Genomic DNA, 143,310 nt, shown 5'->3' with positions numbered 1-143,310 from the left:
CCACAGTTGAATCCACGGATTCAACCAGCAGCACATCATGCTGTACTATAGTACATATTTATTGAAAAAGATCCACGTATAAGTGGACCCATGCAGTTCAAACCTATGTTGTTCAAGGGTCAACCATGTATACCACATCTTCTTTATCCATTCCTCTACTGATGGACACTTAGGTTGCTTCCATATCTTGGTTATTGTAAGCAGTGCTCTGCAGTGAACATAGGGGTTCATACCTTTTTGAATTAGTGTTTTCATTTTGTTAGATAAATACCCAGAAGTGGAATTACTGAATCTTATGATAGTTCTATCTTGAATTTTTTGAAGAACGTCCATGTTGGCTTCATAGTGGCTGCACCAGTTTACATTCCCACCAACAGTGCGTGAGGGTTCCCTTTTCTCCATATCCTGGCCAATATTTGTCTTTTTGATAACAGAATAATAGATAATATCATTCTGACAGGTGCGAGGTGATATCTCCTTGTAGTTTTGATTTGTATTTCCCGATGATTAGTGATGTTGAGCATCTTTTCATCTGTCTGTTGGCCATCTGTATGTCTTCTTTTGAAAAATATTTATTTAGGTACTCTGCCCATTTTTTAAATGGATTATGTGGGTTTTTTGATGTGGGAGTTCTGTATGTAATTTGAATATTACCCCTTACTGGATATATTGTTTACAAATATCTTCTCCTATTCAGTAGGTTGTTGTTTCATTTTGTTGGTGGTTTCCTTTGTTGCACAAAAGCTTTTTAGTTTGATGTAGTCTTATTTGTTTATCTTTGTTTTTGTTTCCCTTGCCTGAGGAGATAAATCCAAAAAAATACTGCTAAAATCAATGTCAAAGAGGGTACTGCACATGTTTTCTTCTAGGATTTTTATGGTTTCAGGTGTTACATTTAAATCTTTAATCCATTTTGAGTTTATTTTTGTATGTAGCATAAGACAGTGGTCCAGTTTCTTTATGCCTTTTTTGGGGGGCATGTAGCTGTCTAATTCTCCCAACACTGTTTATTGAAGAGACCATCTTTTCCCAACTGTATATTCTTGCCTCCTTTGTTGTAACTAATTGAGTATATATGTATGTGTTTATTTCTGGGCTCTCTATTCTGTTTCATTCATCTATATGTTTTTGTGCTGGTATCATAAAGTTTTGATTATCATAGCTTTGTAGTATAGTTTTAAATCAGAGAGCATGACACCTTCGGCTTTCTTCTTCTTTCCTAAGATTGCTTTGGCTATTCATCTTTCATAGTTCCATACAAGTTTTAGGATTATTTCCACTTCTGTGAAAAATGCCAATGATCTGTTGATAGGGATTGCATTCAATCTGTAGATTGCCTTGGTGAATATGGTCATTTTAACAATATTAATTCTTCCAATCCATGAGTACAGTGTATCTTTCCATTATTTGTGTCATCTTCAGTTTCTTTTATCAATGGCTTATAGTTTTCCAGGTCCATGTCTTTCACCTCCTTGGTTAAATTTATCCCTAGGTATTTTATTCTTTTTGATTTAATTGTAAATGGGATTGTTTTCTTAATTTATCTTTCTGACAGTTCATTATTACTGTATAGAAATGCAACAGATTTCTGTACATTGATTTTTGTATCCTGCAGCTTTATTGAATTCATTTATTAGTTTTAATAGTAGGAGCCATGCTAAGGATGTGTGGGCGATGTACCTTCTCACCTTGGTTGAGCTCCAGTCAGAGGTGTAAATCATATACCTCTCTGGGCCTCAGTCTCCCCATCTTAATATAAAGTGATTGAATTACATCATTATTAAGCATAATTCAGCTCTTAAACTGTTTCTGAGATTACCTCTTCAGTAATATGTCTTAACAGAATCTTCTGGAGTTAAATTCAAAGCCTGGAGGAATGACTGGAGTAATTGAGGGTCTTCGGCAGGGTCTCAAATGAAAGCCCGAGGATCAGCCAGCCCACAGATGTTTGGTTGATTGGATTAATATTTTTTTAAGCTACTGAATTTGAATTGCTATAATTACAGATACGGGAGAGTTTAAAATAATGAAAAAAACATTAAATTTAGTCACTCTATGGCAGTAAATTTGAAAATCTAGAAAAAATAGATTTCTCACAAAATGCAAAATACCAAAATTGATATAGGGAGAAGTGAAAATTGTAAATAAATCAGCTACTACAGGAGAGATTTAGAAAAGTAGTAAGATTTGATGTTGTAGAGGCATTAGGCTGAAATGGCTGTGTGATGAGTTGTATCCTACCCTTAAAACCCAGATGATGACAGTGTTATTCAAGTCCTTGCTACTCAAAGTGTGGTCCAGGGCCAGCTGGTTGGCCCCACCCAGACCTACTAAATTAAAGTCTGCATATTATTATTTTTTTAATCTTAAAAATTTTTTTTTTAATTTTTTTTTTTAGGGGGAAGGTAATTAGGTTTGCTTATTTATTTTTAGAGGAGGTACTGGGGATGGAACCCAGGACCTTGCGTATGCTAAGCATGCACTCTACCACTGAGCTATACATACCCTCCCCTCAAGTCTGTGTTTTAATAAGCATTAAGCCACATAAAGGGGTGATCAGCATGTATATTAATGACTAAGAAGAACTGGGCTAGGGCAGTGGTTCTCCACCTTGGCTGAATATTCGAATTATCCGAGGAGTTTTAAAAAATACTGGCATTGGAGCCCCACCACCAGAGATTCTGATTTAATTAAGCAGGTGCATGGCCTGGGTACCTGCATTTAAAAATGCTCCACGAATGATTGAAAATCAGAGATTTAAACTGGGCCATAGAAAAATATGGAAAGCTTTAAGAAATAAAGCTGATAAAGAATGTACCCCCAAAGCAAAAGGAAAAAAAAGCAAAAAACTACAGCCAAATTTCATTTATGATTAAAAATAAAATCCAGCAGTGATAAAAATACAGTAAGGCCAAGCCCAAGTGCAGGGCATCTCAGAGCACAAGCAGAGTGTGCTGGCTACGCTCTCAGAAAGACGAAGGGCCTGATTCGTAGCACCTGTCAGTTCCCATGGTGTAAATATTCCCACCGTGATTAATTTTAAGCATAGTTAATTTTCAGCTAATTTTGCTTCTGGCGAAAAATGGTGCTAATTTTAAGCTATCAACATGACCTCAACCGGCCTGAAAATTCCTGAAAATTAAACAACTGGCTCTCACAAGCCTAGAAGAACCGCAGCTTCATACCACTAGAGGTCGATTCAAAATCAGGAAACCCGCCAGTGAAGCCATCCCATCGATACACTGAAGAAGAGAAATACAGGGCAGTGAAGAACATCGCACCACAAGTGCATTTCGGGGAAGATGCCTCCGGTGTGCCCCATCTCCACTTGGCACAGGTGTCTGCCCTCTGTGTTCACTCTCACCCGGCTGGCCTCACACGTTTCCTTCTACACGCTGGTCCCTGAACACTTGTGGCTTGTGACACCTGCTTTGCTGCCAGGTGGGACCAGCCCAGACATGTGGCGCCACTCTGCCCCTGTGGTCCTGGCTTGATGTGCTCCTTCGGAGGTGGGTGACGCAGATGTCATCGTCACGTCTGTTTTTTAGCAGGCCGACTTCCTTTATCCGTGAATATCCTGCTGCAGACACGGCTGCCCTTTTGCAGCCCTGAAGGAGTGGGAGCGAGAGGGCAGGGCCACCTGACGTCCTGGGAAATGGTGGATTTCCTGCCCCTACACCGTTCTTGGCTGGCCCTCCTGGCCCCGTGGTTCACCACCTCTCGCCTACACTTCCTTGCTTCATTGGCTGAATCATGCCAGCCCCTCCAGCTGGAACTGTGAACCCCTGGTATCATTCTAGTACATTCCCATTTCACCTAGATATCCACAGTCTGTCTCACTGCTCCAGAACTATTCCCAAACACCACCACCGTCACTGAGCCCAGAGGGCTGATGAGCACAAGAATCCGCACTGGGGTACACGTCAGCTGTGATGACAGTCCCCAAACTCGTCTTCTGGGCCTTGCGATGGGATTCTGGGGCGGCGGGGCCATCCGCTCCCAGGTTTGCCAGCTCTTCAGGTTACCAGGTGCTCTCAGGGACTCCCAAGGAGCTTCTGGAACAGCTGTGCTGGGCAGAGTTGTTCCTGCACTGTTCCCGGGAGCACGTGTCCAGCTGCGAGCGCCCTGCTCCAGACACTACTCTCCGCGCCTTGCAGGAACAGTGCCGCCCCCACCTGCCAGCAGCAGTGGTGAGGCATTGGCAGAGAGTCCGCCACATGAGCTTGTTTGGGCCCAGTGGAACAGGTGGTATTGATTATGCACCTGACCAATGATTATTACGGCCACTCTGTGCTGGGGACAGCGCAGTGACCAGATGGATGCAAACCCCTCGGCCCTCTAGTTCATCAGGGGCACTAAAAATGAACAAACATAAGCCAAAAAATACACAAATATGGTGATTTTAGGTAGTCATGGGGAGATGGAGAAAGTAAATGTATGGAGGAGCAGAGGGAGGGGGGAGAATTGTGGGGGTGGGAGGGTCTGAGAGCCGAGTGAGGAGGAGGGGGGCAGCCTTGTGAAGGAAGTGGGGGCTTTCCAGACAGAGGGAGCACACATGTGAAGGCCGGGGGGTGGGACGGGCTTGTGTGTCTGAGGAACCTGTGAGGGGAGGTGTGGGGCGTGGGCTGGGGCACCAGGGGCTGCAGGCTGAGCGCTGAGCACTGGGACTTGTGTCCTCCTGGAAATAGGATCAGGCGGTGGGAAGCAGGGTGGTCGATCAGATATGATTCGTGGTTCAGAAGGGTCACTAGGGCCAGGGGGTGGAGGATGGACCAGGGTGGGGCAGCCATGGAAGCAGGACACTGGCTGGGCGGCCACTGCTGAGGCCGGAGACGGAGACCGCACTCACCATTTGGGGGTGCTCCGCCGGCTTAGTCATCCGAGGCTGGTCCTCAAAGACACCTCCACAGTCAGAACCTGTCGCCACAACCCAGAAACACAGCAGTCACTTGCCAGAACATAAAACAACAACATGTATTTACTCGGAAACGGTGGTAATTACAGGGCAGCTCCTCCTAGGCCGTCCCTGCCAACCCCTGATGGCCCCAGTGGTGAACTCCCGCCAGCAGAGGGGCCACGCAGCCCACCTGCTCCTGCACAGGAGCAAAACCTCGGCACCTCTGCATGCCTCTCCCTCCCCCGCCAGCCTATCAGGCAGTGTCACGGGGGCATGGATCAGACAGATTTTTGGAAATCAGCATCATATTACAAATTACTTGATTTCTTTGACACAGCTTGGTTACTCATCTCCAACCCTTCATCCCGGAGGGATGTATTCACTCATTCCTTTGTGCGTTCATTCAGTCCATCCGCAGATGCTTGTTCGGTCATGGCTATGCCACCTGGGTAGGAGTTGCAGATACCGAGGCACAGATCCTCCCCCTCCAGGGGGACCATCTGCAGGTTTCACTGCCACTGGCTGTTTTATAGGCACCCACACCAACTGGATCTTCAGATCACGGGACAAGAGACTCTAGCAGAAGGAAGGACATGCACATTCACATTTCTCATTGACTCTGTGCCAAATACTGTCTCAGGTGCATCTACAGACCTAACCTTGCTTAGTTCTCAACATCCTGGAAAATGGGCATGACAGTCCCCTCTTGTACTGATGAGTATCTTGCGCTGGGAGAGGTGTCACTCTGCACACTGTCTATAGCCAGTCAGTAGCAGAGCCAGGGCTGCCACCAGCTCTGCTCGCCTCACAAATCCACACTCCTTCCACCCCACCAGAGTTAAAACCTAAGGGAGGAGATGGTACTCAAATACCAGGGAAGACCTCGGGCATGTGCTCAGGCCCTCCTCAGTCGTGGATGAGAAGAGGGCGCCCTGTGAGGACGAGAAGGAAGTCCGTGTCGGGTGATGAAGTCTGCACCACAGCCAAAGACTCATGAAAACAATCGTAACACACACCAGGGACATCATGGAAAAACCCCGCCAGCTTTTTCATCTCACAGAATGAGTCATGCCTGCAAGACTTCAGAGGAAGATGAGAAAATGGATAGGTTTGGAATAATGACTCCCTTGAACTGTTGACTGGGAGGCAGTCCTGCCAGCGCCTGGGGCGAGGGGAGGAGGGTTCTTCGGGGACTTCTGGTTAAAGTCAGCCAAACGGTGCCCTCGTCTCCGGGGTCGGGCAGAGGGGCCCTCTAGGCCCCTGATCTCAGCCTGGGCACCTGCCTCCCCGGATTATTGGGGGAGCAGGAGGTAGAAGCCACAGGAGAAAGAGGACAGATTCTTTAGGGAAGTCCACTTTACTTAAAAATGTGAGCAAAACCAGTGACATTACTTTGTTAACAAATATTAATATATTACAGAAGGGACAGCCAGTTTCACGTGGAATTTGAAGCTGATACAAGCCCTGATGTGGGTGGGTCACTTCAGGCTTCCTTCCCAGACCCCCAGTGATCCCTGATCTTTGGTGGGAAATACTGAGACGGTCCATGCAGTTATCTCAAACGCGTGTCAGACCAGCTACCCACGTCCCCGCCTCAAGTCAGTTTGAACAACATTAGCTGAACTGTCATCCTGGGCCCTGTGTAGGATGAATAAGATGCCGGCCGTGTGCAAGCCCGGCCAGATGCCCACAGTGATTATAACATCGCGTGATGCTTACGCTTCGGTGGAGGCACGTGGGAAGAGTTCTGGGCACTCGGAGGAGGAGAGATGAATTTTACCTGGGGCCATGGGGGAGACTTTGCAAAGAAGTTTCATCTGATAGGGAAGGATTCTGCATGAGGCCCCGCTCATTCCAGGCAGAGGGAGCAGGGAGACCCCGAGAAGTGCTTGGTGTGTGCGAGAAGTGGGAATTCCCTGTGGCTGGAGGGAAAGGAATGTGGGAGGCCCCGGCCAGGGGTTAGGAAGGTGAGTTACTGATTGAGTTCAGATCACGCAACCTTGGAATGTCATCCTAGGCATCCTAGACTTTATTCTGGGGGCAACGAGGGTGGGCACTGAGAGGTTTAGAACTGGGGAGAAATACAAATTTGTGTTTTAGGAAGTCAGTGAAGGCGGAGGGTGACTTGGAGAGAAGAGGTCTCATTGTTAAGATTTCTGGAACTAGCTGTTGAGCTCTGTCCTGAAACCATCCAGCCTTAGGGGCAGTCCAGCCCATCCCTTCGCTGTGGAAAGAACGTGTATATTGCTGTGTCACAATTTTGGGTAGCATTGTGTTTCAGTATCATTGGTTTCCTTTGTAATCCTATGTGTTTTCTTTTATGCACTTAAAAATGTCGTTTTGGGAAAGACCCCATGGACTTCACAGACTGTCGAAGGGGTTCGTGGTCAGAGCCCTCAAACATTGGAAGGTACTACACAGACCATCTTCCTTCCTTTCTCTACGTGCAGTAACTCCCACGTCAAGCAAGCACTGACCAGCACCCTCGCACTCAGCCCTGTGTCAGAGGCTGTGCTCGGAGGATCTGGAACCAGCCTGCCTGGGCTGGATTCCTGCCATCGCCTTTTCTAGCTCTGTGACTTCAGCCAGATTAATATAACCTCCCAGTTTCCTCCTCTGTAAATGAGGACAGTAATAGTACTTACTTCATGGGGTTATTGTGAGGATGAAATCAGTTCATGCGTGTGGAGCTTTAGCTCAGCGTCCGCCCCCGGTTCCAAATTCTTATAACAGAATTTGGGAGCTGTGATAACCTCGGGTGAGAACAGAGCCCCTCTTTGGTACAACTCTCATTGTTTTGGCTTCTTTCTCTGGGTCTTCCTAAAGATGACCCAGAAAATTCTGCTAAAAAAGTAGTAAAAGAATCCTTTTAAACTCTCCACTTATCTAAACTTTTGGTAGATGTCTTAGTTGGGCTCCTTCAAAAGAGGACCCTGAGGCGAAGGATTTGTGGCGGGTGGTATTTGGGAAGTGGTCCCAGGGAGCAGAGCAGGGACGTGGGGAAGCGGGTGGGGGAGAGCAGGATGCCTCTGAGGGCAGCGGGCCCCAGTCCTGCTGGGGAGCGTCTGAGAGGGTGGAGCATGCACATCCAAGTGGTCCCACCAGAGTGAGGGGGCCGGTGGGTTTGCTCACCAGCTGTTCCTCCTCTCCTCTGGAGGGCTGTCCTGGGGGTGCTGTGCTGCAGCACTGCTGGCCGGTCTGCGTGCTGCTGGGGCAGGAGAGGCCACAGAGAGGAGACCCAGGTGCCTGAGCGCATGTGTGGGACTGCCTTCCCAACCACTGGCAACCACATGGTGGCGTCCAGACGGGGCTGCTTTGGTGGGGATGGCGAGGGAAACACGGCCATCCATAATGGGCAGGAGAGCCATGAAACAGACTTAGTTAAAAACATGTCACTGAAAGAAGTTGGACCTCAGCTGGCATCTTTCAGCTTGTCCTTCTCCCCACCCCATCTTGTAGCAGTTTGCAATTTTCACCCGAGGTTCCTTTAGCCACATCTGTTGATTTGGTCTGTATGGGTGTGTTTACGGGAAATTGCAGCCGCCCACTCTTCAAAGTCCATACATTATTATGGGTAAACTTTTCAGTGACTTGAAAGAGGGTGTGTGTGTCAGAATATAATTCATTATTTTGGTACCTGCTTATTAGCAAAGAAAATTGAGTCTCTGGAGTGTTTTTTTCTTTGCTGTTGTCTGTTAATCAGACAAACACCATGACTTACAATGTAATGTCTTAGGACCATGGGCTGTTTGAATCATCTAGTTAGATTTCAGAATGAGTAAGAGCTCATGCTTCTTTGCATACGTGAGTGACTGTCACAGTGTTAAATTCTATAAAAAGCAGTTGTATCTGCTCAGTTTCCAGGTGAGAGCACATGGATGCTGGGGAGCAAATTTATCCTCATTATTTTAAAAAAGCACTTGGTAAAGGAAAAGAACTGGAGAAGAACCACATTTTTATCTACACTCTGAGTACAATAACATATGAATTGTGTAACTTTACAGGCAAGAACAGGAAGGTAAAATGGGGAAACGGATATTGTTTTGCCAATACAGTCCATTTTCTTTTTAGAACAGAAGGAGGAGAGCGAGCCCGGCAGTACCCTGTCATCAGATGACATGAAACTCTCCGTATGCTTTTATTTCCCTCTGTGACTTTTCTAGGCTCAGACCACGTTCCAAGGGGAATTTCCCAAAATTTCCTACCACCTGTTTCTGTTTCCTCTAGAAGTCAGTTGACAGGTGGGGACAGGCAAGAGGGACACTGTGAACCTGGATCAACCTGGAAACCAGGGCGCACGTGCAGGGAAAGGAGTCAGGCACGAAGGCCACAGGAGAAGTGCCAGGGTGACGGGTTGTCCCAGAGCTGGATTATGGTGATGGCTGCAGGCGGCGTAAATGTAGTCAGATTCATCAAACTCTGAACTTTATGATATGTAAATTATACACTAAAGCTGTCTGAGAAAGAAAGGGAGGGAGAAAAGGCGGGCAGAGAGAAGCACTGCGACTTGTGCAGTGCCACACCATTTCTAAAATGCAGGGAAATGTTAGAAGACAATTTCTAGTTCCCGGAGGGTGGAAAAGCTCACTGAGATCGGACAGGTTGTAGCCCCTCTGCTCGCAAGTAACATCCCCTGCAAATAAATCGTTGCCCCCCACACACACTCTAGGGGAGACCTGCACCTGTTTGGCAAAGGAGCTTCAAGACAGGCCTCCTGCCCTCCCCTCTAGCAGCCTGACCCCGACCCTTCCCTGCGGCACAGACGGGCCAGCATCACTGCCCACTAGACAAGACACGCTGGGGGCCGCACATCTGTTCTGCCTGTTCTAGCAGACACATCACACATATAAAAAAAAAAGGCGGTCATCCTATTAATACATCTTTAACCCAGCTCAGCTCAAATTATTATCATGTCAGCATATAATCAGTATAAAAATTATTGAGATACTTTACAGTCGTTTTTTCATAGGAAATCCTCAAAATCCTAGATGTGTCTACCAGCACATCTCAATTCCGACGAGCCAAATTTTCAAGTGCTCAGTAGCCACAGGTGGCCACTGCCTTGGACAGGTCGGGCCTAGAGGCATTTGCTGTTGATAACCCGGACACTCCAGACTGCTGGAAAAGAGAGTGGTCTCACGCAGATACCCACTGCTAACTGAACAAACGAGCAAGTGAAGGTCTGTGTTAGATTGTGTAAAACCACACTCATCTCTGTGATCTTCACATTTAAAAAAAAATATTTCACATGGTCCTGAGGAATTTTTTAATGTCCTCAGTGAGTTTCATTTTCAGGTCTTGGCAGTTAAACCCCTATGATCAGCATGCTCAGCTGTGTTTAAAATTAACATTGCAAAGGAGCCATTTAGAGACTAGGAATTATGAAACAAGGACTGTAGTTAAGTTTTTTTATGCGTTTAGGACTTTTTTTCCATGTCAATATATATATTTTTAATATGAGTATAGTTGATTTACAATGTTGTGTTAGTTTCTGATATACAGCAAAGTGGTTCAGTTATACACACACACACACACATATATATATTCTTTTTCATATTCTTTCTCATTATAGGTTACTACAAGCCATTGAATATATAGTTCCCTGTGCTGTACAATAGGACTTTGTTGTTTATCTGTTTTATTTATAGTAGTGTGTATCTGCCAATCCCAAACCCCCAATTTATCCCTGCCTCCTACCTGGTAACCATAAGCTTGATGTCTATGTCTGTGAGACTGTTCCTGTTTTGTAAATAAGTTCATTTGTGTCATTTTTTTAGGTACCACATATGTGATATCATATGCTATTTATCTTTCTCTGTCTGACTTCACTTAGTATGATAATCTCTAGGTCCATCCATGTTGCTGCAAATGGCATTATTTCATTCTTTTTATGGCTGAATAGTATTCCATTACATATGTTTCCACAGATTCTTCATACAGTCATCTGTTGATGGACTTTTAGGTTGCTTCAGTGTCTTGGCTATTGTATATAGTGCTGCTCTGAACATTGGGGTGTGTGTCTCATTTTGAATTAGAGTTTTCTCCAGATATATGCCCAGGGGTGGGACTGCTGGATCATACAGTATCTCTATTTTTAGTTTTCTAAGGATTTAGTTAAGATGAAAGGTATGTGTTTTATCAGGAAGCTGCAACCTGTCCTCACAAGGGAACAGCTGTGTTGATCTACAGTAATAAGTCTGATTAAGGTCATTATTGAACTAAAACTCTCATCAACTGCCTAGAAATCACAGCCTCATAGATAAAGACCTACAGGTTAAAAGGGTCTCAGCTGGGCTTTTTTGGCTTGGTTTGATTGGAGGTGGGCTAGAGGTTGTCTAGTTTAGGATAAGACAGCTATTTAAAGCACTGTTAAGGGGAGAGGATCTAGCTCAGTGGCAGAGCACATGCTTAGCATGCACGAGGTCCTGGGTTCAGTCCCCAGTATCTCTGTTAAAAATAAATAACTAAAATAAACCAAATTACCTCCCCCCAACATGAAAAAAAAAATTTAATTAAAAATAAGAAACCAAACAAAAAGTTATAAAATAAAGTACTGTCAGGATTCGTATTCTGTAAAGTCACTGATGGGCTCTAATCTGATGTCTCATTACAGGAGACCCTCATTCTACAATATTCGCTGTCCAGCTTTGATAGTTGTTCCGTAGCTGACCACCTAGCTCTCTTGTAGAAATAAAAACTTTGCTGCTGCAGCCCTGAAAAAATTCTTCTTTTCCCAGAAACACTAGGACAACATTTTTCCGCAAACTCACAAATCCAAATAAGAATAAAGCCACCGCATAAAATCAGCAGGCAGGAAGGCAGGTGATTGTCTGATTTTCGGTCACGTTTGATTGTTCTTGGACCTCCCCCTTTGCGGATGGTGACCTTTGGTTTGACTCTTCATCCCCGTGGGTTAAAATCGTGCCCTTGGGATGCAGGTGTCCTCGCTGGGCCTGACCGCGGTTTCTCTCTGTCTTCTTCTCCGGTGGTCTGTCCACCTCTTGGCTCCACTCTGTTCCCGGTGGGCAGAGCTGAGCTCCCACTTCCTCGAGGACACGTCTCTTCCCACCATCGCCACTTCCCTTTTGTTCTTGTGCAGCCAAGGAGCAGCTTGATTTCTGGGCGTTAAAGAAAAGCAAACTCCCGTCACGCTCTTCGGTGCCTGATTTAGTCTAGGTTCTCCCCAGAACAAAACCTCAGGTAGAGACTTGGTCTGGGGACAGGTACCCTTTAGGGGAGGGGGCCTGGCGGGAGTGAGGGGTGGAGAGAGGAAGAGGGGAAGAAGGCCAGTTAAGGATGGGTTCATCCCCTGTTACGGTTGGGGCTGCCAGGGCTCAGTCCTGCCGGGCACCCTCCGGGGGGTGGTGCAGAACGTCTCCAGAATTGTACCCCCGAAGAGCCATGGACGGGGGCCTTTCCCCCTGACTTTCCGTTCCTCCAGTGGTTGGGGGTTGTTCTGGCATTGCTGACACCCCCTGGACTTCGGGCTGCCGGTGAAGGTGCTCAGTGAACTCCCAAAGCTTCAAAAACGCCCCTGAGGAGGATGGGCTCGAGGTGGGCGCTGACTGTGCCCAGGGAGGGTGTCCAAGTCAGCTGGGCCGCGGGGACGTGGTGTAGGGCACAAAAGGCCCTGGCTTCTGGTCACCAGTGGTACCTGAAAACCCTCCTCACTCCCTCAAAAGACAAACACCGAATACGTTTAAATGGAAACGTCGCCGAGACCGGATATAACTTCTGCAGCTGTTTCTTCATGTTAAGAGGCTGGGCCGCTCCCAGACAGCCCCTGTGCATCAGGGCCAAGGCAGGGCACCTGTCCCTGGAGTGCCTTGCCTTCCAGCTCGGTCTGTCCCTGAGTTAGGTGCGTGCCACTCGCCAGAGTCAGGCCGAAAGGAGAGGCATCCCGAACCCCTCTGTCACTCCGGCTCCGTCTCTAAGAAGCGCATCCAGAGTCACGCAGGGCTTGGGGAGAGAACCTTCCCGCGTGTGCCAGCTGTAGGTTTGGGGAACATTCAAAGCTGCACTCCGGCCCAAACCAGGACTGCTTTTATTTCCCCATCAGAGCAGCTCTCACGGCAGCGTCTTCAAAACTAGAGGAGATGAGGGTAGGAGGTCCTCGTCCTTGGGGCCACCACAGCATGCCTAGGAGATGCTGAGGGCTTGGGGACTGGGAAGAGGAGCGTTTGGGGGGCTTAGCACCCAGCCGTTGGGGTGCCACTTCTGGGAGACACATGTCAACAGATGACCTTCAAAGCCTGTGACCCTTGAAGATAATTGGCTTAAAATTTCACTACCAATCATAGGATTCTCCAAGCACCAAGGTCATTCTTAGACAGACAGGCAGACAAGCTGGATTGCAGGACAAGGTCACTGGCAGATCTGGGACCCTTCTTACTGGCCATGACATATCTTGGCCTTGTCAGTAAGGGTCGGGCATCTACGTGGATGCTCTTCTCCATGAGAGCCACCACTTACTGCTCTCAGAATGCCCTCACAGACCTTTATGTACTTTAGCTTATTTAATACAGGGTGGCAAAGTAGATCCATTATCACCAGTTGACAGTCGAGGCCACTGTGGCTCTCGGAGGGTAAGGACCCACGCAGGGTCACACAGTCCTGTGAGGAGCAGAGCTGGGATTCCAAACCAGTTCAGGGGCAAAGACAGAAACACAGCTCCTTTTATGATTGTAGATACACCTTTTTGAGATCCAGGAGGACAGGCAGCCTGAAGGGTCAGCCCATGCCTCGGTGAAACAGGGGAGCAAATGGTTCAGCACTCAGACTCTGGTCTTCGAAGACCATGAGGGAATAGAATGAGAAACAAAATTATCTCCAGGTCTTCCTTACAATCTGCAATTGAATATTCTGAAAGTAACAACAGACCCTGTGTGTACCAGAGTGAATATTTTCACCTGTTTTTCATGAGAAACTAAATGTTTTTCAGGAAAAAAAAATTGAAACAAAAACAACACTTTGGACCCTGCTACAAGATGCATGTGTGTCCCGATCACAGAACTCTGCTTGTTCTCTGGGTCTCACGTTTGTATCCGGCAGCAGATTTCAGGAGCTGGCGTGAACGAGCCCTCACCTGGTAGAAACAAAACCGCTGGGCTTTGGGGTTTGCGGTTTTCCCACCACGGGGAGGCCACGGGGAGAAGCCCATCTGAGCTCTGCACCAGCCTCTCTGGCTGCGAGCTCTCTTTCATTTTGTGTTTTCCTGACGCTACATGCATGGATTTCTGTTGTGCCCTGTCCGACCCCCCAGCGAGCCATCGGAAAGAAACACTCATCAGTGCTCCAGACAAGTGATGAGCCGGCACACAGTAGGCGCTTTATGGAGTCGGTGCTCTGCAGGGTGGAAAGGGACTTTCAAGGCCGTGAGCCTGCAGTGGCCCTTTGTGGTTTTGACTCATTCATGAGCAAAACTCCTCAAAAGAGGATGTATTTGCCATCTCACTGGCCCCCTTCCCATGTTTTCCTCAATCCCGTCCAGCCAGTGCTCAGGGCCCCTACTCCCTGAACTGCTCTGGACCTCCTGTCACCAAATTGGGCTGTCACCTCTCTGTTTACGTGTCCCCTCCGCCACCCAGTGGCATTCAGTGCAGCGGACCTCGCCTTCCCAGAGCCTCCCACTCCCTCCTGCCTTTCTGCATCCTCCTCCCTTTCCACATCCTCCTCCTCCATCTCTCTGGGTGATTTCCCTGCCGCAGACGGCCTCCGGCCTCCCCAGCCCAGGGCTCCTCCACACCACTTCCTAGGAGATGCTTCTTCCAGGCTTCTGGCTTTCAACACGACCTATTTACCGGCGATTCTCAGATTTATACTCTGAGCTGCAGACTCAAGTATTTAACTGCTTGCGTGACTTTGCCTCTCCGACGTCCGAGAGACATCTCAGACTTAGTGGTAAAACAGAACCCTCAATGCTCTTCTCACCCAGCTTGCTCCTCCCTGCACCCTTCCTCTGTTCAGTTAATGGAACGACCATTAATCCAGTTGTTTAAGCCAATTTATAAGTCATGCCTGATTCGCTTTCCTCTTTCATCTCTGTATCCCGTGGCTCAGCGGGTCCCGTGGGCTTCCTCCTTGCAACATGTGTGCCCAATTCATCAGCTTCTCTTGTTTTCTACTCTGTCCTCTCTCATGTGGGTGATGGCCATGGCCCGCCCCAGGTGTCCCCGCGTCCACTTTAATCCTCCTATAATCCATTCCCAGAGCGGATCTGTTAAAAATGGAGGTCAGGTCGTGCGACTCGCTGGTTTAAAGCCCTCCAGTGGCTACCTATTGGAAGGCTGGACTTTTAGAATCAAATTCAAATCCCTCAACAAGACTTGTAAGGCACCCGGCTTAGCCCAGGGGTCAGCAGGCTTTTCTGTGAAGGGCTGCATAGTCCGTATTTGGGGCTTTGTGAGCCACGTGGTCTGCATTGCAAGTTCTCAGCTCTGCCATAGTCAGTGTGGTGAACAAATGAACATGGCTATGTTCCAATAAAACTTTATTTACAAAAACAGGCAATGGGCTGAATTTGGCCTGTGAGGCATAGTTTGGTGACCCCGATCTGTCCCCTTTCTACCTTTCCAACCCCATAGCACACCGCTCTGCCCTTGACCTTGGCCCCCCTTCACCTCCCCTCCCCTAGCGCTGGCTTGGGTAGAAACCCTCCCCAGACGGCTGCCCCCAGTTCCCGTGGTCCCCATACATGAATGTCACACCCTCTGAAGGTGCTGGCCCCGCCATGATGACTCTGGCCAGTGGAAAGTGGTGGAATTTGATGTTCTAGGGCTTCTGAGCTGAGGCTTTAAGCAGATTGCTAACTCCTGCTTCCTCCCTTGGAATCCAGCCGCCAAGCTGTGAAAAACAAAAAGCACACCAGGAGAGGCCACGTGGAGAAGGACAGAGAAGTTCTGGGCCATCGTGCCAGAGGAGCACCCAGCCGCGTGAGTGAGCCACCTTGGGCATCCCGGTCTGGTCAAGCCTCCGGATGCCTGCGGTCAGCTGGCATCATGTGGAGGAGAGAGCTGCCTGGCCAAGGCCGGTCATGTCACAGACCGTGAGAGAGAAAACGGTTATCATCCTCTTTAAGCCACTGCGTTTTGGTGCTTTGATTTACAGCCCCAGATAATTGATAATTTCTCAAACCCTCTATTTCATTCCTCCAGTGGCACCAGCTGCTCTGTCTGCCTGGAACACAACCCCCACCCCCAGATCCTTACCTGGCTGGTCCTTTTCATCATTTGGGTTGGCCCGCAGCCCCTCAGTTGTTGTTGTTGTTTTGGAAAGCCCCCCTTTCTATGATCAGGCTGTGTGCTGAACCCCTATTCTACTCATTCCACCCTTGCCTAGACTCCAGGACCAGCTTGCGATGGCGATCAAGCCAATCAGTAATAACTGGTAATTCTGCTTCTCCCACCCCCACCCACCCTGGTCCCCTACCCCAGCCTAAGGTACTGATTCAGAGAAGGACATGTGACCCAAGTCAGTTCAATCAGAGTCAGTCCCAGGAATTGTGGGTTTATTGGCTGGTTTAATCCAAGCCTGGAGCTGCTGGTATCTAACAGTCCATCACAAGGGGCAGGCCTTCTGGGAACAGAGCTAACATAGGAGAGGAAGGAGGAAAGAAGATGGAGAGGAGAAAGGAAAGATGGAGACGGTGAGAGAGCACCTGGATCTAGCTATACCTGATGTTAAAATCTCCTTGGCTTTTTTACGTGAACCAGTGCATCTCCCACTCCACGATCACCCCTCTTTTCCTTTCCTAAGCCAGTTTGAGTTGTATTTCTGCCACTTGCTCAATTGCTTGACTCACCCTCTACCATCTCCTCTAGTGTTAGCTGAAGGCATATGAAATTGCTATTCTTGGCGATAAATGACTGAATATCAGTCATTTCATCTTAGTTCTTTGAACACCTCCAGAGCAGGGAACTCACTACCTACTGTGGCAGCTCAGTTGGAAATTGGACAGACTTAACCAACAGAAATCATTTTCCTCAAATGAAAATCTTATCCCTGTCCCTTCTCCAGTGCCCTCCTCTGAAAACATTTTGTGTCTAGTGTGGGATCTGAGGTCTCGCTTGGGTAGAGAAGAGAAGGCTTCAGTAATGCAGCCTCAAACATCCAAATCTTTTTTTAAAATGTGATGTCTTAAGCTATGTTTCACCATCTTGCTCATTTATTTCAGACTCAGTTCAAAATCCTCTATTTAAGCCCCAGTGAATTTCCCTTTATTCTCCATGGCCCACTTCTCCTTCCTTCAAAGGCGTCTGCCCCCACCCACTAGGTCACAGTCTTCGTCAGTCATCTTCTCTGTGGTTGTCATAGTACAATAAGATGATGGAAATTCAGTGCCCCGATTTGCAGGAGTCATGGTTGCATAATCTGGGATACCCCTTCTGGCCTCATGCATCCTGCAGGTTCAGGAAGCGTTCTTTCTCTGTCTTCAGCTGAGTCATTACTACACATGCTGAAAGGACAGAGCTCAGGGTTGGACAGTGATTCATTAGCCATTGGGTTTGGTCGTCCGGTCAGTCACTAGCACCCGCTGGTTTCTCAGCGCATCTGTAGGAAGTCACATGGCACCAGCCAAGTGTCCCTTTGAAATACCGAAGGGGCTCCTCGTTACCCGGTACATGTTGTCCCATTCCCGAAGGTAAGTAGAGCTGTGTCTTATTTAGGATGGGCTAAGCCATGTTAATAAACAGACCCAATGGCAAAACAATGGAATTTTGTTTGTAGCTCAGGTAACAGCCCAGGATACACAGGTTGGTCCTCTCTGCTGGTTAGCGCCTCAGGGATCTAGGTTCTCCCTACCCTGTGGGCCTGTAAGGGCTTCCCTGTCACCCGCATCCAGCCCAGAAGAGGAAAGAGCATAAAGGAGCACATGTAGGACATTTATGGGTCAGGCCTGAAAATGCCACGTCACTGCCACTCATTTAGTCACCAAAGCCACAGCCAGCCAGACGGAGGGGAGGAAAATGCTGTGTAGCTAAGTGCTTACACAGAAGGAGAGTGGATTCGGTGAGTGGTCTCCACTATGAGCAACTAACATTGTCATGACACAAATATATCCCCAAAGGCCTGACCTCCTAGGCATCCCTTCCTTCTAAAACTGAGCTTCTGCCCCTGGCTGTGGGGCCAGAATCTTTGTCCATTATCCTCTCCAGAGTTGACAGGCTACAACAAGAGAATGCAAATACAAGGCAAATAATGTAAAAATTGATGGCAAAGTGAAACTTACCAGTCTTGCAAAATAAGCGAGATTTCAAGATTAGGAAAGGCATTTGGAGGAACTGCCCCAATCACCAGCAAAGCCATTGACAAATGAGGAAATGACAGTGTCAGAGCCGAGGGTGAGGGTGAGGGCCAGAAAGGCGCTTCAAATGCGAACGATAGCAACACCCAAGGGGCTACAGAGACGCCTGGAAAAACCAGCAGGTGCCTCAAATATTTTGGCCGAAGTTATTCAGGTTATGACTGGGCTGTAAAAGTCAAATCTTTTTATTTTTCATTTCTTTTCTTAAGGGAGGTGCTGGGGATTGAACCCAGGACCTTGAGCATACTAAGCACACACTATACCACTGAGCAATAAATACCCTTTCCTCCTTAAAAGTCAAATCTTTTGTGTGTGTGTGTATGTGTGTGTGTGTATATATATATGTATTTTTTTATTGACATATAGTCAGTTTACAATGTTGTGTCAATTTCTGGTGTACAGCACAGTGCTTCAGTCATACATGAACATACATATATTCATTTTCTTTCTCACCATAAGTTACTACAAGACATTGAATATAGTTCCCTGTGCTATACAGTATAAACTTGTTGTTTATCTACTTTATACATAGTAGTATCTGCAAATCCCAAACTCCCAATTTATCCTGCCCCCCCGGTAACTATACGTTTGTTTTCTATGTGAGTCTGTTTCTGTTTTGTAAATAAGTTCGTTTGTCTTTTTTTTAGGTTCCACATATAAATGATATCATATGGTACTTTTCTTTCTCCTTTTGACTTCTCTTTGAATGACAATCTCTGGATCCATCCATGTTGCTGCAAATGACATTATTTTATTATTTTTATGGCTGAGTAGTATGCCATTATGTAAATATACCACAACTTCTTTATCCAGTCATGTATCAATGGACATTTAGGTTGTTTCCATGATTTGCTATTGTAAATAGTGCTGCTGTGAACACTGGGGTGCAGGTGTCTTTTTGAATTAAGGTTCCCTCTGGATATATGCCCAGGAATGGGATTGCTGGATCATATGGTAAGTCTATTTTTAGTTTTTTGAGGAGTCTCCATAGTGTTTTCCACAGTGGCTGCACCAAACTACATTCCCACCAGCAGTGTAGGAGGGTTCCCCTTTCTCCACACCCTCTCCAGCATTTGTCATTTGTGGACTTTTTGAATGATGGGCATTCTGACTGGTGTGAGGTGATACTTCATTGTAGTTTTGATTTGTATTTTTCTGATAATTAGGGGTATTGAGCATTTTTTCATGTATCTATTGGCCATTTGTATGTTTTCGTTAGAGAATTGCTTTGTTTAGGCCTTCTGCCCAGTTTTGGATTGGCTTGTTTGTTTTTTTTTCTTATTAAGTTGTATGAGCTGTTTATATATTCTGACAACTAAGCCTTATCAGTCTCATCTTTTGCAAATATTTTCTCCCATTCTGTAGGTTGTCTTTTTGTTTTGCTTATGGTTTCCTTTGGTATGCAAAAGCTTCTAAGTTTAATTAGGTCTCATTTATTTATTTTTGATTTTATTTCTATTGCTTGGGTAGACTGCCCTAGGAGAACATTGCTGAAATTTATGTCAGAGAATGTTTTGCCTATGTTTTCTTCTAGGGGGTTTATTGTGTCTTGTCTTATGTTTAAGTTTTTAAGCCATTTTGAGTTTATTTTTGTGTATGGTGTGAGGGAGTGTTCTATCTTCATTGATTTACATGCAGCTGTCCCGTTTTCCCAACACCATTTGCTAAAGAGACCGTCTTTACTCCATTATATGTTCTTGCCTCCTTTGTCAAAGATTAATTGACCAGAAGTTTGTGGGTTGGTTTCTGGGCTCTTTATTCTGTTCCATTGTTGTATTATATCTGTTTTTGTACCAACAGCATGCTGCTTTGATTATTGTAGCTCTGTAGTGTTGTTTGAAGTTTGGGAGGGTTATTCCTCCAGCTTCATTCTTTTTCTTCAGTATTGCTTTGGCAATTCTGGCTCTTTTGTGATTATATATGAATTTTAGGGTGATCTAATTCTGTGACCTGCGTAATTTGATAGGGATCACATTAAAATCTGTAGAGTGCTTTGGGTAATATGGTCATTTCAACAATATTGATTATTCCAATCCAAGAACATGGGATATCTTTCCATTTTTTAAAGTCATCTTTAAATTCCTTAGTCAGTGTTTTGTAGTTCTCTGAGTATAAGTCTTTCACTTCCTTGGTCAGATTTATTCCTAAGTATTTAATTTTTTTGGATGCAATTTTAAAAGGATTGTTTCTTTACTTCCCTTCTCTGATATTTCATTGTTAGTGTAAAGAAATGCAACTGATTTCTTGTATCCTGCTACCTTGCCAAATTCTAAAGGTCAAATCTTAATGGAAGAATTTCACATTATATGATATTAACATTTTATCAGAAAAATATGCCAGAACAAAAAAGTCCTTGATAGTTGATTGATCATTTTTGTGGTTGTTGCTTTTCTGATGAGCTGGTGGCAATACTGTTTCCTGGCTCCTTGCCCAAGGCCCTGCCTTTAAATGATGGCTGTGCCCCAGAGCTGGATCCTGGTCCTCTTTCCTTCAGTGTTGCCCTGTCCTGAGTGATTTCGTCCAATCCCATGGCCTTAAACATCACCCACGTGCAATTGACTCTCAAATCCAGGTCTGTGGCCTTGACCTTCAGATGTGTATCCTCCTGTCCACTTGACATCTGCACTTGTACGTTTCAGAGCCTCTCAGACTTAGGTGTGCAACATCACACCTCGATTTCACGCCTTTTCCTCAAGACTTCCCTACCTCGCTCGATAAACACTAGCCTCTTTCAACCACTTTTCAAGTCATAATCTCGAGTCATTCTTTTTTTTTCTTTAAAAAAATTTTTTTGGTCATTTTTGGGGGAAGATAATTAGGTTTGTTTATTTATTTAATGGAGGTACTGGGGGTTTAATGCAGGACCTCGTGCATGCTAAGCACACGCTGTACCACTGAGCTGTACCCCCACCCTCAATATTTTATTTTATTTACTTAATAGAGGGGCTGGGGATTGAACTCAGGACCTCGTGCATGCTAAGCAGGTGCTCTACCAAGAGCTATACCCACCCCACAAGAGTCATTCTTGATGCCTCGGCCTCCACCCATTCCCACAACGAATGCAACAGAAAGTTTTGTCTTTGAAATACATCCTCAGTCACCCCTACTCCATCTCCCCAAGTTGGGCTTATCCACTAATTCCAAACGGCCACGTCTCTTGCTAGGCCTCTGTCACAGCCTCCCAGCAGGTGTTCCTCCTCCCACCCTTGCCTACACGGCTGTTCTGTGTCCACAGAGCAGCTGCGGTCACAGTTCAAACATATACACTGGGTCCTGTTATCCCCCAGTTTCAGTCCCTCCAGTGGCTTCCCATCACATTTGTGCAAAATCCAAACTCTTTCCTGTGGCCTCCCAGGCCCCAAATTGTCTGACACATGACCACGCCTCACACCCATGTCAACACCCTGTCCTCCTTGCTCTGTCTCTGGCCATCACCCGGGTGGTCCAGCTGGCTCCCTCTTCGCGGTCCCTCTTCCCTCCAGAGTGTGGCTACCTGACCTCATCTCACCATCAAGTCTCAGCTCAAAGGTCACATCCACAGAGAACCTTCTCCATCTCCCATCTAAGGCAGCCCCCACCCTCCAGCCTTCTTCATTTGGTTATCCTACTTTTTTTGGTTCTTCGTAGCAATCCTTGTTAGCACTACCTACAACTATTTTGTTTACTCCTATATTTAATTTTTTTTTCAGTCTTCCCTTAGACTATAAGCCACAGTGAAGGTGGGAGTTTTCTCTAACTTGTTCACTGCTGGGTCTTCATTGCCAGAGGCTGTCACATAGCAGATACTCAGTAAATGTCTGTCAACGAAATAGTCTTTCAAATAGAAGGAAAAAAACTTATTTTCATAATTGTATTTTGCAGGATACAGCTCCAGTAGAAGCCTTTGTTCATTACTTCATGTGAAACTTTGGTTTCCTTTATCAGTGGATTTATTTCAGTAGCCTTTTCCTGTACCAATTACCTTTGAATAGTGAAGCTCTCCTGTCTTGCGTATTTCCTTCCTTGGCTGGACCAGGAAACTGTGGCATAAGGAAGGGTGGGCAGGCTGAGACGACTGGTTCTTGGTTAACCCAAGCTGGATCACAGTGATCACTTATCCTTCTTCTGGGGCCCAGAAATGCCTTTTCCCTTTAAAATCCATTCTAGAATCACGCCTGCAGTCTCTTATGCTCACTGGTTTGTGTCTGGAACCCCCTCTCTTTCTAATGGAACACTGATTCTGCCTCTGTGATTCTAGCACCATGTTAAATATGTGCAGGACCTTTAAGACCACAGATAAACATTGGAAGTCTCTTTCCTGGGTGCTGTAAGTACTCTGGCCTGTAGCTCATCTGGGTCAAGAGACTTGACGTAATTCAATTTAGGACACAAATAAAGGTTCTTATGAGAGAGGAGGGGCCACAGCACAAGCAGTTTGGCAAGATACTGATGTCACCGAGTCTTAGAATTAAATAGCTGCCTCGTAAAGTGGAGGCCCTGATCCCTTTCAAAGAACTAGCTTCTACAGCAACTTGAGTTCTAAGAACTGGTCATCTGGGGGCAGGAAGCATTGTGGAAAGGTTTGAGGTCTATTTTAAAGTTCTCTTCCCTCTTGTTCCAAACTCCTCCGGGCATGAAGGCCCTGCTCGCTCTCCCCTCCCCTCTGCCCCTGGCCTCTGAGTTCACCTCCCTCGCTAGCTCTGCTCTGCCCACACCCATTTGCTTTCTCTCCCACCCGAGGGCACTCCCGATCCAGGACCCCTGCACACGCCACTCCAGGCACTGAAGTGCCCATCCCCAAAGGCACATGGGCTGTGCTCTCTTATTTCTTCTGGGTTTTGGGGTCACACCAACAGCATCCCTGTGTCTTGTCCTCTGTCTCCTGCTTTGTCTTGGCCCTCAGCCCTGGTCACCCCGGCCTGTTACCCATTTATCCATCATCTCCATGACAGGTTGTTGCCGTAAAACGTGCCTCTGAACCCGGAAAGCCAGATTGAGATTCAGAGGCAGAGTTTGGGAGAAAAAGAACAGCTTTATTCCTTTGCCAGGCAAAGGTGGGTCACAGCAGGTCATGCCTTAGAGCCTGTGAGTCCATCTTGGGGTTAGGGTTTTGAAGTTCTATAGAAAAAAACTGGAAGAACAGAAAAGGTGATAACCATCAGGGCACTTTACAGGGGGCTGCTGCATTCCTCTTAATCTCCGTGAGTCTTTCTGGCCTTGTTGGGGAACTGCGGAGGGTCTGTCCGTTCTTCTGAGATTAAAGGCCCCTTCTTCCCGGAGCACAGCCTCTGGGTTAAAACTATTGTAAAGAACGTCAGGGAGAAGTTTGAGGGTAGCTTAGTACAAAAGCAGTAAGAGAGAGAAAACCAATTACAGGATTTCTTAGAAAGAATCAGAAAACAGTTTTAGCATCAGGAAAGTTAATTTGTTTGCTGCTCCTTCAAGCAGGAGGTTGTGCCTTTTGTTCATAGTGGTACCCTGACCCCTGGCACAGCGTCTAAAACATATCAAGTGCTCGATGAATATTTGTTAGATGAATAAATGAGTAAACAAATGAACGGCATCTCATTGTCTACAGTGTATGGTCCAAAGGGTTAGCCTGGCCCTCTTGGCCATCGGGGACCTGCCCCAAACTCGACTTGAGGCTTCATCCTCTGCTTTTTCCACCCCTCACTGTCCCTCCTGGGTCCCAGGTCGAGGTGGTCTCCCTTCCCGCTGTTCCTGAGCGGTCCCCCCTCCCCCCTCCCCGCCTTCCATGACTTCCCCATGTTATTTCCTGCCTAGGAAACCCTTTCTTTCTTTCTTTGGCAAAATCCTCCTCACTTGTTTGAGGAAATCCTGTTTATTATTCAAGGCCCAGTGTCGTCTTCTCTGTGAAACCATGCTGGCCCTCGCAGGCAGAAAAGTGAAATGACTTCTGCGTCCCCCCGAGGGTGACGCGGCCCTTTGCAGGGGCCGGGAGGGGAGGGGCTGCTCCTTCACCCACCTCCAGGGCCAGCACGATCCCTGTGTCTGCCCTCAGCTCCGCCCAAGCTCCCTGAAGTCAGCAGATCGCCTCGTTTCCACTCAGGCCGCCACGCCGGCTTGGCGTGAGTTTGGGGGGAAGGTCACGTTTCTCTTTTCACCAAAAAGGCCGAGAACACTTGAGACCCAGCTGCAGACCCTCTCTTCACCTGGAGACGGGAAAGTGATGCCCCTTGAACCCGGCAGGATTTTCTGTGAGTGTTTATTGAGGAAACCCAAGTTTCCTTCCACACCTACAGAGATAGAAACACCCCCAAGTGCCCCCCACTCCAGCGGGGGGCACCCAGTGAGGAGCGGTTCTCTCTTTGCTGGACTCTTGCTTGGTTTATGATTCAGGGAGAAGGGGGCTTGGATTCCAAATGTGTGACACCAGGAAGGCGGTGGGGTCACAGCAGGAGAGGTCGATGCGAATCCCATGAAAGAAACCAGATCATGACAAATGTGACTCACTGGAGAGAAATTTGTAAACCTAAGTTCATCCCGCCAGATACCTTTTCTCCTCCTTTTCAAATGTCAGCCCACTGATCTCAGGGCAGCTGGGACGGCACCAGGCTGTGACTTTCACCAGAGAAGATTTTCAGCCTGAGGACATGGTGGGGCAGGGAACAACCCCCCCCCCCCAGTTGAACCAAACTGCAAGGAGATAGTAAAAATAAATGGAGCCGCTGGACAAAGAATGTTGCCTGCCATTCCAGTGAACAGAGAATGTTGCCGCCATCATGCCATCAGCCCTGCAGCCCCTAGGGGGAGCCCCGAGGGGACTCAGGGTGGAGAAAAACAGGAGACTGGCCCTGGGCAGTTCAGATGCCTATCTAAGGAATGATTTCAGTGAGCCCAGACTCTTGCATCTTTGCATACACAGAGAAGCATTAAAACCATTAACTTGAGGTGTGTGTTTTGTGATGAGCAGTCATCTTTTGATGTTCGACTACAGGGTATTTTTTTTCCTCCTCCAGCAAAAACTCTTAAATTTCTTGGCCCCCCTGCCTCTTTGGAGCAGCTCCTCAGAGCTCTCTGAGAGGCTGTCTCCCGGGCTATAGTTGGCAATAACATCCCCAGATAAAACAGGTTTAAAATTGTGCATTTTAATTCAGTCAACAACAGAGCGTATGGTCTCCAAGGAAAGCAGTCCTTGGGACTTTGTTACCATGTCGGCCGTCCCCACTCTGCCTGCACCGTGCACCATGCGATCAGGCTACCAAAGTCGCAGCTCTGGTAGAGATGTGCCCTGCATCACTCGGGGACCCTATCCCCCCAAGCCTGGCAAGGCAGAGGCGAGTTCTTGGAAACCACATCACACGAAGCACTAAAAAGAGCACTATAAAGCTGACTTTTCTGCAAAGGAGCAACGGTAAAATTGGGTGATGAGTTCCTCATAGGAATCGACAAATATATAAGATTTCCAGGAAATAACCACACATGAGCAACGTGTTATCTAATGACTCCTCAGTCATTTCAAATGGTTCAATTGTATTTGAGGTCTTGAAATGGGCAGAGAAACACACTGTGACTGAAATACTCCACCGAGGGCCATCTGGGGCCTTGGGCGGGGTTGTGTATCTTTTGAGTGAAGGAGGCAATGGAATATTTAAATACAAATAAAGAAGGCTAACTCAAACCAGAGTATACTCTCCTCCAGCTCAGTGGTTCTCGGACTTTTTGGTGGCAGTACTCCTTTTTATTTTTTTCAGCGACTGAAGATCTTACAGAGCTGCTGTTTATGTGGTTGCATCTACTGGTGGTTACTTCGTAGAAATTAAAACAACTTAAAAGACTGTTTTTTAAATCAATTCCTCTAAAAATAACAGTACATGTGTTATGTTAACATAAATACCATAATTTTTATGAAAAATAACTCTAGTCTCCAAAATGAGAAATAAAAGTTTCCAAAACAAAACACGTAGGGAGAAGGGCATTGTTTTAGGTTTTTGCACGTCTCTTTAATGTGCATCCTCAGAGGAGACAGCTGGGTTCTTGTATCGTCTGCTTTCGGTCTGTCATGATTATCATGTGTTGTGTCGTTTCTGGGAAACTCCAGTGAACACTTGGAAGAGAGTGAGAGTGGGAAAGGCTAACATTGTCTTAGTATTAGTATGAAAGTAGTTTTGATCTCATGGGCATCCTGAATTTCTCAGAGACCTCCAGCCCATACCTGGAGAGCCACTCATCCTGATCAATATGTCAACTAAAATAAATAGTAAGCATCTGCTTGGGTTACCAGCCGCATCCATGGTTTGCCTTAGCATGTGAGTTAGGCAGAAGTATGAGATCGCCCCATTTCCTGCCCCCTGCTATACAGACTCCTGCATAATGTGGGGAACTTGTGATATGGTGGGACCATCACCTCCATGATTAGGTAGTGAATATGGCACAGCTGGCTTTAAGAATGGGAGACTACACTGGGTGGACTTGACCGAATCAAGTGAATCCTTAAAAGGGATCAGGCTTTTTCTTTAGAGGAGATTGAAGTGTGGGAGATTCTCTGCCTGGCTTTGAGGATGGAGGGGGCCATGTGGCAAGAAATGCAGGCAGCCCTCAGTAGTTGAGGTTGGCCCTTGGATGACAGTCAGCAAGGATATGGGGACCTCAGTCCTACAACCATAAGGAACTGCAATCAGCCAACAATCTAATGAGCCTGGAAGGATGTTTTCCTCAGAGCCTTCAGAAAGGAATGGCCCAGGAGACCTCGAGCAGAGAAGCTAGTCACACTGTGCCTGAACTTCAGACCTACAGAACTGTGAGATCATAAACGAGTGTTGGTTTAAGCTGCTAAATTTTTGGTGATTCGTTACATAGTAATAGCAAACTAACACACTATGCATTGTTTTAAATTTATTTCAGAATTACACAAATAATCACAAATACATCCTCCTTGTAAAAAAATGAAAACATTATTGAGAGATTAAAAATTCCCTTTGACTCCCCCAACCCCATCCTAGCCAATCTGGGGCCCCTCCCTACCCGCTCTTTTCCAGACCTAGCCACTCTTTGTTGCCTATGAACTCTTCTTTCCACAACTTTTTCTCTGTATTGATGTGCATATGTAGGTATCAACAGAAATATATAGTACTGCTGTGGTTTATTTTAACTTCAGAACACTATTTGGGTTCATCCTATAGCTGGCTCAGGTCTTCTAAAAAGAAAATAACAGAAGTCTAAACCAGTGTTTAGAACAGCTTCTCTACATCCCATAGCGTCGTTTTGAACCATCCTTATTGCTCTTAGATCTAAGCTTGAATAGAGATGTATTTTGGAGGCTGTTGTTTGAATGGTGATGATGAGTTGGGAAGCATGAGAGGGGCAGGACTAACCTCACCTGTCTTGTTTTCAACCTCTGTCTCAGTTTATTCACAGCTAGGATGAACCTGCTCAGTTATAGGCTCAATTCTAAGCCACTAAGGAAACATGGGTGGCTCTTGTGTCCCAGAGTGACTCTTAATGGCCATCCTGACCCTGTCTTCATCCATCACTGAAAAATGAAAAGCAACCACATTGCTAGCAAGGAGCTTGAGAACATCTCTCAAAGAATTGCTGACTCTCCATTTAAAGCACAGTGAACAGGTGTGACCTGTTTGGAAACAAGCCCACGGCGTTCACCTGTATTACCTCCAGGAGACAACAAGTCTCCTTTGATGGGGGACCTCAGTGCCAGCGTATGTCGGGTGGAACCTTGCCCAGGGAGTAACCCCCCAACTTAGCTTCTGGTAAAACCATCATAAGCAGGTTTCCAAGGTTGGCTTTAATGACAGGCTTTCAGAAGGAAGCTTCTTTCTCAGGCAAGTCTGCTCTCTAAACTCATGGGGCCCAGGGACCACAAGGCTCCGTGTGGAAAGCTTGTACCTGTGCATTTTTGCAGTGAAGGAGACATTAGCAATAGCCGGCGGCAATGTCCGTGCCTGCTTTCCTAAGGGCATCTGACCTTCTGCTCCCCCGACATCACAGTGGCCCTGATTTTTCACAAAAGCACAGACATGCCCCTTGTTCTTTGACTTTTTGTGATGTTGAGTTTAGCAGGCAAGTTCTGGCTCCCTGCTTCTTCGGGGTGGCAGGACACCTCATCAGTTCACAGATCCTTGGACAGAGCGTGCGCATTAAGAGGGGGTACGCTTGCACGCCCTTGAGAAGGCTGTATCCACCCACCCACTCAGATCCCTGATCAGTGGATTTTCCATGCTTCCTGTCTTTTCAGGAAGGACCATCCCACAACTCTGAGAGCCCAGGTGCTTCGGGCTGGGGCTCTGCCCTGGGTAGGGCATGGCCTCTGGACAAGGAGTCCATGCGTGGAGCTGCAGCTGGTTCCCTTCTCTGTGCTTCTGTGTCTGTGTGAGCCTGTTTCCCCTTTTCTGGAGAAACCTTTAGGCAGATCCAATTCCCAAGATTCACCCAAAGGGGCAAAAGTGCTGTGTGGACAGGGGGTTCGAGTCTTGAAACTAGCCCAGGGTCGCTGAGTACAAGCTTCTAAAGGTGACTTCAGACTGGAAATACCCCCAACTTTCCTTCCATAGGACAATCTGCCTGGGGACAAGAACGGGGATAAATCCACCCTCACCCCAGGTGGCCGACGCTGCGGGGTTGGCCTATATTCGGGCTGGGAGGTGAAAGGGGGTGAGGCTTCCCAGTTTCCCCACCCTGAGCTGTTCTGGGAGCAGAGGTTTTGTGACGGATCCCCGGCCAGCCGGCCGGGGCGGCTGGCCTGGAGCCGGGCCGCGGGAGGGCAGGCCGGGCCAGGCGGGCCGGGGAGGAGCGGGCCGCTGCGCTGACGGCCGCGGCCAAGAGGGGGCGACCGCGCCCACTTCCTCCTGCGCGGGGCCTGGGGACCCAGCGGCGAGCGGCGCCTCCCGAGCGCGCGGGGCTGTGGCCAGACGGCTGGGGCCGGGCGTGCGGCGGCCGCCACCCGCGACGCTCCGGAGGCCTCCGCTCGCTTCGCGCTCCGGCCGCCCGCATGGACGCGTCGCAGAGGCGGAGCCGCCCCGAGGAGCCGGCCGAGCTCCCGCTGCCAGCCCGGGACTCGGAGGAGGAGGCGGAGGAGGGGATGGAGCCGGGGCTGGAGGAGGAGGAAGAGGTGGACCCCCGGATCCAGGTAGGGCGCACTGGGGGCGCTCCGATCCCCGCAGCTACAGTCCCGAGTGCCTGCGGCCCGGGCCGGTGGGGAGGTGTCCACATCAGTCCGAGGGCGATAAGAGAGGTTCTGAATACCAGGTTTCACCCTCACCCGGGTCACGGGGAGGCTGCAGTGCCCGCGTGGACGCGGCCTGACTCGATCGCAGGGATTCCCCCCGCAGGACCCGGGGTTCGCCAAGCGTGCCAGGCGCTGCGGGCGGATGTGCAACAAAGAGAGAAGGGGGCGGGGGCGCCGCGCCGGTATCGGGGCCCTGCCGCTGGCTTTGCGCAGCCTCCTGGCTCCGGGAGCCGGGCCGACCGCGTGGGCGCGGGTTCCCCGGGCGGTGGGCGTCGCCCCTGCAGCTGGGCGGCCACCCAAGCCTGGGGGCGCGAGCCCTCACCTGGCGGAGGTGCCCGGCCTGAGCCAGCTCCCTCCTCCTTTGATTCATTGTTAGCAAACTGAAGGCTTTATTGTCACCACGGCTCAGCCCTCCGCTTGGCCTCCCGTGGTTTAAAACCCAGCTTTTCCCCGTTCTGTGGTCGGGGGTGAACAGAGATCAGGGACGGCCAGTGCGCAAAGCTGACGCGGGGGGAAGGCGAGGGGGCTGGCCTGGCCTCCCTTGCCTTCCTTTTTCCGGGAGATGATTAAAAAACAATTTCCAAGCCGAGATCTCGTAGTGACAGCTTAACCCCTTCACCCTCCAAGCAAAAAGGCACAGCACACGCCTTTCCAAGGCTCTTTTTTCTACCCTTGCCATAAATAATTTTTTAAAAAATTACTGCTTTTAAGCATGCGCTGAGATTTCTGGAGATCTAATCGGTTTTTCAGCGCACAGATCAATTAAAAGATCATTTAATTCAGCTGTTGCGTTTAAAGGACTTGTTTTTGATAGAACAGCAAGAGAAATACCAGGTGGGAAAAATCTGCATTAAGAATTCTACTAAATAAAATCAGTGTGAACGGACTGACTTGTTTTCTTAGTAGGGGAATTCTATTAACCAGATCCTTTGTTTGCAGAGTAAAATGAGTTAACTTCATGCTGGGTAATTTTTACAAAATGTCAGTTTGTAAACGTTTGTTTAAAGGGTCAGGATTAAAGCTGGTTTTAGTTGTTGTTTTGTAAACAGCTAGGTAGTTCAGATAATTGGCAGTTTGAAAAGATTTTCATCTCTATAGAAAAATACTCAACCACAGATGAGTTAATGCCAGAATTCTGCCCTTGATTTAAATCATTTCACTGGGTTTATACTTTTGGCTTGGCTTTGTTTTCTTTTATTGTCTTTTCTGCAAAGTTCTTGTTTTAAAGCAGGTGTTTTGGTTTTGATTTGGGCCCCTACACCTTTAGTAACAGGTGGCTTTACCTGAAGGCATATACCTGGAATAAATGACCTTCTAAGAAAAGACAAATTCCTAGGACTTTAAGTCATTTTTGAAAGGGACACTGTGAAGAAAAAGGTTTCAGAAATGCTGACATTGATTTCCTCTTCCAGTCAAGGCTCTACTGTTTTCTTGAGAATTAATACTGACTCGTCCCTCTTCCTACAAATTGTGCTGGAGTAATTTTGCAGGTCACGGGCTGAGTCATGCTGGAAACAAAAGACAAACCCCTGAAGTCTTTTTTTCTCTCATTTTCCTTCATTAGGGGGAACTGGAGAAGTTAAATCAATCCACAGATGATATCAACAGACGGGAGACTGAACTCGAGGTAGGAAAGCGGGGTCCCTGTTCTTGGCGGAGTGATGCCTGGCTGGTTCATTTTGTTTTGGTAGCTAGAGGGTGATTGCTGGCGTTCCCTCCTCCAAGTTGAGCAACAGACAGCCTGCTGCCTGACACAGCCCGCTGGTGGGTGGGACACATGTGGATCCAATTTCCCAAGGTTTTCATCATGGAGCCTCCGTGGGGCCACAACCAAGGGGTTTACACACCCTGAAGCCCTGAAGTTAAGGTGTCTGTGGAAAAGTTAAAAGGGCTGAGGGGAAGATAAGCACTGTGGACGGTCAGGAAGGAATGAGCTCACAAAAATCTCTTAAATATGTTAACGTTTGTACTTGGACATACTGTGTGTTTCCTTGGGAAGACTTATACCTTCTTTGACTTTCCAGCCCTAATGATTCCCCCCGCCTTCTACTTCTCTGCTTGTTTCTTTATTATCTGCTTCTGTGTAAAATATAGTTATTTTTAGAATTTATTTTAAAAAATTATTTATTTATTTGGGGGGTAATTCAATTATTTACTTATTTATTTATTTCAGTGGAGGTGGTACTTGGGATTGAACCCGGGACCTCGTGCATGCTAAGATACACCACTGAGATATACCCTCCCTGCCCACAATGTAATTACCTTAATGGCAATGAAAAGCTGTTTAGGCTGGGAAGGGCTTTCTGCTGGGAAAAATCTTGGGAAACTTGGGAGAACTTGATGTCACTTTCATGAGCATCTTCCAACCTGAGTTGGAACAGATTCGAATACTCTGTTAGTCTGGGTCCCTCAGCAGCAGGGGTTGGTTTTACCATCCATCATCCCCTGCTTTTGTCTGAGAGCCCGTGGGTGGCTGTCAGGGAGCTGTGGGAGGACCTGTTTCTGGGGCAGGAGGAAAGGCAGGGAGGGTGGGGTGGACAGGGCAGGGAAGCGCTGGTCCCTGAGAATGAGGGGGTGGGGGATAGGAATGTAATCTACCAGCAACACACTGGCAGCCTTGACTTCTGACTGCGGGTGGAGGCCATCTGGATGTGGCCCTGGAGGGTACAAACTTGTTTTCTGAGCTGTGTGTGAAGGGATCTCGCTAACCACTCGATTCTGATGATCGGCATCTGTGAACACTGGCTGCTCTGCTCCCCCAAGTGAAGTAAGGTCTGCATGTTTAAATTTTTTCTACTTAGGATGATTCAGTTCTCTTTGTCAGGCAGTTGAATCTCTCAGGATCTCAGATTTGTAGTAAGTTCTACAGCAACACCCTCACCGTTTCTGTTGGCATTTGGCGTTTACAAAGTGTTTTTTTACCAGCTTTATTTCCTTCTGTCCTGTCCAACAGCCCAGAGCTGTGCTGTCCAGAATGGCAGCCTCTAGTCACACGTGGCTATTTGAGTTTATTTTTTATTTTAACTTTATTTTATTATTATTTCTTAAATTGAACTACAGTCAGTTACAGTGTGTCAGTTTCGGGTGTCCAGCACAATGTCCCAGTCATGCATATATCCATTTTCATATTCTTTTTCATTAATATATTTAGATTTAAATTAATTACAATGAAATAAGATTGAAAATTCAGTTCCTGTGTTACGGTAGCCCAGTTTCAAGGCCTCGGTAGCCACTGTATCGGACAGATCAGAGGACACTTCCATCATGGTAGAAAGTTTGGACAGCGTGGGCCTGCCGGGTAGGGAGGCGGGGCCACCTCTTCTCCAGGGCCAGGACGCAGAAGCTCAGCATCCTTACAGTCAGTGTCACCGCAGAGCCCGGTCATTTTCCCAATCCCTTCCAGCTCCGGATTCTGCCCTCCCAATACAGACAGACAAGTTAGAAATAGTCCTTTTTTTTAAATTCAAAGTACTGATTTCTTCATTCAACAGAGATCTGCGGGGTTCCTCACTGCTGGCCACTGTTCTGGTAACCCATCTTCCGAGGGTCCCATGGTTTCCTCTCTTAACTCAGTGCAGCCCTGATTTCCGAATCCCCTTTCTGAACACACTTAGGTATCAGTGTGTCACCGGAAGCCATGGGACAGGTGTTTCCTGCCTGGCTCCGCAGAGCACTTGGCAGCAGCCAAGAGCCGGGAATCACTGCTGGCCTGTGACGCTGGGTGACCTTTCCATGGTATTATTACAACCAAGGTGGACTCATCCAAGTGTAATGCAGGCTCTGGAGGTCACTAAAACTTCCTGAGCAGCTATGTTAAAGAGTAACAAAGAGCTCCTTCTTGGTGTGTGTCTTATTGTGTGAGGTTGCTGTGATTGAGATGGTTAAATACATGCTAATTTAAAAATGCAAATGTTTTGCATTTGATTTCTACCAAGGGTTGAAATGTTGAGAGATGATTTAAAACATAACAATTGTTTTCCATTGTTTAAAAAAAGTAACAAACAGCTGAAATTAATTTTTTTCTCCTCTTTTTTGTTTTTTTGGGGGGATCATTAGGTTTATTCAATTTTATTTATTCAAACCTTTTTTTTGAAGTATAGTTGATTTACACTGTTAGTTTCAGGTGTACAACAGAGTGATTCAGTTATACATATACATACATACACATATATGTTTTCAGATGCTTTTCCATTATATGTTATTACAAGAACTTATTTATTTTTAATGAAGGTACTGGGGATTGAATTCAGGACCTTGTATGTGCTAAGCATGTGCTCTACCACTGAGCTACACCTTCCCCCCACTTAAAATTAATTGTAACCTAGTTCCTTTAACCCAGAATGTCCAAGGTAGTATAATTTCAATAAGGAACCATACAAAACATTAATGAGATGTCTTTCCTGTATTTTTGTACCCTGGCTTCAAAATCTTGGGTGTATTTTCCACTTAGAGTACATCTGTCGTGGACTGGCCACTTTTGGAGCTCTCAGGTGCTGCAGTGGGCAGCCCAGGGCTACAGAGGGCTGGGTGGTTTTCAGCCTTAAGCCAGGCTCTCTGGACACTTCCTCTTTGGTGGGGCTGCATCCCTTTGGGTGAGCCCTGGGCACCGACCCTGTGTCGGATATGGGTGTGAACCTCAGGGAGTTGGCGTTTCAGTTGGGAGTGGGGAGTGGAGAGGTGGCTAAGAATTACTGATGATCACAACTCCAGTAGGAGAATGACATGACAGAGGAGTTTTGGGAAGATGCCCTCGCAGAAGCCTGCCTGGCCAGGGAGCTGGTTTGTGGCGCTGCAGATGGAGAGAGCTGCAGGGGTGCTGGGGGCGCATGCCAAAGGATGCGGGGCAGAGAGCCACTGCCTGAGTCCACGGCCTGGCCTCCTCCTGTGGTCCTTGTCTCTGGAGTGCTGGGAAACTTGAACTAGTGACGACAGAACCCCGGCTCCCCGGGGCGACGTTGTGTCCTGATCTCGGGATCTTAACCCTCATTTAGGCTCCCGAGAGCTTTGGGTCCAACATCTTCATCCACTGTTCAGCATGCAGCGTTGTTTTCTGTGTGCTTCTCTGTAAAGACGCTGTATTTCATGTATATTACTGGTTCATTCATGTTGATCTCACTGCCATGAACTCACCATGACTCGACCTAAACAAGGCTCACTGGACACGCTCTCTCCGTTGGCTCATCACAGCTTTCTTGGGCTCAGGACCCTAAATAGCACTTTGGCACTAGGCTTTTGTGGAGAGGGGTGGTGTTATAAACTGCAAAATCACCAACACAAAGCACAAAAATACAGAAACCATGGCACCAAATGGACCAATTAAACGGCGCTGTTTATAGCATGGGAGCGGACACAGGGCACAGAGTGTCTCTGTCCTCCTCCCTAGGACCGGGCATGGGGGCAGCTGACATTTCTTACTGCTCTGCCCAGGTTCACGAATGACTGCAGAGCAGTGCAGTATGGATTTTGGAGTAAGTTTGAGTGATTAGGCAGATTCACAAATTTGGAATCCACAAGTGAGGAGGATTGACTGGATATAATTTCGGAGCCTCCAGAGGAGGGTCTTTTTCTGTCTGTGTTTCCTTTCCCTTTGCTTTTTTTTTTTAACTTTTTTTTTTATTGAGTTATAGTCATTTTACAATGTTGTGTCAAATCCCTTTGCTTTTTTGATTGTGGTCTGGCACCACTACCCCTCGCCAACTTCGACTGATTGATTAGGGAATTAGTGACCCAGTGTTCATAACAGCACTATTTACAATAGCCAAAACATGGAAACAACCTAAATGTCCAGCGAGAGATGGCTGGATAAAGAAGTTGTGGTATATTTATAGAATGGAATACTACTCAGCCATAAAAAGGATAAAATAATGCCATTTGCAGCAACATAGATAGACTCAGAGGGCATTATGCTAAGTGAATTAGGTCAGATAGAAAGACAAATGCTATATATCACTTACATGTGAATCTAAAAAATACAGCAAACTAGTGAATGTAACAAAAAAGGAGACTCACAGAGAGAACAAACTAGTGCTTACCAGTGGGGAGAGGAAGGAGGTATTAGGGGGTGTGGGAATTGGGGGGATAAGCTATCGAGTGTAAGAAGGCTCAAGGATGTACTGTGCAACACGGGGAATACAGCCAGTATTTTGTAATAACTGTAAATGGAAAGTAACTTTCAAAATTGTATATAAATTTTCAAAAAGTGAATGGGTGATGATTTGTGGCACAGTTGTCTCTGGGCAGCTGTAGCTGAGGGGTAGGCTGGGATTCACTTTTGGGTTCCATTCAGTGTCTCGGCTGCTTAAATGGGAGATGACCAAAGGTGTCTGATGCCGGCCGCCTGCCCTGTTGCTTGGTGGGCATCTGCCCCTCCCGCAACCTTGGTTTGCCTCTGACCTCTTCTGAACGGTGGGCTGTCCTCTTGGCACTCTGGTCTATATTGAGAGACCTGACCTTTTTCAGCTGTAGAAGGGAGTAACCTTTTAACCAGAGAGGCTCTTGGATGTAAGCCTGATGTTTCAAGCTAAGAAAATTCTTGTGTTTTCCCACGGACACATTGGGTAATCAGCTTTAACTATTAACTCATTGAGTTTTTCTTAAGCATATCTAGAGGGAGTGGGCCTCGGGGCCATGTGGGGGAAGGAGTAGCCCGTGTTCCGGTGGGAGCCAAGCCACCTGGCTGGGGACCAGCGAGGGGGCCGCGGTTCCAGGGGTGGTGTGAATGATGGGTAGAGAAACCGGTAATTTGGTGTGTGGCAGCCCTGCCGGGTGAGGGAGTCCAAGCAGGGGTGCTGACCTACTTTTACAGGGCATACCCGACGGAGCCATCTCTCCTCACATGTTTGTTAGAACAAGAGGCAGCACAGAGAGTTTCTAAATCGTCGTAATCACGATTTGTCATTATCCACGCCGGTTATTTATTTTTTAATTTGATGATGTGTAGTGTTTTATCGTTTTATCCTCCCTTCCTCTGGAGACGGGCTATTCTAGGGGCAAGAGGGAGGACTCGGCCAGGCCGAGTTACCCATAGACAGCTTTTCTGATTCTGAGGCATCAGAAGCTGGCTTTTCCAGCCCGCCCTTCCCCAGGGAGGCAAAGGCAACTCATTGTAAACGGTTGTCCTCTGTCCTTCACCGCCAGGGTGGGGGCGGTTGGAGACAGCATTTGATTCTGGACATCTGTGTTCCTCCAGCTTGCTGAAGGCCTGCCCCCAGAATCTGCCTTTTCCTCTGCCAGAAACTAGCAAATGTTTTCTCTTTAAAAAAAAAAAAAAGAAGAAGAAGACTGTTTGGAGCTGGGAAACTTGGGGTGGGGGTGAATTTGGAAGCAGCCCGGCCCCTCGTGATGAATTATTAGCACAAGTCAGGGGAAGTGGGAAGTTCTTTTCTGAAAGGACAGTGTTGTCACATCTTAGCACAGTCTCCTTTAAGGTGTGTGTGTGTGAGAGAGAGAGAGAGAAAGAGAGAGAGAGATGGCAGCCTGTCCCTCTTTGTATCCAGGTGAGATCTGATTCGAGTCAACAGTGGCCTGGAGGCGTTCATGTACTGAGCCGGAGGCCCTCCTGTGGGCTGTGCGGCTCCTGGGTTCAAGCCTGCGGCCACAGAGTCTCACAGTGGGGGCCTGGGCCGGGTCTCGTGGGGAGCCAGGGGAGGCTTTGCTGCACTAAGGGGCACTGGCGTCAAGGCGGGGGGACCCCAAGTTGTTTGCGAGTGGCCTGTGCGCAGTGCAGTGCCTGTAGCCAGTGCAGTGCTGGGTGGGGAGCATTGTTGACAAGACCCTTTGGTCCTTGGCTGGTTGTAAAGATGAACACACTTGAGGTCTTTTCTGGACCTCTGGGTGGCCCAGCTGCTGCTGCTGTCCCCACGGCTCCGACCTGAGGCTAGGCTGTCAGAGTAGTAGGCCTTAAGCTTCCTGCTTCGGTGAGTGTCCCCCACACCGCTGCTGGAATGTCAGGGGCAGGAACTTTTGACTCAGCAGTTGCACTTGTAAGAATTGATTCTAAGGGAATAACTGAGTGAGGACACTGCTCCTAGTGTTCAATGCAGCCTTGTTTCCAAAGGTTGGAAGATCGTGACTCTACATGACTATTGTTGGCGGGGCGGGGAGGGGGGTGGTGAGGAGGAGGGGATTGGTGAGGTGGGTGAATCCCAAGCACAAGCGTTGGCTGAGAGAATCCAGGTCTCAAGATGATGACACGGCTTGTTATTAACCTAGAAGGGCAGCTGAGTGGAAAAAAGCAGGTTCCAAAAGGCTCTAGTGTGATGTGCTTCTAAAAACTAGGTTTAAATGCCAAGTGCCTGGAAGGAATTACATGCCGGTTGTTATACCTGGTGAGAGAGGAGCGAAATTTATTGTCTTTATCCTTTTCTATGTCTTCTGAATTTGTTTGTTTTTGGTGGTTGGGGGGAGGTAATTAGGTTTGTTTATGTATTTAATGGAGGTACTGGGGACTGAACCCAGGGCCTCGTGCATGCTAGGAACGCGCTCTACCACTGAGCTATACCCTCCCCACCATATCATCTGAATTACTTGCATTGAATTTGTATTACTTTATAGTGAGAGGGAGGGAAAAACCCAAACCCAAGGCCATGGGGAAGGGGTGGATGGGGGTATGATTGGTCTTAGCACTGGGTGACGTAGGTTAAAGCCTGAGGGCTGCTGACCTGCGACACCCTTGGCCCCTTGGAGCCAGAGTCACCTCATCTGTGAATTGGAGTTGTGATTCTTCCCTTGGTGGCCTGGAGGACCAGAGAAGGTGCTCTAGGGGAGGAAAGGCTTCCTGCGTGCAGGGCTGGCGGGGACTGCCAGGGCCCCCTGGTGCAGATGCAGGGAAGGCTCTGACGAGATGCCCCCCGAGGCCGTGGTGTTTCTTTGTCAGAGACTGGCTCTGGGCACGGTGCCGGACGGAGGGCTCGTAAGGCCAGGATTACAGCAGGATGGACTTTGTAGTCACGGGAGCAACAGGGCTTGGCTCAGTAGCCGATCTGCTGGGGTGTGGAAATCAGTTCGTTGCCCTGTCTGAGCCCTGCTGTGTTAGGATGTATCTCCCCCTGGGATTTGCCTGGCATGTAATAGGTGCCAAATAGCTTTTTGAGTGAATGAATGTCAACAGATGGCCCCTTCATGGCTGTGTGACCTTGGGCAAGTTACTTAACGTCTCTGGGCCTCAGTCTCCTCATCCCAATGGTGGTACGTAGTAAGCCATCAATAAATGTCATTGCTGGAGGCATGCAGGTGAGGGCCGCAGCGAGGTGGGTACTCGCAGGAAGGACTTGTGTCCATCCTGGAGTGTCTTTCCTGCTTGTTTTGGTCTCTTAGCTGCTCTTCAATAATAATGACAGCAATAATAATAATGATGATGATGATGATGATGATGTGCCTACCCTGTGCCAGACCCCGATCTAAGCACTGTGCTTCCAGAAACTCACTGTCCTCAGCTCAGCTTTATGCGCTAGACACTGTCACCCGTTCTGCTGATAACAAAACTGAGGCACCGAGTTCAAGTCTCTTGTTCTTGAGAAGTTGCTCACCTGCTCTGCGGACATGGTCTGTTGTCATTCTTTGTGTGATGGGCTGTCCTGTCCATTGGAGGAGATTTAGCCCCGTGGATGTACTAGGCACCAGTAACAGCCTCCCACCGCCCCCAGTTGTGATAGCCAGACACTTCTCCAGACTTGCCAGTATTCCCTGGGGTGCAGAGTTGCCCCTGGTTGTGAACCACTGCCCTGGAGCAGTGCCATCGAAGTGAGGTCCTTGCCCTGCTGACACAGGACGTTGTCAGAGTTACAGAATCTTAGGCCCCATCCAGACCTGCTGACGCAGAATCTCTGGAGGGAGGGGGGCGGAGCCTGTCTTAACCAGCACTACCTGCTCATGCATATCTCACGCATATGCATTAGGCCATATTGAGGTCATTTGTGTACCTGTCTGGCCCCCGCCCCCCCCCCTTGGCCCCTGGAGGGAGGGGCCCAGCCCCGCACCTTGTGCCTCTGCATCTCTCGCAGTGCCTGCACACAGGGGTACAATGAATGTCGGGGTGAAAGGATCCAGTCTGTGGTTAGAGTCAGACACCCTGTGGGCTCATCACTGTCAGCCTGGTCATACGTGGTGTCCTGCAGACAGGCAGGTTCCCTTGCCCTAGTGCTCTGGAATTGCACCCGTACCCCCGCTGTCCAGAGGCAGGGCCAACCCTGGGCAGAACAGCAACTTTGGTAAAAGCACCGCCTGGAACCTCCTTCCTCTCCCCGAAGTCCCTCCCTCCCAGAGGTCTTAGCTTAGGAAATATGAGGGTTTTAAGAGTGGCCTTTCCCATCAAAATAGGATGATGTGTGTGGCTATGAACAAATGGCCATGATCTATTTAGTGGAAAAAAATTCTGGTGGGAAAAAATGATACAAAGCTTGTGTAGAGTATACAGTCAAAGAATTTGTGCATATAAGAGAAAAAAGGTCTAGAACAGAGATTGACAGCATGGTCCCAGACTAGAACTTCTTGTTACGAGTTAAGGTGAAGTACCTACAGAAATTGGAGAGTAAGACTTTGGAAACGTTTCCTTTTAGCAGTTTGGCGTTGCCCTAACGCCCAAGCAGCATTTCGCTTTCCCCGCTTACTTTTACTGTATTCTGCAGCAGTGCTGATTCTCATTGGTCGGGGGTGGGGCGGGGTTGGGGGGGACTCATTACCACATAGTTTGAGGAGCATGGCTCTAGAAAAATGTACCCTCAGGGGTTACTAGCGGTTACAGCTGGTTGCAAAGAATGCTGGTGACTTTTACTTTTTTCATTTCTCCATGTTTTCTGCATCCTTTACAATGGCCCTATTTGATCATTTTCCTCAGCAGGGCGTGAGGGTCGAGAATGAAGCACTATTATGAAAAGATGCCTTTGTGGGTCCAAGAAATAAATTTCTAGGGAAGGAATTTTAGGAACAATGAAGGCTGATGGGGAAAAAAACCTTCCAGATTGGTAGTCCCTGCCTTCACTGTGGATAAACCCTGATGTAGGTGGGTTTGCTTTGTGAATTGCTGTACTTCTAAGCTCTCACTCTGGTAATTCATGGAGGGATGAAAAGTGCTTTAAAAGGTATTTTAAGATTGTCTGCCCCCAGGAAATCCTCATTTATAAAATACAAAGCAGTCACCAAGATAGAATAGTGGGAAATGTTTCAAATATTAAGAATATTTAGATATTCAAATTTTGTTACTGTATGAATTTGAGGATCAGCATCCTTCCTACATGGATAAAGGCTTGTAGGCACATTCAGGCTCTGGTACAGCGTCATTCACTGCAGTCACTTAGCGAAATGATATTAGTGTGGGCTGTTGGCTAGAATATAGAAATAGCTCTCAATATTGAGGTGGAGTCTACTGCCTTGAAAAACATCAGATGTGTTTTCCTTTTAAGCTTTACAGACCCATGAGATAGTCCGTAAACCTTGCTGGTCCCTCAGCCAGAACTTGCTGTTCTAGTACAAGCAGGCTTTTCTGTAGGGACGTGACCGTACCCCCAGGTTTACGCAAGACGCTCCAGGGGTCCATAGAATCTTCAAATCCCCCTGTTGCCAGAGAGCTGTGGTCCCTGTGGGCTGTAGCCTTTAAATATCAAGCTGTTCTTTTTCCTTCCGAGCATTTGTTGCAGGGACCTTTAACATCGCGGTGTATTTGTGTGTGTTTGGGTTGGATGCATTAAATGTCTATTGAAACGTCATCCTCTGGCAGGCATCCCAGTTATCTGTGCCCGGCCCTCCTCTCTGAGAGTCGCTGGATCTGCCTATCGCCTGGTAGATGTTTGCAGCAGTAAAAACTGTATCAAAGACTGTATCCCTTTTATGCATCCTACCCAGGAATCTCAGGGTAATTTGAAAAGTGGCTCTCTGAGAGCTCAGAGAACCAGCCTCTTTCATTTCCTTAAAGAAAAGTGGATAAAATTTTTGTTCTATTCCTGCCTAATTTTTTTCCCCTTTGCTGTGTTTTGCTGGATTATCCAAGAGATACTCACGTTTGCTCTGACAGAAAGAAGCTGTCAGCAGGGAGGCCATGGGAGGAACATCCGCTGTTACAACCACAGCCAAGCCCACCTCATGTAAACGCGCACTGTTTGGCATCACACTCACCCGAAGCACGTGTACCTGGCCCTTGTGTTGCCCGCACTCAAAACAGATTCGAAGCCGGCAGATTGGATGGTCTTCTCCCTGGTTTTTGGCTTTTTTGGAAGAAGGCATGAAAGAGATGCCTTCCTTGGGGTGAGGGTAGAACTCAGCGGTGGAGCGCTTGCTTAGCATGCACGAGGTCCTGGGTTCAGTCCCCAGTACCTCCATTTAAAACGGCAGAAAAAGATTAAAATGGCAAATTTATTATTAAAAAAAAAAAAAGATGCCCTCCTCATTGTTCCACTTACTGTGTCTCCCAAAACCTCTTAGCTTCAAACCATTGCTTTATTTTGCCTATGAGGTGGGTCAGGAGTTTGGAGAGGGCTCCATGGGGCTGTTCTCTCGGGAGTCGTCGGGTGCAGCCACAGTCGGAGGTCGGCGGGGCTGCCTGAGGAGGCCCACTCCCAGGTCTGGCAGCTCTTGGCTGGGGGCTCCACTGGGGTCGTCAGCCCGGGTGTCTGCATCTGACCCCCGCCCCAGCAGGGTGGTCCAGGCACTCTGACCTCCTCGTGGCACCTGGCACCCCACTGTGGGCACCCCCAATGACTGGGTGGGAGCTGGGCAGCCTTGGGGGTCCCAAGCAACACCCCTCATCTGCTACTGATCCAAGCCGTCAGGAGCCCACCCAGATTCAAGAGGAGGGGCCCCGGACTCCGTCTCCTGCCAGGAGCAGTGCTGCAGCCCCATTTCAGAAGCGCCTCACTCTGCAGTGGTGATGCAGACAGAGACAGTGACTCATTCTGAGCCCCGCAGGAGGTCCGTTCGTTTACTTCACAAACAACCACCTGTCACAGTGCCTGGCTGGGTTGCTTTAATGGTTAACCAGCTGGCAGAGCAAGGACTTTGATCAGTGCTCCTGGTGACCCTTAAAAAAAGCCAGCAGCAGTTACAGCAAGATGGAGCAGTTTTTAGCGGCCCTGTGGGTCTTGCTGTAGGGAATTCTTTGCAGCTTTGCCCATTTCTTAAATGCTTTGAGAGGAAATTATACCGTGGCTTCAGTGTCTTGTTAGAGAAGATTAGTGAAGCCTAGAGCCCACCAGTATGGGAGCTCAGCAGACACTTTATAAATTCAGGGGGAAGGTTCTCAAGCCCCCTGGGCAGTGCTTGATGCACTGTTTTCTCCCCGCCACTGGTTTTGCTGGTGTCCCCGCTGCAGACACAGGGTCCTGGTATTGCATTGCATTTGCTGGAAACTGGATCTCCTCCCCTAGTTAGGACTCCTTAAAGCAAACCAAACTTTAACGCCGTGAAACATGGGATCAAAAAAGGCACAGGAATGCTTGTTTGGGAGCTGATAGAGACTTAAAAGCCTGGGCTTGAGCATTCAGGACGGCTGGATTTGAACGCGCCTTCTGCCTTTTCAGAAGCTGTGCAGCCTTGGCAAGGATTTTAGCTTTTCTGGATTTTTAATTTCCTTCTCTCTCAATTGGAAGGGCAAGGCAGGGGAGGGTGTAGCTCAGTGGTGGAGCACGTGCTTAGCATGCAGGAGTTCTTGGGTTCAATCCCCAGCGCCTCCATTAAAATAATTAAATAAGTAAAACCTAATGCTCCCAATCCCCAAAAAATCCTAACCAAGCAAACAAAATAAATAAAATCAGAAAGGCAAGACCTGTCTTGCAGGGCTGTTAAGGATGAAACAGGTGCTGTTTTTCAGGTCCCTGGCATGGTACCTGGCATCTAGAACATCCATTCAGCTTTGATCCTTGCCTTTCTAACCGCTTGCCGTTTACTGGGGGACACTTACGTGAAAGTCACTGCTACGTATTGGAAGCTGAGTCTCCGCTGAGCATTGCGTCAAGTGGCTCACGGGGTTTATCCCCGAGTTCTCGCGACAGCTCTGGAGAACGTTGATGAGAAGTGGGTGGGGGCACTGAAAGATCTGTTCTTGCTGGTCACACAGCCAGTGGGTCCAGGAGCCAAGGTTTGAATCCCAGAGACTGAGGCTGGAGCCCGTGCCCCGAAGCAGCTGGAAGATGTGTGTTGCTGGGGGTGGAGGATACGTATTCTGAAGTCCCCACTGAGGCTGGTGAGATGGAAGGATGCTGACTGAGGACTTGGGGGACCAGGTTTTCAGTCTGCATCCTGACGCTTACCCTTGGGAGAGGATTCAGTTACCTCCTCTGTGAAAGGGAGCCTCTGAGCTGCGTGGAGGGCAGAGGCTTTGCCAGCCCTAATGCCGCAAGACTGAGATTTGGATTGGAATCTTGCCGAAGGAGTCGTCACCCTCAGTCTTGATGCGGGGGCAGTACAAAGCTTTGGCCAATCCCCGCTGCAGTAACTTACGATTTTATTTTTATTGAAGCAGTGCTTGGACGTAGTTGAAGAAAAGCCTCTGAGACAATGAACGTCCTCCACCTCGTTCCTTCCCAGCCCCAGTTCTGTCTGCTTCTAGAAGCAGCCACTTGTCACGTTTATAGCCATTTCTTCTGGTGGATTCTCCGTGTCTCTTAATGTTTAGGGTGGGTTTTGAATTTGGTTCTTTTGCATTCTTGTCCTCCTCTCTTCCCGTTCTGTTGAGCAGGAAGTTTTTCCAAGGGGAGCAGGTCGGGCTTGCTGGGGGGCTGGGTACCATCCACAGAGGCTGCACTGTCCCATCCCAGGGGCTCCCCAGGGCTGGGCTCCGGGCTCCCTAAACTGCCCTGATTGTCAACTGCGGGTTCATTGTAAACTGGACCTTGTATTGCATAACAACATGCGGGTGGCTAGGCATTACCCCGATAAACATGCATATCAGTTGCATAATCTGTCTCAAATCTAATAGTTGCCAAATTTGGGAAAAAAGCGGGTCTTGAAGTTGAGGGAATACGTTAAGCCTCTCTGCATAAACATGGAAATGGTTCACTTGTGGTTGAACACAGTACAGTGCTGCGATGTCAGCCGTTCTGCCTCCTCTCGCACAAACAATCCGGTGGGTTTCAAACATGTGCTGGCCATGAAAGAAAAGGCAATGGGTCCCGTCAGCCTTCCTAGCTCTGTGTGTGTATGTGTGTGTGCATGTGAGCGTGTGTGTGCTGGGGGGCTGGTTACGTAACCCCTACCCCTTCCCTAGGGCCCCTGAGGACTGACTCTGGTGCCTGCAGATTAGAGGGCTGCGGGTTTTTCCTTCATGGTGCTCTGGACCTTGGGCTCTTAAATACCTTTTTTGTAATTGGTTAAATTCCATCCTGGTGGCTGCGGCCTGTGTAGCATCCACAAAAAAGACGAACTGAAAATGAGTCTTTTCCAGATTGGCAGACATTCTACGACATAACTGCTTTGTATCATTCGGAAGTGTCAGGCCACGGACGGCAGGGCTGTCCCAGGCTGAGGGGCCAGAGAGGGAGGCTGGCAGCTGGAGTCAGAGTCCGAGCCCTGGCCTGGGTGCTGGGCCAGGAAATGTATTTCTTTTCCTTTGCTGTACAAGCCTTTGGTGGGACGAGGGATGCCATTCAAATAAAGTCATAGAACAGATCATTAGCCTTGTGTCACTGGGAGTTCTCTGATTTGGATCATCGCACAATGGTTACGTAAGAGACCGTCCTCATCTGTAGGACACACACACTGAAGTCTCTCAGGGTGAAGGGACATCACGTCTGCATCTCACCCTCATGTTCTCCAAGTCTGAAGTTATTTTAAATGAGGAAATTTAAAGAAAAGAGCCTTCTCCTCATTCCTAGACCTGTCGACTGCCGTAAATCAGCCTCTGCATGGCTGGGGAACCTTGACCTTGGCCAGCGCTGCAGGAGGGGGTGCTGTGTGGTCCCATCCCGCAGGACGGCTGTGGAGGGGGGACTGAGTGCTCATCTGCTTGTTTGGAGACACCCTGCAGTCAAATCAGAGTTCTGAATCGGAGCCTTTCCGCCTGGGAGGAACGTGGTTCCCCCTAGTCCTAAAGCAGCTCGAAGACCCTTGTTCACCTCGGAAGAGGGAGGCTTGCAGCCGGAACCCAGCTGACCACCGTCTTCCCTGCTTTCCTTTCCTCCTCTCTCGGCGGAAAGGACCTCTGGTGGCTCAGACCCGGGTCAGATGGTGCAGCGCTGTGGGACGAGGAAGCATGGCTGGCTTTGTCCCCAAAGCTGTCACACTGCATAAGGTCTGCCCTGGGGTCTGCAGCTGGGCAGTGCTCACACGGGGCTTAGATTCCCCTGCACTTGGTCCCAGACCACACAAACAGTTTAAATAAAAGGCTGGATTTCCTGAAATGCTGAAGGACTCTTTTATGGGGGCCAAGGGAGCGGGAGGTGTTGTAGAGCCTTGAATGCAGGGACACCCAACGTCTTAGTTGGCCCTGACCATCTGGGTCACACCTGTTGTCACAGTGTCGTTCAGCACCATGTGTCTCCTCCCTCAGAGGCGCCCTGGCTGGGGTGGTCATTACCTGGCTGTGTAATTGCAGAGTTCATCTCAGGAACCCGCATCATCCCTCCCTTCTCGGTCTCTCTGCCTGTGTCCCTGTCTCTCCCTCCTCTGGCTTGCTCCGCTCGGTCCTCTGTGAGGGGGTCTTGTATCAGGAACAGGGTGGCTGGGGTGGGGTGGGGCAGGGGTATAGCTCAGGGGTAGAGCACGTGCTTAGCATGTAAGAGGTCCAGGGTTCAATCTCCAGTGCCTCTCTTAAAAAATAAATAAAAACCTTATTTCCTACTCCCCCCCTTCCCCCGCAAAAAACCATGGTGGCACAGTCCCCGCAGAAGGTGAATTCAGAAGGTGGATTCGGCAGCCATCCCAGGAGGCCTCTGCCACTGAAGTCGGGGCTGGAGGTGGGAAAGCGGGGAGGTGGGAGGGAGGGAGTTAGGCACTGGTCCCCACCCTGATTCTGAGTCTTTCAGCCTGGAGGCCCTGGTGTTTCCTCCCCTTTGTTTCATTTCCACACGTGTCTCCATCCCTTTGGAGCTGATTTGACCAGGCTCCCCTGGTTGGATGAGACTCACCGAGGGGGGGTGGGGCCTCGCGGTGCGGGGGGAGTGTCATGGTCCTTGTGGGGGGGGGTCCCAGCTCCCCGGAAGCTCCTGCCCTCCCCCATCTCCACCTCTGCTCCCCAGGCCCCGCTTCTGCCTCTGCTGCAGGATTCCCGGAGGTGAGATCAGATGGTCTGGTGCTCCTTCTCACGGGGCTGGGAGAGCCACCACCGTGGGCGCCCCGGGGGTGGAGGGGGTGGTGGGGCAGGGAGTCTGGCGCGATCCCTCCCCGTGGAGACTGGAGGGAAGTCCAGCGTCCGGGGGCTGGACCTGTGCTGTCTGGGATGGCAGCCCCAGCCCCAGCCCCAGCCCCATGGTGCATCTGTGTGATGCTTTATTAATAAAGAAATCCAGTTGGCTGCACTAACCACATTTCAGGCTTTTGTGTAGCCTCATGTGGCTAGTGGCCTCAGTGTTGGGCTACATGGATAGAGAACATCTCCGCTTGTAGAAAGTTCTACCAGACAGCACTGGGGACCAGGCTCCCTTTCCGCCAAGCACTGGTAAAGCGGTTGCTCTGTGTGTTTTAGTAGCTGCCGCAAGTGCTCCTAAGGAAGAAGTTGGATGGGTGAAAAGAAAACATGATCTGTAGCAACACGAAAAGCATTCCAGGTGCCTTAGACCAGGTCAGGAAGTTGGAATGTTTCTGGTGGTGCCTTTGTCTCGGAATTAGGGAACGTTCCTTCTCACAGAGACTTTACATCCATACTCTGGCCATTCTGCTGCCTCTGTTATAACTTTTGCCTTCTTCTGATTCTGTAGGTACTGTTTTCCCCACATTTTCCTTTACGTTGATTAACATTTTGACTTAAGTTTGTTTGAAAATGGGGCTTTGTGACTATAAGTGAAAAACCGTCAAAGGGAAATAACTTTGTTTAAAGCAGACTATTTTTTTTAAGTGTGTGTTTGTGTATGTGTGTGTGTGTGTATTTTTTTTTTTTTCTTTTGGTTAGTGGAGGTACTGGGGATTGAACCCAGGACCTTGCACATCCTAAGCACGTGTCTACCACTGAGCTGTACCCTCCCCTGCCCAAAGCAGATTTTTTATCGAAATGTATGGACGTGCCCAATTTCTCAGGACATAGCTTGGTGACTTTCAGAGCTACGCTGCTCTGTTTCCAGCTCATTTATTGTTTTGCTCATCAGATTTAAGCAGGTTCCCTTCTCCCAGAAAGGCTCTGAGCTTGACCAACTCCCCCTTCCTTAAAAAGGAGATGAGGAAACGTGAGCAAGAACTGGAGGTGCTCCGAAGGCTCATTGGCCCCAGAAGGAGGCTCTCCCCTTGGGAAAAATCAGAAGGAGTCAAGAAAGGCCGAGAAGGGAAGGATGCCTGCTTAGCTGTCGCTGAAAACATCCTGGGGTTTCCCCTGGGAGCAGGGCCTTTGCAGGGCACCCGAGGGGAAGGATGTGGTTGGTGCCATCCCGCTGGGTTCTCTTGGCACTCTTGTCCTCACTGAGCGCTTCAGAGAGCTTCTGTTTTCATGGGTCACCGCTGTAACACCTGCCATGTTTGAGATGAAAATAGAGTTGGTTTAAAACCTTTCATGGGTATTAAAAATGACAGTAATCAACCAATTACATGTCAACAGAAATAATATATCTTATCGAAAATAACTGTTTTCCCAAACCAAAAAAAAAAAAAAAAAAATCATGAGAAGAAAGCCGTTTTCAAGTTTTTGCAAGTCTCTTTGACATCTGGCTTTAATAAAAGAGCCGAAGTCTTGTGTGGGCTTCTGCATTCTGTCCTGTGGTGTCACATAGCAAGAAGTCTCTGGAAAACTCTACTGAATGCTTGTGAGGATAGAAGGTGAAAAAGGCAGGTTAAGTGGTTTTGGTCTTGCAGACTCCAAGGTCTCGGGGACCCCTTCTCCCCTGCTGGCTCCCGTCCCCCTGTTCCCTGGACCACACTTTGAGAACCACAGGTGGAGGGAAAGACAGCATGGGATGAAAGGACTAGATACATGCTCTGCACCCTGCCACTCCCATGCGACGACCTCAGGCCACTTGGGCACGGCTCCCCGGGACTGGGGACTGTCCCTCTTGCTGAGCCTGGGGAGTCTGTCTTACAGGGTCCTTGTGAGGCTCAGGCCATGCCTGTGACATCTTTCTATGAGTGGAAAGCAGTGTATTTATTTATTTATTGTTTAATAGCTTTTATTTTTTAGATTTTTTAAAGCTTTTTTGGGGAGGTAATTAGGTTTATTTATTTACTTGTTTATTTATTTATTTATTGTATATATATTTTTTTATTGAAGTATAATCAGTTTACAATGTTGTGTCAATTTCTGTTGCACAGCACAATGCTTCATTCATACATGAACATACATACATTTGTTTCCATATTCTCTTTCATCATAAGTTACTACAAGATATTGAATATAGTTCCCTGTGCTATATGGTATAAACTTGTTGTTTATCTATTTTATATACATTAGTGTTTGCAAATCTCGAACTCCCAATTTATCCCTTCCCACCCCCTCCCCACCTTGGTAACCATAAATTTGTTTTCAATGTCTGTGAGTCTGTTTCTGTTCTGTAAATAAGTTCCTTTGTCTTTTTTTTTTTTTTTTTTTTTTTTTTTTTTAGAGTCCACATATAAATGATACTTTTCTTTCTCTTTCTGGCTTACCTCACTTAGAATGACATTCTCCAGGTCCATCCGTGTTGCTGCAAATGGCATTATTTTATTATTTTTTATGGCTGAGTAGTATTCCATTGTATAAATATACCACAACTTCTTTAACCAGTCATCTGTCTACTTGTTTGTTTTTTATTTAATTTTTTGGGGGTTGGGGGATGGAACCCAGGACCTCATGCATGCTAAGCACACGCTCTACCCCTGAGCTCCACCCTCCCCAGGCAGTGTATTTATAAATGGCATCCAAGGATCTTTGGAAGTTTGGTGTCACCTTTAATTGGTAGGATAGTTATTTTAAAAAACTGACATCCCATCCTAACCTCATTTGGTTCTGGGGACGCCTCTGTGAAGGGGACAGGCCACCTTTCTCAGCTGACAGGCGAGGTAATTGAGGCTTAGGTGAGTGAACTGGCCAGGGAACTGGCTGGTCCCCCGTGTGGTGACCTGCCGTTTTCCAGGCACTGGCCGGTCCAGTGTAGCACGGCTTCTTGTCTGATTCAGGGCTGTATTTCTGACACACTGACAGAACACACGAACAGGGAGACTCTGCCATCCTCAGCGATTCTTTGCTTGAATAAGTTGCCCTCAGTCTGAGTCACCTAATGGATGGGACACAGTTTTTAGACTTGAAGATCTGCAGCCTCAGCCAGGCAGAGGGAGCCTTTAAGTGCTGATCTGAAAAAATCAGCTGGTGAACAGCCCCGGATGGTGCATGGCTTATTTTGTTTTTTGACTGGCGAGAGGTCTGCTTGTTCTCCCGAGATGGGTTTGTGCTTGTGAGCGCCTTCCCTCCGCGGGGCACATACTGCAGGGAGAACAGCTCTGTCTCCTCCCCGGACACTTCCGGAAGCAGCCCCCACTTTGATCTTGGGAGACACATTTGCTTATGATTGCTGGGGACAAAGAACCACGGTCCAGTCTTTTCTGGAACTAGGAAATAAGGCAAAAAGCACGAGTTTAGTGGCAAGCTGGCTTTCAGATGGATTGAGAGAAATGCTTAATGCAGGTGGGTTGAATTAAGCTCCCCAGACTCTGCTCCTTGTAAACATGGCTTTGTTGTCAGGGACAGCAATTGCCTGTATTTAATTACAGCGTTTTGTCACTGCATGGACTGTATGACGGGAGTCCAGTTCTGACTTGCTTAAACAAAACATAAAGCAACAGTGACAGTTTGGGGATGGCGGATTTTGTGTGTGTGTTGTTTTTGCTCTGGGGGAGCAGAGTACTGGGCTAGAGTGTAAAGCATGGCTGCGTCCAAAAGCTCAAAGTGTCTTGGGACTTCCTCCTTTGCTCCCTCCCTCCCTGCCTCTGGCAGGCTCTTACCTCATGGTGCCAAGGTGGCTCCCACCTGCTTATGCTTTCATCCCCTCCTCTCACCCATCTCAGTGGAAAAAGTTCCTCTTTCTAACAGTTTCAGAAAAGTCCCGGAACAAACTCTTACTGATTCTGATGGGTCACGTGCCCTCTCTCAACGACCACTGAGACTAGGAGTGACCACGTCTGATTGGCTAGGCATGGGACCAGTTCTGGGACTGGCGTGAGGCCCAGGAAAATCAGGGCTGTTAAGTTGGGCGGGCAGGAAAGATGGTTTGTGGGCTCCCACACCTCAGTAGTATGGAGAATTGTGACTCAAGTAGCGATGATCCCTTGTGGAGTGGTAAAAGAATGAGGCCCCCCTGTTCTATCAGGGGGCAGGCTGGCTCTGTGTTTAGCTTTTAACGCATGCTGGATGAAGAGACTTGGTTGGAAATCAGCCAGCTGTGCGTCATCGTCCCTGCAACACGGCCTCACTAATACAGGGAGGTGCTGATGTTGAATCAAGTCTCTTGGGTTCAGTACCCTTGGATGGTCACACGCATAACAGGCTAGGGGTCACGAACCTGCCCACCAGCCTCACCTGAGGACCCCAGTCTACTCTTTGGTAAAACCCAGATTTGATCCGGTCATGCCTCTGCTTAAAAATCCACCATGGAGTTTTACTACAGTTAAAAAAAAAGGGCAGAAAACAAAATAAACAGAAAAACTCCTCACTAGTATCCCATCCTCCCAACCCATCCCCATTTTTTTCTCCCCTAGAGGCAGTTTAATAGATTAGTTTAACATATTTTAGCTGATTATTTAGGCATTTATTTCTGTGGCTCTGAATAGTAGCTTTGTAATGGCTACTTTTTTTTTTTGAGTTCCCCAAATTTTAATGATTATTATCTTAGGGAGACTCTCGCACTTTTTTTTTTTATATTGAAATGGAGTTGATTTACAATATTGTGTTAGTTGCAGGTGTACAGCAAAGTAATTCAGTTATACATATACATATATATATGTTCTTTTGCAGATTCTTTTCCATTATGGTTTATTGCTGTGTGGCTACTTTTTTTGGTATGTAATTTTTTTAATTGAAGCATAGTTTACAATGTTGTGTCAATTTCTGGTGCACAGCATAATGTTTCAGTCATGCATGTACATACATATATTTGTTTTCATATTCTTTCTCATTATAGGTTACTACAAGATACTGAATATAGTTCCCTGTGTTGTTTATCTGTTTTATATATAGCAGTTAGTATCTGCAAATCTTGAACTCCAATTTATCCCTTCCCACCCCCTTCCCCCACTGATAACCATAAGTTTGTTTTCTATGTCTGTGAACCGTGTGACTACTTGATTATTTACTTTTCCTTCTTATCTGCCAACAACCCCGTGCGGAGGGTGGGGTTTCTGTGTCTTTCCTCCCTCCGTCCCCACCACGCACCCACTTTTCCCGTATCCTTTCCTCCCGGTAGGATCGCCTTCTGGTCAGCGTTGGGCAATGATGTTACTGCAGCTCGGAAAGTTCCATTCTCAGCCGAGCTGTCCAGGGAAGGATGGTTACCTCTCTTTTTCGTGGTACAACACTTCCTGCAGGCGTTTCTGACCACAGGCACCTGGGAAGTAAATTGAGACTTGCGTGGGAAACCCAGCCTGTCTCCCCCTTGCGCGTGGGATCAAGTTCAAACACCTCAATCTGTCACGTGTGCCATTCCTTCCTCCGGCCCCACCAGCCCTCCCGCCCTTTGCTCCTGCTGGTCCCTCTGTGTCGATGCCCCCTTCTCTGTCTGGTGAATCCCCCTCCCTTCAAGGCCTGACTTGGATGACACTTTCTTTGGAGGCCTTTCCAGTCGTGCGTCTGCTGCGCAGTGTGTATATTGAAGTCTTAGTACTGATCACTACACTGTGTTTATTTACTGCTTGGGTTTAGTTTAAATCTTGGCTCTACCATTTCCCAGCTCTCTGACCTTGGGCAAGTTACCACGTCTCTCTGTGCCTCAGTTCCCTCTTTGTAAAATGTAACAGCTATCGCACCCACCTGGTAAGGTTGGTTGGTGGAATGAGAGCATCTCTTAATGTCTGCCCCGTAGGAAACTGCATCCCCCTCTCAAGTAGGGGCTGTTGGTGGATTATAGTCACTGGTGCCCTGAATAGCTCCTGGGAAATCAAGTCTTCCGGGGCCTGGGCGGGGGACCGAGTGAGCGAAGCAGGCTGAGGGTGGCTCTGGCACTGGGTGTGGGGGCTGGAAGGGACGGTCTTCGAGGGGTGTCTTCTCCCCTTCTAGCCGGTGGTTGCCGGGTAGGAATGAGGACCCCATGTTCCCTGATCATCTGATCAAAGAAATGGTCTCAGGGAGGAGGCTGTAGCTCAGGGGTAGAGTGCATGCTTAGCATGCACAAGGTCCTGGGTTCAATCTCCAGTACTTCCATTAAATAAATAAACCTAATTACCTCCCCCCCCCCCCGCGGTGGGGAAAACACACAAAAAGTGGTTTCTTAACGAGAAATTTGAGAATCCACGTTTTAAAGAAACAGACAGATTTTCCTGATGTTTAGTACACAGCACACAGGCCAGAGGCACCCAGCCTACTGGCCCATAGGCCACCAGTTTGGGGCCAGATTCTTATTTCCCAGAGGAGCCCCTAAGCGATGGTGTGACCTGCCTTGGGTCACACACCGACCCTGGTTTTCCCACCTGTGGTCTGGATGTGGTGCTGCCTCCCCCGCCCCTCCAGCGCAGGGTGGTGGCAGTGAGGATTCAGTGGTGCGTGTGAGTGCACCTGCCATGCATCTGCCTACGCAGTGTAACAGCTCATTACCTCTGTCATGTCCGCTGCCCCTGCCCCAGAGCCACCCTGTTGGTGGTGTTTGATAGGATCATGGTCTCTTTTTATGCCAGAGGGGGAAAAAAATGGTGTGCATTTATTGAGCACCTATGGTGTTCCCCGGGAACTGTTAGGGGTTTCAGCTTGGTGTGAACCCTCCCTAAGAGAGGGAGACGAACCGTTTTAGAGGTCATAAGAATGATTTGTAAAGAAGATAGCTGATCGGGGCCTCACAGAAAGAGGTGTTGCCAGGGTTGGATCCCTCTCCCTGATAAAAGTACTGAGCTTTCAACAGCAGGCCCCCTCCCACATCCTGGAGGTCAGGTCCAGCAGCAGCTCAGTGGGCCTTGCTCGTCCCGGGGCGGCCCTCGTGCATCTTGGGCGCTTCCTCCGGTGGACGAACCCTGTTTTGTTTTGTCTGCCACCACTGAGGCCGTCACACGTGACGGGAGACCTGGCCGGAGAGGAGAAATGGCAGAAAAAATTCAGAGGATGCTCAGGGATGTGGGGAAGGCCCACGGCCTGCGTCAGCAGAGGGATGGGGCCCAGGAGCCGAGAAACTCCTGTACGGGACAGAGGCCGCCTCCTCACACGCTGGAGACCTGGCATTGCCAAACCCACCTAGAAAGCCCATGGCACCAGGTGATGTGGGGGATGGAATTAGAAGTGACTGGGAATATCTTGTAGTAACCTGTAATGAAAAAGAATATGAAGAATAACATATGTATGTGTGTGCATGACTGAAACATGATGCTGTGCACCAGAAATTGACACGGCATTGTAAACCAACTATACTTCAAGTGAAAAAAAATCAATAAAATAGTTCTGCTTTAGAAAAAGTTTGAAACCCTGAAAAAATAAGTGAAAGTAACAACAAAAGAGAAGTGACTGGGGGCCTTCCTCACCCCCGTGAGCCATCCCAACAGGCTCCTACAGCTTTACGCTTGGAAATAGTTTTCAGGGAGTTACGTGGGAGACAGGCCCTTGGCAGCCAGTGAAAGACACGTGTTTCCCCGGCAGGGTGGCTGTTAGCTCTTGGGGACGCCCCATGGCTGGTGATCTGATCATGCATTGTTCCTCCTCCTCTGAGAACCCATTTCCCGTCTCAGATGCACGCACACCTGCTGAGGTGTGGCTCTGTCAGGCCAGTGCCTGAGGGAAGAGGAGTAGAGGGGACATAGGGTGTGTGAAGCCCTGACCAGCCAGCCCTCCAATGTGTCCTCCTGGACCTGGAACTAGAGTTCTTTTTAAAAAATTTTTATTTTATGTTTTAGTTGAAGTATAGTTGATTTACAATGTTGTGTTAGTCTCTGGTGTATAGCACAGTAGTTCAGTTTTATATTTTATATATCTATATCTGTATCTATATATATATATCTATATCTTTTTTCATATTCTTTTCCATTATAGACTATTAGAAGATATTGAATACAGTTCCCTGTGCTGTACAGCAGGTCCTTGTTGTTTATCTAATTTATATATGGTAGTTTGTATCTCCTAATCCCAAACGCCTATAAATTTCTTCTTTTTAATTTTTTCCCCTCCTTGTGACACCCACCGGTCTGGTTTCTTGACTTTCACAACGTGGTTAAGGCTGGCATCATCCACCTGCCTGTTCTTCCAGCCCCAGTGGTCACTGAGGCCCAGGGCGCTGGTGGCTCTCTCCAGGAGGGACGGCCACCCTTCTGTCTAGCCATTCTCCACACTCCAGGCTCCCAGCTTCCTTCAGTTTCTCAAACACCATACCACTCCCTCCCTGCCCGGTGAACATCCCTCTGCTGCCTGCTCTGGGACTGTTTCCTCAGGCTCCTGAGCACATGGTACCCCTGGGAGTTTTCCAGGAGTCTCCCTCTGCCCGCCCTGCTTGCCTTCCCTGGCCTGCTGAGGTTCTCTGCCCCGGGTTCCCTGGCACCTGTGCCATTCCCATCCTGGCACAGGCTCTCCTGGAATGGGCTGTCACTGCGGCCTCACCCACTGGACCCCACATGTCCTCAGGCAGGGACCAAGCCCAAGGCCCAGCACAGGGTCTGGCATGCGAGAAATCTGCCCCCAGTGTTTAACGTCGACCACGTTGCATGGCTGAGGACTTCACGGGAGTGTAGCGCCTGTTGCCCTCATTATGGACTGAAACTGCCAGGGGCGGCTGGGCTGGACATCTTCCCCTGAGGATCCTGGACAGAGCCTTTTCCTCTAACCTGCACTGTCCAATATATCAATCACTGGCACACTTATTGTTTACCTTTAAATACACTTAATTAAAATTAAATCAGTTAAAAACTCATTTCCTCAGTCTCGCTGGCCAGTTTCAGGTGCCCAGTACCCCATGTGGGCTCTGGCCATACTGGCCAGCGCAAGTGCTAGGACATTTCCAGGATCATGGAGGGCTCTCGTGGATGGTGCTCCTCCAGACGTGATCTGGCACAGTGTTAACTCAGGAGCTTGTCGGCCGCGTGGAGCCCCTTTTGGGTACTTCTGGTTACGTCAAGCAGATTTCTGCAGGCTCCTTCCTAAGCCTGAGCCATGTCCCCGATTTCCCGCCTGCAGGACATTCGTCAGAAGTTCCGCTCCGTTCTGGTTGAAGCCACGGTGAAACTGGATGAACTGGTGAAGAAAATTGGCAAAGCCGTGGAAGACTCGAAGCCCTACTGGGAAGCCCGGAGGGTGGCCAGGCAGGTAAGAGAGCCCTGCAGCCCGGCTGCCCCCCCCCCCCCCCCGAAACCATAGCCACGCCCCTCGGGTCCGCCCACCGCCATCGCCCCACCCTTCGCCCCGTGTGCTCCTCTGGCTCCCGGGTCTGCAGCTGAAGGTCAGGCACAGGGAACAGCTCTGACTTTGTGAGCAGCTGCTTTGGAGCCCGCCTCTTATTTTCCTCCCCCCCCGTCTGCCTTCTCTCCAGCTCCCGGCACTATTAATAGGGTGTGGGTGCTGGGATTTGGACGCCCCTGCCAGTGGGCGCCGCCTTGTCGCTGGAGTGGGTGCCTGGGTCCACGTCCCAGGTCCTGGGTCAGCTCCTGCGGACCAGAGGCTGTGCTTAGAGCGTCGGGCTTGCCCCTCTGCCCTCCCCAGGGACTGCCTGTTGGGCAGCAGGAGGAGGATTCCTGCCCTGGTTTGGGAGAAATGAGCTATTTGCTTCTCTTGAAACCCTGGTTCTTGGTCCTGAGAGCCCAAATAGACAGCTGAGGAACCAAGACCAGAGAATGGGTGGTGCAGGGGGTCTGTGGTCAGGCGACTGCCGGGGCTGCACTGAAGTTGGTGCTCGTTTCAGTGTGTGTCTTCCTTGCATGGCCACTGATGTGGGACACCTCCCAGCCTGAGAGGCAGACCCTGTGAACGGCAAGGGAAAGAGCTCCCAACACATAGCAGTGCCGCTGTGTGCCAGGTCCTGGGTTGGGGACTCTCACTTGCCTCGGCCCATTTGGGCTTCCTGCTTAGGTGTCTCTGAAGCAGTTGATCCAGATTGAGGTCCTGTCCCTGTTGTGTGTTGATGTGACGGAAGATGCTGCCTCCTGGCATCTCTACATGTTAGCAGATGCTCCACTATGAGCCCCTGCTGTGTGCTTGAGCCCCTACTGTGTGCACAGTGTGATGCGGAGCATAGGAGGGGAGGCTATGGGAAAGGGAGCCCTTGGGAAGTGAAGCCCCAGAAATTGAGGGACGTGTTAAGATCAGAGCCATTGAGGATAAACGGCCGGGACTTGGGTAGTGCTGTTCCTTGCCCAGCTCTGTGCACCCTTCACGCTTCCCAAAAGGGGACCCCCTTGGTGGTTCTGCCAAGAGCCTAGCTATGTGTCTGCGTTTTGCACTCTGAACCCCGAGCTGAGCTTTCTGGCTGGAACCTGCCAAATAGGTTGCCTTTGTCCCTAGACAGACGGGCTGCCTGACACCCTTCCTCCTTCGCTGGCTGTTGCACTGGTCTGGACAACATCAAAGTGCCAATTACTTGTTGGTCTGCAACAAGCCTGAGCAGCAGCTCTTCTCTCCACCTCCCTCTGGGCCCCACCCAGGCCTCTGGCTTTCCAGGGAGGAGAAACCCTTCTCCAGAAGGTGCTCACCTGTCCCCAGGAGCTCCACAGCCCTGAGGCATCCTCCCTTCAAAGTGCCCGGTACCACACTGTCCAGGTGCCCCCAAGCTGGGGCTGTGTCTCATCCACAATAGCCCAGGATAGTAGTGGTCTTGACCTTGCAGTGCGAAGGGTCTGGTCAGGTTTGAGGAGAAATTTCTGATAACTGTAAGGATTGGGTCAGTACTGAGGAGGTCATGAAATCTCTTCTGAAATCTCTTCCACACTTGAGTTTATGGTTCTCTGATTCTTTTGAGGCCACAGATAACCTATTTAAAAGCACGCATGTCCATGGGATGATTTCAGAGTGGTCTGTGAAAGCATCCCCTTGGAGCTGTGCAGTGGCTTCCCTGCCTGGAATTTCCCCACTGGGTCCCCGAGCTCAGGTTGTAGAGCAGAGCTGCTAAAGGGACCTTGGTGTTCAGGGGCCTCTGGAGGCTGGCCCATCAGGTCGCCAGCCCCAGCTCATGGGGCAGTGTCCTCTGACAGCTGACGCCAGACGTGCTCTCATCTTGGAGTCTTTGAACTTGCCGGCCCCTCTGTTTGGTGTTGTCTTGTCCCCAGGATTTGCATAGTTCACTCTCTCATCTCCTCCAGGTTTCTGCTCAGATGTCACTGTACCCACACGGCCTTCCTGGGCTAACATTTCAGTGATAACTGCCCAACCACCATCTCTGCCACTGCAGCCCCTGTTCCTTGATTTGCCTTTTCCCCATAGCAGTTCTCACCCCTGAACTGTTACTGTTCACTTGTATATTGTGGTGAAACTCTACAAACTCCCCGACAGGGAATTTGGTCTGTTCAGTTCATGGCCTTGTCTGCACTGCCTGCATATGGAAGGTGTTCAAATCTTGAGCAGATGATTAAGTGAACCAATGAATGCATGACAAGGTTGACCAGCTGTTCCTCCCACCCACCCACCCACCCTTGACATCCCAACCTTTCCCTCTCTGCGGCCACTTTACTCAAAGCTTCTTCCCTGCCGCGTGGCTAGGTGAGCACAGGGGTAGGAACCTGACTGGCAAATCCAGCTTTATCTGGGTTGGCTCCTTCAGATCGAATTTGGCGGGTGGGTCCCCAGCTGGCTGTGACACATCTGGAATAGATGTCACACCCCCTCTTTTGTTTTCCCCGCAGCCCAGTCCTCTTTGATGGAGAGAGGTAGGAGGGAGGTGGGCTGGGGGGGGGGGTCCCACGGCCAGGCAGCGGTGAATTGCAGCTTTACGCCTGCCTTTCATCTCTTCTCTTGGCCAATGAGGACAGTGGACAAGCCACTGAGTCATCAGGTCTCATCAGGTGATAAAGACCTGGGGCTGAGTGACTCTCTGTCAGCTGGCAGAGCCCAGGATAAATGATGAGGGCATCCTGCCCGCTCTATGCCTGCACACCCTCCCCTGAAACTCCTGCCTCCTTGCAGGTGGGCCAGAAGAAGGGCGGAAAAGGCTCAGTGTGACCTCACCCCTCAACCCCCACGGGACCTTGTTGGTCTCCAGCCGAGGAGCCGGAAGGGCCTCAAAGGCGGAGGCTGGGCGCAGATGTCCCATTTCATCTCTGCGGGTGGAGGGTGTCTCGGCTCGGACGGGTGGCCGAGTCTGTCGGTGCACCAGCATCCTCTGCTCTTCCCGATGGTGCAGGGGGTGGGGCCTCCTCCAGCTGCTGCCAAGCGGGGCTTCCTGTTTTCTTCCTCTGGTCTTACGCCTACCCCTTCCTTTCTATATTTATAAATACCTCCAACTGTGTGTAGCAGGACGGTCTCTGAGAGATGCCTTCAGAGCACCTCTTCCCGGTGTGTATCGGAGGCAGTGCATTCTCAGAGTGTCAGCATCCTCATCTCTATGAAAATGGTGAGACAGTGATGGTTGTGGACCACGAGAGTCCCGAGGTGTCCTGAGGACTTAGATCAGGTTTGACGGCAGAGTCTCTGCATGAGGTTGCATTTTGGTTTCATTTTTTAAACATTGTAGAAAATTCAGAAAATCGACAAAAAGAAGAAAAGTCCCCACGCCTTCTGTTGATATTTGATGTGTGTCTCCTCTTTTGTTTTTCAGTAAGAGATCATCCTGTAGTGGTGGTTTCATAATGTCTGGAATCCACCCACCCAGAGTCTCAGCGGAACAGCAGAGACTTGCAAAGGGAAAGATTTCTACCTCTTGGTTTTCCGTGGAGAATGTACAGAGTTGTGTAATTGTTGGGCCAGTAGAAATCGTGTCTGCTCATCCAGAATTTGCACGAACTCTGCTGTTCCCAATGTCAACTCGTTTTCCTACCAGTGAGTCAGATCCAGACCTGTGATCTTGAACCTAGTCCAAATTCTGCCAAGAGGAGGCAGAATACTCCCCTACCCGCCCGGGCCAGGGTGGAGGCAGGAAACCGGCTTTGATTTATTTGAGGGTTTTTGTCCGCGAGCCAGAGCTTGTTTTGAAGGTGGCTTTGACATATCTGCCAGCCATCTGGCCGTTCTGTGTGTTGCGGGGACCTTCTGACGAGGGGGTGGAGCCTGAGTGACTCCGTGGACTTGAGTGGTGGAGAGTTTCCTGCTTACTGTGCTCCCTGGGTTCTAACTGGTCTGATGCTAGCCGTAGACATGTCATTATCCCTGCCAGTCCCCACCCTTGTTATTTTTTTCCTTTTAAAAAAATAGCAGTAAACCACATTTAACATAGGATTTACTGTTTTAACTATTTTATTTTATTATTTATTTATTTTTGGCATGTTTTTATTTATGTATGTATGTATGTATTTAACTTACCACCAGTTACATTTATTTATTTTTTAACATTTTTTAAATTGAGTTATAGTCATTTTACAATGTTGTGTCAAATTCCAGTGTAGAGCACAATTTTTCAGTTATACATGAACGTACATATATTCATTGTCACATTTTTTTTTCTGCTGCGAGCCACCACAAGATCCTGTATATATTTCCCTGTGCTATACAGTATAATCTAGTTTATCTATTCCGCATATGCCTGTCAGTATCTACAAAATTTTGAACTCCCAGTCTGTCGCTGCCCACCCCTCGCCCCCTTGACAACCACAAGTTTGTATTCTATGTCTGTGAGTCTGTTTCTGTTTCGTTCTATTTCAAATTGTACAGTCGGGAGCATGAAGTACATTCGTATTGCTGCACAGCCCCCACCAATATCCATCTTCAAAACTTTTTCATCTTCCCAGACTCTGTACCATTAAACAGTAACTCCCCATTCCTCCCTCCCCCCAGGCTTTGGCAACCACCATCTACTTTCTGTCTCAATGACTTTGACTCCCCTAAGTCCCCCACGTAAGTGGGGTCAAGCGGAGTTTGTCCTTTTCTGACGGGCTTTTTGCATGGAGCTCAATGTCCTTGAGGGCCATCCATGCTGTAGCCTGTGTTGGAATTTCACTCCTTTTTAAGGCTGTTCTGATATTCCATTGTATGTGTAGACCACATGGTGTTTATTCGTTCGTCCATCTGGTGGACTTGTGGGCAACCCTTTTGATTTTTAGTGGTTGGAACGTGTTAGAAGGCTTTGCAGCCCTGAAGGGTAGCGTTAGTGCCAAGTAATGAGAATTATTTAGGGGTGAGAGTTGCCTGTTTGGTGTTTGAAGGATCGGGTAAGTCCACGTCCTCTAAGCCCCTTTGGGGAGGTGTGTGGAGAAATGTTTGAAACGTGGAGAGTGACTTAGCTTTGGGGTAGCTGCTGAGTGTGGTCTCTGAGCCAAACTGCCTGGCTTTGAATCCCAGCTTCCCACTTAATGGCTGTGGGACCTCAGCAGATTCCTTCATTTCTGTGCCTCAGTTTCTTCATTTGTAAAATGGAGTTGTGTATCAGTTAGCTTTTGCTGTGAAACAAACTACCCCCAAACTCAGTGGCTTACAACATGTATTTAGCTCATGATTTTGCTGAGCAGGTCTTCTGACCTCAGGTTTGGCCGATCTCATCCATATGCAGTCAGGAGGAGGGTTGGCTGGGGGCTGGCAGACCTGGGTTGGCTTCATCTGTCCGGCAGTTGGCTGGTTGTCAGCTGAGGTGTCAGGGGCGACTGGACCATGTGTGTCTCATCCAGGAGGCTAGTGGGCTTCTTCACATGGTGCTGGGATTCCAGGAACAAAAAGGGCGGGCCCTTTTCAAGCCTCTGCGGGCATCACATCTCCTAATGTCCTATTGGGCAGAGTATGTCACATGGCTAGTCCAAATTCAAGAGATAGGGGGAAAATAAACTCCACCTGCAAAGTATTATAGCCATTTTTGCAATCTGATAAATTAGGAGTTCTGAATAAACAGATACACACTACTATACATAAAGTAGATGAATAACAAGGACCTCTTGTATAGCACAGGGAACTATACTCCATACCTTGTAGTATGTATGTACATACATTTTATGTAAAAGAACCTGAAGATGTGTATGTATGTAGGTATATGTATATAACTCAATTGCTTTGCTGTATACCTGAAACTAACATTGTAAATCAACTACATCTCAATAAAAAATAAAATTGAAAAAAAATCCTATGGGTAGAAGAAGAAACAGTTCTGGACGGGCTGGGAAGGGACATGGAAGAGGTAGGGATGGTGAGGGCGGAAGGGTGACCCAGGCAGGTGGGTACGTATGGAGTTGCTGTTAGAGATAAAACGTGGCAGAGGGTCAGAAGTGATGACTTACCTTCTGACTGATGAGCACCCTCCAAGCCCAAAGGGATGAGTAGGGGGACCTTGAATGGATGGGGAATCTGGTTTCCAATGACATGAAACGGACCAGGTGCATCACATTGTCCCCTGAATTCTGATGGTAACTGCAAGAGGGCCAGAGGGCTGTGGTCTTCCTTTGCTGGGGAATCTCGATGTTGATCTGGTTTGCGGAAGTGGCGAGGGGGAAGCCAGGGCTCTGCAGAGGTGGCGAGAAAATGCAAGGGTACGCCAAGTACAGCTTGTACTCCTAACTTGTCCAGGGTTTTTCTTCCCTTCTAATTCATTCTTTTCTTTTTAAAATTTTTAAAAATTGAATTATAGTCAGTTACAATGTGTCAATTTCTAGTATACAGCACAATGTCCCAGTCATGCATATACATACATATATTCATTTTCACATTCTTTTTCATTAAAGGTTATTAGAAGGAATTGAATATAGTTCCCTGTGCTATACAGAAGAAATTTGTTTTTTTAAATCTATTTTAATATATAGTGGCTAACATTTGCAAGTCTCAAACTACCAAATTTATCCCTTTCCACCCCCTTTGCCTTGGAAACCATAAGCCTTTTTACTATGTCCATGGGTCTGTTTCTCTTTTGTAGATGAGTTCATTAGTGTCCTCTTTTCTTTCTTTCTTTCTTCCTTTCTTTCTTCCTTTCTTTCTTTCTTTCTTTCTTTCTTTCTTTCTTTCTTTCTTTCTTTCTTCTTTCTTTCTTCTTTCTTTTCATTTCTTTCTTTTCTTCGTTTCTTTCTTCATTTCTTTTTCTTTCTTTTCTTCTTCTTTTTTTTTTTTAGATTCCACATATGAGTAATATCTTATGGTGTTTTTCTTTTTCCTGGCTTACTTCACTTAGGATGGTAATCTCTAGGTCCATCCATGTTGCTGCAAATGGCATTATTTCATTCTTTTTATGGCTGAGTAGTATTCCATTGTATAAATATACCACAACTTCTTTATCCAGTCGTCTGTTAATGGACATTTAGGTTGTTTCCATGTCTTGGCTGTTGTAAATAGTGCTGCTGTGAACACTGGGATACATGTGCCTTTTCAAATTAGAGTTTTCTCTGGATATATGTCCAGGAGCAGGATGGCTGGATCATATGGTAAGTCTGTTTTGATTTTTTAAGGGATGTCCATACTGTTTTCCACTGTGGCTGCACCAAATTATATTCCCACCAGCAGTGTAGGAGGGTTCCCTTTTCTTCACACCCTCTGCAGCATTTATCATTTGTGAACTTTTGAATGATGGGCATTCTGACTGGTGTGAGGTGATACATCATTGTAGTTTTGATTTGCATTTCTCTGATAATTAGCGATATTGAGCAGCTTTTTATGTGCTTATTGGCTATCTGTATGTATTCATTGGTGAAATGTCTGCTTAGGTCTTCTGCCCATTTTTTGGATTGGGTTGTTTGTGTTCTGTTACTGACTTCTATGAGATGTTTATATATTCTGGAAATTAAGCCACCATCAGTCACATCATTTGCAAATATTTTCTCCCAGTCCATAGGTTGTTTTTTCATTTTGTTTATGGTTTCCTTGGCTGTGTGAAAGCTTCCAAGTTTGAGTAGGTCCCACTGGTTTATTTTTGCTTTTATTTCTATCACCTTGGGAGAATGACCTAGGAGAACATTGCTACAATTCATGTCAGAAAATGTTTTGCCTATGTTCTCTTCTAGGAGATTTATGCTGTGCACCAGGGAAGTACTTTTAACATTTTTTTCAGAGGAGAGAAAACAGGTGTAGAGGAGTCAGGTTATTCAAGGGGCCCCCAAAGACCTCATTGACCAGATGCTGGGCCTGGGGAGGTGGGTCCCTTACTGTGAGCTAATCAGGGCCTCACAGGAGTTTACAAGGTGGTGGTATTATTACTGCCATCTCCCAGCGGGAGCAGTGGCTGAGAGTCCTGGAGGTAGAGTCACGTGCCCAGATTCAGACCTCTCAAGGAAAGGAGCAAAGATTCGAACCTACGTCACCCTGCTTCCGGCAGCTGCTTGCTGCCTGGGGCCGGCACTTTGACAGTCTTTAGGGGCAGCTGGGACGCCCGGCTGACTGACTACACGCTGACACATCTTGGGGGAACAGGTAAGGGGAGTAGTTGACTTGTAGGGCTAAAAGGGAGGTTATTTTTTTAAATTGAAGTATAGTTAATTCACAATGTTGTGTTAATTTCTGGTGTACAGCATAGTGATTCAGTGATATATATATATATATATATATATATATATGCTTTTCCATATTCTTTTTATTATAGTCTGTTATAAGCTACTGAATAAAGCTCCCTGTGCTCTAGGGAAATTTTAAGCTCATCTGCAGTTATTTCTCCGCTTTTTCTGCCCAGGGTAACGGGAGGCTCTTTCAGAGTAATTGGTGGCCCTGTGAAACGGCTTCCCCTCCTGGGACCTCAGTGCACGTTTGTCCTGCCTCCCCTCTTCCCAGTCACTTGTTTCCCCTGAGCCCTCTCCCTGTGGGACTCAGGTGAGGAGGTCTGGGTCATTGACGTCCATCCCCATGGCCCTGACCACGTTCCCACTGGCCGGCCACAGGCCAGTTCCTGGGAACCGTGTCACCCAGGCTGCCTGGGTGGAGGGCAGGCAGCTGAGTGGCGGGGCGCCTGCCTGGATGCAGAGTTGCTGGTGACATCCTGGTGATGTGCGGCTGGAGGACAACGGGCTGTTAACCCTCCCTTGCCCGCAGGACTGCACCTTGTGGTCTTGGTTGGTGATTCTGGGGAGGAGTCAGGTGCACCAGGATGGGGTCCGTGGTGGGACGAGGGGCCGCCTCTGACCCAGGCTCAAGGCCCCTGATGCAGAGCAGGTATCCAGGCTTGGAGGCTTCGTCCGAAGGGCCCACCTGTGGCTGTACCTCCTCCAGGCTGGCGCTGCCCACAGTGTCCTCTGTCCTCTACCAGGGCAGGGGGTGTGGCTGATCTGAGGTTTTTTCTTCTGTGGTGCGAGGGCCACTGGCTCTTGACCCTTTCCTGCCAAGTGGGCGGCGGAAAGCCAGAAGTGGGGTCCAGTGGGGCCCAGGGTCTCAGCCGGGCAGGATGAAGATGGAGGCACTGCCCGAGCTTGTCGGGGACAGTCCGCTTTCCTTTCGGTGGCCTCTCACTGAGGCCTGGCAGATGCCTGGAAGTGCTGCTTGGTGGGTGCTGGGCTGTCTGAGGCAGACACTGGGGTTTGTCGCCTTGGGACAGCAACTGGAGGGGAAAGAGGATATGGGTTCTGGGCCGTATCTGAAACCACGAGGCTCCTTGGATGTTTCTCTTTTTCTTTTCTCCCTCCCCACGTCCGTCTCTTGTCAGTGGCGTGCCCCTCCATCCCCAACCCCGTGAACCCCTGGCATTCCCTAGAAGGGAGAGGAAAATCAGAGTATGGGATGTATTTTTGCTACCAGGTTTGTCAGCCCAGGGGGTCCTTTTATGTTGCTAGGCAACCAGGTTTGGTCCCCAGCCAGTGGTGACTTATCTTCCGCTCCCTCTCCTTGCCTGGGGACACCCTCTGCCCACCCTGCTTTCCTCCTTTTCTTTCTCCCTCCCCCACCCCTCCCAGGGTGACGTCATGGCCCATCTTCCCTTCTAGGAAAGTCTCTCCCTAAGAATCGGGCGGACTTGTTCACTCTCAGAAGTGGGTGGCAGTAGGATTGGAGATTGATGGTCTCTGGATGTTCAACTGGTTCAGCTTTAAGACACTCCTGTGGCTTGGGATGCCCTGCTTCTGGTCTGATGGGGCGCTGGTTCCAGCTTGGGGCTTGTCACCCAGCAAGAGCTCCTTGAAACCACACTCATCCCACCAAGAGGGAAGTGCCGAGGGGCCCGGGCCTCGGACTGGGTTTTCGTTTCCGCATGATGGAAGGTCCTTGTGGGGTTTCAGCCAAAGGTCGGGTTGGCAGATGGAACCCAGGATACCCAGTTCAATTCGAATTTCAGATCACTTTTTTTTTTTTAGCATCTCTCTGTTCCTTGCAATACTGGGGACCCACTTAACTAAACCTGGTTATTTGCTTACCTGAAATCCAGATTGAACTGGGAGTCTGCTCTTTCCCTTGGCTGAATCTGGCAGCCCTGCAGAGGAGGGAAGTTGTGGTGTAGAGTCATCAGCCAGATGGAGAAAGTAGTTTCAGAGTCGCCTCACTCCTCAGGGTTCCTGAATTCAGCGCACTGAGAGCCCTGGAGGGGTTGTGGCTTCCTGTGCAGGCACGTAGGGGTGTTCTGTGCGACCAGACAAGCCCTCAGCGCACTCACCTCCTGTTCTACTCCGCAACCTCTTGCTTCGAAGAGGAAATGGGGTTTCTCAGCTAAGTGACTGAGTCTGAGATTTTTTTTTTTTTTTTTTTGGCTTCTGTTAAGGACCAGCTGGCTTTAGGAAGCCTCACTTTGAAGGAGTAGTTTAAATGTAAGTTAAAGAAAAATACACCATTTGTTCATCAATTCATTACCAGTTCTCAAGTGCATTCCCCAGCCTTTGGGCAAAGCACCATCCTGCAGGGAAGGTGCCCAGCCTTTTTTATTTCTAAAAATCACGTTGCATCTTCTCAGGTTCTTGCACTCTTTGACTGGAAGTCTCTTGATCTCAGGCTCAGGCCAGGCGAGTGAAGGTGCTCTTTATACTGAGAAAACTGGGAGGTCCGTTTTCATGCTGACCCTGGACCCTCAGCCAAGGTGGTTGAAGGCATGTGTAGTGGGCTCTTGTTGGAAGGAAGCCACGAGATGTAAGGCATTGTGTTAGTTCATGTAGATTCCTCATCTGTCTGGTCCCATCCCGACCCCAAAGCTGTGAGGAAATAAAAAGGTGAACTTATGCAGCCTGAAATTCTGAAATTTCTATTGCCTTATGCATAAAACAATGGCTTTATCTTATGTCAACCAAGAATGGCATTGTCTGCAAGTAACAGAGGACTTAGAAACTGTGACCTAAACCACAAAGGTATCTTCTTTCACCTAAAAGGAGTCCTTAATTAGGCAATCTAAGTTAATGCCAGGAGTGCATGGTCATCTGAGATCCAGTGTTCTATTTAGTACTCAATCCTAGGATGTAAGTCTCACCCTTAAAGTCACCTCATGGTCCAAAGTGGCTCCAGGAGCTCCAGCCATCACATGTGCATTTCAGGACAGAAGGAGAAAAAGAGGAAGGGGAAGGAACATATGTCCCTTCTATTGTAAAGAGTCCGGTTGGAAGTCCCAGCCAACACCCTCTTCTGTTTCATTGTCAGAACTGAGTCACATAGTCTTGGGTAGCTGCAAGGAAGGCTTGGCTTGGTGTTTTTTTAACTAGCAAGGTGGTTTCTAAGGATGAAGGGAACCATGGATGTTGGGAGGCAGCTGACCAGCTCTGTCATGTCTGTGCTGTGGTTTACTTCTAGAAAGCCTCTTGGTTGGCAGGAGTTCGAGGTGGGCGTGTACGACCCACAGAGCAGGCCCAGGGCTCCTCTGAGGAGGGAAGTGCCCCGTATCTCTCTGCTCCATCATTTCCGTCCCTTTCTGCTACGTAGAAAACTTCCTTTCCTTTATATTGTGGTGGAGTCCTAGGAGGAAATGCTAGCTTCCCATAAAGGGTGTGTGCGTGTGTATGTGCGTGCACACACTTGTGTGGTTTTGTCACGTTGCAGAATCCATTCAAACTTTCTTTTATCAAATACTAATTAGATGACGCATTTCCTGTTGCCACTTCTTTGGTGGAAGCCCTTGTGTCTTGCCTGGATGACTGAAATCGCCTTTCAGTTGGTATTCCTGCCTCCCAGTGCCCCCTTCTCCACTTCTTCCCCATACTTCCCAACTGGATCTTGCCAAAGTCAGTTTTGCTAGTGGTTCAGCTCAAAACATTGTGTATGATGGTTAATTTTAGGTGTTGACTTGGCTGGGCTGCAGTACCCAGGTAGGTGGTCAAATGTTATTCTGCATTTTTCTGTGAGGGTGTTTATTGGACTTGGGGTGCGATTCACATTTCCATCCGTGGACTTGAGTAAAGCAGACTGCCCTCTGTGATGTGGGTGGGCCTCATCCAATCAGTTGAAGGCCTGGATGGAGGAGAAGATTGACCTCCCTCTGAGCAAGGGGAACCTGCATTGCTGACGGTCTGCGGACTTGCCTTGCAGCACCAGCTCCTCTCTGGTTCTCTCCACTGCTGGCCCACCTTGCAGACTGGGGACTGCCACCCTCCATTGTCACATGAGCTGATTCCTTAAAATAAAACCTCTTTCTGTACACAGATCTTCCTCAGTTCACCATGGGCCTACATCCTGATGAACCATCCTAAGTTGAAACTATGCTACGTTGAAAATGCATTTAATACCCCTCACCTGCCAAGCGTCACAACCCAGCCTCGCCCACCTCACACGTGCTCGGAACACTTACATGAGCCAACAGTGAGGCAAAACCCTCTAACACAAGGCCTCTTTTATAGTAGAGGGTTGAATTTCTCATGTAGGTTATGAATACTGTACTGAGAGTGAAGTACAGAACGTGTCTGGGTCCAGGTGGTCGTACTTGTCTGGGTTGTTCGCCCTCGTGACTGCGTAGCTGACAGGACTGGAAGCTGCCGCTTCCCAGGCTGGGAGAGGGGGTGGTCCTGCACGTCCAGCCCAAGGGAAGGTCCAGATTCTAAATTCTGAGCACAATTTCCACCAAATGCCTATTGCTTTTGCACCACTGTTGTGTTGGTAACTTACAAGTCGAACGAACCATTGTGAACTGGGGACCGTCTGCGCACACACATCCCATTGGTTCTGTTTCTCTGGAGCACCTTGCACGACACAGCACTTCTTCTGTGTGGGGTGACCAGCCCAGCTCTGAGCACGGCACACAGGCTTTTCCATTTGCCCCAGCCCCTCTTCTCCCTGCATCTGCTCCTCTGCGCCGAGCCCCCACCTGCGCCCGCCCCGCCCCTGCTCACAGCTGCCCGGTACATTGCACAGCCTCACTCACAACCTCCGAGGGCATCGTGGGGATGTTCTGCATCCGTGCACATTCTGTTCCCTTCGCCTGTGATGTTTTCCTCCCCAGGCTGACCAGCAACGTGACGCTCAGAACGGTAGCCACGTGTGGCTTCTTAAATAGAAATAGTGACATGAAATACAACTCAGGGGTCAGTTTTTCAGTCTCAGTGGCCACAGGTGGCCGGTGGCGGCTATTTTGGGACAGCACAGAGAGAAAACATTTCCCTCGCTGCGGGAGGTGCTGTTGGAAGCACTGCTTGGCTTTTACCTTTGCCTGCTGACCTGATGAACATGAAGCGGCAGGTCAGTGTCCCTTCTGCAGACCCCTCCGGCAGCCCCTCCCGTGCTAAGCTCTCCATCATTTTTGCTTTGAGAATGTGATGAAAGCTGTGGATGTCCTCTGGAAACACACGTCTGTGCGCATGGGCGGATACGTTATGCACACAGGTGATCAGCAGTTCTCCTTAAGTTAAGGGTCACCCGCGTCCTGGGGGTTGGTCACCACGAGCTAACTCGGCGTCATTCCTGCGGTTGTGACAGCTGACACGTCTGCGCCGCTCACTGTCTGCCTGTTCTGAGCTCTTCACGTGTGATAACTCACTTGCTCCTCGGGGCTCCCACGAGGTAGCATCTGCTGTCTGCGTCTTGCAGATGAGGAAAGCAAGGCCCGGGGATTTAAAGCGCTCAGGGTCCTTCTCAGAGCTCCCTGGACGTGGCCTGGGCTCCGGGCCCTGGGGTGTGCCTGCTCCTGTGTCCGGTTGCTGTGACGCTGGCTCTGGCCTGGGGCTGCTGGCCATGGCCGTGTGGACCCCTGCGCACTTGCGTTGCAACAGACCCCTCAGGTTCTCTGTCCCCCAGGCTCAGCGGGGAGGTGCATTAAGCCCTCATTTTCCTGTGCGTCCCCCTGACTTTGGGTTCTTTTGGAGTTGATCATGCAGCGGGTAGTTAAAATTAAGCCAAGTCACACTGACCCAGAGGCAGAAGATAGGTTGGAGGAGGGGGCTGACCTTTCAGTGAGTCTGTTGCTCCTTTGGCTGTGCTGAAGTGTCCCAGGCAACCTGTGGTGCCGAAGGGCCCCGGGAAGGAAGGCTGCATCCCAGAGGAGGTGGGAAGCGGGCGGCCAAGGTCCCTAGCTAGTGCAGGGCTTGGAAAAGCACCTGTTTCCAAGTCACCGTCCTGGCGGTGGGGACTCACAGATGCACAGAACGTCACTCCCTCCAAGGAGTTTGTGGTCTTGTCCAATAATAAATGAAGAATAAAATAATTCGAGATGTGTCATCAGTATGCTCAGATGTGGGGCAGTTTTCAAAGTGCTTTCCTTGAACACTATGTTATATAACCTGGCAGACAGTTGAGATAGAAGTGTAGGAATTTGGTTCTGTTTTGGAGAGGGTATAGCTCAGTGGTAGAGCACATACTTAGCATGCTCAAGGTCCTGGCTTCCCCAGGACCTCCCCAGTACCTCATTTAAACAAACAAACCTAATTCCATCCTCCCGCCAGAAACCAACCCTCCCAATAAAATAGTTGCTTAGTAAATATTTCTTTAAAAATTTGGTTCTGTAAATTCAGAAAGGGTAAAATTTCACCCAGGAATTTCCTGAAGACCCACTGGGACCTGGGTTGTGTATCATTCAGCTGGGAGGAGATGAGGTAAAGTGGAAGGGGAGTTATTTAGACCTTGAGAGAATGGCGTTCACGCTGCACAATGTAGTGTATACGGTGAGGTCATCATTCAGGTGAGTTTTCACATCATGTAAACAGGAGCTTCTGGGGACACACTGGCCCTGAGAGACATTTATCTGATTGCAGGAGCCACAGAGGAAGAAAATCACAAGGTGGACCATCAGAAAGTGGTTTGTGGCTTGTCATTTGTACCCTAGCTTGGTACCTGACTTAAACATACATTTCTTTTTTTTTTTCCTTGTTGTTTATCTATTTTATATATAGTAGTTAGTATCTACAAATCTCGAATTCACAATTTATCCCTTCCCCACCCCCTTTCCCCTCTGGTAAACATAAGTTGTTTTCTATGTCTGTGAGTCTGTCTCTGTTTTGTAAATAAGCTCATTTGTGTCTTTTTTTTTTTTTAGATTCCATATATAAGTGATATCATATGATATTTTTCTCTCTCTTTTTGGCTTCACTTAGAATGATAATCTCTAGGTCCATCCGTGTTGCTGCAAATGGCATTGTTTCATTCTTTTTTACGGCTGAGTAGTATTCCATTGTATAAATATATCACATCTTTATCCAGTCATCTGTCGATGGACATTTAGGCTGTTTCCATGTCTTGGCTATTGTAAATAGTGCTGCTGTGAACATTGGGGTGCAGGTGTCTTTTTGAAGTAGGGTTCCTTCTGGATATATACCCAGGAGTGGGATTGCTGGATCATATGGCAAGTCTATTCCTAGTCTTTTGAGGAATCTCCATACTGTTTTCCACAGTGGCTGCACCAAACTGCATTCCCACCAGCAATGTAGGAGGGTTCCCTTTTCTCCACAGCCTCTCCAGCATTTATTTGTGGACTTTTGAATGATGGCCATTCTGACTGTTGTGAGGTGGTACCTCATCGTAGTTTTGATTTGTATTTCTCTGCTAATTAGTGATGTTGGGCATCTTTTCATGTGCTTATTGGCCATCTGTATGTCTTCACTGGAGAAATGTTTGTGTAGGTCTCCTGCCCATTTTTGGATTGGTTGTTTGTTTCTTTGTTATTGAGTTGTAGGAGCTAAGCATATGTTTCTTAAACATTTGCAGTACACTGGCCGTTAGGCTAGGTTTGGGAGCTTAAAAAATTTAGTAACACAGTCTCCCGGTCACCAGGGCTCCCCGGGTCACTGGATGATGCTCGGTGCAGAGAGAGGAACTCTGGGTCCTGGAGCTTTTCTGCAGTAGCCCTGACTCTGAGGGTCCTCGGCCTGGAAGACTGACCAGGCATCTGCATGTGCTGGGGCCATGGGGGTGACTTGTCCTACGGCTCCCTCTCTTCCCTGATCTCCCTTCATGCCCCCTTGTGGATCTCGTCCAGACTTCCAGGCCAAGAGTAGAAAGCTTCCAGAAGCTTCTTCCCAACTTTCCATTCCTAGCTGCTGAGTGAGTTGTGTCAGCGGAAGTCACTTTGTCTGGAATGGGCACATCAGCTGCCTCTGTTAACGGCAGCCCCTGGGGGGTGAAGCCAGGCAGTTGTGTGAGGCAGACACGGGCAGGTGGGCGGCTGGTCCCGGCCCCAGCCAGTCTCAGGAAGCTCCCCAGTTGCTCCTTTTGTGGACTGCAGCCTGGCAGGGACGGCCCATGGCAGATGCTTCCATCATATCTGCTGAGAATTTCTTGTCTCAGGGCAGGAGGAATGATTTTGAACTCACTGATTTTAATCCCATTAGATGCTGGAAACGTTTCCAGAGGTTTCTCAGAGCCCATTTTGTCCTTGGTACAGAGCTGAGGGTGGGGAGAGGTTGGGCAGGACTTCTCAGCCTTGGGATGCTCTGCCGAGAGGAACTCTCGGCCAGAGGGCTGGGCAGAGTGGCCGTGCAGCTGGTGTCATGGAGACAGGGCTGTAGGCTGGGTTCCATAGGCGAGTGCCTGGTAGGGCAGGGGGTTTAACAAACACCCCACCCTGGCTCCTCCTGTCCTCCTGATAATGGAAGTGAGTGCGGGCAGGGCTGATCCACATTTCTGCAGGTTGCTTTCTGCCCTTCTTGAAAGTGCTTTGTGCTGGTAGTGCGCTTTGCTGTTGTTAAGTCGGTGTCTTTTCTTCCCCACCCCCACCCCCCGCCAGGGACAGAGAAAGAGCTGAAGGTTTAAATTTGTTTTTTTAATTTTAATTTTTTGGGGGGGAGGTAATTAGGTTTTTATTTATTTAGTTGTTTTAATGGAGGTGCTGGGAGGTCGAGGACCTCATACATGCTACGTGCACTCTACCACTGAGCTATGTACCTTTCCCCAGAACTGAGAGTTTTAAATCATAGCAGAAGCTGTCAGGATGAGAGATGAGAAAATTCTGGGCAGCTGGAGTGGTTTGGCCCCCAACAGGATCGTGGGGGACAGCGCTGGACTTCCCACGTGTTTGCTACAAGATGTGCTTTGAGGGGTCGGGAGCCCTCCCGATCTGGTAAACCTGTCTCATGCATGGCTGAAATGTTAACTGTTTACTTCCCTTCACGGGCAATCCTACAGGTATTTTTTTTTTTAATTTCAATATTTATTTATTTAGTTTACATTTTTGCCTTTAGTCAGGACCACCCTTGACAAACAGCTTTGGTTTCCCCAGTCTTAAAGTGAGTAGCATTTTCTTTCGTGCTTACGGGCCAGGTGAACAGCAAAAGTGCTAACGACAGACCAAAGGCTTCGAAAAACATTACCTCTTTTTATTAGGGAATGTTTCAAGTGTACACAAAAGTAGAGAGTAATCCGTGAACCCTAGCGTCCATCGCTGGTGTGAGTGCTCGGTCACATCTTACCGTCACGCTTTATCTGCCCTCGGTTGTCTTTTATTTTAAAGCTGTTCACGTCACCCGTAAACACTGAAGTGCTCATCTCTAACAGACAAGAGCCTTTAAAAGCCCACATTTTCACACCTAACAAAATTAATAATAGTTCTTTTAGTCTCATCTAGTCCCCAGTTCTCTTTCAGATTTCCCTGGCTGTTTTAACATGTGTTCTTAGGATGGGTTTCAAACATTTGACTGGACAAATGGCTGTTCTAATTTTGAGTTGATAAATAGTGTGGACAACCCCTTGGCCTTCATATTGTGCTGTTACTCAACCCAGTGACAAGGTTTTGAGTTTAAGGAAAAATCTGTGTGGTAGAGAAACAGCAGAGTAACAGCTGATTAAGAAGTGCTTCAGGAAAAGCAGTTTTGTAACCTTTATTTTTAATTAAAAATTTTTGGGGGGTGGAGATAATTAGGTTTTGTTTTATTATTTATTTTAATGGTGGTGCTGGGGATTGAACCCAGGACCACGTGCATGCTAAACACATGCTCAACCACTGAGCTATACCCGCCCTCTGTAAGCTTTTTATTGTGGAAAATTTGCAAGTATAACAATAAAAGAGACTGCAAAAGCCAAATAGCTCGGTGGTCAACCCGTCTGCTGATGGGCTGTTCGCACGTGTGTAAGCCGGACACTGCGTTCCAGACCGTGGCCTTGAGAGTCCTGCCGGAATTCCATATCTTCAACACTGGAACACGGGCTCCCCAGGAGTTAACAGAGGCCTTGGCGTTCCACTCTGAGAAGTCCAGTGACTCGTTCAAGGTCAAAGACCCAGGACAATGGTCCTTGTTGGTGGCGGGAGGCTCCCCTGCTGCTCCCAGTTCTTTGGACACAGGGGCGCTGCCTGGCGGTGGCCCAGAACCATCAGTGCCAGTTCTGTGTAGGGCAGGGGCTTGTTTCCTCTGTTGGCACTGCAGTGTGTTCAGAGCAGGGTCCCTGGGGTTGGAGAGCTGCGGGGGGCCTGTCTGTCCACGTGGTACTGGTGGGACCACCTTCTGGAAATGTTGGCAGTTCTGCTCAGAGTTCCCAGGGATGGGGAGGGCCCTGTCTGCAGGGGCAGGACCGGGGTGAGGGCTAACGGGCCAGCTGGCTCCCCCCGCGAGAGGAAGGGGAGAGGTAGAGGGTGAGAGTAGGGGTGGAGCTTTGCCAAGGCATCTGATGCCCTCGGATGCGTGACTTGGATGCGTGACTCTCCGCTGTGTGTGTCTTGGCTGTGGCTGAGTGGTGTGGAGTAGGGGTCCACCCCCGTCCATATCCCCATCATTACCCACCGCCTCCCAGCTGCATCCTCTGGGAAACCAGCAGCTTCTTAGGAGCCCCAGAGGGCTGTCTGACTGTCGTGAGGCATCATTACAGAGCAGGGGGCTCTGCCTTCCTGCAGTCTTCCAGTCCCCAGGCCTTCCTCTCTCTCAGAACCTCAGGCCCCCCATCGTGGCCAGGGTCTGCGTTGTGTTTCCCAGGGAAGCTTCCCCGAAGGCTGTGTGTGTCTTTCTGACCTTGAGCCTGGGAGATGCTGTGCTTCTTACGTCATGGGAATGACAGTGGTGGGGGCTGAGGGGCCAAGGCAGAGACAGAAATAAATACGAAGACTTGCTGAACTGGGGGGACCTCCCGAGGGAGCTGCCCGAGTTAGCACGTATTGGGACTCCAGAGATGGGTTTGTGCCTTGTCCCTCTGAGTCAGGCCAGTTTACTTGTTATGCTCCTGCATTTTCTTCTATAAAATAAAGCGTTTCATCCGTGCTGATTCTGTCTCCTTGGGCGCAGACTCAGTGCCTGGATCCCCGTGGGCCGGAGCTCTAGGCGCGGTGGTGGCTCCCGGGGTGCTGCTGGGTCACGGGGTCCTGACGGTGGGCGGGGCGGCTGTCCCCTGTGTCGGGCCTGCTTGGCCTCCCTCCCCCGGTCTGTAGCTGTGTAGGCAGAGGAGGTCTGCTCCCCACCCCGCCAGCCGAGTGCGGGGCGAGAGGAAGCCCAGGGAGGGATGGGGTCGCCCTTCTGGCCGGGGACATGGGGAGGCTGCATCTTTGTGTCCCCGCAGTGGCAGCGGCAGGAAGGATTTGATCTGAGGGCAGGAGAGTGTGAGGGTCAGAGACGGCAGGCGGCCCTGTGTCCTCCTCCTGCCGGCAGCTTTTGGCTGAACTGGGGACGTCCTGTTGGGAGGCAGATGGTGCCCACCTGGGTCGGAGGGACCGGGCAGGTGAGTGGAACGGGACGCTGATAGGTGTGCTTCGGGAGTGTGTGCCGGTGTTGACGTCAGTTGCAGGAGACAAGCAAGGTGGACGCCATCCCAGACGGACCTCCCCGGAGCCCCAGGGGAAACCCTCGAGTCAGACCCACCCTGGTCAGTCTGGGGTCCTGGACAACTGGAGGGAGTGGGGACCGTCCCGCCTGACTCTGGGTCTGAGCACCCTATCGGGTGGCTGAGCCTTTCCCTCACCCAGGGTCTCTCTATGGCGTACCCCCAGGGCTCCTTGATTATGGGTATTTTAAGGTCCAATTATTTATAAGACAAAGCAGGAATGAAGGTGCTGCTTTGATGAGCACAAACCAGAGATTATGGATGGCAGCTGAGCCCTCCCTCCAGCCTTCGTTTCAGTGTTGGCTAGTATCTCGGCCAGCCCTGTCCAGGCGAACGTCCTGTGACATTGGAAATGTTCTGTGTCTGCGCTGATCAGTGTGGGAGCCACCAGCCACATGTGACCAGTGCAACCAAGAAACTGAAATTTTAATTTTTTTCATTATAAGTAAGTAAATAGCCACCTGTGGCCAGTGGCGCCTGTGTAAGAGATTGCAGTTTTAGAGAATCCTAAGTAGGTAGTTGCAAATGATAATAGTTATTAATATTATTATTAAAGTGTAGTTGATTTACAGTGTCAGATTCAGGTGTACAGCAAAGTGATTCGGTTGTACATATACATATGTATCTGTTTTCTTTTCAAATTCTTTTCCATTATATGTTATTACAAGGAACTGAATATAGTTCCCTGTGCTCTACAGTAGGACCTTGTTTAGCTATTTGATATATAATAATGTGTGATAATAGTTTTTTTACCTTTTACTTTTTAGTACAGGAAATTTCAAATACACACAAATCAGAGAAAAGTATAATGGCTACTGTGTTTGCTTTGTCTGGCTTCTGCGGTTACCCGTGGCCAGTCTTATTTCATCTTTGACCTCCCCTGCCCCACCTCCTACAGCTCTCATTGCTAAGTGTATTATTCTGAAGCAGATAATAGCTATTGGAACCTTTTTTTGGGGGGGGTAATTAGTTTTATTTATTTACTTACTGTAATGGAGGTACTGAGGATTGAACCCAGGACCTTGTGCATGCTGAGCACACACGCCACCACTGAGCTATGTACCCTCCCCCTCTGCAGATAATAGCTTTTTAATTTTTGTTTTTAAACAGCTCATCTCTAACCGCAAGACAGAACAAAACTATTTGACCTTGATTTTTTTCTGATTCCCTCCGGGGGTCTTTTGACATTACGATGAATCAAAGAACTTTGTGGCCTTCTGCTAAACCAGCTGCAGGCCCCCTGTATTGTATTTCTTAAGACTGCTCATGGTTTTCTCGTATTTCTCTAATGAGAAATATGCACCATGGATCCTTTACTTAATTTGTAACCTGTATTGTTTAATATGTTTTAATATTACACAGTTTAATATGAACTGATAATGGCTCACACTGTACATGGTGACATTTGGGACTGATTAAAAATTGATGTCCCATATGTTCAACAGATTTTTAGATCTGCAGAAAATTGGTCCAGGGAAATTGAGTTTGACAGAACTGTAATGGACAACTCCATGGCACAGGCTAGAATCAGTACAGTTTGTGGATGAAACTGTTCGGTGGCCCACATGGATTTGAAATCGAACTGATCCTTAAAAAAATAATTTTTAAAATAGATTTTTATTAAGTTTTTTGTTTTCTTTTTTGGAGGGGGAGGTAATTAGGCTTTTATTTATGATTTATTTTATTGGAGGTACTGGGATTTGAACCCAGGACTTCATGCATGTTAAGCGTGCGCTCTACCACTGAGCCGTACCCTCCCCCCAGTGAAAATAATTTTGACTAAATAAAAATGGAAAAAATCTAGGGACTCTGGACATGCAAAATGATCAAAGAACTAGATGGACTTAATGGAATTCTCTCTAGGAAATGCTTCTGATTAAAATGTGTCCAGGACTTCCTCAGGGTCAAAGCGGACCATCGCCGCCTCGGGCCCCACTTCAGTCAACCTCATACAAGTTAGAAAGGGCGTGGAAGGATCAGTGTCCGCAGTGGAAAGTCTCAGACTCTCTGGTCACCGCCCACCCCCTGATGGCTCAGGACACAGGCAGACACTGGAGCTTGACTAGAGCTGAGAACACGCCCTGCCCCTTGTCGGCTTCGATGTTCATCCCCGGCCGCCCACCTCGCCGGGGGCCAGCGGGGTCTGATCTTCCTCAGATGGCGTGGGGAGGGATTTGGGGCTTTTCTCCGTGAACGTCTAGCTGGGAGGTGGATTATTCAAGCCGCACATCAGCAGTCACCATAAGAAGTCAAGGGCGTGTAACGTAGATAAACAAGGTCCCTCTACAGCACAGGGAGCTGTATTCAATACCTTGTAGTAACCTATAATGAAAACGAATGTGGAAAAGAATATATATATGTATATATATATGTATATATATCTGAATCACTATGCTGTATGCCGGAAATTAACACAACATTGCAAATCAACTCTACTTCAATTGAAAAAAAAAAGAAAAAAAGCAAGGACAAAATGGTATCAAGTTAAAAAAAAAAAAAAAAAGGCAAGGATAGGGGGCTTTCCCCCAGCGGTTGCCCAGGGCAACAGGCCCCTTGGCCTGTTCTGACCCCTGCGGGCTGGGGGCCTCCATCTGGTGCCCTGAGGCCCCACGGCCATGACCTCACACACGGGGTGTCCTCTGCTCACCCCAGGCTGGTGACTTTCTGATCCTTTATAGAAGGTGGTGGGACACCCCACCTTCATTTTGCGCCCAAGTCTCCAGGGGCTTCCAGAAGCCTTTTTTTTAAGTTGCAGTGTGGTCAGCTTACCGCATCGTGTTCGTGTCTGGTGTCCATCACAGTGATCCATCACACACACACATACTCCTTCCCATGTCCGTTTTCATTGTGGGCCCTTGGGAAGCCTCCTGTTGCTTCGTGATGGCAGTTGTGGGAGGTGCATTCAGGTGGAGCCCATTCATTCCTCAGTAAACCCAGGGAGTCCCTTTGGGTTTCAGGTGCTGAAGGCATTCAGAAGGGAGGCGGGAAGGCCACCCAGAGGCCTGCGACCTGAATGGGAGTGGGGTCTGGGCTGGTCCCGAGAGCAGGGGTGGGAACAGTGTCGGGGGGACGAGCGGTTAAGCCCAGAGAGCTTTCCAGGTCAGCCTTTCCAGACCCCACTGCCTGATCCGGCTCCTGACTGGGGATGAGCGTGGCTCTTCCACCAGGGACACCCCACTCCTCACCCCCTCACTCACACCCCACGGAGGGGACACGTGCTCTCCTTGGTGGCTGACGTCCTCCCTGTGGCCCCCCTACCGATCCTGATCTGTGTAGCAGTGGCCGGCGTGGCCTTGATGGGGAGAGGAAGTAAGAGGAACGTCACCGGACCAGCACTTCTTGGTCAGGAGCGTGTGTCCCAGCGGGTGGTACTGGGTAGACGGTGAGCGTGGGCCGCACTGGGTCAGCGTTTGACTCTGGCCACCGTTGCTGTCTGTGTGAACTTGGGTGAGTTATTTCTCCTTTCTGAGCTGGGTCTCCTTTATCAAGTAGGGATGGTACTTGCACTGACCTCACAGAGGAATTCGCAGGTCTCACCGAGGGCCGTACCGGAGCACCTTGTGTGTTACTTGACTCGGAATAAATGCCCAAACACTGGCTGCTGTAATTTTCTTCACAGCCCTCTGAGTCCACATGAAGGGCTTTGTTAGTAGTCAGGATCTAGACAAGTCTTGTCTCCTGGGCTCCCTCTGTGATCTGGAGCCACTGCCAGCCAAGCGGGCAGCTCTGGGCAGCCAAGTGACAAGACCCCTCCTCTTTATGAGGTGGAGCAGAAATACCCCATCCCCCTGCTCCCCGCAGGGGCAGGGGCCCTGGTTTCCTGGCTCCTGCCAGCCACCAAGATGCTGTGTGACTTTGAGCAAGTTGCCTTGCTTCTCTTGGCCCTCCTTTGAGAAATGAAGGGCCTGTCAACCTCCCTCCACCTTCAACTTCGGTTGCAACCAACGCAAATGTTCAGATGCTCTTGTTCTCCCTGGGGCCAATAGTGGGCTGCAGCTGTGACAGTGACAGGCCTCTCCACTCCTGCCCCTTGGCTGATGATCCTGTGGGACACCCATGCGTGTCTGAGTGCTGCTGGTTACAGCGGGTGGGGCTGGTGTTGCTCCCCTCCCCTCCACTTCCCTCCCCAGAACTTAGCGTCCGGGAGGTACTGTGTTGATGTCAAATGGCTTGTGTCCTGCCAGTGGGGTGTGTGATGGGATGGCGTGCTTCCCTCCCACCCCTTGTGTGGTTTCAGAAAATGTTTTATGAAACACCTTACAAAGAGGCCATGAGCTTTGGGATTCTTAAGGAAGCCCCCAAAGTTCATTTCCTTGGGCTTAATGGTGATAAAGTGGACTGTGAGCAGCCACAAAGGACTTGAGGGAGATTGGACATCTTCGCTGGCTGCTGTAGTCACTCTGTAGGTTTGCAGAACAGCCCAGCTGGGTGGAAGGGAAGATGTATTATCATATAGGTTTAGATTTGCCTCAACATAACCGAAAACCCCCAAATAACAGTGGCTTAAACATGAGATTTTATTTTTTTCTGTCATGTAAAAAGTCCAGGGCAGAGACCTAATTTAAGAGAGTTGCCTCATGATCCAAAATGGCTGTTAAAGCACCAGCCATTGTATTGCTATCACAATATCAATGGAGAGACAAAGGAGCTCTCCCGGAAGTCTTAGTGTCTGTTTATGTCTCATTGGCTAAAGGTTAGCAACAGGGGCACTGGCTACAGTGACAGCTGGGAAGTAGGCTCTCAGCCGAGACACTGCCTCATCCTGAGGCACGAGGAAAGATGGGGAGGAGAAACAGTGGGTACAGAGCAGATGCTCAGCTTGGATGAATGAATAAATGATGGAGGGGATCATTGATGGAGAGATGCCGACTGGCTTCTGTGGGTGGGGTAACTGTAGACCAAATCCTCATATTAGTGGGATTCACAGTATGACAGGGAAAGCACATTTCTGATGCCCCAGGAGGGAAGGAACACTGCAGAAACTTCAGAAACTCCCCAGGGGCTCAGCGGAGAGCATGTTCTTCTGCAGGGCCACCTCAGGTGGGCTTCCTCTTTTCTTCTTTGTGTAGATCTGGTCCCCTTATGTTTTCTTTTTTAAAAGTATAGTCAGTTTACAATGTTGTGTTAATTTCTGGTGTACAACATAGAGATAGTTATTTATACATTTATATATTTTTTTCATGTTTTTCATTATAGGCTATATTACAAGGTATTGAATATAGTTCCCTGTGCTGTACAGTAGGAACTTATTTATCTATTTTATATATAGAAGTGTGTATCTGCTAATCCCAAACTCCTGATTTATTCCCCCCTTCCCCTTTGGTAACCATGAGTTTGTTTTCTATGTCTGTGATTCTGTCTCTTTTGTAAATAAGTTCACTTGTGTCATATTTTAGATTCCACGTAAGTGATATCATGTGCTATTTGTGTCTTTCTGGCTTACTTCATTTAGTATGATAATCTCCAGGTCCATCCATGTTGCTGCAAATGGACTTTTATTCTTTTTTTATGGCTGAGTAGTATTCCATTGCATATGGGTTTCCTTACTTGGAGCACAGCAGGTGCACAACAGCAGGTGAGGTGGTTCTGGGCCCAGGTCACAGAAGCCACGTTTCAGAAGGTTCCCCTGAGAGCATCTTTCTTTAATTTGAAGACAGAAGAGCTTCCTAATTGAAGCAGGGAGACCTGGGGAGGAGAGTTTATTACCCTTGAATGCTGCTGAACTGAAATACTAAAATATGCTTAAAAACAAAGACAGATAGCTCTGAGAAAAGGTTAGGGTCCCCTGGGGTTAATTCTGGCCTGCTGGGTGGGGCTGGAAGCCCGCAGGGGTCTGTGGTGCAGTGTGGGGGCAGCTTCTCAGGGATGGGTCCTCCTCACCCCCCTCCCCCTGTGTCTGGACAGGTGGAGAGCTGTCCTCCGCGGGGGGATCACAGTGAGTTGTGCCGCCGAGAGCCAGGTATGCCGCCTGGTGTCTTGTCAGTGGGTTTGTCCGTCCTGGAGGGCGGCCCCTGGTCCTCAGTGTGTTACTGGTGCACACCTGCGTGGTCCCCAGGCCACATGGTGGGCTTGCGGCAGGCAGGTCCCGTCTGGAGCTTTAGCCTTTAGCCTTTGTCAGGCCTCCTGCAGACACTGTTTCATAAATCTTCTCCCTCCTGGGCCCCCACCCATCCCACATTTTCATTTTGTCCCCGTCCCCCGCCCTCAGTCCAGGATCCTCCTCCTCCAAGAAGCCATCCTGGATTCCCTGCACGGGAAGGAATTTCTCCCTCAGGCTCCCTCACTGTATTACTTCAGAATGTCCACGCCCAGTTCAGCCCCCTGAACGGCTTGTCGTGGCCTGAAGGTCAGGTTGGGTGTGATCCGAAGTCATGTGATCATTGTGATGGAGACTGGCACCCAACAGGGTGTCACAGCTGTCCCCCACCCTGGCGGCTGCTGGGCTCCACGTCTGATTTTGTTCCTCTTAACTGTCTATAAGAAGTGTCCTCAGCCTGTGGTATCCAAGGACTTCCCTCTCAGTCATGTGAGAATGGCCCTGAGCCCTGGGGGTGCCCCTCCAGCTCATATAACTGACTGAGGGATCCGCTTAGTGGGGCTGGGGGGTGAGCAGTGGCTTTCCCTGGCTCCGGCGGGGAGTTCCAGGTGGACCTGCCCAGGGTGGTGATGAGAGTCTGTTGCTTTTCTGGCACAATTGCATGGCCCACTCCTGGGGGACGTGTGTCTACTGTATAAAAGCAATAGAATATGGGTCAACTATGTAAGTTAAAATTTTCTAGTTGTCCTAAAAAAAAAAAAAAACTGCAGGTGGAATTAGCTTTAATAATATGTTTTAACCCAGTATATACAAAATGCTGTCATTTCACCACATGATCAACATGGACATTATTTAGGAGACAGCTGTGCTCTTTTTTGTATTAGATCTTTATAAATTGGGATTTTTCTTCTTTTCTTTTTTCTCTTGGAGATACTGGGGACTGAACCCAGGGCCTCGTGCATGCTAAGCACGCGCCCTCCCCCTGAGCCCGAGCCCCGCCCCCTGGGGGTTTTGCACTCAGTTTGGATTAATGATGCTTCGCATCCTCGAGGGGCCCGTCTGCTGTGGGTCAGCTGCAGTTTCTGTGGATTCTGCCACTCGATGTTCCCTGAAAGTCAGGAGGGTGTCAGGACAGTTAGGGTCTACCCTTCACCCATTGCTGGTGTTGGCCGGTGTGTTTTGTCCAGCAGAGTCAGCGAGCCAGGGTGGGACTCGGAGCAGCCGGAGTCTGGTGGCAGCTCTCAGAGCCACAGTTCCCACTCTGAATGACACATGGCACTGTGATCTCTTGGGGCCTTTCAGGTTCTCACGTGCTGTGAATGGAACCACAGATCTTGGCAGGGGTGGCGTGGGGATCGCTGATGCCATCGGCCCCATTAGCTGATGAGAGCTTCTCTGTGCAAGGCCAGGGCTGGCTGTACTTGCTTGTGTGGGCTGGTTTGCCGTCTCGAACCCTGACCGAGAGCTGGCGTGTTTATCTGGTCCACTGGGTTCCACGCTGTGAAAACCCTGCCTTCCCACCCAGCCCCATTCCCCGTCCAGCATCTGCATGGACCTGTGGGCACCCAGCCTGCTACCAGGCTGCAGGCAGAGAGGGATGGATGCTCCCCTTTTGGAGGGTGTGATGGGCCAGTGGGAGCCCCATGTCTCCTGAGACCTCATGAGGTTTTTTTCCCATCCAGGCTCAGCTGGAAGCCCAGAGGGCCACACAGGACTTCCAGAGGGCCACCGAGGTGCTCCGTGCCGCCAAGGAGACCATCTCCCTGGCTGAGCAGCGGCTGCTGGAGGACGACAAGCGGCAGTTCGACTCGGCCTGGCAAGAGATGCTGAATCACGCTACCCAGCGGGTACGGTCCCCGTGGGGCGGGTGGGGGTGCATGCGCTGTGTTTGCACGTGTCTGTGTGAGGTGGGCAGCTCGTCAGGGGTGACCCCCAGGCTCCGGGCCGGGCCCCCTTGTCCACCCGATCCAGACTTCCCGCTGGTTTCCCCGAGCAGAGGAACAGACCCCCAGGTGTGTCGTATATCACGGGGTCAACTCCATGGGGTCTCTGCTGGCCTGGGGCTAAGCCATCCTGTGATGCAATGACAGTCACCCGGTGACAGGCACAGCTGTTCCTCCCCTGTCGCTTGAGGTTTGTCTGATTCAGATCATCCCTGCCCGTCCTGACTGTGGCTTCCCAGAGGAACCAGGTCATTTTCTAGGGCCCCTCCCACTGACACTGAGTCTGGGGGGCTGGCCGGGTTTAGAGTCCTAGGCAGGGGACTACCCCCTGGGCCTGGCCTGGGGCGCGGGTGCCGTTGGTGGAAGTGGGGCCGTAGTGGAGGAGGCCAGAACCTGGGGTGCACGGGTCAGCCTTCAGGCTGGGCTGGGATCTGGGGAGCCATGTGTGCTCAGGAAGGGGGCGGTGAATAGCCCTGAATCCTGGCTTTGGTGCCGTCATAATTTGGGCCTTGACTGGCCCCCATGACCTGCCTCTTGGCCACATCGCTCAGAATCAGAAGTGGAGGGGACTGCGCTTGGGTCAGCTGATCTGTCGCTTCTGTGTGCCTCTGCTAGGCTCCTAGGAGTCACGCAGGACGTTCCGGATGCCTCCCTTCCTCGTTTGCCTGGGGGGGAGGGGGCGGTCAGCTGACACGTGGCTTTGGTAGCTCTTTCTGAGGCCTTGGATGGAGGGTCGAGTAAGGGGTTGGGGTGGCAACCCTGGTCTGGACCCCCCGAGAGGCTGCCTGAAGGGCTGGCATAGAACCTTTTCAATGTCACCTGCCCTGGTGGCTCAAGTCCTGGGGGAGCTGATAATTAGACAGCTGTGTGCTTCCTTAAATAGCAAGCCTGACACACAGACGCCTTGGACTTCTCGTCAAAGCTGCATTGACTCTGTACCGCCTCCCCCGGAATCCCAGGCTTCTGGCCGGGGTTGTGCGGCCGTGGGCCTCCTACCCTAGTGGACACGATGCTTGGAGAGCCGGACACAGGTGGGAACAGCTTCCCTGGGTCCACTGGGGAAACGCCAAAGGGGAGGTTGGAAATCTTGAAAATTTTATAAGCCACAGCCTGACAGATGGGGAAAAGGACAGGATGAAAAAAAAAGAGAGTAGTTCCTTCCAAGAAACGAACTGAAGGCCTGCTTTTCCTTCCTGCCCAACTGAGATTGAAATCAGCTAGTCAGCAGTTATTTCAGAAATCACTTAATCTGTTCTTTAAAAAAGAACAAAACATGTTTCTGCTTTTTTTCCCCTTTCTACTTTTTAAGTCCTGGGGTCCAGGAGAGGATGTTCCCAGGCCCTCCACACGCACAACTCCTGGGAGCACAGCTCTCACACCAGCGTCTTTGGGAACGGTGCTTCTCAGGGCTGTGCAGTGCGCAACTTGTGAGAGTGCACAAGCCGGCCCTGGACCTCCTGACGTCATGTGGGGCTCCTTAGGGTCCTGGGAGGGCATCTGATGTGTGCCCTCACTGAGGCCACCGAAGGTTTCTTGGTTGGGAGTGGAGGAGGGTAGCCACTGCCGACGAGCAGGCTCCCTGGGTCCCGGCCAGGATTCTTGCCCCCGGCCCCAGGGCTGCTCTTCCTCTTCCTGAGGTTCCTCCACGTGCCCCGGGCCTGAGATGCAGCTCTCTGACCTGCTGGGAAGGAGAGTTGGAAACTGACAGCAGCAGGAGACAGAGCCCATGCGAAGCTGACCTCGACCACATCCCCACGTTGCTGAGAAAAAACAGCCTGGAGGGGACGTGCTCTCTGGACGTGGCGGGCGGCGCAGACGTCTGTGTGTGGCTGTGCGTGAACGTCCCTGTGACTGAGCCTGCCCCGCGGCCTGCGGGCCTGGCTCGCTCGGCTTCCTGAGTGCTGGCGGACGAAGACAGCGGAAGGTCTGGAATCGCTCCCTGGCTGACTCCTGGATCCTCCAGGAGGCCTGTTTCTTCCAGAGAAGGGAGCTTCCGCTCACCCTCCTCTTCTGAAGGCGCTGCGTGCAGCTCTAGACAAAGACGCAGACCTCAGAAAGGTCCAGGCCGCTTGAGGAATTGGTGGTTTGGGCTGCGTGACCCCCACCCCAGGCATAGAAGAAGGATCCGGGGCTCCCCACGTTCCTTGCCTGAAGGCATCCGTGTGTCCCTTCTGTTCCCTCAGACTTGGGGAGACGGCAGGCAGCCCCACTGGGAGCAGGGCTGGAGCCAGCACCCTAGGACACTGTGAGCCACGTTGCTGCCGGCTTCTCTGTCATCAGGCCACGTGCAGTGCCACGGGCGGGGCCGCGGGGCCAGGTCTCCGCTTAGAGCAGGGTCAGGAGACTGCAGAAGCCGCGGTGGTGGGAGGCAGAGCTGCGCGGGCTGCGCTTCGGGGGGGCCTCCCTGCTGCGCCCACTTGGGCTTTAGGTCGCAGGGCCCCTCTGGCTTCACCTGGTTTAGCCGCGAAGCAGCCCTTAGAGGGAGGTGATGGCTTTTCACCCTCTGGGAGGGAGAGGAGGCCTGGCGTCCTAGGAGGGAGGAGTTGGCGCCTCTGACGTCTGCACGGCGGGACCAGAGCGAGGAAGACGACGACCAGGCTTGGACGTGGGGAGGCGTGAGCTGTCGGGACCCAGCAGCTGCGAGGGGAAGGGAAGCAGAGTCAGTCTCGCCTCCTGGCCCCAGCGTGGAGCTGCCCGGGGCGTGGATCTGAGGCCAGCATGCCCACAAACTGTCTGGCCGGCTCTCCTGGGCTGGTGGGTACGTGCCACCCCGTCCCCTGCAGCCATGAGAAGCCACCCTCCTGGGCCCCTGGCGCCCAGGGCCGCAGGAAGAACCAGAAAGCAGCTGGAAGTGAAGAGCCTGTGAAACCACCTTCCCGGGAGAAAGGACCCTGCTCCTGGCTCTGGTATAGGGGCGTCAGCAAGGGTGGATGGCCTCGGGTGGGGACAGGGACTGGGACAGCTGGACGCGAGGCAGAGGACCGGGCTGGCTGGATGTCTCCTGGTCAGTCCAGGTCACTCTGCTGGGATGGGACCCAGCACTGGCCAGCAGGCCTGTTCAGTGCTGGTCAGTGTCCTGCAGGAAGCGTCTGTCTGAACATCTGTGCTTTGCTGTGAGCAGAGGGCCTGGGCGGAGCAGTGGCCGCAGGGTCAGTAGGGCCTTGGGGACCCAGCTGCCTGCTTGTCCTGCAGCTCCGGGAGGGGCCGTCAGCACTGCTGGGCCCCTATTCTCTCTGTGCTGCTGACCGGGGACCCCGTTCTCTGCTGTCCTCCTCCATGCCTTCTCCAAGGCCACTGCCCTCTGCCTGCCCAGGGCTCTTCTGGCCACTCAGGCCTCAAACCTTCCCAGTGGGAAGCAATGGGTGAGCAGTTTCAGGGTGTCTGGGGTGGGCATGAGGGGCAAGACTGCTGGTCTGTGGGATTTGGGGACCCTTTAGTCATTAGCATCTGCGGAGGCCAATGCACCCGGAGGTGATCACAGAGCCTGGGGGTCGTCCCCAGGACACATCTTCTGGGAAAGAGGGGTCCAGGGCTGTCAGTGCTGGGCATTGATTCCCTGGGAACTTGGCCGCTTCAGGGAAGGAGCGGGAAGCCAGGTGAGGCTCCATCTGCGCCCTGGTGCTCATTCCATGGAGAGCGGGTGCAGGACTGTGCTGAGCCCCGCTTGGTCCAAAGTGCCTTGCCCCTCACGCCCCACAGCCCCCCAGCACTGCCTCGGCTGCCGGGCCCCCTCTGGGCTGCCAGGGGCCTGACAGCCCAAATCCCACTGTGATGCGGTGCTGCTGGGCATCTGCACTGTGAGGCTGGCACACAGTAGGTGCTTCACCAGTGTCTGAGGCTCTGAATTGAATACAATGGTGGTAAATGGAGGAGCGGTGTGGAGGTGGGCGCAGGATCCCCTCAGCCTGGCCTTCACCTTTGTGGAGTCCTGGGCGCCTCGGGGCTGAGCTGAATCTCTTCCTTTCATGCCCTCCACCTTCCCTGTAGAGCCTCCCTGTGCCACCCTCCCTCCTTACCTGCCTGATTCCAGGGTTCAGGGGGAGGGGCCAGTGGGTTACCTAGGAGACGTCACCAAGGCAACCGCTGGGTGACTCCCTGGAGGCAGGAAGTGGAGTGGGGGGCTCTCCTCCACTGCAGGTTGCGTGCCTGTGGGGTGGGGAGCTGGGGTGGGAAGTGGCAGAGGTGGCCGGGTGGCAGGGCCCGTGTGCTGGCAGCTGCTGAGAGCCCTGCTTTTTGCAGGGAACCCTCTGTACCGTCGCCTTAAGTCACAGCTTTCGTAGATCGTCTAAAATGCTTTCAGGCAGCTCCTTACAGGTGAACGCTGCTCTGAGTCCTCCTGCAGGGGAACAGATTGCCACGATACATGGTCTTCCTGTCTGATCAGCTTGGGGTTTGAGTGTTCACGAAGGTCCTACCAGTAAATCCTTAAAGTTTAAGATTGAAGACGAGATGCAGAGTTACCAAGCTCAGGATGTTTTTAGTGCATTTTAGGTCACTGTGACACCTTTGGGGTTCAAGGCATAGGGAAGGATTCTCCCGGCCCTTTGGTCTTGATTGAGGTCATCTAAGCAAGTCTGGGACCGCATGCCAGCTTCTCTCAGGTCCCTCGTTCCCTCCTCTGGCTTTGTTTTAATTGGTTTTTTTTTTTAATATCTCAAGCGTTGAAACCATTGTTTGAATGGTTTTGTGACCCTCAAAATCTGTGAAGTCAGACCCTTCTGGACTGGTTTCTTCTGTGTCCACCAGCTAATTCAGGATGCTTGGGGAGAGGGTGGAACAGCTGAGGTCCCCAGGGCCCGCTGTCCTGCTGCACGTGCCCGGTTCGTGGGTCGCCCAGGTCCCCATGTCTGTGAAGGTCCCGCTGGCGCCACTGCCAGCCCACTGGCTCCTGTCCGAGGGTGGGAGCAGGAGGGGCCCTAAGGCGGTGTCTCAGGACAGGTGGACATCGACTGAATCAGAGAATGTTCCATGACTGTCTCTTGATTTTTGTTTTTCCTTGTTCTTTTGCCTGGTCACACTGCCTCTGCCAGTTTGGCTATTTAATCTTCCCTGACATGACTTTTCCAGAATAGATTAATAGGGAAAAGTGATCCTGTTCTCTTTGGACGTAACGTTAGCCTTCATCTGCCCCTTGAGGCCCTCGAATAAATTTTTTCTAAAAGACAAGTCCCACCCCTACAAGGGACTGCTCTGGGTTTGGCCAGGCTGACCTCTGCTGTCGTTTGAAGGTCATGGAGGCGGAGCAGACCAAGACGAGGAGCGAGCTGGTGCACAAGGAGACGGCAGCCAGGTACAACGCGGCCATGGGGCGCATGCGGCACCTGGAGAAGAAACTCAAGCGAGCCATCAACAAGTCCAAGTGAGCGGGGCCTGGGCTGTGTGCTCGGTGCGGCCGGGGCTGGGCTCTGGGACGCTCAGGCTGTGCCCTCGGCTGTGCGGCTGAGAGCAGGGGCGAGGCCCCGCCCCTCAGCTTACCCGTCAGCGTCCCGGGGCTCGCTGAGTCCCTGACACCCACTCTTTGTGGACCAGGAGCTGATGAAATGGGGCCAGACTGGTTTCAGTGGAGGTTTTCTCCAAGCTCTTCCCCCACCACTCCGGTATACTGCTCTGCAGTAATGATCTCAGGGACAAGCCCCTGCTTCACTCACAATTGCTGGGCCTCCCAGCAAAGAGACAGGACCCAGGGTGGCCCAGGCTCCCCCAGCCCGAGACAGACCCCGAGCTTCACAGAGGGTGAAGGGCTCAAGAGGAAGCATTGTCTCCTCTTAATGCTCAGACCTACGCCCCTCCCAGTTCCTGGAAAGAGCCAGCGTCTCCCGGCCGACCCAGAGCCCAGGGGACCAGTGGAGGACTGACCTTTCTGGTCCTGTCTGGCCTGCTCTGCAGGCTGTCCAATCCCTCCGGTCCTGGACAGAGTCCCTGAGGCCAGCTTGAGCCCCTGTCCGGCCAAGGGGTGGTGTCTCCCTCCCAGGGTGAGCCCAGCCGAGCAGCGTGTGTATCGAGGCAGCTTCTAGGCCTTACATGCTGTTCAGCCTTGGGGAGCTGGCCTGCCCGGAGAGGAGGGCGAGCCAGGCTGCAGGGCCCTGGGACTCGCACGCCCATGTGCGGGTTTCCCATATTGAGGTGGGCCTTCTGTCAGCTCGGCCCTGGTGGACCACCTGCATCTGGTGGGCCTGGGAGTTGGACACACCACCCTCATCTGCTGGCCTCCACGCGAAGCCGAGTAGATGCTGGAGGGTGACCTGGCCGGCCACAGCCACCACCCTGGGACGCCCCATGCAGTGTAGGGGGCCGCTGTGTCAGTGCTCTAACAGGTTCCCTTTCTGTCTCCCACAGGCCGTATTTTGAACTCAAGGCAAAGTACTACATGCAGCTGGAGGTACGTGCAGCCTTTGGCTCTGTAGCCGATGGGACTTTTCTGCACTCCAGGCCCCCTTTCTGCAGTGGGCTTTCAACTGGCCCCACTGCTGTTGGGGAGAGTGAAGAGAGACACGTTCTCTGCTGAGTCTCCGGGCCTCAGGATGGCCTTGGTCTCTGACTCCCTCTGAATCTGCATGCATGCCCTTTCCACACTGTGCTCGGTCAGTGGTTCTCAACGCGCCCCCGGGACCAGAGCATCCGCATGGCCTGGGAGCCTGTCGGCAGTGCAGATTCCCAGGCCGGCTCCAGACCTGCTGAGTTAGAGGCTGTGCAGGTGGGGCCCGGCCAGTGGGGTTCACAGCCCCCAGGGGGTTGGATGCAGTTCAAGAGTGAGCCCCGCAGCGCCAGGGTCAGGTGGTTGGAGGGCGGACTCCTTGGGCCCCCGGCACCCACTGCCGCCTCCCTGCTGGCCTTACTCCGCCAGTGGCAGTTCCCGGGTATCAGAGCTTGCGTTGGTCACTGGGCTGGGAGTCGAGGGCAGTGGCTGCTCCCCTGTTCGGTGCGTGGAGGGCTGTGGAAGAGGAGTTGGTCCCCAGTCCCGTCTTGGGAAGGTCCGCAGAGTGGAGTGGTGGGCACGGAGTGTTTGAAACTGTCAGTCAAAAGCACGGCCAGGCCTGCCTCCCTGACCAAGCCTCCTGTTCTCCTGAGCAGCAGCTGAAGAAGACGGTGGACGACCTGCAGGCCAAGCTGGCCCTGGCGAAGGGCGAGTACAAGGCGGCCCTGCGGAACCTGGAGACCATCTCGGATGAGATCCACGCGCGCCGGCGCTCCGGCACCATGGGGCCCCGGGGCCGCGGCGTCGGGGCTGAGGGCAGCGGCGCGTCCGCTGAGGACCTGTCAGGAGGCAAGGGCGAGTCGGACGCTGTTTCTGGTGAGTTGGGCTTATGTGACCTGCTTTCAGGGCGGAGTCACAGAAGGGCCTGGGGGCTGTTCGGGGGCCTCCCCATTCGGTGTGACACTGTGCTCAAGATACTACTGCGTGTCCCCAGAGTCAGGATTCTGTGGTCCAGCAAGTTTGGAGCATGTAACACCTCCGCACCTAAGATTCCAGATACGAATTAGCTATTCAAGGCTCTGAGAAGTCCTGCAGGGAAGAACCGTTGTCTAGAATAGGGACTTTGGTTTAGACTGGATTAGTGTCCTGGCCTCCCCATTATGACCAGGACAGGACAATAAGGTTGGGTCTCCATTTCTTCACCAGTAAAGCGGGGCCTGTGGTGGTCCCTAGTCTGGTGCATCGAGTGGTGTCCAGGATCCAGTGCAGGGATGTGGGCGCTCAGGGGACGCTCCACACGTGGTGCCCGACCCCAGGGATCTCTTTCCAGGGCCATCCATTGGGGAATGGATAGTGGGGGCTGCCGTGCGCCCTTTATGTCCATCAGCCCTGTCTCTGCACACTTTCTTCGCCTCCTCTGTGGAATGCTGGCTGCTGGCTCTGCCCTGAGCTCCCCCCTCAGGTGTTTTTTTCATTCAGCCAACAAATGTTTGTGTTAGGCCCAGGGTAAAAAGGAGATTGTAATTTGAGCATCTCTGATGGGAGAACTTTAGTCTGCATCATCTCCTGAGCCCCATGTGGAGAGAAATGTGAAGCTCAGAGAGGTCAAGTAACTTGACCAAGGCCACACAGTGAGTTGTGAAGGTGGGACGTGAACTCGGATCTAAGCCCGCTTTCTCTGCCCAGCATTACTTCTCATCGATGGGCATCCTCGCTGGGGCGCTGCAGGCTGTTTCCACAGATGAGGGAGGAAGAAAAGGGAATAGGATTGTGTGTGGGGCTGAGGCGGCTTTCTGACCCCGAGAATGACGTGTCTCTGGGCCTTGGTTCTTTTGGTCCACAAAATAAGCGGGGTACAGACTCCAGAGCCCTGTGAAAGAACTGCATTCCTTCATGGCAAATAGTGATGTCGGTGGGCTGAGCGTGTCTTGTATGAGATCATGAGTCACCTGGGAGGTGACGAAGGCCCCAGCAGACACGTCACACAGGGCTGTCCGGGCCTGCGGGTCTGCCTGTGGAAGAAGCCGGCCCCAGGTCTGGCCTCCTTTGTTCGTGATGCGTGGCACAGGCCAGCCCTCTTCCCGGGCATGTGGGGGCCTGTTTTGGGGACTGAGGTAGAGAGAAGCCCTGACCTGTGGCTGAATTCACCTTCCACCACCAGGCAGTGTCTGGTGACAGTGACTTCTAGGGGGATGCTGTGGAGTGATGGTGAGGACATGAGCATCCCTGGGACCCAGCGGGGGGCCAGGTGCCTCCTGCTGGGCGTCCACGGTGGCGGGATCCTGCGGTGGCCATGTCCCATGGGGCCCCGACCAGAGGCGCTGGGGGCCGTGGGTCAGGGCCCGGGTGACAGCTGATCTCTCATCACAGTGGCCTCCGAGGCGTTCGAGGATGATAACTGCAGCACCTTTGTGTCTGAAGACGACTCGGAAACCCAGTCCCTGTCCAGCTTCAGCTCGGGCCCCACCAGCCCGTTGGAGATGCCTGAGCGCTTCCCCGCGGCCGTCAGGCCCGGCAGCCTGGACCTGCCCAGCCCCGTGTCGCTGTCGGAGTTCGGGGCACTGTTCCCTGTGCTGGGCCCTCGCAGCGAATGCAGCGGGGCCTCCTCCCCCGAGTGCGAGGTAGAGCGAGGTGAGCAGTGGTGCCCATCCCGTCCCATCTCAGGAGCTGTGCCCAGGGCCCCCGCAGCCGGCTCCCTGTGCCCCTGGACCTCGGATGGGTCCCTGCGCACGTGCCGTCGGTGTGGGGCACACGTGGCTCCCGCCTCCACTCCTGATCGGTCTCCTTAAAGGACAGCCCGGGTTCTGTCTCCCGTGAGACAGGGAGGGCTGTTTCCTGCTGCCAGCCAGGTGTCACACCTCTCTCTGAAGATGAGGGATGGAGACAGCCCTCGAGGAACAGGCAGCAGGCAGCCCCATGACAGGACCCTCTGGGCCAGGCTGGGCGGGGCGGCACCGGGAGAGCCCGGAGGGTGAGCCGGCTGACGGGTCGGGGACTCACTGGTGGTCTTTACATTTCCCAGGAGACAGGGCGGAAGGGGCAGAGAACAAAACGAGTGACAAAGCCAATCACCAGCACCGGGGCCTCAGCAGCAGCAGCGGGGACGGCGGCAAGGGCCCCAGCGGCCAGGCGGCAGAGGGCCAGGCCCTGGAGGCCCGGATGCGGCGGCTGTCCCTCCAGCGCTCCACGGCCGGGGACGCGGGCTTCGCCGACGCCAAGGCGGTGCAGGTCGGCTGACCCGTGCGGGGCTCGGGCCCCAGCGCGCACACGCCGGTATTTATACACGAAACTGTACGGAGAACGTCGTGCCAATAATCCTTGAATATATGCCAAATCTTAAGCGTTTCCTCTAAACTGCACTAGTGAAGTTTCGGTGACCTTGAGGGCTGAAGAGGTCTCTTCTGGGGCAGGGCTCTGGGCTGGTGAGTTTTTCACCGCAGAGTTGTCGTGGCAGGTGGGCTGGGACGTTACCTGTCAGGGTCGCGGAAGCAATAACTGGTTCCCAGGAAGGGCCTTGAGCCAGGAGAGGGGTCGGGGAGCTCAGCCCCCCGGGGTCAACGGCTCCCTCTCCCCGCCTCCCCCTGCATCGTTCGGGAAAATGGACTTGCTCACTCCTTTCCATCCCAGGGGATCTGGAGGAAAACAGGAACCTAAGACAAAACTCAGATATTCAGAACTACATCTTTTTGACCCAGCGAAGGCTTAAAAGAGATCCAAGAACACAATTCACATTCATTACCTCTGGTTTTCAGAGGGGGCTTTTAACAAAAGTGTGTTTGCTGGGACATGAATTAAAATCCTGTTCTAGAAAAGGTTACTGTGAGCTGCACTTTTGGGGGGGGCGGGTGAATGCCAGGGGCAGCGGGGGCCTGTGGCAGAAGGGGACTTGCGGCTGTGGGAGCGAAGGTGCCGCCGCACCAGCTCATCTGACCAGCCAAGTGGACTGACCGACTCGGACGTGCACGTGCGCCAGGGTCGCCGCTCTTGTCTAGACTGACCAGGTGTTGACTTCTCTGTAGGCTGTAACTTTAAAAATAAAACTTTATTTAAGGGTTGTGCTGCACTAGCATTTCTTAGAGGAAATGGTTCCTGCAAGCTAGGAGAGGGGTAGGCATGCATCGGCAAAGGCTGTTCTGTAGAAGCAATGGCGTCTGTTATGCTAATGGTGTCAGTGTTATAAGACTGCGTTCTCGTTTTCACGGTTACACATATTTAGGGCGCTGTATTTTATTTGTCCTTTTTTTGTTAAGAAAACTTAGTATCCCGAGAAGAAAAAACAAAACCACCCATCCAAGCTGCCCGCTGTCAGCTCACACGCGTGTCATTTGTAATCTCTTCATCCTGTCGTGCTTTCTCCTTTTTTAATGACTGATCCGGTCTCCTAATTACAAGGTTATTTTGTACTTGTCTTAATACCTCGAGTGTAATAAAAATGACTTGAGAAAATGTCTACTTCACTCCGTGACTTCGGATGATGTCCTGATGCTGCCCAAGTCTTCTGTCCTAGGCGGCCTTCTGACCCCGAGGGACAGCGGGACGCGGTGCTCTGGGTTCTCACTGCCCTCAAGGGCCCGGGTCCCGAGGAGCTCACCCTGACCCCCGAGGCCTGAGCCAGGAGGCCCCCGGCGGGCGCTGCGGACACACGGCAGGGAGCAGAGCCGAGGCCGTGATGTCGGAGCCGTGGGTCTCCTTCCGGGGCACCCGGGAGTCTCAGTAAGTGACTCGGGGACCCTTGGGCCCTGGACTCTGAATTGCTCCCCATTTGATCCTCTTCTTTTTCCACATGGGTCCAGGCAGAATGGCCCTTGCGCTTGCCTGGCCATCTCGAGCTCTGCTCACAGCTGTGCCGCAGACAGAACGCAGCAGCGCGGCACAGCACGCTGTGCACACAGGCCTCCGCCCCGGGCTTTGGAAGGCAGGGATCATGTCTTATTTTACATCATGTACAAGATCTTCAACACAAAAGGTTCAATTGTATGTTTGTAATAAATGTATCTCTTATATTCTTCCGATTTTTTTCTTTAAAGAGTCATAGGAAATTAAATTAATCCACCTAAAATATGCTAAAAGTGAAAGCACGAAATATTTACCAAAGTGAAATTTCATCTGTAGAACCATCTACCGCCATCCTGAATGTGAAGGAACAGACTTTTTTTTTTTTTTTTTTTTTTTGTAAAAGCAAATTTTAGTGCAAATAATGAGTTCTCTTTCAGGTGGAACATACCACATGAAGTCCTTTAAACAATTTCTCTAGGTTAAACTATGCAGTTTCCATAAGTATAAACATTTTATTTCAATTAAAGATAATAGAAATACAAAATAAGAAGTTTTTGTAATTAGAGATGAAAAATTCCACAGTAATTTTTAGATCTTTAAAATCTTGAACATCATTCTACTCCAATGGATTTTTATGTAAACAATGGGGAATTTACACAAGACAGTAGTATCTTAGCAGTTTTTCAAATGCAGCCCAAATACCACGTATGAAATTCTCAACTGCACCTTCTTTAGAGTGCCGTTCCCACCAGAGCAGAGCTACAGCGCAATGGAACAATACAAGCCAAACTGTGATGTGTCAGACTGCTGCTGTCATCGGTCCTCTTTACGTGAGTCGGTAGGAGGCAGGGCTCTAACGCCAACGACCTTTACTCTTAAGCATGAGCATCTTAGTGCTAATCAGTATTAAAGCTTTAATCCTCTCATAACCTCTGGGCAACAATAAACACAGAAAGTCATAAATAACGCAGAAGTAAAATCGTACGGGAACGTGATTCATTTGGTAATGAGTTGCCCAAGACGCACGGGGGGTCACGACACAAGCGGGTTTAACGTACAGCATGCTCTCTGCCAAAGACAAACAGAATGTAAGCACTTCGGGGTGTCCCCAGCCCCGGGCCACCCCAGGAGCCTATGTCCCTCACTTCCTCCCCTGGTCTCAGCTCCCTCTTCTCAAGGGCGCCCCCACCCCCCAGCGCTGGCTGAGCCTCCTCTCCTCACCTACTCCCGGCTACACTCGGGCCCTAAGTGCAGGCTCACTCCACGTGCGCACAAAACCACGTCAATGGTACTTCTGAGTGACGCAGGCTGACTATATACAGTTCTCACTGAACACCCCGACTTCAGCACCAGGTTGCACAGTCATGGTTTCAGAGATTAAACTCTGTTCTGTTGTATTCAGTGTCCTGGAGATTCGTGTCCTCATCTGAAGAGCTGATGTTGCTTTAAGTACCGAATCCAGAAATTGCTGAGCTTTCTCCATCACTGAAGCTGTGTTGTCCTGACGGGGGCAATACTGTTAAAGTCCAAGAAAAATGGTCCTTCTTGTTTAGGCAGAAAAGTACTGGGGATGATATTGTAGATCCCAGCAGGTATCGTTTCCAGTTCCAGGTAGCAAAACCCACACCTACGTTCAGGGAAAATGAGAGCGAGGTTTACAGCAGCCGCCGCCGCCACGAACACTAAAGGATAAAGCAGACGATCCGAACGCCAGCCTTACCTGTAGTCACCGCTGGATTTCCTCTGGAAGCCGTGGGGCCCAGGGTCTCCCGCCACAGAAACCGCTACGATTTCAAACCCAACGCTGTACTGCCTGGCAGAGGGAGAGCGGGGTCACTGCTGCTGCTTCTCAAACTGCATTTCACACCAAATACCAAATATAGTTCATGTGGATTTAAAAAATAAGGTAAAAAATAAAACTATAAAGGTACTAGAAGAAACTGGTGAAAATGTATTTGACACTAAGGTGAGAGTTCCTGCCCCCAGCAAAATAAAGCAGAACAGACAGACCTGATTGCTTTAAAATGAAAAAACTTTTTTTTTTCTCTGTGAGACAAAAATCTAGGAAAAGTACCTGCAAATATGTGAAGGCGTTAATACCCTTACATTCATACCCTTACTCACGCTTACAATTAAGAAAAAATGACAACTTCGACAGAAAAAATGGGCAAAAAGATAAATACATGAGCAAAGGAAAAAATCCACACTGTCAACAGTTTCACCTGGTCAATCTACCTAGAAATTACGTACAGAAGGGCAATCAGGTACCGTATTTCACCTATCAAAGTGGCAAAGGGTTTTAAAAACAGCTCAGTCTTATTGAAAGGATTATCAGTTTCTTTTAAGCCTAGTTTTATCTGGAAGCTAGTAGTATTTTTACCTCTATTCTCTGTATTGAAACCTTTTAAAATTGTGAAATAGAACACAATGTACATCAAGCAACTACGTGGCTTAACAAGTAACCTGTGAAGAGAACACACAACTGGGTCACCCACCCTGGTCAGCAACACCCCGTCCTTCGTGGCCCGCGGCCCCGGAGCTGAGCCGTCGGGCGACCGCTGTCCTGCACCGAGGCATGCACCCCCAGGCACCTTGTCTTGGCCTCGCACAGGTGGAGTCACACAGCGTGCATTTTGCTGGCCCCCGAGACCCACCCACCATGCTGCGCGGAGCTCTAATTTTCCACTGTTACATGGACTCTGTTGGCTGACTTTTATAATCTTAATACCACTCATGAAACTTTGGGTTGTTTCAAATTGTTGGTCAGTTTATTGACCATTCGGATTCTCTCGTGATATACCTGTTCAAGGTTTTGTTTTATTTTTTAAAAGCAGTGGGGAGGGCAGAGCTCAGCGGTAGAGCACATGCTTAGCAATGCACGAGGTCATGAGTTCAATCTCCAGTCCCTCCATTAAATAAAAAATAAGTAAATCTAATCATCTCTCCTTCCCCTCAAAAAAAAAAACCCAAAAACAAAAACAAAACTGCAGACTTTTTTCTTACTAATGTAGGACATCTACAAATCTTTTTGTGTGCTCTGTGTCTTCAGAAATCTTTCCTTACTCTGGTTATTACTCCTGTATTGTAACCTCCTGGGACTGACTTTCAGATTTGAAGTGGCCCCTAATATTAATTATTCCAGCAGCATTTACTGAACAGTGTCCTGCCCCCCTCCCCTGCAATACCAAATCTTTATGAGAGATCAAGTGTCCACATGCGTGTATGTCTGTTTCAAAACCTGGCCCTGTTCCATGAGAAGCTCATTCTAATATATCATTCTTCATGTAAGGAAGTTACTTGTCACAAACCTCGGTCCTCTCAGCTCAATCAGTAATGGCCCAGGCTTTTCTATGTGGAACTGGTAAATGGGGTTATTTCTGTGAGTCTCTTGAAAATTGCCACATCCTCCAGCCGTCTGACCGCTCCACTTCCCATTGATCTAATAAAACAAAGGTTCTGTGTTAACAAAGCTTCACATTCTCCAATTCTACTTTGAAGACAAAATCTGCACCCTGAAATAAAATTTTTTAAAAAGCAGCGCTCCACTCTGGCCGCACCCCCTCCCCCGACGGCGGCCGGGCCTCTCCCTCCCCGTGGGAGCCAGGCCACCATCGAGTTCTCCCTGCCGGGGGTTCGCCCTCCAGCCCCCTCCACACACCGAGCCCACCCTGCAGTCAGTCTGAGATCCTCCTGATGAGATCCACCCCCGGCCTTCCCCACCGGCCACGGCAGCACCGAGTGCTGCCCACTGAAGGGCTCGTATCCAGCCCAGCCTGGAGACTCCCCACACTTCCCTGGTACTCCTGCCCAGCCTCAGATGCCTTTATCTTATAAGAAAGTGTTAAATGTGGCGGGGAGGCTGGGAAGAGGAGAAAAGGTGAATGGAGTGCTGAGATTTCAATGAGACTATGACCCAGAGAAAACTTCTCTCACCTGTTTTGATACGGTGTATGGTGAGGGAATCTTTGAAAAGGTAAAGCTGCATGCTGAGTACACCTAGAATAAAAGAAAAATTATTACAGTGATAAAGTTTATCTTATAAAAACACGGACGTGATGAGAGAATGTTCTGGAAGACTACAAAATCAGCTGGCACAGAGGAGGGTCATGGTTCTGCCGGCAGCCTGGCTCCTGTCCTGGCTTCTTTGATGCCAACTGTGTGACTCGGGACAAGTCACACCCTCTCCAGGCCTTGGCTTCTGCTCTGAAGAACGAAGGCTGAAAGCAGCTCCCCCGTGCCCTTTTCATCACTAAAATCTCTTCAAACTGAGCTGCTGTAACTGACGCAGGGTGAACAAATCTCGGCAGAGCAGAATTACGAGGACCAGCCCAGCTTCACGGGAGCAGTGTGTTTCCAGGCAGTCGAGTTCCTTCCACTAGGTTCCAAGTCCTCATTTCACAGACAAAGGAGGTTGCACCACTTGCTCTGTGACTTCTTGTCCAACATACATCCCCTTAGGACCAAGCTCTCAAGACTACTACGTTCATCTGGAATGTCATTCAGAGAAACATCGTTTTCTGTAGGAAGCGTCCCCATCATTTACAACTGAACTGTTACACAGCAACAGACAGGGATCCGGTTCAGAAACAACCAGAGGCAGTCCCGCTGACAGAGCAGAGCCCGCCTGGGACCGCACGGCCCCGCCTGGCGCGCCAGGCGGCTTACTCACCCGGACTGTGTAATGCAGGGTGTTCTGTTTTTCATACTGAGAAACCACCAATGTAAAGGTATGGGTCCCGGGTGTGGTTAGCTTTATCTTAGTCAAATAGTGAGGGCTGTTAATTCGAATCCCATCAATGTACGGAGGTGGGTCAGCTGCAAATAAACAAACAGGGTTACAGAAGAAGACGGGACTTGATTTCTTCAGTTTTTAAGTTTTATGGTTGATGGCAGGAAAAGAAAATGGATGGACATCCCCTTAATTCTACCTTTAAAATATAATGGCACTAAACAATTACAATTTCAATGAAAAGCTTTACAAATTAAATAACTTAAAGCTTTAAACAGTAACCACGAAGCAGGACGCAGTCTGCCGGGATGCTCTCAGTGAGCCGCGTTAATCCCTGCCCTTTGCCCTGCACTGTGGTCTCTCTAGCAGAGGATTTTAAAGTCAGGATTAGCTTCTTTTTTGATTTTGAGGAAAATTTTTAAAAAGATACAAAGAAGTATATAAACACGTATCTATATTCCCCACCACTGAGAATTAAATGAACAGTTTTTGGTCACACCCGCTTCTTTATAACCAGCACCCCTGCATCTGACTCCACTCCGCTCGGATGGAGCTGATGGGCATCGTTTCCTACTTTCACACCCACTTCCCTAAAAATAATGATACACGTGACTTCTGTGTATCTGAGAAAACCGACAGTACGTGTCCTGTTTTATAGCTTTCATTTCCCACCATGTTTTTGAGATCCCTGTTGATCTACCTGGTACGGTTTATTCCTTTTAAAACCGCATGCACGCCTGCGTGGGCTGTGGTAGGAACACGGCACGTTTTATCTCTGCTCCCCGACCCAGTTATCCGGGCCACGTGCATATGCAGGTTAAATATTCTCCTATTACAAACAAGGCTGCCTGATACATTCTGACAGCCTGACGAATCAAGGCTGATACAATAAAATCCCTTCACGCATCTCAATTATGTATCATTTAAGATGAACGCTGCGAACACTTAATATTTATAATGTAATTTGTAGAAAAACTTAACACTGTAGTATCTCAAACAGGCAGTAAGTCTCGCTTGCTTAGAGGTGGTGTGATCCAGTGTGAAGAGGGAAAAAACCGGCGCGTCTGGGACCCGGAACAGGTCTGACCTACGCTGGGCTTACTCCCCTGTCAGATGGGGAACAGGCAGCCCTGCCTGACCACAGGGTGATGTGATGACAGTGAAACTATAGACCAGAAAGTACCCTGAAATGGCAAGTCACTATGTGTACGAGAGGGAGCACTGTATTTAAAAAGTAAAAAAATGCAAGTAAAAAGAGTAACAAGTTGTCTGAAATTCAAAACATATGTAACATGTCAGGACTGCCAGGAATACACTCCCAGCGCTGGTGCTTTTCTGGCCGTATAATGATCAACGTGAAAAATGGAAAATGTGGCCAGGTTCGCCTGGTGTTTCCTACTGGACCTACTGTGTGCCGGCCCACCTCAGACAATCCAGGTGGCTTGCCTGGCAGGAGTGAGTGGCGGCCCACCTCGGGGCGGGCTGGGGGAGACGGCGGAGCTTTCTTGGGACTGAGCCCGCCTCCCACCACTGCCCACCTCCCTGCACACCTTCCCCAGCAACTGCTGCCACCTCACAGCCCTTCCTGAAGACACTCTGACTGGGCGCCAGCCCACCTCTCTTTTCAAGGTCCTCGTCAAGGTCAACAGCCTCATCTCCAACCTAATCTCGCTGGACCTCGGAAACAGCAACAGGTGGCCGTGGCCACGCTCTTCCCCCGTTACGTGAGGCCTTCCTCGACTTCACCAGGTACTGGTCACACTCTTCGGCGGTACCTTCTCTGCTTACCCTTAAAATGCGAGAGTCCGAGAGCCCGGTCCTGGCTGTCCTGAGCCCGTAGCCCCTCCACATGGGACTCCCGCAGTCCTCTCGTCCCTCGCCTCCTCCACCTGCCTCAACCTCACCCCAGGACCCCGCTCCTCTCCGCTCCTTCACCTGGAAAGCTAACAGGGTCTCAGATTTAGCACAGCCGAAAACTAACTTGTGACTTTACTGCACAGCGCACCTGCTCCCAGCAACACGCACTCACCTCAATGAAGGCCGCACACGCCCTCTAGTGCTCAAGCCAGAAAACCAGGGGTACCTCTCAGCCCCCGCTGCCCCAGGTCACCTCAGCAAGTCCTGACCTCCCGACCAAAGCCCCAGTCTGCTGGCTCTTCATCTCCACCTCCACCCTCCATGTCCCATGTGAGTAAAACCCCCTCACTGGTCCCCCCGCCTCCTCCACTTCTGTCCCCTCCAACATATTCTACAAAGAATTTTCTTAAAAAAGCACCAGGCCCCGCCCCTCTCCTGACCCAGGCCCTCCGGCGGCCTTCCACCGCACTCAGAGCAAGACCCAGCCCCTCCCTGTGGCTTCTGGGCCCTGTGACCTAAGCCGGCCCTCCTTCCCTCTGCTCTGACCCACAACTCCCCGGCGCGCCAGCCTCCTTCCCGGCCCAGGAAGCTCCGTCGTCTTCTCCCTTCAGGGTCCCTGCACTAGGAGCACGTGCAGTTCTTTGTGTGACTGACTCGTCTTTGTCACTCAGAGTCCCTTGTATCCCTTCTCAAAAAGGCCTTCCACGGCCACCCCACAATGTCACCCAGAGGTCACTAACACGTGACCCTACTTACTTCTTTACACACACATATCACTATCTGGGTTATTTTTGCTCATCTGTCTCCTGGACTAGAACATAAACTTAACAGTTCCTATCATGTCGTAATGAGAGAAAAGTTTTCTTACTGTGAAAGCAAAATGGTTTCAAACACAGTATGTTAAGCGCCCAAGGAGACCTGCAGAGGGAAGATTCCCTTTGCCTGGCAGAGATGGTCACAGAGGGAGTAACATAAGCTGGACCTTAATCACGCTCACTACACAGAACAGGGCAGAAGGCACACGTGGGCAAGGGAGGGGTTGTCGGCAAAGCGGCTGTGGGAGGAGGGGCTGAGGGGGCGCTGGTCCCTTGCTGACAGCAATGTGCAAGACTGTGGAAATCCCAAATTCCAGGGGGTCTCCCAATTTAAAACAAATCAGAACACACGAGCATAAATACCCACCCACCTGTCTGAGCAGTTTCTATTAGTCTATCAGCATAATTATCATTATCAATGTCTGCATATTATTTACAAAAAATTGTCATTTTCCACTTAATCACGTAAACAGAGTCGCAATGTTTGTTTCAATGTCTGTTTACGGACACGTACCTGGGTAGTAAACTTTTTTCCCGTCAGTCTTGTATACAACCATTGTGATAAATTCTCGATTATTTGCAAAATCATCCTAAAAGCACAAAGAGTCCACTGCGGTTAGGAAAACGGGCTTGAAATGCTCCTGCCTCTGTGTGTGGGGTGGGGAGGGAGGGCGGAGGAGGTTATTTCTAATTTTAGGAGCATTTCTGTTTAGTACTATAAAAAATGCCTGAATTAAACTGTCATTTCAATAGGTAACCACAGTGTAGGAAGCAACACACTAACGAAGGCTTTGAAGCCACTGGAATTACGGTATCCTTTATAGGGTCAGGAGTCAAAGTTTCCAAACTCCCTTTTAATGTTAATATTCTTAAGATCTAAAGCACATACAACCAACACTAAAACCCTCACTAAAAAGCATAAACTCGCTCACGTTTTTCTTCAGAGGTGATTTCTGAGCAAGATTTTAAGCGTACAATTACAAACTATCAATTTCCTTAGAGGGAAATACTCTTTTATCTAAGAAAACACTATTTTCAAGCCACTGATACAAGTAAGACAGGCTGGTGGTAGTGACATCTCGCGCACAGCGGTCTAATTATATCTAAGAGCTCTCGTTCGGGGCACAGGAAGGTATCCGCACCTTGTCTGTAATGTGTCTACTAAGCAAAACCCAGACGGCAGCGCCGCCTTGTGGACACTGCACCTCCAGTTTGTACTGCGGGTTGTTGGCCAGACTGTAGGCATCCTTCACAGGGCCTTGCTTAGCATCCCAAGTACTAAAAGATAAAATCAATTAAGAAAGTAGTTACATTTCTCATTACAGCTAAAGTGGACGACTATTTTTAAAAGTGCTGTGTTTCACGAAGTTACCAGGTTTTCTTTTTTCCCCTCTAAATTTCTGGCACAACCAAGAAGCACATAAAGAAAACGATTACATGAGAGTCCTCTGTGGCCATGACAAAAAGACAGAGAATGCTAGCCTTCCCAAACAATTTCATCTTAAATGGAAAAAGGGAGACTACTATAAAGCATATTCTGAAATGAGCAAAAAAGTTACCTGTGAATACATGTTGATTCTTTAAAAAGAGCCGGATTCCAACTCAAATAAATCACATCGTAATATTGGCAGAGATCATCCCATGAAATCCAAAATATTCCTGAAAATTAGATGGCTTTGTTAATCTAAAAAAACCTTAATGATAAATGCCTTAAGCCAGTTTAGTATACTTCACACTGTTAAAACATTTATTTAAAGATCAAAGTTTTAAAATTAAAAGACATACTTACCATTGTCTATTTTCTGAGCTGTTCGAGGATCAAAATTTAAATATTTTTGCAACTCTGGGGTCCAGTTTTTCACATCATTTTCACTATATCTTCCTTTCCAACGTAAATGACTCCAAGGATTTTTCAACTGGATAAATCGCAGCCCCTATTAAAAAAGTCAGGAGATAAATTGCAAAACAGTTTTACCATATTCTTATTAATTAGTTATCTCATTCTCTAAAGTGAGGATGCATCTTGAATACTTATAAATTCTTTTCCCTTGAAATCAATTTGAAATTTCTATTCTTTAATCAGCACTTCCCTGTGTCCTGTACCTGCTCAAAAACTATAAATAAATACCCATCTCTAGAGCTACGCTGTCCAGATGGTGGTCACTAACCACGTGTGGTTATTTAAATTACAGTTAAATTAGGCTTACACACCCGTTCCTTAGTCACTGCCACACTTCGAGAGTTCAAGGACCAAGTGCAGCAGGAGCTATGGTGTCGCACAGCACAGACACAACACTGCCACCGTCACAGGAGCCCCCCGGACAGGGATGCCTCAGAGCGCCGAGTGTCCCCTGCTCCCTGAGAGCCTGCTCCGCTCTCCACTTCGGCCTCCGTTTCCCAGTACTCGTACCCTGTGTATCTGTGGCCCTGATCCACTCCTTCCTGTCACAATTCCCTCAATAACCTTACTCAATTTCACCCGGAAATGCATTTGCTCCCTGGGAGGCCCACTGATCCCTGTAACTCCTCCTCCTCCTCTCAGACCCTCTTCAGCTTTGTCCTCCACTGGTGGTCTCTCAGCAAAGACTGAAGCAATGAAAAGAGCAGGGACTCTGGAGCCCAAATGAAATGGGACCCAACTCCAGCTCGACTTCATCAGCTGTGTGGGCCCTGCGTGGTCACTCACTCTCTGAGCTTTGTGAAGACTCAATGATGTGACAAACACAAAGTGTCCAGCACTTAGTAATTTCTGTCTCCTTTTAATTACTACCTCTCTTTTTTTTTTGAGTACTCTGAATATTTATTTATTTATTTATTAACATTTTTTTTTATTGAGTTACAGTCATTTTACAATGTTGTGTCAAGTTCCAGTGTAGAGCACACTTTTTCAGTTATATGCTACTTCTCTTTTAAAGTTTGTATCTGTATTACATTAGTTTACATAAATAGTATCCTATCTTAGGCTGTTTCCTACTTAAGCAAATACAGGAGTCTTCTCTCCCCAATGAGACTGTAAACTCCCTGAAATGGACACTATCATCCTTTTTTAGAAGTTTCCTCTAAGCTATGGACGGAGTGTTGAGGTTACAGACTGTGCTCAATATACGCTGGGTGTGTCTACAGCTGATTACACTGATTCAGAAAAAAAAAAGCGCTTGTAAATCCAAAAAAGTATCTGTCTTATTTTAAAGCATCAACTTAGGAATATAGTTTCCTAAGTTTTCCTAAGTTTCCTATAGTTTTCTAACAATGTCACAACTCAAACTGTTTGGAAGACATTGTTTAAAGGACACATTCCCATGTTATTTCAAATGTGGCAAATCAAGCCCAGGGGTAGATGTGATTTCTGGACATAAGTGAGACTCATTCCTCTCAGGCTACAGTCCCTGGAACCTTCATTAATATCATTTCCCAATTTCTTCTGTTACCACCTGTGCCTCACCCCTGTCCCGGCCACACATCAGCCCAACACACGCTGAACATGAACTCTTTTTTCTTCATAAAACCTAGTTATACGTGAGCAAGGTATCTCCTTATTTCAGGACTCTATCACTTCTTTAAAAAGCTGCATGAAGCAGAGAAAACAGCTGCCAAGCTTTTCAGAGGCAAGTCCGGGTATCACTGACATTCCAGGGCACTAAGATTTTGTTTGGATAGAAAACCAGTGATTCAGAGGAACCTGAACACGGAAGAAAGGCAAGAGGACTAGAAAAAGAACCTGGTTTGTGGATGAAATATCCCACTTCCAAAGTTATTTCCAAGTGGCAGCAAAGGAAAAGCCCTGGACAGGTTCAGAAATCCCTCGGTAAGACCTGTCTGGACGTAGAGACAGCAGCTTAAAATGGAGATGTACCATCACAGTACAGAACATCACCGCACGGGGGAGACAAAGAAATGCCCTGGGGGGAGATGGAGACGGGGGAGTAGAAGGGTTCGGGGCTCAGTTCCCCACAGATACATCAAAACCGTATCTACACGTGGAACAATTCTCCCAGAACACCTACTGAACTCTGGCAGAAGACGGTATACAACCAAAGCTGCAAGCATTGCCATGGACCTGGGTAGGACGCAAAGGAAAAAAAGGAATCGGAACAGGACCTGCACCCCTGGCAGGGTGACCACCTGAAAGAATTAGAAAAAGAAGAACAAGCAAAACCTGAAGCAAGCAGAAAAAAGGAAATAAATAGAACAGAGTTAAAAAGAAAAAGGAAAAAAAAAAAATCAATAAAACCAAGAGCTGGGTTTTTTGAAAGGATAAACAAAATCGACAAGCCTCTGGCCAGGCTCACCAAGAAGAAAAGAGAGAGGACACAAACCAAATTAGAAATGGAAGAAGAGAAATAACAACCAGTATCACAGAAATACAAAAATCATAAGAGAACACTATGAAGCGTATGACAACAAAATGGAAAACCTAGAAGAAATGGAAAGGTTTCTAGAAACATACAGTACACCAACAATGAATCAAGAAGAAACTGATAATGTGAACAGACTGACTGCTTGAAGTGAAATAGAATCTGTAATAAAAAAAAACTCCCTGCAAACAGAAGTCCAGGACCTGGTGGCTTCACTGAGGAATTCTAACAAATGTGTAAAGAACTCATACCAACACTTCTGTAACTCCTCCAAAAGACTGAAGAGGAGGGAACGCTCTCAAACTTATTTTATGAAGCCACCTTCAGCCTGACACCAAAACCCAACAAAGACACTACCATAAAAGAAAATTATAGGCCAGTATCTTTGATGAAAATAGATGCAAAAATCCTCAACAAAACATTAGCAAACCGAATCCAACAACACATAAAAAAGATCATACACTAAGATCAAGTCAGATTCATCCCAGGAATGCAAGGATGGTTCATCATATGCAAATCAATCAGTCATACACCACATCAACAAAAGGAAGGACAAAAACCGCATGATCATCTCAACAGATGGAGAAAAAACATCTCATAAAATTCAACATCCATTCATGATAAAAACTCTTATGGAAGTTGGTAGAGAGGGAACATACCTCAACATAATAAAAGCTACTTATGACAAACCCACAGCCAGCATAACACTTAATGGTGAAAAATTAAGAGCCTGCCCCCTAAAATCTGACAAGACAAAGATGCCCACTCTTACCACTTCTATTCAATATAGTATTGGAAGTCCTAGCCACAGTAATCAGACAAGAAAAAGATATAAAAGGGATCCAAACTGGAAAACAAATTGGAAGGGAAGAGATAAAATTGTCATTATATGCAGATGACATGATACTTTATAAAGAAAATCCTAAAAATACTCACAAAATATATTAGAACTGATAAACAAATTCATCAAGGTAGCAGGTTACACGATTAACCTACAGAAATCTGCTGTGCTTCTTTACACTGACAATGAAATAGCAGAAAGTTAAAAAAAATCCCTTTTAAAATTGTGTCCAAAAAAATACTCAGGAATAAACCTGACCAAGGTGAAAGACTATTTGCTGAGAACTATGAAACACTGATAAATGAAACTAAAGATGAATCAAAGAAATGGAAAGCTATCCCATGCTCTTGGATTGGAAGATTTAATATTGTTAAAATGGCCATACTGCCAAAGGCAATCTACAGATTTAATGTGATCCCTATCAAATTACCCAGGGCATTTTTCACAGATCTAGAACAAATGATCCTAAAATTTATATGGAATCACAAAAGACCCAGAATTGCCAAAGCCACTCTGAGGAAAAAGGAGTAAGGCTGGCGGTATCTCCCCCCACCCCACTGCCGACTTCAGACAACACTACAGAGCTACGGTAACCAAAACAGCATGGTACTGGCACAAAAACAGACACACAGATCAATGGATCAGAACAGAGAGCCCAGAAATAAATCCACACACCTATGGTCAATTAATCTGCGACAAAGAAGGTAGAATATACAATGGAGAAAAGATAGTCTCTTTAGCAAGTGGTGTTGGGAAAGCTGGACAGAAGCATGGAAACCAGTGAAGTCAGAACACTCCCTCACACCACACACAAAAATAAACTCAAAATGGCTTAAAGGTTTAAACATAAGACAGGACATCATAAATTTCCTAGAAGAGAACACAGGCAAAACATTCTCTGACAGAAATCTTAGCAGTGTTCTCCTAGGGCAGTCTACCCAGGCAAAAGAAATAAAAGCAAAAATAAGCAAATGGGACCTAATTAAACTTATAAGCTTTTGCACAGCAAAGGAAACCATAAACAAACCAAAAAGACAACCTACGGAATGGGAGAAAATATCTGAAAATGATGCAACCAACAAGGGCTTAATTTCCAAAATATACAAACAGCTTATACAACTCAGTATCAAAAAAACAAACAAACCAATCAAAAGATGAGCAGAAGACCTAAACAGACATCTCTCCAAAGAAGACATGCCGACGGCCAACAGGCACATGAAAAAGGCCCAACATTGCTAATTATTAGAGAAATGAAAATCAAAACTACCACGAGGTATAGAAAGCCCCAAATAAACCCATGCACTTATGGTCAATTAATCTACAACAAAGGAGGCAAGAATATACAATGAAAAAAAAAAAACAACACTCTCTTCAATAAGTGGTGCTGGGGAAACTGGACAGCTACATGTAAAAGACTGAAATTAGAACACTGTCTAACATCATATACAAAAATAAACTCAAAATGGATTAAAGACCTAAATGTATGACCAGATACTATAAAACTCCTAGGGGAAAACACAGGCAGAACACTCTTGCACATAAATCACAGCAATGTATTTTTTGAACCAGCTCCTAGAGTAATGGAAATAAAAGCAAAAATAGAGAAATGGGATCTAATTAAACTTACGAGCTTCTGTATAGCTAAGGACACCATCAACAGAATGAAAAGACAACCTACAGAATGGGAGAAAACATCTGCAAATGATGTGACTGACAGGGACTAATTTCCAAAATATACAAACAGCTCACACAGATTAATATCAAAAAAACAAGCAATCCAATCAAAAAATGGGCAGAAGACCAAAATAGACATCTCTTCAAAGAAGACAGACAGATGGCTAACAGGCACATGAAAAGAAGCTCAACATCACTAACTGTTAGAGAAATGCAAATCAAAACTATAAGGAGATATCACCTCACACCAGCCAGAATGGCCATCATTAAAAAGTCCACAAACAATAAATGCTGGGGAGGGTGTGGGGAAAAAGGACCCCTCCAACAATGCTGGTGGGAATATAAATTGGTGCAGCCACTACGGAGAACAGCATGGAGATTCCTCAAAAACTAAAAACAGACTCACCATATGATCTAACAATCCCACTCCTGGGCATATAGCCAGAGGGAACCTTAATTCACAAAGACACATACACCCCAGTGTTCATAGCAGCACTATCTACAATAGCCAAGAAATGAAAACAACCTAAATGTCCATCAACAGATGACTGGATAAAGAAGCTGTGGTGTATTTATACAATGGGATACTACTCAGCCATAAAAAAGAATAAAATAATGCCACTTGCAGTGACATGGATGGACCTGGAGATTGTCATTCTAAGTGAAGTAAGCCAGAAAGAGAAAGAAAAATACGGTATGATATCACTTATATGTGGAATATTAAAAAAAAAAGACACAAATGAACTACTTATTATTTACAACTTAGATGACTGATTTCTTGAATATGTGCGAGCACATCTGACTGTCCTTTATGATTGGATGACTGCATTCTGTTGATTCTTATTTTGTGGTTGGCTTTATTCCTTTGACAACTATGTAAGTTTAAAAAGCTAAAGCTCTCAACTGTTCTTAGAAACAATGAAAAATACAGATATGTTAAAAACACACACACACACACACACACACACACACACACACACACACTGCCAGGCTCCACCTGAAATTTCTGCTGTGAGAATTGGCATTTCAGACAAATTCCAAGTGATGCTGAGACCGCTGCTCTGAGGACGGTACTTTCCAAGGCGTCACTCTCACCACTGCTCACCAAGTTCAAGCCACACAAGGATTCTAGAACATGCCAAGTGCCTTTTACCTTTGTACATATTATTCCTTTTGCTTGGGAAATTCCTTCCTTACCTTACACCCTTACCTGGCTAATTCCAATTTATCCTTCGGGTCTCAGCCTATTTACCTCCACAGGGAGGCCTTTCCTGACACACACCTCCCACCCCTCTCCCAGCCTAGACTGTCCTTCCGTTAAATGTTCCCAGGCACCCTGTGCTGCTGCTTCATAGCAGTTAATACAATTGTAGTAATTTTTAAAAAAACCCAAAACTACAATGAAGTATTGCCTCACAGTTATCAGAACGGCCATCATCAAAAAGTCTACAAATAATAAATGCTGGAGGAGGTGTGCAGAAAAGGGGACCCTCCTACACTGCTGGTGGGAATGTAAATTGGTGCAGCCTCTATGGAAAATAGTATGGAGATTCCTTAAAAAGCGAAAAATAGTTACCATGTGATCCAGCTATCTCACTTCTGGACAATATTCAGAAAAGGCAAAAACTCTAATTCAAAAAGACACATGCACCCCAATATTCACAGCAGCACTATTTACAACAGCCAAGACATGGAAGCAACCTAAGTGTCCATCAATGGATGACTGGATAAAGATGTGGTATGTACACACACACACACACACAAAATGGACTACTACATGGCCATAAAAAGAATGAATTATTGTCATTTTCAGCAACATGGATGGACCTAGAGATTATCATACTAAGTCAGTCAAACAAGAAAGACAAATGTTATATGATACTACTCATATGTGAAATCTAAAAAAATGATATAAGTGAACTTATTTACAAAACAGAAACAGACTCACAGACATAGAAAACTAACAGTTACCAAAGAGGAATGGTGTGGGGGCAGGTAGGGATAAATTAAGAGTTTGGGAATAACAGATATACACTACTATACTATATATAAAATAGATAAATAGGGACTGACTATATAGTACAGGGAGCTTTATTCAATATATTATAATAGCTTATAATAAAAAAAAACCAGAAAGGAACCCAAACATAACACTAAAAACAGACATCAAATCACAAGGGAAGAGAACAAAAGAACAAAAAGAACTACAAAAATAACCCCAAACAACTAACAAAACAGCAGTAAGTATATACCTAGCAATGATTGCTTTAAATTTAAATGAACTAAATGCTCTAATGAAAAGACAAAGAGTGGCTAAATGAAGCAAAAAAACAAAAAAATCAAAAAACCCCACCAAGACTCACATATATGCTGCTTACAAAAGACTTACATCAGATCTAAAGACACACAAAGACTGAAAGTGAGGGGATGGGAAAAGGTATTTCATGCAAATGGAAACAAAAAGAAAGCTGGGGTAGCAACACTTATGAAAAACAAAACAGACTTTAAAACAAAGACGAACGAGACACAGAAGATCATTACATAATTCTAAAGGGATCAGTCCAGGGAAAAGATAACAATTGTAAATATATATGCATCCAACATTAGAGTACATATTAACAGACATAAATGGAAAAATCAACAGTAACATAATAACACTAGTGGACTTTAACAGCACACTTACACCAATGGACTCATCACCCACACAATAAGAAAAAAACTTAAATTACACAATAGACAAGATGGACTTAATAGATACCTATAGAACATTCTACCCCAAAACAGCAAAATACACATGACAGATCAACCAGACAGAAAATCATTAAGGAAACATCTGACTTGAACAACACCGTGTCAGACCAGAGGTAATATATATATTACACATATATATAATATGAATTTTTTCAAGTGCACATGGAACATTCTCCAGGACAGATCACATGCTAGGCTACAAAACAAGTCTCAATAAATGTAGGACTGAAATCACATCAAGCATCTTTTTTGACCACAACAATATGAGACTAGAAGTCAGTCACAAGAAAACTGCAAAAAAACACAAACATGTGAAGACTAAACAATACATTACTAAATAACTAATAGGTCACTGAATATAATGAAAGAGGAAATTTTTAAAAACCTCGAGATAAATAAAAACGGAAACGTAATCCAAAATTCTGGGGACATAGCAAAAGCAGTTCTAAGAGGTAAGTTTATAGCAATACAAGCCTACTTTAAGAAACAAGGAAAACCTGAAATTAATACCTAACTTCACACTTAAAGGAACCAGAAAAAGAACAGACAAAACCCAAAGTTAGCAGAAGGAAAGAAATCATAAAGATCAGAGCAGAAATAAACAAAACAGAGACTAAAAAACAATAGAAAAGACCAGTGAGACTAACAGCTTGTTCTTTGAAAATATAAAGCTGATAAACCTTTAGAGTCATTAAGAGAGCACCCAAATAAATGAAATTAGAAATGAAGAAGTTACAACTGACACCGCTGAAATACACAGGATCATAAGAAATGACCATGAACAGCTATACACCAATAAAACACCAGTAAAGTGGACAACCTAGAAGAAACGGATAAATTCATAGAAATGGACAATCTCCTCTGACGGAATTAGGAAGAAACAGAAAATACAAACAGATCAATTACCAGTAATGAAACTGAATCAGCAATTTAAAAACTCTCAACAAACAAAAAGTGCAGGATCAGACAGCTTTATGAGTGAATTCTACCAAATGTTTAAAGAGTTAACACCTATCTTTCTCTAACTATTCCAAGAACTGAGGAGAAAGGAATGCTTCAGAATTCATTCTCAGAGGCCAGCCTCACCTTGATACCAAAACCAAAGACACCACACAAAAAAGAAAAGCACAGGCCAGTATCTCTGACGAACACAGCCAGAAAGATCCTCAACAAAATATTAGCAAACCAAATCTAAGAACATATTAAAAACAATTATACACTGTTATCAAGATTTATCCCAGGGACACAGGATGGTTCAACACCTGCAAATCAATCAAGGTGATACACCACATCAATAAATTAAGTGGAACTGGTATGATCATCTCAATAGAGGCAGAAAAAGCTTTTAACAAAATTCAACATCAACATCATTTATGATAAAAACTCTCAACAAAGTGGGTATAGAAGGAACATCTCTCAACATACTAAAGGCCATATATCACAAGCCCACAGCTAATATCATATTCAATGGTGAAAAACTGAAAGTATTTCCTCTGCGGTCAGGAACAAGAGAAGGATGTGGATGTCCACTCTTGCCACTTTTATTCAACATAGTATTGGAAGTCCTAGCCACAGCAATCAGACAAGAGGAAGAAATAAAAGGCACTGGAATTGGAAAATAAGAAAAAAAACTGTCACTATTTGCAGAAGACATGATACTATACATTGAAAATCCTTAAGATGCCACCAAAAAACTGTCAGAACTAATAAATGAATTCAGTAAAGCTGCAGGATACAAAATCAATATAATTAGTTGTACTTCTATACACTAACAATGAACTATCAGAAAGAGAAATTAAGAAAACAATTTCATTTACAACTGCATCAAAAATAATAAAATACCTAAGAATAAATCTAACCAAAGAGGTGAAAGATTTGTACTCTGATGAAAGAAACCGATACAAGACAATACAAACAAATGGAAATATGTATCCTATTCATGGACTGGAAGAATCAATCTTGTTAAAATGACCATATTACCCAAGGCAAGCTATAGATTCACTGTAATCCCTATCAAAATACCAATGACATTTTAACAGAATTAGAACAAATAATTCTAAAATTTGTATGGAGACACAAAGATCCCGAATAGCCAAAACAATCTAGAGAAAGAATAAAGTTACAGGCTTTAACCAAACTAAAAACTAAACTACAAAGCTACAGTAATCAAGATGGTATGGCATTGAATAAAAACAGATACGTAGCTCAATGGAACAGAATAGAGCCCAGAAACGAATCTACACTTACATGGTCAACTAATCTATGACAAAGGAACCAAAAATATAGTGTGGAAAAGACAATGTCTTCAATAAATGGTATTAGGAAAACTGGATAGCTACAAGCAAATAAAGGGAACTGGACCATTAACTTCTACCATATACAAAAATACACTAAAAATGGATTAAAGACTTAAATATAAGTCCTGAAAGCATAACTCCCAGAAGACCTAGGCAGTATGCTTTCTGACATCAGCCTTAGCAATATTTTTTTGTACTTGTCTCCTCAGGCAAGGGAAACAAAAGGAAAAATAAACTAATGGGACTACATCAAACAATAAGGCTTTGCAAGGCAAAGGAAGCTATCAACAAAATGAAAAGGCTGCCTTCTGAATGAGAGAAGATATCTGCAAACAGTTAATTTGATAGGGGATTAATATCCAAAATATACAAAGAACTCAACATAAAAAACTCAATTAAAAAATGGTCAAAGGACCCGAATATAGATTTTTCCCCCAGAGGTGATATAGAGATGGCCAACACACACACGGGAAGATGCTCAACATGACTGATCAGGGAAGTGGCAAATCACAACCTCAATGAAATACACTTTACTCTTGTCAGAACGGCTATGGCAAAACAGACAACAAATAACAAGTGTCGGCAAGGATGAGGAGAAAAGGGAGTCCCTGTGCACTTCTGGAGATGCCTCAAAAAATTCAAAATAGAACTGCCATATGATCAAGCAATTTCAATTCTGGGTATTTATCCAAAGAAAACAAAACACTAATTCAAATAGATATATGCGCAGCAATGTTCAGTGCAGCATTATTTACAATACTCAAGATATGGATGCAACCTATGTGCCCACTGACAGATGACTAGATAAAGAAATTTGGTGTTTATATATATGTGCAATAACATGTCAGCCATAAAAAAGACTGAAATCTTGCCATCTGTGACCACATGGATGAACCTAGAGGGTATTATGCTAAGTGAGATGTTAGAGAAAGACAAATGTAACATACCTGATTTACATGTGGAATCTAAAAAACAAAACAAACAAACATAGCAAAACAAACACAGACTCACAGGTACAGAGAACAGACCGGTGGTCCCACGGGGGGATGGGTGAGGGGATGAGGGAAACATGACGGAGACGAAGAGGCACAAACTTCCACTTACAAAATGAGTGAGTCACAAGGGTGAAATGCTCAGCCCCGGGAATACGGTCAGTGATGCTGTAGTAACTTTGCAGGGTGGCAGACGGCAACCAGACTGACCATGCTGATTTTTGGTAACACAGAAATATGGAGTCACTATGCTGTACACCTGGAACTAATGTGGTGCTGCAGGTCTGTTATACTTCAAGTCAAAAAACAAAAATGGGAAAAAAAAAGCCTCCATTGTTATAGAAAAGTTAACATGTGGAATTGATATTGTATGAATAACGCTACTGATGTTTAACTGAAAAGGCTGTTACTTGAAATTCTTACTTTACTGGAATCCACAATTTTTTAATGTTTTGTTTTCAAGTCAAATCACAGGTACCCATTTTTCTCTTAAACATGTCATTTTTCCAGTTTCCCCTGAACAATCAGAAAAATAGTCTTATTACTCAAAGTAAATGATATAATCTTTACAGAAATTTCCCTCAAATTCCAGCTTGCTTTCATATTGCCTGTTTCATTACCTAACTTTAAATCTCCTGCCAGTACCCCAACACTGCTCACCCGTCCGTGAACACCCAGCTCACAGCAGCTTCTGACAATAAAGTTATTACTAAATAAGAGCAACTGTTACCCACAATGTTTTAGCTGGTGTTGGTGGCAAATTACATTTCTAAAACACACTCAAACCCCCAGCTTACGTAATTTCACATACATTTTTCTACTGTTGCTTTATGTAGTCAATTCTCATGCCACTTTAAAAGGATGAGACAGTTCTATACCCCGTGGTTGGGGGTGTAACAACAGTGGCCGACTCAAAGCATCGAGAGTGTAAATGTTTAAATGTCGCAGCAGGTCCCTACTGCCTTTGTAAGTCATATAATTCTGTGAGCTAGGGAAGAAAAACCTGTCTCATTAATACACAGTATACCCTGTTATTGCTGACTGATCACCACTCTCTCTAAGTTTAAGCAGGAGGAACTGGAACACACTGCTAGCTAAGCTTCCCGGTAACCAGACAGCTTAGGTACTGCACCGTCAGGGGAAGAGAGTCTTCCCTTAACAATCTTTGTATTTTCTAACCCAGAGGGCAGATCCATTCTTCAGTTAAAAATAGCTAATTAACAACATGAGAAGTAATGAAGTCAACTGTTCTGATACCTGAACTCAGAGAAGGGTCTGAAAGAGGTCTCACACGTCCAAACCCACCAGCAAGGTTCTCATCCACTGTCCTCTGACTTTTTGTCCTTGCACAGAAGTTACTGAATGTCGATTGTGCTCCAGAGACTAAACTGTGCCTGACCCCAGCGCCATCACACAGCCCAGAACCCGAGGGCTATGCATGCCCCTCAACCCTGCAGGATACAATGTTTCTGTTCTGTCATCAGTATCTGTGCTGTCTTTACACTTCCCATCTTTTCATTTCATAATTTCCAATGGCAGCAGTCAAGCTGTTTAATGTAACAGGGGAAATGACTTTGAAACACGGCCTAGACCTCAATTTGTCAGTATTTAGAAGTCTCATAGATCGCTTGGAATCCTTGCAACATCTTATTAGCAGACAAGAAAAACGAGAGAAACACACTTAAGGCCAAACCTTGAACTCTCTAATATCCAGCACAGCATACGCGTGTGTGGGCACCAGGCCCCACTTCTCGCCCTCCGCTTCAGTCATCACGCCAGTGGACGCCGTGATGAGGACGTCCCCTTTGTGAAACCTGGAACGGACCCAACAGACAGGTCACCGAAGGAAAACACGTCTGTAATTACAGATCACAGCACTTTTCCTTTACTCATGGCCTACTTGGAAATTTCCCCAAATTTGAAGTCTTTCCTAAAACAGGCTAAGCCCAACACCCTCCAAAGAACTTTCAATAAGAAGCACATTTCTATTTCACAGCATAACAGAAAAACGGTCACATTTCCTTTTTTCCGCTCCCAGTTTTAGACAACTTAATTCTCAGGTAGAAACCTATCGATGAAAAAAACAAATGCTAAATTTTCAAATGATTTACAAGTAAAAATGAAGGTGTGCAGTAGCCAATGTACTTCTCCCAAAGCCACGTCACTCTGTTGATCAGTGCACTGTGTTTTGGGCGTCAGCACTGAGTGTACACCACCGTACAGACGGCTCTCCGCCCTCCCGGGGGGCGTCCACTTAAGGCCTCCGCTTCACCTTCTCACACCCTTCTCTGCCCACCTTCCCTCAAGCTGTTAAGTACTCAGGAAGTGCGAGGCAGTTTTTCCATATTACATACTCCAGATTCAATGTTTTAGATTATCTACAGTCTGGATTCACTGTAACCATCAGCGAGGATGACAGAGGGCTGGCTGTGTGTAAAGTCAAGTCTACCTGAAAACCACAATTTCCCTAATGACTGAAGGTGACAGCTTTTGCAATATCCATTCTAAGTAAGGCATGAGGTTCTTAAGTAATCTCTTTCAGCACGAAAGAGAGAGAAGTTTACCTTTGATAAAGCATCCGGAAGGAACTGTCCTTACTGAACGCCTGGCTGTCTGAGTGCATGGCAATCCGCTCTGGAATCCACCCGGTGAGGGCATGAAGGTCGATGTTCTGCAGCATAAAACAGGGCAGGCAGGCTGTTTTCAAGCTCTTACGTACATCCCCGGGGCAGCTATTAAATCTCACTGATTTGATACGATGATTTTGACAGGAATAAGTCAGGAGGTAGTAAGTTGTTTTCTACCAGTAGTACATTTCTTATTTAACTCAAACACCTACCTAGATTTAAGCACAAGATTGTCTTTTCCTTAAAATCTTTGCTGCTTTTCCTGAATACAACAGAACTGTTTTACTGATAAATATGATGAAAACTCAAAACATTTAACAGAAAAAAACGCTTTATGATGATCATCATTAACCATTTACTGAGTTTTTACTATATGACAGTCATTTTTCTAATATTTTATATTATTCTCATTCCTTCTCTAAGCTGCACTGGCTAAATGAACAGGCAATGGATTAGAAAGCTAAACTAGAAATACCTGAAGGACAGAGCCACTGAACATGGAGGCTAGGTGGAAATGTTGACATCCTCTTACCTTTAACCATGACCTACACATTCTTTGACTAGCATCTAGGAACCAGGAGAATGAAGGAGGCCAGGTCGTGGGCAAGGATACTAACCCAGGATATGAATGTGGGTGATGTGCATGTTACTTCATTTAATCTTTACAGTTCTTGAGAGGTGGGTGTTATCCTCATATTACAGACAAAGAGGCTAACAAAGGTCAAATATCTTTTCTCAAGCTACAGGCTAATTAACATTACAATTCAAAGTCACGCTAACCTGACTAACCTCTGGCATAACCCCACCAGTTTACCTGATACAACTACAGGACACTGGCACATACCTCGATTTTACAGGTTAAGTTGTGTTAAGGTTAGGAAAAATTAACAAAAACCTCCTTGAACCTGAATTTACAAATCAAAACAAAACAAAATAAAACAAAACATAAGGATGACAATATGACACATCCCTTTGACCTGAAGAGGCTTCTCTGGAAAGGTACACTGTATTTAACTGGTCAGCGTTAACAGCAGACACACACACTCTCAGGCTTTCCTGAGTAACAAATCTACACAATGCGCTAATAACCTTACAAAAGAAAACACACACTCCCAGAACAAGGTGACTGACCAGCACTTTCCATGGGTTGATCTTTTCTTTTCATTTAAACCAAATACATCATCTATAATCTTTCAAATTTAAAACAGCCCTAGGAGGCAGCATGAGTCTGTGTCTGGACCGTCTTGTCTATTACTTACTGAGTTGGATCCCGGGAAATCATATCCTCCCATGACCTTCATGTACGCTTTCTCTATGAGAGAAACCCACAGTTCACTTTTGTTGTTAGAATAAGAACAGAGGAGTTCTCCCTTATGATCAACAGGTAACTGGTCATCAATTATCACCTGGAGAAAGAGAACATTCATTTCCTTAGGTGGTAAACCCACACACCTTTCATACTGATAAAAGGCATGACACACTCATTATTAAGCTACTGACAGGTTCCTATTTCTAGAATCTGATCAACTATAAAGTGTCTTATCATGTCTTAATTAAGTTGAAAAGTTAATGTCCCTGTCAGGTGATAACTTCACGCCAACTGGTTACATGTTATGGATCTACCAGCAAAATTATCACGGATTTCAGAAATGAACGTTATATTTAAAATAATTACAAAAGGGCCTCACTATTAAGGTAAACAACAATATTAACCTGCAAAAGACATGCTATGTTCAGTTGTAAAATACTATGGCTAAAAAATATATTTAAATAATATAGAAATACAGAAGTAATCACCACAAGGATAGTTTCTAATTCATATTATAGAGCTATCTGGGAAATAAGGTAAGAATTTTGATCTAATATTAATAGAAGAACTAAGCAACTGCATTTTAAAAGATTCTTTAAAGAAGAGGTTATTTAAAGATTATGGTTCAGGAAAACCATTCTCAATAATTTTGTCTAGTTTCTAAGAAGTCAGCTAGAGCAGGGTTCTGAAAGGGTGTTCTCAGCCAACAGCAGCATCTTCATCACCGAGAAATCTGCTGGATACGTGAATTCCAGCCCCATCAGACCCACTACACTCTGGTGGTGGGGCCCAGCAATCTGTCTTCACAAGTCCTGCAGGTGATTCTGTGCAGACTGAAGTGTGACTGTTACTGACCTACAGAGCAACAACTCAGCTTCTCACCCCGGAATACTAGGGGATCTCGTCTAAATGCATATTCTGATTCAGCAGGTCCAGGATGAGGCCTAAAACTGTGGGAGTCTAACAAATTCCCAGGTGACGCTGATGTGGATCCATGGACCTCCATGAGCTGACCGGAACTAGGGAATTCTAACGACACAAGGCCCTTATGACATGGTTCAGAATCCTTAAAGAAGTTAAAGGAGTGCAATTTCAAACTATGTGTGTATTTCACAAAGGAAAACAGAACATTAAAGGTGTCTTACATCTCAACTTAAGACTACACACCTAAATTGTTCTGACCTACCAGGCTTGGTTTGTCTGAAATCCTTTTAATCAAAAAGGTAATTAACAACCATGAGATTAAAATTAATTTTACGCATTAACAAGCATGAGCCCAATGTTACTTCTTGGAACTTTCTGTAAGTTTTCCCAAAACTCATTTTTAAAAAGACTTTATATTTGTCATGTTTTTTTATTTTTAATTATTAACACACGATGTTACTGGTAGTGATATGTATAGTATCACAGACTCAAAATCAACTAACCTGACTTTTTAAATGTTTACAAAAATAACATTTTTCTTACTGACTCCACTCAGGATTCGAAGGTGGGAGGAGGGTTGGAGTGGGGATACATGACTCACCTTTCTAGGGACCCCATTGAGGTGCAGTTTCACCATATACTTTCCACATGGGTTGTACTCTGGCTCCCCGTCCTTATTCTGAGGGTAAATTATGCTTTTGTAAGGAAAAGAAATATTGAAATACCAACATTAGTATTCGATATAAGCTACCATGCAGAATACTGTATTTTATTTAGACATATGCTATTGTCAATTTTATAAAAATAAACATAAGAATATTTTCTACAATAGGCCTGTAAAAGAAAAAGAATTTCATCCTACTTGAAGTGCTTTTTCAATATAAATAAATGAAGAGTATCTTATGAGATCATCCAGCAGGGCATAAATTTCACAGTATTCTGAAAAGTGCGCAGTTTTCCATTATATACTCTGATAAACCTTCTATTAAGTGGATGTATTTTAAGCCACTTAAAATACTCTACTATTTGCCCCAAGACCAATTTCTTCTCTAAAGAGAAGACCGTTTCAATTAACCACAACTAAGGTGACTAACTCTGACAAAGCACAAAATTATCCAGTAAGAGACTTGTAGAAACGGTCAGTATCAATTTTCTTTCCAAACTGCGTATTATTTACTTACATGGTCTGTTTATCCAAGATGGCAAAGAGCTTGAAACTAAGGTCTGTATCTAACTCACCTCTGTACTTTCAGGACTTAACACACAAAACCACTCAAGAAAAGCTGTACAAAAAGATTATGCAGCTTCATTTTACAATGAACAATTTTAAGCTAATAAAACTTATAAAATTGAAAGAGAAAGTATTTCAGTAACACTTCAGTATATTCTAAATGAGTTCTAGCCAAAAGAAATGTTACTTTATATCACGTATGTAATGTTTTACATTAAATTTTTTATTTAACCCAATATATCCAAAATATTAAATTTCAACATGTAATAAATACAAAAACGTGAGATATTTTCTAATAGTTCATTTGTGCTAAGTTTTCAAAATCTGATGTGTTTTATACCTACAGCCTATCTGAACTCAGACTAGCCCACTTCACGTGTTCAATATCCACACGTGGCTAGTGGCTACCACACGGGACAGTGCAATTACAAATATCACAGGATTTTAATTTGGCCAATTTCATTTATCTCAAAACATAATTTATTTCATATATATTCTCTTAACTACACACGCTTATGTTCTTAGACTACCTTAGCAAATCTTCCCGTGTTCACAAATCATCTTAACATGCAAGGGCCATATTCTCCTAAGTGATATGCCCTCTTCACCTTCTGCGCAGATAAAGCCTAAGTTTTTAATCTCTAGTTAAGAGAAAATCACATGAAAAGGGCTAAAGGGACAAATACAAAATTTTACCTGGTAATCAACTTCTTGTTAAATCGTCTTTCATACGCTGCACTGATAGCCAGTGATGCCACAAAGGAACAATCTGATACTATTGTCTGTTAACAAGAATTTATTAATATTTTCATTTATTCATGCAATTTCAACATTATTACAATATTTAAGCACTGCACCTAGAGTCTGACTTTTTATACAAAATATCCTGACTACTGCTTGAATAGGAAAATGATAAATAGAAATGCCATACTGCCAACTAACACATATTTTGTTCTACCAAATTCTAGAAAAGACAAAGTATTCCAATGAAGTTAATTTAGAATAATTAAATATGGATGGTGCATTCCTACATGGATAAAAGTATACTGATCTATACTACTTTTAATGACAAAAAATGCTTTTAGAGGCATTTTTTTAAAGTTGGTTTATTATAATATGACCAATTAAAATGAATACACACATCAAAAGATTCTTAAATCATATTATTCCAAGACCATTACTTTTTCTAACCCCTCTACTGTGGTGTGGTTCCTGTACAGTAAACCACACGTATTTCAGACGTACACTTTGATGAATTTTGATAGATGCAGACACCCATGCAACCACCAGCACCACCACAATCAAGACAGCTAACATTTCCATCACTCCCCAAGAGGTGCAATTTTCGATTTCCCAATTTATCCCTTCCCACCCTCTTTAACCATAAAGGACCATTATTTTTATACTAACGTGGAAAACATCTGTGACTTCAATGCTGAAATGTAACTAAAGCTGTGATAAAGCCATATAGTTGTCCCACCACTGCAGTGTTTTAAATAAGCCCAATATCCATCTTTTACATCTATTCTCTTATCCGAGGTGAAATTCAGATTCCCAACTGTCTCATCTGCAAGGACGTACCAACAAAGAGGGTGTATATAAAAACATGTAACTGCTCAAGAGTTATTCATACTTGTATCATCTCAGTATGTCTAAGTCAAAGTGTGCTGAACGAATAATTTTTCCAATTATACTAATGCATCTGAATACATACTAAAAAACCTAAGAAAAAAGTCATCTATATTCAAATTACTTTAAAATGTTGGCTTTTCATATAAAATTACACGAAAGGAATGTTTACCTGCTTTATGCTGAAACTGGACACAGTGTAAATCATGGTAGGATTATTGGTGAGGTCTTCTGGTCGCACCCACTTAGAAAATGTAGCTTTTTGTTTGGGTGATAACGGTAGCTTGCCCCATCTATCACTGAGGTGATAATTAATTAAATAATAATAATGATGATAAAATTAATCTCAAAAAATGATTCAAAAGCAAAATTAAATTTCCTAGAGAGTTTTTTCTTTTTTTGGGAAAGTGATCACAGCTACACTATGTAACCCTAAGAACTCTCTGGCCAAATCTGGGTCTTTACCCTTAGTCCTAAATCCAGTCAATCCGATCGTCCTTCTCAATCAGAAAAAAATGTACAAATAACTGAAAACAGCAGAGCAACCTAAACTCACCTGTATCTATTTTAAGAATATACCTCAAAAGGGGGAGGGTATAGCTCAGGGGTAGAGTGTGTGCTTAGCATGCATGAGGTCTTGGGTTCAGTCCCCAGTACCTCTGCTAAAATAAATAAATAAAAATAATAAATAATAAATTAAAAAACCTAATTACCCCCCATCCCCAAAGAACATACTTCAAAAGTTTGATTTAGAAAGGTCATATTCACGAAATTCAGTTTCAGTGAGATGGAGCCCTTAAAGACAACTCAGTGTGGCTCATCCCAAAGGACCAAGGAAGCCACAGGCCTTCGCGTGGGCTCTGCGCCAACTCCCCTGCAAGGCTAAGGACAGAGCACCTAACTGCTGAATGAGGACCGCGTGCCTGGCTTCCCGCAAAAGTATCTCATTGATATTATTCATTTCATCTTCAAAACAAGATAAGATAAGCAGCAGCAGACAGCATATTTGAATCTGGTCTCTGGGGCCATATCCACGATTCTTATCCATCATCCTCTACTCACAGTGTGCAGGGAATATACTGTGTAATATTTCTCTAAAGTTGATGTCCAGCACAAGTTTTTTTTTTTTTTTTTTTAAATCGGCCTTTTCTCAAAACTCTTCTAAAGCAAGGGCAAAAAATTTGGGGGTTTCAAAAGATTTCTAGGATAATGTAGGGCATATGATACGCAAACTGAAACAAATATAACATTTTTCTAAAGGAACGTTGATAGATACTAGAAGAAAGAGGGTTTTGAGGTCCGGTGTGACCTGAAAGTTCCTGGCTAGAGCACCACTGTTTTTCATTGGAGGACATCTCTAAACCGTGAAAAGACAGAATTTACTGTCAGTGTCTCAGGGATGGCAGCACACAGTGGGTGACACTTCTCAGACTCTTCTGATGACCACCTCACAGGTCTCACAGAACCACCAGTGTTCTGGGCCACATTTTGGTACCTGTGTAGTATCAGGTGCTGACTGCAGACAGTGAGCTGGTGAATTTACAAGGACAGCCATCACAATATTTTGAGGAGAAAAAATAAGGCTGATTCAAATCTACAATCAAATTATTTAGTATTATGAACCTGCCATGTGAACCATAATTGAGTAAATCCAAGACTCCTTAATATCTGTTCTCTCAAAAGTCATCATTAAATCACCAAACTCAATCTTTTTTCTTAGAACTTTAAAAATATTTAAAATATTTCACAGATATGTTTATTATTATACACGACCAGAAAAGAAAAGAATTTAATCACTCCATCTTTCTCACCATAAACTGTGAGCCTTTTGCCACCAGTCTGTTGCCTTTGAATTAAAAAATGCTTACTGTTACTTTTTCTTCTGATTATTCTTACTGTAAAATAATCCACAAAAGAAAACAAAAATCTTGGCAATCAGAGTAGTTAATTTTCTATTTATTCTAGATTTTTCTTCAGTTCAGAAAGCATCCACCAAGCACCCACCACCTGCAGACAGCGTGCTCGGCCCTGGGGGCAACGTAACGTGTGTCCTGCCTCAGGGCAGCTCACGGTCCAGGGTGGAGGACCCGCGCAGAGCAAGGATCACACACGTGTAGAATCCCAGCTGTGACAAGTGCTCTGCCTGAATTAAGGGAGCTGGTACAGTACTTCATTTTTCTGTCTCAATCAATATGCTGTAAGCATCTCCCCATTTACTTCATTTTGTGAAAACTTGATTGTTCATGGCTGTACAAAATTCTTCTGTGGACATTCTGTTATATGAGCACTACAAATATGATTTCTCTTACTCTGTTACACAAAGATTGGAACTACAGGTTTATCTCTCTGCTTAGATTTGTGAGGGGGAGGTAATTAGGTTTCTTCATTGATTTCCGCTTGGAGGAGGTACCGGGGATTGAACCTGGGACCTCCTGGGTGCTTACTGTTACTTTTTCTCTACCACTTGAGCTAGGCCCTTCCCCCATCTCTGCTTAGATTTAACCAGTAAGCACATCCTGGAATAACTGGTTCCACACATTCATAATTATAACAATACTGATGAGTATCTTTTATACAAACCTCTGACTACATCTGCAAATATTTTTAGAACTGGTTTCCTGAAGTGAAAAGTAATAGTCGAAGGAGTATAAACATTTTTAATTTGAAACATGCAGCCAAATTACGTAATATAATTCATTATTCAACAAAATAATTACTTTGTAAACAGTTGACCCTTATTACATGGCACTTGCAATGTAACAAGCACCATGAACAAGTGCTTTGTTTTATCAACTCATTTAATCATCACAGTAACACTATGAGGTGGGTTCTATTTGTATTTTAAAATCTGGGACAGATTAAAAAACGTGCACAGCGTCACAGAGGATGTGGCACCGGACAGCTTGGCTCGCGACTCTGGGCCCCCAACGTCAGTGCTGTAACTTCTCCCACGTAAACATGCCTAGATCCTCCTCCCCTGCCCCACCCCCACCGAAATAGCATCACATGGTTGTCTGAGGGGAAAACTTACGCTGACAACTTCTGTCTAACTTCTGCCCACCCACAACAGCAAACGCTACAAATGAAAAAGCAGCTCTTTGCTCTTAGTAGAGCCTTAATATATTCTGTATATAATAAGCATTCGACTCCCTGCTTTCTGATAAATATAACAAGACCATTGCAGAAATTCTGAAAACTGAAAATGCTTTAAAAAGTAAATCACCCAATTTCGCTACTCAGACATAACCACTTGAAACATTCTGATGTCTAACTTTACATCAGTTTTTCATATGTATCTATAAATACATGAAAAAAGTTTTTATCTTTTTAAATGTACTACACTGTAAGCGTTTCCCCTATATTTTTCAAAGAATTTTTTTATTTGTTTGTTTTATGAGGGGGAGGAAATTAGGTTTATTTATTTATTTCTATTTGGAGGAGGTACTGGGGATTGAACCCAGGACCTCGCACATGCTAAGCACACACTCTACCATTTGAGCTATACCCGCCCCATCAAAGACTTATTTTTTTATGGGTAGCATGATATTTAAATAATAATATGAACATGATATTATTTAATCACTCCTCTGTTGTTAGACACCAAGTCTGTTTAAATAACTGTTTGCTGTAATGGACATTTTGATAAATGCTCTTATTACATACATCTTTGATCGAATTTCAATTTCCTTAGGATGACTAGAAGCCAGGAGTCCTGAACCAAATGGTATTTTTAAGGTTTCTGACACAGCTGCACTGTCCCAGAAGGCTGTGCTAACACCTTCACAGTTAACTGTTTCTTGAATTGAATCTTCTCGGTAAACAACGATACTGTTATTCCACTCCACCTTCCCAGGAATTCCTCTCCTCTACTGATGTGAATTTCTGCTGTGATCAAAAGCCAATCTAACAAACGTTCACTGACCACTTACTCTGCGCCAGCCGCTGTGCTGGACGCCATGCGCACAATGTTAGGTCAAGGGAGACCACGTGTCCCACCACTAGGGAACGGTCCACAGGCACGCTCGCCACGTCTCCCCGCCTCCTGCCCACAGCCACACCCCTCTACCAATCAAATTTTTCACAGCAAATTTTAATTTCAAGGCTATGAATTTAACTGAACTCAGACTATGGAAAAAATGTTGCCAACTTAGAACAGTCTTGAAAGTAAAAATTGGAATATTGCTTACTTACCAGAAAGGCATTGGATACGCAAAACGTTCCCTCAGATCAATACTCATGAAAGGAACATATTCTATACCATTTATTTTTGATGTTGTCCTATAAAACACAAGGGAAAAACCTCAAGCAAATGTTCAGGTCTACTGTGATTACCAATCTTATTGAAACTCCTTCTAATTTAAATGACAAGATATGATACTATAATAAAATTAAAATGACAATCTCGTTAATAACTGAACAAAATTTTCACAAAATAGTTGAATACCAGAAAATAACTGATTCAATTCAATTCAATAAGAGTTACTCTTTTAGGACTAACATCCTTCACAGGAGAACAGTCTCAAGACAGGCGACACTCGAGGTACTGGAAGTGTCACCAGGACACAAGGCGAACTGTATCCTAAGCCCGAAGAGAGACAGCAATTGCTTAGTTAGCTGGGGGTTTAAAAAACATGAGGTTTATAATTCTGGGAAATGTGTTCTTTACATTTTCTGGCCATGAGAACAAGGAACAGGTAGGGCACAAAGGAAGGTCACGGTTACGGCCTCCTGACAGAGAAAGCGTGGTCTGCAGCTGCTCTGCACGCTCCTCGTTTTGTGGACGTTTGTCTGCATATGTTAGAAGGCTCTCTCCCTCTCTGCGTCCTTCCCTCTTTTTATTTAGAAGTAGCTGTAGGGTTACTTCACCATTTGGCCTCTAGGGAACACTGTCCAGTGGGGCTGTGACAGAATTCAAGGACAGCTGACGAGGGACGCAGGATCGGTGTGAACCTTCATCCTGTGATGATGAGGCCTTTCCCCGCATGCAGGACAACTGTGTTGTCAGCAGGGACACAGAGCTGCCCTGCCGCACGCACTGAGAAACTTCAAACGTGTGCAGAAGGGAGCAAATGGACACTGAGTAGCCAAAGTGCTGGCCTGGGACGCACTTGCCTCTCAGGTCCAAAACCACCGTTTCTGTCCTGCTTTGTGCTGTGTTGGTTCGTGCGTATTTCTCCTGGGCCAAGAGGGCCAGATTGGTAGGAGGAAAATTAAAATCTTCAGCAGGGAAGGAGAGAAAACTGCCTGCAGGTGGCTGCTTAGGAGGAAGAGCCCTTTCAGTGCAATTTTCGGAGCCTGAACAAGCAACTCTGTGACCCGCGCAGCTCTGAGCAGGTGGGCTCTCCCTTGGAGCCGGGGTGAGAAGCGGCCGCGCTGGCTCAGAGACCCATCCCACCCACAGCAGCCATGCCGGCCGGACGAGCAAGAATTTCCACATCCTTGCTCTGCATTTTGAATTATCCCCTGGGGCTGCTTCCAGACACTGAACTGGCTTCCCAGAGCAGGGGTTGACAAACTTTTTCCGTAAAGGGCCAGATATTATTATTATTAATTTTTTTTTTAATTAATAGACTTTATTTTTTAGAGCAGTTTCAGGTTCACAGCAGAATTGAGCAGAAACTACAGAGAGTTTACACACAGCCCTCCCCACCCACACGTATATACTCCCCTACCCTCAACATCCCTCACCAGTGTGGCATATTTGGTACAACTGATGAGCCAACACGGGCACATCATTACCAACCAAAGCCCACAGTTCACATGAGGGCTCACTCCTGACGTTGTGCATTCTGTGGGCTTTGACGAATGCGTAATGACACGCAGCCACCATGACAGCGTCACACAGAATCATTTCATTGAAAGGGCCGGATATTAGTTAATTTCTGCTTTGTAATGAGATCTGTGTCACATGTTCTGAGGTTTTCGGTCTTCTTTTTTATAACCCTTCAAAGCAGTGTGAAAAACCACTCAGCCCCTGCGGCTTCCCTTTGCTGACTCCGGCCCGGATGGCCACTTCAAGGTGACAGTTTCCCCACCAGGGCTCCGGTCACCGTGTGGCGGGGACGCTGAGCGGTCTGCCGCTGCTGCCCTGCTCTGCCCCGCAACCTGCATTGTTCAGTCCTGGAGAACACTAGGATGTTCAGAAAAACATACCTCTAGTGGAAATGTGAATACATGTGAATATATGTTAGGACAAATTTGAACTATTTCAAGCTGTGGCTATGTGACAATATAATTTATAATCACATAACGACAGCAAGACACACCATAACAAAGATGTGACTCCGACTCGGCACACCTAATGAGACTCACATCACCTGCACTGATTATGTTCCCGAAATTGTTGACGACAATGAATCATAAACTGAGTTACCTGAGAACTTCAATTTCTTCTGCCGTATACCTCTGTCCCTGGGCGTCACAGGACTGTGGGCTGATAAACGGCTGAGGTCGGTCAAGGAAGGGGTTAGTTCCTAGAGGGAAATGTGCTCTCGTTGGAGGCGGCTTTGGTTTATTATTCGTTGACTTGACTTTGCATAAAGGCTTTGTTAAAGGCTCACTCAGCGCTTCTGCTCTGGAACAGAGAGAGGTACAGGAAACTGTTTCAGTTTTTCTTCTCACATTTTCCAGAAAACAGAATTTACTTCAAGAACCAGTCAAACATCCCTAATGTAGAATTAGTACATAAAATTCTTACATACTAGTCGACAGTCCACGACTTAAGCTACTCCCAAAGGTAAGATGAGTATTTTCGCAAACAATATTCTACTGACAATGTTAACTAAGCACTCAGGGCATGTCAGTTCCTATGCAGGGCAAGGGGGCTACAGGAACGCACAAAACACAACCCCACTCTCAAGGTGCTCCAGTGTCGTGGGGAGAGGAAGGGAGTGCGTCAGAAGTCACAGAAGCTAGGCTGGAAGCACCACAGCGAGAGAAGGCAACGCAGATGACAGTAACTTAATGGTAGGAAGAGAGGGGGAGGTAGGGAACACTTTTCTGAACAGACGTTTGAACTGTGGAGATGTTCCCCCGGAGAGTGAGGAAGGGTTTTGAGCAGAGGGAACAGCATGTACAAGTATGCAAGTGTGACATGGCAGAGTGAGTTCAGGTAATGTCAAAAGAATGGGTGGAGCCCCTGTGAAGCGTGCAAATGAGAGGCAGCGGGCGATGGGGCCAGTGGCAGGACTGGAGCACGGAAGGCCACTCCGGATACTTGGGGAAATCTGACTTTGTTCTGTCAAAGAACTATCAGGCTAAAACACAGACGTTCTTAACCTGAGGTCCATGTATGAGATTTAGGAGTCTGGTGACCACTGAAATTATATGCAAAAAAAAAGTTATGTCCATTTTTCCTGGAGAGCACATCCATTCTTTTGAACAGATCCTCAGAGGAGCTGGTGATTGACCACAGACCTGTGCTCAGGATGCAGAGAGCGCAGGAGGGTTACCCACACAGGTAATGACAGCCATCTACGGTCTGACTGGTGAGAGAAGTCAAAACGGAGAAGCTAACTGTGTGTCAAGTGCCCAAATCTTCCCAAATTTGGAGAAACAAACTAGACATTAGACTATGGTGATGAGTGAAAAGGAGGGGTGATCATTATACCTCAATAAAAAAAGCAGGGCTGGGGAGGTACAGCCACCTAGTCTAGCGTCAGAACAGGACACTTTATTCAGCTGTGCCGTCCCCACCCTTGTCTGCTGTCTGTAACGCTCTGTCAACACGAGAGGTTATACTTCTCTTGTGCAAGGCCGTTCATTCCTCCAACAAATGCCTCGTGGACACAAGCTCTACGTCTGGCCCTCGGCTAGGTGCTTGGGCTAAACAAGGACAAATTTCTCTGCCCTCACAGCGCTTGTATCTGGGGGGTGGGGGGTTGGAAGGGACAGAGACGTTAAAGACAGGTATGACCGACTCCTAAATTTCATACACTTAGGAAGAGATATGGGAAAGAATATTAGAACAGAGGAAGCAGGATGGAAGCACTGGACGAGACTCCATTTTAAACAGAATGGTGCGGGCAGGCTCTCCTGAAAGGGTACCCTTGAGCAAAGGGCTGAGGGAGCCACACGCACGCAGTCTGGGGATGTCTGTGGCTGGCCAGTCTCCATTCCTCCACTTCCAGCAGTGGCTCTGGAAGGCTCTCAGGAAGTTCCCTCTCTGGAAGTCTGATGTGACCCAAGAGAAGTCTTCCATCTCAAATACCACAGTCATTTTTGTTTTACACGTAGCAAAAACTAAACAAAACATCTCTTGACTGATTTGTTGTTTTCGGAGTTTAAAGCAGGAACGAGGACGTGGAGATAAACAAGATGCTCTCTGTTCCCTTACAGAGTTTACTATCTAAGGAGCCAATATGACGTGTGAAAAGAGGCAGGAAAAAAGAGAGGGGCAAACTCTCTCGAAGAAGGCAGACCTGGTTTGGGTCTCAAGTTAACATGAAAATGGAGGTTTGTTACGACAAGGTATACACCACACATTCAGATCAATCTGTCACATTCAGTAACACAGGACACTGTCATCCACAGGTAAGGACCAGAGGGACCAAAACTCACCTATCTAGTGCCTGTCGGGCCAACTGTTTCAGTTTATTTTGCAGAGTTTTATCAGCAGTTTCATAAGACTTAAGAGAAAGAGAGACAGACATCCCACAACGTAATTATTAATTTGCTTGATCCATGATATTTCCGAGAAAAAAACATTTACAGCGCACATTACATTTCTTACACTTCTGAGAGGATGAGCCAAGGCATTTCATTTTCATCCTTGAAGGTCTCATTTAAAATTGTGCTGAAAACCTGTCACTGAGGTAAACTTTAAGACCCCTTAATGTGGACAGGTTGTACCTGGAACCACTGCTGGGCGGTGGAACCTCAGAAGCGAAGTAAGTGAGGAGGACAAGGACAAATGCCATGTGACTTCACTCGTATGTGGATTAAAACACAAAATAAACAAACAAAAGAAGACAAAGTCACAGATACAGAGAACAGATAAGTGGTTACCAGAGGGGAAGGGGTCAGCTGAACGGTGGTGGAAGGTGACTAGGCCCGTGGAGGCGATCACTTGGTGGTGCACACAGATGTCAAGCTAGAATGCTGTACACCAAAACTTACATAATTAAAAAAAAAGGCCTTCGGTCTCAGGTACCTATGGGAATGAGGCTAGGTGTCTCGTCTGGACAACAGGCCCTGGACAGGGAGCCAGCACTCCGGGAAAACCACCCTACCCACTTCCCCATGCCCTCCTGGCAAGCGCGCCGCTCTCACCATGAGATGCCCCTCGAAGCTAACAGACATGCCAGGGCTCCTCGCGAAGCGGTAAAGACCACGCAGCCCAGAGACCTTACACTGCACATCGATAAGGCTCTCCCAAATGCACTTATTTATTAAGTGCTTAAGATTGAAAAAAGACAGGGAAGTTTAGTTTAAATTCATAGCTTTGTGACGGCAAATTCTTCCTGTAATAATTTTAGTTACATGGGTATTAAAAGGTAAAAAATGGTACCCGTAATTTAAAAAACAATTGCCTAATGACTCAACCTCAATACTGTCAATTTTTTAATAAGAGTAAAATTCAGTATTAACTTTCTACTCTTTCTTATCTTTTAAAGAGGAGTAACTTAGTTACATTTATAATAATTCAATAATTTTTTTAAGGAACTGTTAGGTAAAACTCACTAGTAAGGGGAGAAATCTGTTAGCACAATTCCACCGAATTCAGCTCACAGCTGTCATACATACAGTTTTCAGACAGAGATCCACGGCCTCCGTATACAGCTCTATAGCATCTTCAACATTGCCTTTCTCGTCTTCGTCAAAAGCTTGTGTAACAAGGAAATGGGCACGCTCCAAGTCCAATTGATGCTTTGACTTCAAAGGGTCCGCACTCTTTGACTGAACTAGGACAGGGAGAAGAGCCATGGAGAAGGAACGGTTACCCACACACACGTCCAGGGAACAGCAAACCATTTTAATACATTCTTCACCAAAACTCTATAGTCCTTCATCGAAGAAGCTCAGCAAGGTCAAGAAAAACCTTATAAAAATTTTCCCTGAATTTCTCTGTCCTGACCAGCACTTTCTTCATTTAAAAAATAAAACACAGACGTCCTCCTCACATACCCTCCCCACAAAAAAACAAAACAAAAACTTGGAAAATACTAAAGAAACTCAATTATGTTTTAAAGTAATTAAACATTTCTTTCAATTTTTTTAAATTGAAGTATAGTCAGTATACAATGTTGTGTCACTTTTTGGTGTACAACATAATGTTTTGGTCATACATGTACATACAGATATTCCTTTTCATATTCTTTTTCATTATAGGTTACTACAAAATACTGAATATAGTTCCCTATGCTATACAGTATAAACTGGTTATTTATCTTATAGCACAGGGAGCTATATTCAACTTTTATAATAAGCTGTAATGGAAAAGAATCTTAAAAAAATGTATGTACATGTATAACTGAATCACTTTGCTGTACACCTGAAACTAACATTGCAAACTGACTACACTTCAATAAAAAATAAGAATTAAAAAATTTTTCTCAGTACACACAATAATTATATAACACACTAGGCCCTGATGATAAAATTCATACTGCTTCCTACTCACCTGAGTCCAGAATAAGCTATATTTTTACTGCTCTTTAAAAGTGTTTGTTTCTAAAGTGAAGACATGTATCCGTAAGGAACTTGTATCTAGAATATATAAAGATCTCTGATAATTCAACAATAAAAAGATAACCCCAATCAACAAAATGAGTGTGATGATTGATTCTGTGAACAACTTGTGTTGACCTGACCGGATCCCAGGTGACCCAGCTATTTGGCCAGACATGTTTGGGGTAGTTTGGGAGGACATTTCTGCATGAAATCAGCATTTGGACTGGTAGTAAATGCAGAGGGCCCTCCCCATGTGGGTGGGCACCATCTAGTCCTTTCGGGCCTGACAGAACAAAACGGGGGGAGAATGTGACCTCTCTGTCTGCTGAGCTGACACACTGGTCCTCACCAGAACTCACACCATCAGCCCCCTGGGTCTCAGGCCTGTGAGCTGAGACTGCACCACACCAATGGCTCTGCTGGGTCTCCAGCTTGCAGAGGGCAGACAGTGGGACCTCTGAGCCTCTGTCATTGCACAAGCCAGATCCTCACAACACATCTCTTTATACACATCCCACTGGCTCTGTTTCTCAGGAAACCCTGACTTATCCTGAGGGCTAAGCATCCGTAGAGCCATTTCTCCACAGCAGATACTCAAGTGGCTGACAGGCACATGGAAAGATGCTCAATGTCACAGCATCAGGGAGATGCGAATCACCACCTCCAGGAGACACCTTTCACACCCACTAGGATGGCTAAAAGTAAGAACAGAAAGTAACAAGTGTTGGTAAGAAGTATGTGAAGGAAATGGAACTCTCACGTGGCTTGTGGAACTGAAAAACGGTCCAGCCACTCTGGAAAACAGTTTAGCCAAAGTTTCTCAAAAAGTCAGATGTAAAGCTACCATATGACCTAGCAATTCTACTTCTGGGTATCTGTCCAAGAGAACCGAAAACATACGGCTACACAAAAACGCACACACAAGTGTTCATCACAGCCTTACTTGTAACAGCCAAAAGGTGGGGACGAGCCCATGTCCCAGCTGATGGGTGGACAGATACAACGTGGTGTATTAACACCACGGCATACTATCCAGCCTTAAAAAGAAACGAACCACCAGTACCTGCTACATGGATAAAACCTGGAAACATTACGCTAAATGAAAGAGGCTAGATGCAGAAGGCCATGTACTGGATGATTCTCTCTATACGTAATGTCCAGAACGGGCAAATCCATGGAGACAGAAAATAGATTAGTGGTCGCTAGGGCCTGGAGGTGGGAGGAATGGGGAGTGACTGCTAACTGCGAAGTTTCTTTCATGGTGTTCTAAAATTAGATAGTGGAGATGGTTGCACAACTCTGGGAATACAATAAAAACCACTGAATTTACACTATAAAAAGGTGAATTTGATGGTATGTGAATTATATCTCAATAAAACTGTTATTTTAAAAAAAAGTTTTAAGTTTTGTGTGTCTCAAAACTGGGTTTGATCTATTAAAAACTGTAACCCTCAGGAACACCTCTCTAAAGTAGGTACTGATCCCACTTACAAAATGAATGTTAAAATATCGAGCTCAAGGGTTCTCAGCCTTGGCAATACCGACATTTTCGGCTGGACAATTCTTTGCTGTGGACGATCCCTAAGCGTTGGGGGATTTTCAGCAATATCCCTGCCCCTCCCCAGCAAGATGCTAGTAGCATACTGCACCCCTACCCTGCACATAAAAACCAGGGATCTCTCCAGACACTGCCAAATATCTACTGAGGGAGAAAAAGTCGATTCTAGCTGAGAATGAGTACCGAGCCTAAGGTTTCGCAGCTGCCAAGTGGAAGGGTAAGGACTCAGCTCAGATCTCTAAATTCCAAGTCTTGAGTTCTTCACACTACACTGGTGAATTTCAAACCACGTTACCTTTCCCCAACCCAAAAGTCAACCCATCTCTCAAAAGCTTCCTGACTGTCAGCAGACTTTATCTGTTTTAAGTTGGGGTTCTGAACAAGATTTTTATTTGATAAGGGACTCTTCTGCTTGAAATAATAATTAAGTAAACCATTTAATTCTCTATAGATGGCATTCCACTTGTTGAACAAAATGGGTCAAAGAGCTGGCAAACAAGATATATTATGCTTCAGAGATCCTTTTTGAACTTTACCTTTGTTTCACTGGGCAGTTTTTATTCCTCAAGAGATTAGGGCTGTCTCATTCTGTGCCTGAGTACCACACAAACACCATATTTACGAATTTAAGAGCTTCCTTTACTTGACTGCAAAAATGGAGTTCCTCTGAATTTCACAGTACCGTGAGTGCACGCATCACTACAACTTTTATTAAATGAGGCCCCCATACAGGGGCAGTCCACTTTTCAAGATATTCTACACATGCAATACTTCCCGTACTATGAGGATAACTTTATTTGAAAACACTGTTTCTGAAACAAGGTTCCTGATTATTGGGCAATTAAGTTTAAGAACATCATTTACTTACCTAGGAAAATGAAGTTCCTCTGAATTTCATGGTGTTCTGAATACATGAAATCAGTACAACTTTGCACCAAATGAGGCCCTTTTCAATGCATGCAATTTCTGGGCACTGTCTTAATTGAAACTACAGTGTCTTTAAGGGGACTGTCATAACAAGAAACCCAATGATCAAATTTACTGTATCACAACTATGAGCTTATAAATGCTCAAGTCTATTTGGAACGAGTGGTGGGAAGTCTACAAGGGAATGCTGAATAAGTAAAGACTCCGTTAAGCCAGAGGCTTTATTACACAGCCACAGGGAAAAAGGGGATAAGAGAGTCCCCAGTGCTGTGAACACATTTCTACAACAAAACGTCAACAGGAGATCATTTTCTTTTCTCCCTGTGTGAACAGCAGACCCTGACAGGAACCACTGACCTCGTACACAACTGCCATCACTAAGCCTGGGTACAACCGCCACGCTGCTTACAAAAATAAACCCAGGTTGTTCCAGGACTCTGCTTACATGTCACTTTTCCAAGATGTGGCTAAAAGGAAGAGATGAGCCCAGGCCTTGAGGCTGAGGACACTGATGCAGTGAAGACTGAGAACCCACTGCCAAGTCTTCCAGCACTGAAGAGGAGGACTCATTCCACGTTAATAGCAGGACAGGGCATGTGACAGACGCTGAAAAGCAGACTTTAACAGGGTCCTAAACCTGACTCGCCAACGATGTGCTGATTTGAACATAGAGAACTCATCTCCACCCTCTGGGAGACTAGAAAATTGGGCCTTATTACCTCTATGGTTCCTGTTCAAACATCTATCACTTACCTCCATGTCACCATTTTTAAAGACATGATTACCAAAAGGGGAACGAACAGCAGGAGTGAGGATGAAGAATCAAAGATGAAAAGCAGGGGGAAGGTTTAGCTTAGCGGCAGTGTGTGCCTAGCATGCACGAGATCCTGGGTTCAATCCCTAGTACTTCCACTAAGAACAAATAAAAACCTAATCTCCTCCCCCCAAAAACAAACAAACAAAAAAGATGAGACCCACCGGGGAAGTGTGAGATGTGACAAGAAAGGAGGGGAGCACAGTGACACGGTGCACGGCCCTTTACCAACCTGCTGAGTGTAAAGCCTGCACTCTCTCCAGATACTCGTTTATTTTTTCTTGGATGTGTTCCAGGCCCGAGCCTGCCATCTCAGCATAGATCAAAGCTTGTGCAGCTTCCTAAAAATAAGAAAAGAATTCAAAGGAATCCAACAGATGAGTTACAATTTTGATTTTCTTTACCACTTTCTAACTCACTGTCAGTTTCTCTGCAGGACGAAACAAGAATGTCCTTAAGATGCTAGTAATTTTTTCATAAACTAAATGAGTTGTATAATCCTTTTGTATCTTCTCCGTTCTCAATGCTCCTGATTTTCTCATACTGTTGAAAATTTACAAAGTCAAATAGGAGGGACTGATTGCAAACATCTTCTTAGAGGAGCTAGGGTTTGTTTTCTGTGTTCCTTTTTCTTTAGGTCATAGGTCAGACTTGAAATTATATACCTTGAAAAGGTGAACTGAGCCTTGAAAGCATTACAAGTTATAACCAGTTAAGATTAAATTAATGTCAATACAATGAATTATAAAGGTTAAGTATCTCACAGTGGAAAGAAAATCTTTTTCTCCACTGAAAATACTGTCAAAGGGGGACACATTTTAAGGCAGACTTCAATTGTAGGAAATAAATGGATTTTAATTAAGGAAACCTGGATTCGTCTTCCGGTTCCTCTGTAACCTCCTCAGCCAGTTAGGCTGTGAGGAAGGAGCCTGCACTCTCTCTGTCATCATTCTAGGAGAGCAGCCAGAGGGAAGAACTGCCAGAGGCTTTCCCAAGTGCCACCACCTTCTCTGCAGCCATCTAAGTGTGTGCTTAGATTCATGGAACCTCACGCTTAATTATCTGAATCCACAGAAGCCATCTACTGAGCATCACTTTTTGAATCCAGTTATTAGAGGAGTTGCTTCACTGAACCTACAAAATCAGTAAGAAGAGAACATTTTTGAGCCAAGTGGTAACTGGGGGGTGGAAAAGATACAATTTCCTCAGATTTTGTAATTCAGATATTTTAGGGGAGGAAAATATAACTTTACAAGTAAACACTAAAGTGAATTTTAAAAGCTGTTGGTCTATAGAATGGGAGAAAATATTTGCAAATGAGACTGACAAGTGATTCATTTCCAAAATATACAAACAGCTCATACAGCTTAATATCAAAAAACAAACAGCGCAATCAAAAAATGGGCAGAAAACCTAAATAGACATTTTTCCAAAGAAGACAGAGGGCCACCAGGCAAATGAAAAGATGCTCAACAGCACTATCTATCTGAGAAACGCAAATCAAAATTACAATGAGGTATTACATCAGTGAGAATAGCCATCGTTAAAAAGTCTACAAACAATAACTGCTGGAGAGGGTGTGGAGAAAGAGGAACCCTCCTACACTGGGGGGTGGGAATGTAAACTCGTGCAGCCATTATGAAGAATAGTATGGAGTTTCCTTAAAAAACTGAAAATAACGTTACCATATGATCTAGCAATCCCACTCCTGGGCATATTATCCTGAGAAAACTCTTAAATAAAAAAGATAGATGCACCCCAATGTTCAAAGCAGTACTGTTTACAATAGCCAAGACATGGAAGGAACCTAAGTGTCCATCAACAGATGACTGGATAAAGAACTTGTATATTTATACACAATGGAATATTACTCAGCCATAAAAAGGAATAAAATAATGCCATTGGTAGCAACATAGATGGACCTGGAGATCATCATACTAAGTGAAGTAAGTCAGACAGAGAAAGACAAATATCATATGATATCGCATATATGTGGAATCTAAAAAAAAGGACACAAACAAACTTACTTACAAACCAGAAATAGACTCACAGACATGGAAAACAAACTATGGTTACCAAAGGGGAAAAGGGCTGGGAGAGGGATAAATTAGGAGTCTGGGATTAGCAGATACACACTGCTATACATAAAATAGATAATCAACAAGGTCTTATATTCAATTTCCTGTAATAATATATAATGGGAAAATAATCTGAAAAAGAATATACATGTATATATAACTGAATCACTTTGCTGTATACCTGAAACTAATAACACTGTAAATCAAGTAAACTTCAGTTTTTAAAAAAACTTGCTGGTATCTACTTTATTTTCCTTATTTCACTTGTATTTGAAAATGACTAACAATTAAGGAATCCCAGATAGAACAGTGAGATGACAGAAAACACTAAATATCTAATACACTTTACATAAATAGTACCTATAAACAGACTTTTCTGACTCTCTCGAGTAAGACATTCTTCGTAACATGCATGTAATCCTACAGCAAAACAAGAGGCACTGAACAGTATTTTCTTTTGCTTTAGAAAAAAGCTATTTCATATGGCACGATTTTAACCTACGAATATTTGTTACCTATTTCACAAACCTAAGTCTTACTTTTAAGGAAATACCACTGTCATGAAATTGTCACCAAGAATAGGTCCAAAGGAAATGATTCTGAAACACACCCAAAGTTTCTAAACAGAGATTATAAAATGAACGCAATCAAACATTAACCTGAGACAGTAAATCACACGGTACTGATAGCACTATGTTCATGGGGAAAAAACGACTACTACTGTATTATCAAAGTCTGACGTTCTTTCTAAAAGCAAATGTGACAATATCCTGAGGATACAGCTACCTACCTCCACAGGGAGGCGGAGGGCTTGTCTAGAGCTGAAGGTGTGTCTGCAAATCCTGGGAGCAGAGGGTGGTCTGTGAAGCTCATACTCTTTGATTAAATAATTCTGGCCCCGGTAATTTATCCAAAGTAAGTATCAGAGTAATGTGAAAAGCTTTAGCTCTAAGGACATTATCATGAAAAACCAGAATGGCCATAAAACGGCCAGAAATGGTTACAAAGAAATTCTGGTACGTCCACAGGATGAAAATACTATGCATCTACTATTAACAAGATTATATCATAGGTGTAAGTTTAATGATTTTTCAAAAGTTTAAATGAAGAGGTTAAAACAAGCATCAACACTATGGTCTAAGTTTGTTTTTTAAAAAAGGTGTGGACACATACGTGAGTAGAAAAACATTCACAAAGATATGCATCCAATGCTGGGATACGTGATGTTTTCGTCTCTTTTGATTTACTTTTGTCTTCCGCAATGAACACGCACTGCGTGCACTGTCTGGGTGTCTACCGGAGACCAAGCCCCAGGGGCCAGCAATCAGAGCCCAGGGACGGTAAGGACCGCCAGCTCTGACTGCCGCCGTGAGGGGCGGCTTAGCGCTGCCCACCACAGGAGGGGTCGCTCCGCCGCCGCAAGCCCACCTTCCCACGGCCGCAGGCCCCGGGCGGGACTCGGGGGCGGGCCTGACCTCCGCAGCCCCGGTCGCCACCCCGAAAGGGCAGCAGGAAGACCAGACCGACTGCAAAGCCTCGGCCCCGGGACCCGGACCCCGCCCCCTGACGGAGCCGTGGCCCCGACCCACCTTGTAATAAAATACGGCCTCGGGGTAGCGGCCCTCGTGGTCGCGCTGCACCGCCAGCCGCGCGAACTGCACGGCGTCCCGCTCCAGCGCCGTCGCGTCCATGGTGGCCCGACACCGGGACACACCGCCGCGCGCCCGGGGACGGAGCCAAGCGAGGCCTGGGAGACTCTGAGAAAAACGGCGGCGACCACTTCCGGCTGCGCGCGCTTCCGGTGGCGCCCACTTCTGGCAGCAGAGGGAGGATCGCGGCCCGGACCTCTGAGCAGACGGACTCACAGCCCGCGGGCCGCCCCGCCCATCGGCTGTCCCGCGCAGGCGCACCCTGGCCCGCGGGACCGCGCGGGCGGGGCTCCTGGCTCGGCCTGCCCGTGACCGCCACGGTGCCCGGTATTGGACGGGCGACAGCGGTATCACGCCTCCTCTGTCTGCGCGAGGGTGGCAGTGCCGGTGGAGACCCGTGACTGGCGCTGCCGGGGAAGAGGAGCGCATGCGCCTTACGGAGCCCCCCCCCCAACACTGAGTGCAAAGGCGTGGCGTACAGACCCTCCGAGGAGCTCCACCTAACGCTGTCTGCACTGATTTTTTTATTTTTTAATTAGGGAAATAAACGCAGGATGAAGGACATCGCTTGGTAATCTGGTTTACTCATTTATTATTGCTATTAATTCAGTACTGGGGATTGAACCCAGGACCTCAAGCATGCTAAGCATTCGTTGTACCACTGAGCTATACAGTCTCCCACAGATACTATTCAATAAAGTTCGTGTCACAAGCTCAGCGTAACCCTGTATAGCTGCCCCAGGTGTAAGATATTGATTATCTGTGTTCAGGTTAAGCGAATGCTGCGGTAATTACTCAGGCGCCCCAAACCATTCTAATAGTAACATCAAAGATCACTGATCACAGATCACTGTAACAAATATAATAATGAAAAAGTTTGAGATATTGCAAGAATTAGCAAAACGTGACACAGAGACACCAAGTGAGTAAATGCTGTTGGAAAAATGATGCCGATAGACTTGCCCGATGCAGGAATGCCACAAACCCCAAATTTGTAAAAACCGAAACAACTCAGTGTCTGCGAAGCATAATACAATGCGGTCTGCCTATAATGGAAAAATGAAATAATTTCCTTACCCACAAACACCACCCTATGACTCCCACACGGGAAGAGCAAAACCATCGTTTGCTCTTGACTTTTGTTTCAGTTGCTCACTAGTATGATCAGAGACCAGTTTTTCAAATCACAGACTGCAGACACTGGTACTAGAAATAGAACAAAAGATTCTGGGGGGAAATTGTACAAAATGAGCTTTATTTTCCAACAGATATGATTATTTTGGCCCCTTTGCCATTTTTGTAGGTCAAAAACTGTTGACTTTCAGCTGCATTTCAATTTCCTATGGTTCAACCTGATTATACGTGTATATCCTAATTATTTTTATATCCTCCAATGTATATCCCAGTTATATCTACATATTCTAATTATATATGTCTTAAACATATATTCTAATTGCATCACATATGTTAATTTTATACATATCCTAACTATATATAAAAATTAATCATATATTACTAATTGAATATATATTTAATTATATGTATTGTATATATACATTATATTATATATAGATTAATTCTGTATCCTAATCAAATATATAACTTAAATTAGAATACATACACATATTTATAGACACACAGAACACACAATTAGGAGATATATAAAATTTATTTATTTTATATATATAGAATAGCTGTATATATTTTATTCTATATATAGATAATTCTATCCTAATTTTTAGATATATTCTAACTATATATACATATAGTTTTGTTAATTTCATTAATACATAATGTAAATGTATTTGTATGTGTTTAATATATGAATTTTATAATCCTAATTTTATATACCTCCTTATTTTATATAATCCTAATATGCGCATCGTGATAACATACATGCAGTCTCATATGATCCTGAATTTAAAGTCTAGCTGGTAATAAAAATTGAGGAAGGGCTTGTTTGGACACAGGACTGTTACCAACTCACCAAACAAACAAATACATCAAATACTGCAAACTAAACAAAAAAGGCTTGCAGGACAAATGCTGTTTACTACAAGACACAAAGGATTTGTGAACTTCTGTGAGCACACTGCCCCCTTGTGTTTCCATGTGGCACTGCGGCTGTATGGCTCAGCTGCCTGTGACCGCACAAACCTTTAAGGTCACTAATTTACTCTTTCAACATACATTTATTTAAAACACCTACCATGATGCCTGGAGAGCACAGTGATTCAGAATTTGGGAGCCACAGAAGAAAAACCCCTGAGAGGAGGACTGAGTCCTGATAAGGGGCTGGAAGCACAGGCACAACTGGATTTGAGAATTAGTGTGCTGTGTGCCTCCCTTCCCCCACCGGCTTTTGAATAGAATTATTTGTAGTGACCGCAGGATGTATTGTATTTTGGGGGAGGGGAAGGAAGCGGATTACTTGTCTCTGTAATCAACAGCTCTCCAATCAGCAGGACTCATTAAAGGAGCTGTACCCGATGAATCACACCCTCATCCACACCTGAAGGTGATGTAGATGGCCAGGTCAAGCTAGCGCCATGATGATTGGAGACAGGTTACTCATATGGACCAGTTTCTGCCAGGACCCTCCAGCAAGTTGCCCAGATAGGATACACATCCCTGGACAGCCACACCCTCTGCAAAGAGACTTGCTGCTCAGCCATCCCAGGAGTGTGGCCCTTGCCTGAATTTCTCAGCTCCTTCCTTGTTCA

The 143,310-nt window shown here is 47.1% G+C and overlaps 2 protein-coding genes and 1 long non-coding RNA gene across 5 annotated transcripts; 1 reads left to right on the top strand and 2 right to left on the bottom strand.

Annotated features, from left to right (window-relative positions):
* Positions 1-29,010: 29,010 nt before the first annotated feature.
* SH3BP5 (SH3 domain binding protein 5) lies at positions 29,011-94,540 on the top strand. Its single transcript, XM_010988995.3, has 9 exons — positions 29,011-29,283; positions 30,947-31,009; positions 55,772-55,900; positions 83,408-83,572; positions 88,897-89,027; positions 90,005-90,047; positions 90,740-90,959; positions 92,454-92,714; positions 93,106-94,540. The coding sequence occupies exons 1-9, from the start codon at positions 29,146-29,148 to the stop codon at positions 93,318-93,320; spliced, it is 1,365 nt and encodes a 454-aa protein (XP_010987297.2). The 5' UTR covers positions 29,011-29,145; the 3' UTR covers positions 93,321-94,540.
* On the bottom strand, positions 47,521-50,600 carry LOC116157547 (uncharacterized). Its single transcript, XR_004141725.2, has 4 exons — positions 50,422-50,600; positions 49,419-50,028; positions 49,090-49,127; positions 47,521-47,961 (listed from the first exon to the last, which is right to left on the bottom strand). It is a non-coding gene; the product is annotated as an uncharacterized LOC116157547 (long non-coding RNA).
* Positions 94,541-95,351: 811 nt separating the features above from the next.
* Positions 95,352-140,809, bottom strand: CAPN7 (calpain 7). Of its 3 annotated transcripts, none has more exons than XM_031466454.2 (21): positions 140,528-140,806; positions 137,093-137,201; positions 132,635-132,792; positions 131,450-131,517; positions 129,264-129,464; positions 127,082-127,168; positions 123,063-123,189; positions 121,958-122,043; positions 120,632-120,725; positions 119,057-119,203; positions 117,735-117,841; positions 116,864-116,984; positions 104,050-104,194; positions 103,820-103,919; positions 103,403-103,538; positions 102,775-102,850; positions 99,529-99,674; positions 98,793-98,855; positions 98,168-98,298; positions 96,580-96,672; positions 95,352-96,486 (listed from the first exon to the last, which is right to left on the bottom strand). In XM_031466454.2, exons 1-21 carry the CDS (start codon positions 140,627-140,629, stop codon positions 96,342-96,344), a joined length of 2,442 nt encoding a protein of 813 aa, XP_031322314.2. In that variant the 5' UTR covers positions 140,630-140,806; the 3' UTR covers positions 95,352-96,341. The 3 variants fall into 3 exon arrangements, 2 of the variants coding, with proteins under 2 accessions (XP_031322314.2, XP_064346910.1); XR_004141362.2 differs by having other exon boundaries at positions 96,347-96,486; positions 96,580-96,713; positions 140,528-140,809; XM_064490840.1 differs by lacking the exons at positions 99,529-99,674; positions 103,403-103,538 and having other exon boundaries at positions 140,528-140,809.
* Between the last annotated feature and the right edge of the window lie 2,501 nt (positions 140,810-143,310).

The sequence above is a fragment of the Camelus dromedarius genome, chromosome 2 (genome assembly GCF_036321535.1).
Source record: "Camelus dromedarius isolate mCamDro1 chromosome 2, mCamDro1.pat, whole genome shotgun sequence".
Taxonomy (NCBI): domain Eukaryota; kingdom Metazoa; phylum Chordata; class Mammalia; order Artiodactyla; family Camelidae; genus Camelus; species Camelus dromedarius.
Note: the sequence above shows the minus strand (reverse complement) of the source record. Positions and strands in the feature narration are given on the sequence as shown.

Excerpts from the sequence above, each read along its gene's own strand:
- SH3BP5 (XM_010988995.3), top strand. The coding sequence starts at position 29,146 with ATGGACGCGTCGCAGAGGCGGAGCCGCCCCGAGGAGCCGGCCGAGCTC. Across the intron at positions 29,284-30,946 it reads AGGTGGACCCCCGGATCCAG|GGGGAACTGGAGAAGTTAAA; the intron begins GTAGGGCGCACT and ends TTCCTTCATTAG. Across the intron at positions 90,048-90,739 it reads AGTACTACATGCAGCTGGAG|CAGCTGAAGAAGACGGTGGA; the intron begins GTACGTGCAGCC and ends TCTCCTGAGCAG.
- CAPN7 (XM_031466454.2), bottom strand. The coding sequence starts at position 140,629 with ATGGACGCGACGGCGCTGGAGCGGGACGCCGTGCAGTTCGCGCGGCTG. Across the intron at positions 119,204-120,631 it reads TCAATGGGGTCCCTAGAAAG|GTGATAATTGATGACCAGTT; the intron begins GTGAGTCATGTA and ends CTCTTTCTCCAG. Across the intron at positions 116,985-117,734 it reads TTCCGGATGCTTTATCAAAG|GTTTCACAAAGGGGACGTCC; the intron begins GTAAACTTCTCT and ends GGTCCGTTCCAG.